The 121896-nt window shown below is 41.8% G+C and overlaps 2 protein-coding genes across 2 annotated transcripts; one reads left to right on the top strand and one right to left on the bottom strand.

The window, feature by feature from the left end:
• Window positions 1–4311: 4311 nt before the first annotated feature.
• On the bottom strand, window positions 4312–21169 carry CCT8 (chaperonin containing TCP1 subunit 8). The gene is made up of 15 exons (XM_084646121.1): window positions 21013–21169; window positions 18344–18434; window positions 17514–17593; window positions 15632–15781; window positions 14567–14747; window positions 13709–13770; window positions 11781–11918; window positions 10189–10367; window positions 8883–8949; window positions 8708–8795; window positions 7834–7949; window positions 6675–6746; window positions 6432–6596; window positions 5818–5937; window positions 4312–4632 (listed from the first exon to the last, which is right to left on the bottom strand). Exons 1-15 carry the CDS (start codon window positions 21070–21072, stop codon window positions 4555–4557), a joined length of 1647 nt encoding a protein of 548 aa, XP_084502247.1. The 5' UTR covers window positions 21073–21169; the 3' UTR covers window positions 4312–4554.
• A 104-nt stretch (window positions 21170–21273) lies between these two features.
• MAP3K7CL (MAP3K7 C-terminal like) lies at window positions 21274–104207 on the top strand. The gene is made up of 6 exons (XM_084646134.1): window positions 21274–21506; window positions 27606–27753; window positions 53171–53279; window positions 67022–67083; window positions 90847–90962; window positions 102990–104207. Exons 2-6 carry the CDS (start codon window positions 27736–27738, stop codon window positions 103168–103170), a joined length of 486 nt encoding a protein of 161 aa, XP_084502260.1. The 5' UTR covers window positions 21274–21506; window positions 27606–27735; the 3' UTR covers window positions 103171–104207.
• Window positions 104208–121896: the final 17689 nt, after the last annotated feature.

Here is a 121896-nt window from a genome sequence, read left to right as displayed (position 1 = left end):
CTACAGGGGTTTCCCCTAAGCTGTGGCCTCTACACCATCTCACTCTGCCTGCAGTCTGGGAGGCAGCCAACCAGCTAGCTTTTATGTAAAAAAAAAAAAAAAAACCACTCGGGTGTAAAATCCACTGCAGTAGAGGAAGTAGTAGTGGGAAAATTACATTGGGTGGCATTGTAGTTTAGGCTGTCTTGCTCTGAAAAGTGTCTCCCAGTGTTGCACTGGCTGAGGACAATGAATTACTGTTTTCAAATTGAAAACAAGTATTACTTGGGGGATAATACCCAGTTTGTGTAGTTAATCTCTGGTGATTCACCACATCAGGCCATTCTGTCACCAAGCTCTTCCACAATTAGAATCACAGAATTGGAAGGGACCTTGAGAGGTCATCTAATCTGGTCCCCTGTACTCATGGCAGGACTAAGTATTATCTGTTCTGGAATGTGTGATCAGTAGCTCTGACATGAGATTTTTTTTTAAGCATGAGTTCTGTATGCACCAGCCCCCCAGGGTGTGCATTTGTTTGTTTCAAGCTTTCTGTAAGAAATAGGTAACTGCTAGAAGTGACCGATCTTTAGCTGGTTGCCCAGTCATAATATTTAGCACTTCTGTATGAGGTTGACTCTTCAAAATTGCTATACAAACATTGAACAAACTTAATTTAAAGCCTTTCAGCTTTTGAATGACCAGGAGCTAACAAAACAGATCTATTCCCTGTTGTGTTCTGTGCCCCACACACACACAAAAAGGCTTCATTGAACATCAGCATCTTTAAAAGAATCATTAAGGATCTTTCAAAAGAACAGTCCAACCAAAGCTGCTATAGTGACACCCTTGTTATGTCTGTTGTTTAAGGCTGGGGTAGAATGAAGGGAGAGCTTCCTGTTTTGTTTGCATGTGTAAATCAAGCAGACCTTTGTTTTCCTTAAAGTGCTCAGAGTTTAGGGGAAGAAAGTGAATAAGATTCTGCTTATACCAAGTGTGAAAAAGCAGAAGGAACCAAAATCTATTCTTGTGCAAAAATGTTCTCCCTGAAGTCTATAAGGCTACACAGGTGTAACTCTCAGCAGGAATTGGCCTGTGTTCTCATTCCCTTCTTAAATCACTCACATTACACACTTACCCAACATTTTCCACTTGGGAAAGAAGTTAGTGTGAGTTGGGGCAGAAAAATGAGGACTAACTTCAGGTTTATTTAGCTTTAAGTTTTGGAATGAAACCAGATGCAAGGTACTTTTATGATGGATTGAACTGCTAGAGAATCAGCAAATGGATAGAACCTGCCTTTAGCCGATTCAGCCAGTCTTTCTATCACAGCCTGCTAAGAAGTGAATTTAAAATCCTTGAGGGAGAGGGGATAGAGAAACCAACAACACTGTGTTGTGCATCATAAATCTGAAGCCCCTCAGTGGCAGGTACTATAAAAGTTGAAATACTGGTATCCAGAATGGGATGTTGGTTTTTCCTACAAATGTGTGAGAATTCATTCCTTATACATGGGAGGGGCAATACTTCTGGCTGGAGCTGGATAGTGTGGGTGCAGGTTCAGTGTAAGTTTCCCACCCTGCCACTCTGGTACTGCCTCTTTCCCCCATCGGCACTCACTAGTTGTCCAGAAACAGGACTCAGCACACATAGACAACTGGGACAGGCACTAGGACCCAGGAGGCAGCATCCTGGAGCTGCCTGCCAGCCTCAGCCCAGGAGGGGGAGCTTCTTCCCTAACAGCTAAGCAGAGCTCTGGAGAAATGGGGCAGGGTAATGCCTGCTCACACCATGCCTGCAGCTGGCACAGGTTCCTGTGATAACTAGATTTTTAGTGTCCAGTCATGAGTTTTAACTGCAAAAAGAAAAGGAGTACTTGTGGCACCTTAGACACTAACCAATTTATTTGAGCATAAGCTTTCGTGAGCTACAGCTCACTTCATCGGATGCATTCAGTGGAAAATACACTGAATGCATCCGATGAAGTGAGCTGTAGCTCACAAAAGCTTATGCTCAAATAAATTGGTTAGTCTGTAAGGTACCACAAGTACTCCTTTTTGTGAATACAGACTAACACGGCTGCTACTCTGAAACCTGAGTTTTAACCAGATACCTGGCAGTGTGTCCCTGCAGCGCAGGGAGAGGCAGACAGGAGGGAGCAGAAGCAGCAGGCTGCCAACTGCGCTCCAAGTCCCAGGGAGCTGCTTTGACTTTCCTGCTGGCAGGAGCACTCCTGCCAGGCTGCAGGAGTAAGCTCATTCCCCCTCACCTGGTTGCAGCCCCTGCCTGACCAGTAGGGCCTGGGAGTTACAGTTCACAAGCTGTGGTATTTTTTTGACAGAAAAGATGTAGAACACATTTTGCAAAAGTGTATTTATCTCCCCCCTACCCCCAGAATTGGTCTAAAGAAGTCTGGGAAAAGGGGCTATAAGAACACTTCCCTTGTGTTTTGCTTCAACTGTTCAGCCTCCTAATTTTTATAAGCAAAAACAGCCAACCTTGTGAAAAGTTGCAAATACAGTCCATCATAGAGTCAATTTCATGTTGACCAGCAAATGTCTATATAGTATTCTGTATTATGGCAGAGTCATGTTGCAAAAGATCATTCCTACATACTAAGAAATGTAAAGGTTTTCACTGAAAAAACAGGTGGCCTCAAGTGAAGATGTGGCTCTTAAGACTGTAGTGAAGGAGACTTTCACAAGACCTGAGACCAACCAATGTTTCCATTAAATATTTTTACAATTTTCATAGAAGTAATAAAATTCCACCATATTTGCATCCTAAACACAGAAGGATGGAAGCCACCTTGAGCAAAATTATTTTTAATCTCTAAAATGAAATGTAAAAGTGAAATGAAAGTACTAATTTTTAAAGCTTAGTTTTAAGAATCAATGTTACTTGTAACAATCTATTAAAAAAAGATAAGTGACAACCTGGGGAATTACAGACCAGTCAGCTTCAGTACCTGGAAAGATAATGGAGCAAATAACCAGTTTGTAAACACCTAGAAGATAATTAGTTGTTAAGTAACAGTTAATATGAATTTGTCAAGAACAAATCGTATCACACCAACCTAACAGCTGTCTTTGACAGGGTTACAAGCCTTGTGGTTTGTGGGGGCAGGAGAAGGAAGAGAGCAGTAGATGTGATATTTTGACTTTAGTAAGGCTTTTGATACTGTCCCAATGATCTCAAACTAGGGAAATAACCTAGTTAGAGCTACTATAACTGTTGGAAAACCATTCTCAGGAGTAATCATCAATGGCTCACAGTTAATCTGGAAGGGATATGGCATAGGGTCCTGTAGGGATCAGTCCTAGGTCCAGTTCTGTTCAGTATCTTCATAAATTATTTAGATTATCACATAGAGAGTACACTTAAAGTTTGCAGATGATACCAACCTAGGAGAGGATGCAAGTGTTTTAGAGGATAGAATTACAATTCAAAATGATCTGGACAGAATGAAGTAAACAGAATGAAATTTGATGAGGACAAATGCAAAGTATTCCATTTAGGAAGGAACAATCAACTGCACACATACAAAATGGGAAATGAATACCTATGAAGAAATACAGCAGAAAAGGATATCTAGGGGTTATAGTGGATCACAAGCTCAATATGAGTCAACTGTAACAGTACTGCTAAAAAAATCAAACATCATTCTGGGATGTATTAGTGTTGTGAGCAAGACACGAGAAAGTAATTCTTCCACTCTACGCAGATAAGGCCTCAGCTGGAATCCAGTTCTGGGTGCCACAGTTCAGGAAAGATGTAGACAAATTGGAAAAAGTGCAGAGGAGAGCAACAAAAATTATTAAAGGTCTAGAAAATATGACCTATGAGGAAAGACTGAAAAACTGGGGTTGTTTAGTCTGGAGACAAGAAGACTGAGGGGGGACATAAGTTTCGAGTACATAAAAGGTTGTTACAGGGAGGAAGATGAAAAATTGTTCAACCTAAGGATAGGGCAATGGGCTTAAATTGCAGCAAGGGAGGTTTAAATTGGACATTAGGAAAAAGTTCCTGTCAGGGCGTTAAGAGCTGGAACAAATTATCTAGGGAGGTGGTGGGTTTTTATCATTGGAGATTTTTAAGAACCGGTGTGACAAATACCTGTCAGAAATGGTCTAGTTATTACTTAGTCCTGCCCTGAGTGCAGGTGACTGGACTAGAAAACCTAGGGAGGCCCCTTCTAGTTCTACACTTATGATTCTATGACATGGGTAAAGTGGTACACGTTTAACTATAATTTCCCCAAACTGTGATTAGAGAATCACTGTTAATCATGTTTAGGGTTTTTTTCATATAAAGGGAAACAGACACTATAGAGAAATTCAAAACAACTTGTTCCTTTAATCAATATAGATAATTAACACTCAAAAGTCTAACAGGACAAGTTAACAAATTGAGTCTTTTTATATTGCAAGTTCATTTATTGAAATAGTAGCGGTACTGTACTCTTTACTGGATACAGTTTCATAACTTAAGGTGAGGGAGAAAACGTGTCAGGCCCCAACAGGAGTATTACAAGATGCATACAATCCTAGTTCACTCAAAGTACAGTGAAGGTGTTCATTCGCTTTGGTCATCATCCCAATCTTTCTTTCCTGATGGAGGTTTGGGCCCACCAGCTGGTTTTGCCATGATGATCTTGAGGAAAAAATAATTAGGTTAGATAACACTCACTTTGGATTTTTCCCTTCTATAGCTTGAGACATGCAGTTTGAGCAGCAACCACTAAACTCATGCAGATCTGTTACTTTTGTACATTTTAACAGACAAGCTTTTGCCATTGGGTGTGTCCCGTATTTCTGCAAATATACTGAAAGTTGGCACATCATAAGATGCTGTTTTCCCCAATACCATTTCAGTATTCCCTCAGAAACCTTTTTTAAAAGGGAGAGGGGGATTCAAGATGTACACTTTCACATCAAAAAAGATATGTTTAATATCTAGCTAGTTTGTGAGATAGTGACTGGGTTACTGAACACATGCAATATATTACAGGAAGTTTTTAAAGATAATCTGTAATGCACAAAATCTGAATAAACTGAAAATCTATTTTAAATCCCTGACATCAGGATTTCCAAGCACAAGCAGACTTCCAAAAATGCCGGCTACACCTCTCTAAAGTAGCACCGCACAATTTAGTTTCAGTAAATAAGATGAATTAACTACAGCACAGCAATCTGCCACAAATTGTATTTCAAACAGGTTGTTAAAAAGGTGAAACTGCTCACACACATGCCCTTGAAAGCCAACAATACATATTAGTTCTGTGTTGAGTGTGGATACATTCATGCAACAGATGTCTCTCTCAACTCAATATAACAAGCGCCACCAGATCTTACAGCTTGCTATTTTTCAGGTTCATCTTTCTACAGAAGTTTTACATACATCATACACATTTCTGCTAAAGTTCCATAAAATACCAAGTCATTAAACTATCCAGAAAAGCCTTCAGCGCATTCCTTCCATTTTATTGTACAAGATGGATTTAAAATATAGATGTGGAAGCTTTTCTTTTTTGAAATACATACATTTTCTTTGAGACAGTTACAAACTCATACCTGTGAAATTAAGAGCTACCAACTGTGGGTCAGGTTGTAAATCCAACATGTATGGATCTCAGTGATACAGCACCTTGCCTCACCTTTCCAAGATTTGAATCTAGCAATATGGTCAGCAATAATGTATCTTGGTTTCACAAAAATAAACGGACTTAAGGTTATCAGTTTACTTTTTATAACATGTATTCCTGACATGTACAAAGATGTCTCAAGTTAACTCCGAAGTTTGAAATCACTATCTCCCAAAGTCATTTCTTCAACTCACCTGATCTACTCTGAGCACAGTCACTGCAGCATTTGTAGCCAGCTTAATACCCCAGTGTTTTCCAAGATATGTGTCTAATACACCAGTTTCCAACATATCCTTCACAGCTGCAGCTTCAGCCTGTCAGAAAAAAATATGAACATTTTCAAAGTTTTATAGCACCAGATTTTCCTACCTTATTTCAAACTGTTCTACCTTTGTAATCCTGAACACCAACAGCCACACCCACCAAATGGTAACAAATGACACTTCCCTGATTTTATCCCCTTTCCTCCAAATAAAACATTCATTTGAGCAATGTGAACTGAATCCTAAGTGGTATTATCCGAGGTTTCTTCCCCAAAACAGAGCTCTTGTTCAAGAACATATTCTCGCTTCTCACCTATACTACTACATGCACAATGGTTGTAACTAGTTTGCTGAAGAACAAAACATCCATTCTCATGGTAGACTAAACTGTTCATCTAGCTTACTGATTAATATACTGCTCCAATTACTTTAAAGCTGAAGACCTAAAATCTAGAACATAATTTATATCCCTAGGCATTTTATGTGGAGTATTCTGTTGCACAGAACGAAGTATTTTGGCAGGCATAATGTATGATGCCATTTACCTCAATATCAAATCCAACATTTTTGTTGCCTTCTTGGTGCACTGCATAAAGTTTGGAGAGAACTTCATTGGCCTTTACTCCAGAATTTTCTGCTAGTGCTCGAGGAATGGCTTCAAATGCCTCAGCAAATTTCTTGATAGCATACTGGTCAAGCCCAGGACATGTCTAAAGCAAAGTTTGAAAACTGTTTAATATTTTAAAGGAAAAGAAATGGATGAAGTAAGAGGAAAACACATTATTTACCTCTCCATAAGATGCGATCTGCTTGGCCAACTCAATCTCTGTTGCACCACCACCAGGAACAAGACGTTTATCCTGTGAACAAAACCCCAAAAGATACATAATTATAAACGCAAAGTGGTTTGAGGTAGTTTTATTTTAAAGTAACCGGATTAGATTTTTAGTTTCTAGAACTAATTTCTGCCTTCATAAACAGATATTTTTCTTGGTAAAATATTACACAAGTGCAGAAATGGCACCAACTTCAAAAAGTGAGGCATTTTATTAGTATGGTTAAAGGTAAATATCTAGCATCTATTATTTCCAAATGTCTTTGGGAAAAGTTCATTACTTTACTAACAATGAAATGGAAGTGGTAAGAGTAAATTTGTTTCTATCTCAACTGACAACATGACTTGTTGGGAAAAATAGGAAAGACACTGTATATTAATACTGCTCCTCAGCTGATCATCTGTTCTGGGAAGTCATTATGGAAGAGGCAGAATAAGAACTGCAAGGGACTCAGACTTGGACTCAAACTGTGGCAAAGTTGAAAGCTTAACATCTGACAGATTGTTTCCAAAAGCTTCATGTTTTCTACATAGTTCTTCAGCCCGTATTCACACTGAGGATTCTCCATCTTATTTTAAAATCAGTATCTTAATTGCAGTTTAAAGACAAAACTTTTGTAACAGACTAAGTTGTCCTAATTTATTAACTAAATATTTTTGTATGGTATTTAAGCATATTTAACATCCTCATCACCAATGATAGATACCAAGATCCAGATTTGCTGCTGCTCTCAGTTTCCAATGAGGATGGCAGGAGGTTGGGGAAACGGTCCACAGAGTGCCACCTATGAGTCACTGATTCTCTGGCCAGGGTGGAGTTTAGCTCTGCCAGCTTGTATTGGTCTCAGACAGATCATCTCGTCACTGAAGATAGACTAAGCACAGTACATTCTGGCCACAACCCATCTCCTAACTCCAGGGCTGAACAAGTGGCATAGGAATCAGTTACACACCCGCTCTTTGCCCACTGGAGATTTCCCCCATGCTAAGAAGATGCAAGTAGTTTCCGCATTCCAAGCAACAGAAGGGAGCAAAGCATGCCAAAAAGTCTTCGCACAAATATCTTGGTCTACAGCTCTGTTTTAACAGAGAAGTATATTCATTTTACTCACCCTAGTGAGTACTTTGAAAGTATTAACACCATCATCTATAGCTCTCTCAATGTCATCCATTAGATTGTCTGTAGATCCACGGATTACTATGGTAGAAATGGCACCATCTTCCTTTTCTGTTAAGAAAAGACAGACTTAATTCTCTAGAAGAAAAGGAGGACTTGTGGCACCTTAGAGACTAACCAATTTATTAGAGCATAAGCTTTCGTGAGCTACAGCTCACTTCCTCAGATGCATATCGTGGAAACTGCAGCAGGCTTTATATATACACAGAGAATATGAAACAATACCTATTCCCACCCCACTGTCCTGCTGGTAATAGCTTATCTAAAGTGATTTCCAGCACAAATCCAGGTTTTCTCACCCTCCACCCCCCCACACAAATTCACTCTCCTGCTGGTGATAGCCCATCCAAAGTGAAAACTCTTTACACAATGTGCATGACAATCAAGCTGGGCTATTTCCTGCATAATGAAGAGCATTATGAACAGCAGGAGAGTGAATTTGTGTGGGGGGGTGGAGGGTGAGAAAACCTGGATTTGTGCTGGAAATCACTTTAGATAAGCTATTACCAGCAGGACAGTGGGGTGGGAATAGGTATTGTTTCATATTCTCTGTGTATATATAAAGCCTGCTGCAGTTTCCACGATATGCATCTGAGGAAGTGAGCTGTAGCTCACGAAAGCTTATGCTCTAATAAATTGGTTAGTCTCTAAGGTGCCACAAGTCCTCCTTTTCTTTTTGCGAATACAGACTAACACGGCTGTTACTCTGAAACCTTAATTCTCTAGAAAACTTATTAAGATGTAGACCATTTATAAATAAGGTTCTAGTTGTGACATAGAACCATGATCTCCTATAAATAGAAACATACCATGCTTAAACACAACTACTTGTGTATCCCCAACCTCCGACAAATAAACACTGTCACAATGACCCATTTCTTCTAGTGTAGGTGGAATCTGGAAAAAGAAGCACAAGTCAGAAAAAGATTCTGTTCATACAAAATAAATAGCTCCACTGATTATACTCATTTGTAAATGGCATACCAATTTGGGAAGAGCGGTAGCGCCAAGAGTTTTACACAGTCTCCTAAGATCCCATTTTGAGTTCAATCTTTAAAAAAAAGAAAAAAAAAGAGTTCCTTTTAGTACCATGTTTCCAAGAACAATCTGAAGTTTACATTAGTTTGCATGGAAAAATAAAGGTTTCCTCCATAATTTGGCAGTTTTATGTAATATTATCAGAATTAGTTTAGTGGTATCCACTACAACACTACCATGGCATCAACCCCTCCAGTGCATTTCTGCAGTTGCTACTCTGTGGTTCAGGAATCAGTGCTAATATTAGAGAAATTGAAGAAGTAATGCTTTATTTTTAAGCACTGTTCACTTGGAATCATTTTTTCTTTTTAACTAACACTTTGAAAGTTTAGCTATTAATCCTCAACATCTTTGTGATAGAAGAATAGCTATTATCTCTATTTTACTAATGGGGAAAATGAAGTTTAATAAGTTTAATGCTCAAGGCTACTAGGCCAACATCTGGTCTGCTGTACTGGACCATGTTTCATCACGAATAACCTCATGGGATCAAAATGCTGTTTCTCTGAACACGTTACAACTCTTTAGTTAGTTTCAGTTTGAAGTGTCACTGATTCTGTTTTGTAAACAGAAGAGTACCTTTTACATGCACAAGACTTTTCTGAGAGGATCAAAATATGAAAATTTAACACTAGCTGTTAGGTCTTTTTCATGGGGCTGTCCTGTACTTAATAATTATACCTATATTCAAAAATGTTCACTCATTTTTATAAAGTGAAATTTAGTGCCCATGGAAGATGCTAATCAACAGTCCTGGGGCAGAGTTCTTCCATTTATGCACTATCTGTATTGTTTATACTTCCACACACCACTGCGCCATCATGTCTCTACTATGACTTGGGGAACCACCATTGTGATAGCCCTACCTCTATGCCCATTTCACCACTTTACTAAAATCACTAATGTGTCTTTTTAGAATATCTGATTTTGTTGACTGGAAAATTATTTTCAAATAATGAATAACTACAATATACAGACAATGCAACCATTATACCAAAACTCCAGATTTTGCAAGGAGCAATCCATTGTCAGGAAACCCCAAGCTATGTTTGGTAACAGACACACCCTAATTGTAACTAACTTAACGGACACTCAATTTCACCCTCTATTGGAGGAAAAATAATCATCCACATTAGGTAAGAATGTTTACATTACATATACCTTTGTATTCTGAGGACTTTGAGGAGAAAACAGCAAGTATGGTATGTATGGGTATTGACATTTAAAATACTTGTACCATGTTAATCCTTACCTGACTAACATAAGATTGTATTTATTGGCATAATGAAGTGCCATGTCTGCCACTTTGCCACCTGTTACTACAACATTTGCACCAGCATCAGCAATTGCCTTGACTTGCAGATCCATTAGATTTTCTTCTCCCTTGCTGAACTTCTTAAGTTCTTCAGCATTTTTTATCAGTACAGTGCCCTATCAAAAGGAAACATTTTTCAGTTTACAAAACACATGCATATTGTGCCTAGAGCTTTTACATGAGACTTTGACAAACCAAAATGAACTTGTCCTCCTCCTATTCACCACTTCAACTCATGCTACTTTATCACTATTCATCAAGTAAAAGATTAAGTGAAACATGTCAGATACTAAATTGCAGGTCAGCAAGGTTCAGCTCTGGACCACCAGGAGAGAAATTTCACAGCTGAAGATCCTATCTCAGGAATGCCTTAGTTTCTCATCCAGAGTAAAGATACAGCAACTGTTCATCTCTGTCCCTGTAGCTGCTCAAGTGTCAAGACAGTGCTTCCAAAAATAGAATACTAATCATACAGAATTTTACATACACACAAACCATCCTGGCTGCCAGTTTACTGTTAAGAGTTCATTGTGATTTATGGAGAATAAGGTGTAATATCCACCACATGGCTAGCACCAAGTGAGCAGCCACATTCTGTACCAGCAGAAGCTTCTAGATGGTCTTCCAGGGTAGCTCCAGAACACATCATACTAGTTTACTCTAGATGTCAAGTAGACTTGTATCACTCTGGCAAGAGGAAAGTCTCAACCATCCTACCCAGACACAGGTGGAAAGATGTTTCCAGCTACCACTGTTATCTTTAAAATCTAAGGAAGGCTTTATGGAGGCAAAGAAATAGTAATGTCCCATTCTGAACAAAAAGATAGATTGCCGTCATCCACATGCTCATGTCAGTGCAGTCTAAACCATTTACTTTTTCTGACAGCCTTACATTGGACAGAAGGGTGTGATGAATAACACCACTTTGCACACCTGACATGAGTCCCCAGGGAAGCTATAACTTTGCCCAACACTATCCTCTAGGACTTTTCAAAAGAAAAGAATTGTGTCACTGCAATGCAGCTCCACTCACCCCTACCAGAGTTTATAACTTTTCAAGTAATTTTGTCAACCACCATGATGTAATATAGATATCTGCAATTAAGTCAGTTAATTAATTTGCAATTAAATCAAAGGTCATATTAAACAACCGAGTAGAGCAAAACTACTGTGTGTTGGGTACACAAGAATATCTTGAGCCTTAAACTCCATTTGGACTCAAATTATATTTGTATGCTAACATTTTGTGTTTTACGTTATCTGTCAGTGGTCTCAGGAAAAGTTTGAAAATGCATCTGCTCAAAGAAACACTTCATATTAAAGTTAGAGAAAAATATGGTTTAGACAGCTACGATAGAAAACCCTGAACTTCATTTTAACATAGAAGCTCAAGTCCCTTATTAAACAAAGTTGTCACCATCATCAATTGTCAAGGATATTTAAAGTTAACATTAATCTGAGAATAATACAGAGCAAGTACTAGACATGTACATAAATTGCTATGGGACTTCTTTAGGGCACCTACATACCTTAGTTTCAGTTATCATACCATCAAAAGGACAGGAATACACAGCTATTTTGGCATCTTTGACAGAAGTAACATCTCCTTCAGTTTCTTTTTTAAAAACCATACCATGAAGGACTGAAGAGGCAGACACACCAGAGCCCTAAAGAGAATAAAGGGGACAGATAAAGATCACATTTTAGTACACCAATCCACCACAATCAAGCTACACTTGCTCTTTCAAAAAAAGAAAGTCTCACGTCTGAACATGCTTAGACATGTTTCTATTCCAGGATAAGGAAAAACACTATGCTAATTTAGGAATACTAAATATTCTTCTCTAGAAATACACAGTTGAAGCTTTATTCCATGGCAGTAACAATTAGAAATGTATAGTGATCCGTTTTTCTGCTCCCAGTCAGGGAGAAGGATTAGCAAGAAAGAAGTTGATGGGAAGCACAAGTTTAGCCCATCCTGTCATCCTTACTGAGGTCTAATATCCCACTGACCAAATAAGAGCAACAGGATCAGGCCCGTAACATTCTGCATCCTCCCCCACCCCAGTTTGAACATCTGGGTTGCATTTTAATTGAAGGTACGATTACTGAAAAACATATTGGTTGAGCTTTTAGCTCATGAAGCTGATTTGTTTAACAGCCAAATACTTAAAGAGTTCTGCCCCTCAAGTCTACAGGCGATTCAGCTCTAAGCCAAGTACTGCACAGAAAATATCTTGAAACTAGGAATACCAGAGTTTAGTAAAAATAATTTAATTGAATGTGCGATAACAATGTATCTACATTACTGAAGCCATGTCTCAATCTATCAAAAATAAAGACAATCTTAAAGGCAAGGCTAGGCTAGGGTGAAGGACAACAGAAATGTAACATTTTATGATCCAAATGTTAGCTATTTTCATGAGAGTTATCTAATACAGTAACAGGAATACCAGAACTTATTCCTCGGGGCATGCTTCACAAGCACAGAATTAATGTCTCCTACAGATATTTCTCCGCCCCCACAAAATATTTGATTCTGACAGGGAGGCAAAGGGAAGCCATGAGGGGTCATGCTGCAATTATACCTTTTGCCCACCAGGGGCTGATGTGGTGCCAGAAGAGAGGGCAGCCAGCTACAGAGAGGTTGGAGGCAGTGGCTGCCTTCCTCAAACTGCCATGTCTGGAGGACCAGGTTAGGAGGCACACGATATGGGGGGAACGAACATAGTGGGGCACATGGGGCTGCTGGGGAGTCACAAACTGGGGTTCAGAAGGGCTAGTGAGGGTACAGGAGTTAGTGGGGTAACAACATTAAGCCAAGGGCTGAATGGGAGTGAGGACAGGGCCACATGGGGACATGTGCAGATATGCCTGGCTGAATGAGGAGTGGGCATGCAGGGACAGATGTGCCTGACTGAAAGGGAGAGTCAGTGTCTGCATGGGGGATGCTCCTCAACACCCCCCCCCCAAAAAACAAACAAAGAAACCCAACCTGTTCCATACTTCTCCCACCCACGCCCAACAACCTTCCAGGTTCACTCTCAAGTCTCCTTCCCAGCAATTACTTCCCTCCTGCTCAGCTCCTCCTTTGTCCGACTCCCCCAAGCTTTTGCACTGCTTTTGAGTGTGCAGCAAATGTGTTTCTGAACTGTAGTTTAAATGAATTATTACTCAGAGTTCCATACTTAATAGGCCTAGAAATATCTGTCAAAAAACATTTCCGGAATCTTTTTTGTTGTCTGTATTGTTACAGACATAATTGCTGACAAGTATTGTGAAATAAATTACCAAAATAATTGAAACTGGCATGATTATATTGTGTTATTTTGATTAATAAAATATGTAGAATTTTGAAGAATTTTAAAATATTGCGCACAGAATTTAATTTTTTCTCGCAGAATTCCCTCAGGAGTAAGAATTACTCATGCTTTAGTGAAAAAAATTCATAGCTTACCAAAATTTTGCATACTCTGATGCTGTCAACATTGAAATGACCAGAATTAGGAAGAATAGATACTGTTTGAGAAAAGAAACATGTATTATATAATTTAAGTGCAAAGTACAAATGTGACACTAGAAAATCATATGCATCGTATATATAGAAAATACTGTATTAATAAGATGTTTAGTTTCAAAAGCCTTTAAACAAATAAAGAGATCAAGAAATGAACTGCCAAATTTTACATTAGCAGGAAACAGTTACCCTCCTCGATGATCAGTTACAGATAAGCATAGGTAGTGTAACGCTGAGAAAGCGGAACTCTTCACTATGAAGTAGCAGTATTTGGCACAGCAAGAGAACACAAATCAGTGAAGCCAGCAGGCCAAGTTTAGCCTGTGCCCACTTACTCCGAGGCTGAATTTGGCTCAAAGTATTTTGAGGAAAAATTCGCACTATTGATGAGAGTTGTATTCTTAAGCTCTAAAAGATGGGGAGCTCTATATAACAAAACACACCAACATCACATTAGATTAAGTCATGCATTTACGAGCATGAGTGCAACTGCAAAGATGAAAACAGATTTTCATCCTGAAAATGTATGGCTTACTAGAAAGTCATATGGACTAATCATAGCTCAGCCACAATGAGCATGAAAAGAATTCAGTGGGTAAGAGGAAAAGAAATACCATCTCCCTCTCTCCCTTTCCCCCAAAGGCATGAGACCTAATATATTCAGCTCATTTAGCCTGATACATGAATAGCTAGCAGTGCCTTTCACCTATGATGTGAGCACTTGAATAACAGAACAAAGATTAAAAACAAGCCTGCATTCAGTTTAGATACATACAAGATGCAAACTTGTTTACTTACCACATGCCTGAGCAATAAGCTTTGCTAGAAAGATTTCATTGCCATATTGTTTACTCATTACTGAGGTGTGCAGCAAAGACGCCACTTCTTCAACATCATGCAGATTCTTTGCAGAACAGCATACTAAGTCAGGAAGAATTTCTAGGGCTTTCTTGCAGGCTTTTTCATAACCTTCTATCACCTGTAATGCAAATGACAAAGTTCACTGACATTCTAACCTCCTCCACCTAACTGTACATTCATGTTCACTATGTTGCCTCCTGAAAGAGTCTGAAAGTATCATGTGCCAGCAATGCCAATGTACATTGGCCAAACTGGACAGTCTCTATGCAAAAGAATAAATGGACACACATCTGACATCAGGAATCATAACCAGTAGGAGAACACTTCAACCTCTCTGGCGACTCAGTAAAAGATTTAAGAGTGGCAATTTTGCAACAAAAAAGCTTCAAAAACAGACTCTAATGAGAAACTGCGGAGCTTGAATTAATATGCAAACTAGATACCATTACCTTGGGTTTGAACAGAGACTGCGAATGGCTGGGTCATTACACATATGGAATCTATTTCCCTATGTTAAGTATCCTCACACCTTCTTGTTAACTGTCTAAATGGGCCATCTTGATTATCACTACAAAAGTTTTTTTCTCCTGCTGATAATAGCTCATCTTAATTAATTAGTCTCTTACAGTTTGTATGGCAACTTCCACCTTTTCTCTGTATGTGTATATACATATCTTCTTACTATATGTTCCATTCTATGCATCCAATGAAGTGGGCTGTAGCCCACGAAAGCTTATGCTCTAATAAATGTGTTAGTCTCTAAGGTGCCACAAGTACTCCTTTTCTTTTTAAAGTATCAATGCATACATTATGTATATACTGTCATTTGCAAGTTGACTAAAGGGAGCAGCCAAAAGGGATGGAGATCAGCACGCAATACATTGCAAATATTCAAGATTACAGATGTGATTAAGTAATACATAACCCAAGATCACTGATTAATCCATATTAGTTATCATCTACCAATGTTCATGCAGCATGAATTTTAAATTAACTACATGCCTCTGAAATGGAAAGTCCCATCCTCAAAAGTTCCTCTGCTAGCTCAAGAAGGGTGCCAGCAAAAACAAGGACAAAGTTTGTTCCATCTCCAACTTCTTGCTCTTGCATATGGGAAGCCATTACAATCATTTTTGCAGCAGGGTGTTGGACCTGTTAAAGGAGTTAGACATATTAATTTAACTGTTAATATCCCGGTTAGTCAAATTTAAAAGTATATAGCCCTAAAGTTCTTTGTATGTATCAAATATAAGCTTCTTTTTGGTTAAAAATCTGATCTAAAGTTAATCAGGATTATAAACTAGATGGGGAAAAAGCAAGCTAAACAGTAATATTTTACTACGTTTGGCAAATTACACAATAAGCAGGAGTGTAACATATGAAAATGGCAAGACTCTGGAATACTGCTGTAGGGTTAAGACACTTAATAGAAAAAAGGCACTTCCTTTCTTCCCCACTTCTAATGGACAACTGCATTATTTTTATGGGATACCAGTGTAGCACATGTAGATTACCTTATCTTGACAACGTCAGTTGAACATCTAAACTTCAAGCAATACTGAGTTTTGTTTATGCATATATAAACAGTTGATCAGCTCTAAGCTATACTTTGCAATCTGCACAAAAATGGCAGCTCTTCCCCCTTCAAATAAACAATTTAATAGCAAAGTGCTTTATCTATTCTTGGATACTTTTATAGCTACAATTATGGTGTCTAAGCCATGATGACATGCAAGATTGATTATAATAAGCAATTAAGACTCCTGTATTTTAGCACTCTACTGAAATTTTACAGTACTGAAAATATTGGAAAAACAAAGAAATCTAACCATGCATGTAAATATAGATTAAGAAATATCAAATTAAAAAAGTAGTAAATACTTTTTCTTAAACATTTTTGCTTTGTGTTCACTTGCTAATTTTAGAATTCAATCATTTATAATGGTCCCTTATTTAAAGTAAATTAGGGAAGTTCTATAGCAGTGATACTCAGACTTCAGTGGTTCAGGAGCTAAATTAGCAATCAACATCACCCAAAAGAGCCATAGTAGTGTGAATTCATTGTTTCATTTACTATTTCTATATATTATTCTCACAGCAAAATGACTGATCAAGTATTATTATTTTATCAACTACAATTGGTTAATAACATAGTAAAATATCCTGATTGGTTAATAATTAAACCAGTGTTTTAATATCACGTGCTGCAAAGAGCCACGGGAGACACACTGAAGAGCCACTTGCGGCTCAGGAACCTCAGTGTGAGTATTACTATTCAATAGTATACACACAACATTATTCATTGGTTGACAGAGGCATCACACAATTGAGTTTCTATTTAACTGATGCAGTAAATGACATGTCATGTCAGCTTCTGCACAATTCTATCAACTTTCTCATTGCAGGGTAATGTCACATATCCCCAACATCCCTAAAACCAAAAGTGAGAATTCTAGCAGGTAGAGAAACATGTGAAAGTTGGCAGCAACAAGAAATTAACGTTGCACTTATTTCTTTTGAACAAGAGTCTTCCACACAAGATATCAGCAATTACAGTCCATGTCTCTAATTCCTAAACTCTACTCCTATTTTGAGGAGGAAGAGAAGCAAATACCAATAATGATATTCAATAATCCAAGTGTCTTTGTAGCAGGGCCTGTCACTACTGGAGCTCTGAAAAGCCCTTCTATTTTTTTTTTCTGTTGTGTGTATATTTGCTACACTCCTCTCAGGGTCCAATTATGAATTAGATTATTTAGAAACTGTAGCCCTGATCCTACGAACTTACTCTTATTAATAAAATTGAGTAAAAGTCTTAGATGTTGAAATAAACTTTAGCTAGTTGGGTGCAAGTAAAAATCTTTTAACACGAAAAAGCACTTACCTCCAACTCCCTTAAGATAGTTGCAGCATCGTTTGTCATGAAAAGCTTCTCAAGATGATTGATAACCATTTTGTTCATTCCTAAATGATAAAGAGCTTATCAATTCTTATTTTACACAACTGTAAATACTTTACAGTTTGAATTGGTGTTATTTGGTTAATTCCTCTAATCTCATGCAATCGATGGACTATTTTTGCTATAAATATTTATAACAAAGCAGTTTACCATAATCAGTTTCCTCTGTAAAGAAGTGGTCTGGGATATTCTGACCTTCACAATTTTTAGCCCTATAAACATTTGTAAATTTGGATTGAGGAACCTGTAAGACCTCTTCTGAAAAGAAGTTCTGGAGTTACATTAAGGGGATACTATTAAACAAAATTAGTTTTTTGTAATCCTATTCTTACATAATTTAAGATAACTAACAAAAATGTACCAGCACAATATATTTTTCTTTAGTTTTCCAATTTACTTTGTGCATTTGATAGTGCAGTGTGTAGTCAGTTTAATCATATCCCCTACACAATGTTTCTTCACCTTCTGTGGATCTTACACATAACAGAAAATGGGACCAAAAAAAAATTAAATTAGAACAATGATGATAATTCCACAAAAACAGACTTGAGGACTCAGAGGCAGATATGGTACATTAAACTTTTTAAAAAAATTGACCAGACTGAAAATGTTCCTTTATTGAAATCATGTGACTAAAGACATTTATGACCGAAGTTTTACCATAAACAATGGAATGGTCATTCTTCAAGAAAAACAAATATAGCTTCTTTGTACATAAATATTACAATAAACAGTATAAAATTAGAGAAGGTTACCATTTGGTCCAAGAGCTGTACGGGTGGTTTGGGCAAGCTCCTTACATGCCTGTATGTTCCTAAATACAGCTTCTTCTAATCCTGAAAAATGCTACCCAAAAAAAAAAAAAAAAAAAGTTTATTGCTTAGAATCAGAGGTTCTAACAAAAAATTCTGGAAGAATTACAGTCACTTGTCATTTGACAGCCTGGATGGCTTCACTAAAGTCAATACCAAAACTTCCAATGAGTTATTTTGGAGGGAAATCCTGTTTACACAAAAGTTTAAACAAAAATTCAATCCTACTATTTCAAAAACAGTGACAAAGAAGCTAACATACACTGGCTCTCAACTGCAGAGTTTAGCAATTAAAGCGAATTTATGAATATGAAAGAGGAAAGCTGGGTCAACACACAACAGATTGAACCCCATAAGCCTGTCCAAGTAAATCAGGGACTTCTGGTGAGGTTATTGGCTTATGGGGAGCCTGACAAATGTCCTCCACACCTACTTTCCTGCGAAAAATGTATGCACCGTCATTCCCATCAAGAGCATACCCCCAAAGTTATACCATTTTCACCGCTCCCACATTAGTAAGTCAACTATGCTCCACAAAATAAAAACAATTTCAAACTCCTTCCCACATACATTCGTTTGTAAATTCAGAGCTCCTTCTATCAGTTAATAAATCAGGTCTCCTCTCACACACACCTCTGCAAAGCTCATCTGGGTGCCCTCTAAAAGTCCCAGAGAAAGGTCTGCTTACCAAGCTCTCTCACAACTTCAGGAAAGGTAGAAGCAGCTCCAGCTGTTCTGTTCCTCTGTCCCTTCTTGTTAAAGGAGAACCAGCATCTGTGCCATTTTGCTTCCCCTGTTCTCCTCCCTACAAGAGTTCAGCAGCTCCTGCAACTATTCCCTACCTCCAACTACTCTCTTGTGAATAAAGAAAAGCAGAAAGTTCCCTAAGCAGTTTGTGTCTCCCATTCTCCATCCCATTAAGTAGCAGTGCTTAGAAACCTCTGTTGCTTTCTTCTCCCTTCCAGAGAAGGAGTCAGCAATTACCTAGTCCCTCTCTGTCCATTTGTTTGAGCAAAGTTTCCATTCTCCTAGGCAGGTTTGTCAACTCCTGCCAAAATACATGTTAAAAATATTAATTCAATGTTGAGTGTAGCACTGTACTAAGTACTTTGCTTCTCTGGAATCTTTTTTATACGGTATAGTAAGAATAGACTAACATAAGGGCATTCATTGGTACCAAGAGTGAGTTATTTATTAGTATTTGCATTCCACAGCTGTAGCTTGTTTGTGCTAAACACTGTGTGGATATATATCAAAACAATTCCTTGCCCAAACAGCTTGCAATATAGAAAGCCAAGCAACCTACACAAGGGGAGGGATCAGAATCAATAAAAATAAGAGTTGTGGTTGAAGGGCCTAACAGCTGCTCAAATTACCCACTGTCAGTTGCCTAGTGCTTTGGGGGACATTATTGTTAATACTTCCATAGATTCCAAGGCCAGGAAGGACTGCTGTGATCTAGTCTGACCCGTATATTACAGGCCATTGAATTTCCCCACAATAATTCCAAAATCATATCTTTTAGAAAAACATCCAAACTTGATTTAAAAATGGCCAGTGATGGAAAAGTAACGATTGGAACAATTATTCTCACCACTAAAAATGTACATCTTTCAATCTGAATTTGCTTAGTTTCAATTTCCAGCCATTGGATCATTTTATATCTTTCACTGCTAACCTGAGGAGCCCATTATTAAATATTTGTTCTCCATGTAAGTGCTTTTAGACTGTAATCAAGTCAGTCCCTCACGTTCCCTTTGTTATGCGAAAGAAATGAATCTATTTGAACCTATCACGATAAGGCGTATTTTTCTAATCCTTAAATCCTTCTTGGCTCTTCTGTGAATCCTCTCCAATTTGTCAACATCCTTCTTGATTTATGGGCACCAGGACGGGGCACAGGATTCCAGCAGCCGGGGCCCAATGCAGAGAGCTACAGTAACCGCACCGCTCCTACTCAAGCCTCCCCTATTGGCGCATCCCAAGATTGCGGCGGCTCTTTTGCTCACAGCATCGCCCTGGGAGCTCCCATTCACCTGCTTAGCCACCACCAGGCACAACTGTTTCCAGTCACTGCTCTCCACAGTTCTTTCCAGTGGGACTCAAGGAGGGCGGGGGCGGGACGGGACGAGGAGGGGGTGACGCCATTAGGGACCAGGGGGAAGAAGAGGCCAGGGCACCTATAGGTCCAGATCGGCGCGAACCGGGACCAGGGACAAAGGCCGCCCAAGCAACGGGGGCCTCGAGCCCAGACCAGGGTAAAACCGGCAGGTGTAAAGGGGAGATTCGCTGCAGCCTGGACCCCGCAGCCGGCTCGGCCCCGCCCAACCCCTTCCCGGGTTGCAGCTGCGGACCCCGCCGGCGGCCAGGCGCGAACCCGCCGTGGAGCGGGACACGCGGGGGCGGGGCGGAAGAGCTGCCCCGAGTCCGCTTCTCGCGGCCGGAGCCCCCCGCTCCCCACCAGGCCGAGGGGGAGGGGCGACGCGACAGTCGCAGGCCCCGCCCCCCTCAGCGCGTGGAGCCGCAGGGTCCAGCCCGGGCTGCGCTTCTGGAAGCTTCTCCGGCCCGGCCCCGGCGGCGCGCGGGAACCCCAGGCCCAGTCCCGCTCTCACCTTCACGCCTTCCTTCAGCATCTGGGCGAAGCCCGGGGCCTTGGGCACGTGGAGCGCCATGTCCGCTCAGAGCAGCGAGGCCGGCCGCGCGCTGCGTTGCACGAGCTGAACCACGGGACACGGGAGAATGGAGGGAGCCTGCGCGCGCAACACACAAGCTCCTCCCCTGGCACGCAGGCGCAGAGGGGAACCGCCGCGCCAGGCTGGGGCGGGCTCCCTGCTCCCTCCCAGGGAGAAGCGAATGATTCCTAGAGCACATCGATCGATCGGAGGGCGGGCGGTGGCTGGTTCGTGGACGCGGGGGAGGAGGTGGCGTCCCTGGGGCAGTGGAGGGGGGCGAGTTGCGCGCGCCCTCAGCTGCCGCCCTGCGCCTTCCCCCAACGGCCGGACTGCGCTGCCTCGCCTCGCTCTGCCGGCGGGAGACCGGGCTTCGCCCCTCTGCCTGCGCCGCCCGCCTGTGCGGCGTCTCAAACCGGGTCCCTCTACGCGCCCTGGTGAGCCCCCGTGTGTCCGCACACACGCCAGGCTGAGTGCGGGCAGCAGGCCCTCAGGGCCCAGAGCCTGGCACCCTGCTGGGCGGGGCGAGGATAGGTCAGCAGACCCTGAGTCCCGATGTGACTCAGGCCCCAAGCCCTGTCAGTTTGCAGTGTGGACACGGGTCAAGCCGCAGCTCCCGGGCGGAAGCTCTGTGGCGGGCACTTCGCTGCCATAGCACGGCTGTGGGTGCTGGGCCAGCAACTGTAAACCCAGGTCTGCAGTGTAGTGTGGATCCTCAAGTGGGGGGGAGGGATCGCTCAGTGGTTTGAGCATTGGCCTGCTAAACCCAGGGTGGTGAGTTCAATCCTTGAGGGGGCCATTGGGGATTGGTCCTGCTTTGAGCAGGGGGTTGGACTAGATGACCTCTTGATGTCTCTTCCAACCCTGATATTCTAGGATTCTAAGTGTGGGTTTGGAAACTCCACGTCCACAAGTCCAGGTCCTGCAGACCCAGGTTTGCAACACAGGCAGTGTAGGCATGCGTGCTGTGCCCAGGGATTCAGTTACTTGGCTCAGTGTTCCCAGAGAAGAGGCCCTTCTCCCGTTTAGTGATGTGGGAGGAAGAGCAGGGTGTTTGCATCCCAGCTGTTTGTGACACCCTTTCCCCCAGGCTGAAACCCCAGAGTATGCACTGTGAGTGTCGACTGTGGTGCATCATCAGTAAGACTAAGTTTTAGTCACGGGTATTAGGAAAATTCATGGACAGGTCACAGGCAGTAAACAAAAATTCATGGCCTGTGACCTGTCTATGATTTTTACTAAAAATACCAGTGAATAAAGCTTGGGGTAGGGAGGGCTGCCCGGGACCCCCACTGGCGGGGCCAGCAGGCTCTCTACCTGGCTTTGCACCTTCCCCCCATCAGCAGTAGAGTTTGGGTGTGGCATGGGGTTGGGGGACGGGACGGGGTGAGGCAGGTTCTGGGCAGCGCTTACCTGGGGGGGCTCCCTGTAAGCAGCAAGATCCCCCTCGCTCAGCTGTTAGGTGAAGGGATGGCCAGGCAGCTCTGCACACTGGCTCTGCGTGCAGGCACCACCCCCCAATGGAAGCTGCGAAGTCAGCACTCTGGGCAGAGGCAGTGCACAGAACTGCCTAGCCACACCTCCACCTAGCAGCTTAGAAGGGGGATGTCACTGCTTCTGGGGAGCCCCCAGGTAAGCGCTGCCCAGAGCTTGCCTTACCTCAACTTGTGCCCCAACCCGCTGCCCCCTCCCACACCCAAACTCTGCTGCGAGGGATGGGCATGGTGACCCGGGACTGCCCCAGCAGCAGCTGGTGCGCCTGGCTAAGGGGCTGCCTGAGCTGCCCATGAGTCAGGCGCACCGGCCGCTGCAGAAATCACGGAAAGTCATGGAATCCGTGATCTCCATGACAAACCTGCAGCCTTAATCATCACCATCAAGGCAAATCCAAAAGGGACCTAGCTTGCTTGCAGATCCAGCACCACCCAGATCAATGTTGAAGATGTATGGCTTACTAGAATGCCATTTGGACTTGATGATCTGGCAGGGTGTTCAGTCTGTGCTCTGGTCTATACTTCAGATGTAGGTGGACGTGGTGTTATGGTGCTCAGTGGTGTGAAAAAGACACAACCCTCAGCAATTTAGTTATGTTGACCTAATCCCCAGTGTCGACTCAGCTAGGTCAGTAGAAGAATGCTTCCATTGACCTAGCCAGTGTCACTCAGGTTCCTACAGAGACTGAAAAGCATCTTCTGTCACCGTAAACTGCAGCTAACGATGGGGCTATGCCATTATAGCTATGGCGCTATACTGCTCTTAGCATAGACTTTGCCTATATCTGTGATCTCACCACTGAAGCTTTTGGTGACCATGTGATCGCCAACTGTGTAGAGGCCTTCCATGATAAATGTCCTTCATAATACACAAAAGTTGTGCAGAGAAAAAGGAGGATGCATTCAAATAATAACAATAATCAGTCTAGATTCAGGGGTTAGGATAGGATGACCAGACAGTAAGTGTGAAAAATCGAGATGGGAGCCTATATAAGAAAAAGACCCCAAAATCGGGACTGTCCCTATAAAATCAGGACATCAGGACCCTAGGTTAGGAAGCCTTTACAGATTGTAAGCCTTAACTTCTTAGTCCTTTGCTTCTCTAAATTAATTTGTTAGTGGTTATATAAATGAGTTTAGCTTCATTCTGTAACCAAATTCTTTCTGCACAGCTTTTGTAAATTTGTTATTTTAATAACTGAATTAAACTAAATGGTTTACGCCTCACTTCATGATGGTGCAGCATGTGTACTTTAGGGTTTCCACTGGTGTGTAACTAAATCTGTTTATTCTAATCTTACATCTATTTAGTTACGCCAGTGCAAATTTTCTTAACATAGACAAGCTCTAAGTAAGGGTTGTACAATCTAGTTCTCTGTTAGCAAATTTTTAATGTTACAGTTCACTTTCTCAAAATTGTACTTGTCTCCTCTATTTCCCATTTTCTTTTAAAAAGTGTCATTTCTAATCCCCCGCCCCATGTACAGAGATTGCATGTGGCCATGAAATTAGGAATTGATTCTTCTTCAGTGCACATGCATAACTTCCAGCAGCACTAAGAAAAGTAGTCTGGTGCTGTGCGTAGTACCTGTAACATGAGTTGTGAGAACTAAGTTCTGTTACTGGTTCTAACTGCTTTAAATTAATTTTGTAAAACTGATTGGATTTCAAGTCAAAGTGTTGGTCCCTTCAAAATCTTCAGTCTCATTAACTGAGAGGCATATTGTTTAGTACTTACTGGTTCACACCTCATTTGTTCTACTGGCAGAAAAAAATACCCTAATAGGAAGAGCAAATAAACTGCTTTTAATACAGTCACTTAAACAACCTCAAGAGGGTGCACTTACCTTAATTTTATGTCTTTCATAATTTAACGGACTTGTGTGTTTTTACACCACCATGTAATACAATAGAAAAGAGAAGTAAGAACTATGCTACAAAGCGAAACTGGCAACAAACCACTTCAATTAATGTTTTTTAAAAATGCCTTTCCTCCATAAGTCTACAAATCAGTTAGGAAAATTTGCCAGCGGGCAAGCTTTGTTATGTTATATAGTCAAGGTCTCCAGGAGTATGAAGCCTCATGAACAATTATGTATTCTTTGTATTCAGTGCCAATTCTAATAACACAATGCATGAACTAGCTTCATGTTAGAGGAGAAGGACGAGCGAGTGTTGGGTGCTAGCTTGGTAATTGGAAGAAGTGGGCTCAGTTACCTGCCCTATCACAGATTTCCTGTGTGAGCTACAGCAAGTCATTAGTATACACTGAAAAGTTTTGCAGCTTTAACTACACATATAATTAAAATGGCCAACTCCCCCTTCTCTCTCCCTCCAGCATGATTGCAGTTATACCGGTATAAAAGTGCTTATGCCAGTATAGCTTATTCTAAAGAGGCATGTGAGTTTCCATTATATAAAGCTCTTTGTAGCATATTTGTAGCTTGCTTTATTGGATGTCAAATAATTTAATAATAGTTCATTAATTATATGTAGGGCTGCTTGTCTATCACGGAGGTGACGGATTCCATGACTTTCTGCGACCTCCGTGACTTCTGCAGAGGACAGTGTGGCTGGCTGCAGGGCAGCCCAAGCAGCTGGCTCTGGGCCAGCCCCACCACCCGCTGCTAGAGCGGCCTTGGGGACAGCCACACCAGCCGCTGGTCTGGCGGCCCCCAGTAGTGGTCCCGGGTGGTCAGAGCAGATGTGCCCTAGGCAGTGCTCCCCAGGTGGCTGGCCAGAGTAGCCGCAGTCCGCGGCCCTGGTCAGTGGTCCCTGTACAGACGGAGCAGCTGCGGCCCTGGGTAGTGGTCCCTGTCTGGCCGGAGCAGCTGCAGTCCACAGTCCCGGGCAGTGGTTCACAGCCGGCCGGAGCAGCCGTGGTCCGCAGCCCTCCTCAGTGGTTCCTGGCCAGAGCAGCTGCAGTCCACAGCCCTGGGCAGCGGTCCCCGGCCGACCGGAGCAGCCGCAGCCCCTGGCAGCGGTCCCTGGCCAGCTGGAGCTGCCGCAGTCCACTGGCCCCTGGCAGCTGTTGTCGCTGGCCCCGGGCCTCCTCCCCAGTAGCACCTCCTCCCCAGTTCCCTCCAGCAGCACCCTCCCCCACCCCGGGATGCCACCACAGGTCACGGCAGTGAATTTTTGTTTATTGCCCATAACCTGTTCATGACTTTTACTAAAAATACCCGTGACTAAATCGTCGCCTTAATTATATGAGCTTCAGTGATGTTATCTGCAGCCCTTCTCTTTCTGAGTTCCCATTTCATAGCTGCGCTGGGTACTTATGTTTATTGGTAGCACCTGAATTCAGACATAATGTAGCCAATGTGTTTTTGTATTACAAAATAAAGACCCTGAGCCTGATCTCAGTTATACTGGTTTTTGCTCTGTTTTAATTCCCGTCACTTCAGTAGATTCATTCCTGATTTTCACTGAGATGAATGAGAACAGAATCAGGCCTATTTAAGAAAAGAAACCTTTAACTTTCCATTAAAAGTACAAAAAACACTCTGTCTCAATGGAGGACTTCTACTCACTCCTCCCTCAAGCTGTCTCTGAAGCACGCACAGTGCCTGTAACAAGCAAAAATCTTTGCTGAGGAACTGAATCAAGGATTTTTGCATGGCATTATGGAATGGTAGCCTTGCAAGCATTGAGCCAGTCAGAAAGCGACATTCCCTAATTAAATCTACAGTAATTAAAATGTCATTAGTTAATTAATTAGGCAAATGATTACAAATACTGAATGTAATTTGTGGAATGTTGAAACTGGACTAAGAATCAAACTCAAGTCATGTAGGCCACCAATAACCATCAGATGGTAACAACTTTAGATCATCACTGACTTGAATCAGCAACCTAGGCGTGAAAGGCTGTGTATCCTCTACCTAACCCCTTGAACAATCTGATTTGTCCCAATTCAGATGTCTTATTAAATGCAGGTTTTATTTGGAGAGGAAAAATTAGCAAGTGTTTGTATCCATTCACAATGCTTTAGATAAATAAATAATGTGGGTGGTTTTTTATTAGAGTATTAGTCAAATGCATCCAATAAATTTGTTCTAAGCACAAATTAAAAAAAAAAAGATTTAAAATGGCTTTGATGCTAGACCACTTTAAAATCATATAAAATATTAGTAAAAAGACCTTTGGTCCTGTTCAGTCAAGAATGGGTATTAAATATTTGTTCAGGGCTGGATGTCTAGTCTTGACTTTGACTTGGCCTTGATCTTTATTTAGCTAATCAGCTACTCAGTTTATATTCTGCAGGGACATTGGCCATACTAGAGGACCATCCAAAGGTCAGAGAGTTGTCTCTTGGCAGTTGACTGCTCCTTCACCAGCCAAAATCTATTACTGCACAAATGGAAATCCCCAGTTCATCTGCAAACACATGTTTCATCAAATTTCGGGATGGCAAAATTTTAACAAAGATGCAAAGAATAGTGTGTAAAAAAGTAGCTTCATTTCCAGTTGCCTATCCAGTACCAGGAGTCTTCAGCTGGAAAATGGAAAGTTAAAAAAAAATTTTGATGAAATTATAAATATAAAATTGAAACTATACTTTGCCAAGGGGCTTCCGACTTTGGCTAATGAAGGGCTCCAGTGGCAATTTGCCAGGGGCCTGAGGGCTATACCTCATTTTTATAAAGCTATGCAGAGTTCATCCTCCCTCATGTGAAACACAGTGGTGTTGGACCACAAAGAGTATGGGGCTGAGTATGGAATGAGAACTATAATCTCAATTAGTAGTAGTAGTAGTATTTACATTAAAGTAGTTTCTAGAGGTACCAGCCAGGTTCAGGACACATTTTGCGAGATTCCACATATACACATAGTAAGACAGTCCCAGACCTAAAAAAGTTACACAGACTAGACAAGACAGACAAAGGATGGAAGGGGAAACAGGCACAGAGAGGAAGTGACTCTCTATGTGGCATTTTCGTCTTATAGATCAAGCCACAAGATAACTCTGTGATCCCCACTTTAGCCTTCCACTTCTTCGTAGCAAATGAAATGTTTACTACAGTTTTTGTAATTTTCTAGCGCCATGAGTAGGAAGATTCACCTGGAAAGGAATGACTACATCTCCTCCAGGTCTTGCAAACTGGTGGGCTCCATTTTGCCTGTGAAAGAGTTCCAGAACCAGATGAGACCCAGAGAACCAACATGAGACATGGTACGAGGAGCCACGGTAAGTGCATTCTCTGGTGAAGAGAACACTGGTGTAGAAACTAAAGCTTCCAGGCTGCTGTTTTGACATATCACTCCTTTTTGGAGATAGAAAGGCTTTTTAAGGATCTGTGAGATGTCTTGATAACCAGAGGGTCAAAACTGTGAAAAGAGTTCAATGAGCTTCAGGCTGTATTTAATACAGAACTGAAGTGCTAGAACAGGACAATAGTCTGGGAAATGAATGACTGAGACTACTGCAGCTAACTGTACTAGATCCCAGTTATGGAGATCAAAATAATAAAAATAATTGCAATCCACAATTTCCGGAAAGAAGCTACTACTGCTGACATGAGTTTCTCTTGGTGGTGATGATGCTGAAGGAAAGAACTTTAGTGGAGGTGCAAGATCCTGAGAGAAGACCACCGATTCTGTTGGTGGGCAGCTGGGACATGCAGGTATGTAATCTTGTAAATCTAGATAGTTCCCCAGCATGTTGGCCAGGATGCCCATGCAGCCTGATGCAATCTGGAACCTCCAAGGAAGACATAAGTCTTATAATTTCAGGGTGCGGATAGAAGAGTTTCCTAGTGTTATATATTCTTTTTTTTTTTTTTTTGCCACCCCTTAACTTGAAAGAGTTTGGCCAAGCATCTCCCTACCGGTCGTCTTCTTGTATTGTCCTCTTTCCTATTGTGTGATAGTTGGGAGAGTTAACTTTGGAATTCTTAATTATGTGTGATCTGAACCTGTGGTATGAAGATTCCACAGAGGTCCTGATCCAAAGCCCACTGAATGGGAATCTATTGACTTCAGTAGTCTTTGGATTAGGCCCAAAGTCTGTAAAGTCTTCACCTCCCTGGTGCCAGCATGGTTGAGGAACATTGGTGTGGCCATGGGAATTTCCCTGTATTTCACTGATCCCTGGTTGCCATATCAGCCCCTTAGGGCTGCCAGCAGCTAGCAGACTGGCCCAACAGTTGGCGGTGGATCAGAGAAATGTAAAGGCCACCTTTTCACCTCCCATTTCTTAACTATTGTACACTCCTTGGCTGGAACTGAGGATCTTGACCTTTGAATTTATATAGTGTCTTTCATACAAGATTCTCAAAACATTTAAAAAATGTTAATGAATGGAGTCTCACAACACTTCAGTACAGTGGGAAGAATGCTTATTCCATTTTACAATGGGAAAATTGAGGCACATATATCTGAAGTGGCTCACTGAAAGTCACAGAGTGAACCTGTGGCAAAGCCAGAAATAGAACCCAAGGTTTAGTCCTAGTGCTGTGTTCTGTGCACGAGACTATGCTCCCTCCCTCAACCTGGTTCACAGAGCACATTACTTACTATACTCTCTCAAAAAAGCTCAGTATCTAAAACTGTAGTGTTGTTACATATTGTTTTCTTAGTGGCTTCATTTTAATCACTCGTGTGTACATATTCCTTTAAACATAAAATAGTAGGCTGAGAAAAATAATGTACTGTTGTATATATTTATATAGAAAGACAACTGCTATGGAAAGCTGCTGAAGTTACACTTAAGCAAGGCAAAAACAATACATGCGCATATACAAAAGGAACAGGCAGAAATCATTTTATAAAAAAAAAATTTTAAAACAGTAAAATGTCACATTACTGTTTAAAGCCAATAAGACAGTAATAGATTAGGAAATCAGTGATCTAATATATACTTAACAGTAACAGATTCTTTTCATAATGCCCATAGAATCAGTATTCATTCATTAATGTTTGTACTGTGCTGTGAATATGCAAAGAGCTATATAAGTACTGCATTATATTTATTACACTCAGATGTGAAATAATGAACTATGTCTTTTCTTAGTAATGGTTTTACATTCAGCAGAATGAAAGGGTTAAATGAAAATTAACCAGATTAGTAAAGAAAAATGTACTGTATGCAGAATTTCCAAGGTACCATTTCACTTGCAATAGACAGGATCTGAAGGTGACAGCCTTGTTTCAGAAAACAAGTAGTCAGCACCAACTCAGCAATGTTAGCAGTTCTCCATGTTGGATATGAGCCAGATTTAATTTGGGCCCTGTGTATAAACGTTTGGGTGCCTGAAACAGCGTCCAACCAGGGAAGATGTCCCTGTCTTTTTGCTTATAAAGGGATATTAGGCACAGCTTCTGCTTGTCATCAATATTATTTATCTTATCAACTCTGAGTACCAGCTGCTTCTCATCTTTTATGGAAGAATAGATTTCAGATATGGCCACACTGAGTCACCTCTCTTCTGCTTTGTTTTGAAACCACAGTAAGAAACAATACATGTCTGAATACTGATTGCATACTTAATTATCCTGATCCTGAGTCATCCTGTTGACTATATTTGGAACAGGATTAGGCCCTGAATAGTATTCACAACAGATTTTCCATTAGTAAGCTTCCAGTGTGTGGAAATTGTCAGTGTGATCATATCAAAACTGAATATGGTTTACTTCTGATAGCCTAAGCACTGTTACTGTACCTGTTATGTCTGCTAACTTGTCACCAGACAATGGAATGGGTTTGACCAATTAGCAGATTTGGTGTTTAGACTTGTTTTGTGCTAAGACCCAAACAGCAATTGTAAAACCAAACACTAGTACTTTTGAGGTCAATTGACTTCATCAGGACTTGTGTTTGATCCATTGTGCACAGGCAGGAAGTCTGTCAGGTGAGCCAAATGAAAGACCTTCTCTGACCAAGTCAGTAGGAGCTATGTGGGCTCTGTCACAGCTGGAAGTTGCTATTTGTGTATTGTACAGAACTTTAATATTCTTTGCAACTGTTGAAGCTCCCATGCTGTCAGGTGATGGGGTCAAGGTACACAGTGGACGGCATAGTTTCTCAACTAGGGGGTGATGACCATACAGCTAGATGGAAGAGGGGGTTCCGAAACCATGGGATGGGAATTAGAAGCTGTTTTTGTATTATAACATGGAGTCATGATTAAGGCTAAGATTTTGTCACCGATATTTTTAGTAAAAGTCAGGGACAGGTAATGGGCAATAAAGAAAAATTCACGGAAGCTGTGACCTGTCCCTGACTTTTACTAAAAATATCGGTGACAAAATGGGAATCTGTGGGTCCACACACTGCCTGTAGCTGCACAGCAGCTAGGAGCTCCGGGGACCTCTACCGCGAGTTGTGTGTTGGGGCTCCAGGGTCCTCTGCTGCCTGCAGCAGATGGGGGCTCCGGGGACCCCTGCTGCCCGCAGCTCTGGGGGTCCCTCTGTTGGTTGGGAGCTCGGGGGTTCCCTTGCTGCCTGTGGTGGCTGGGAGCTGCAGGGTACCCTCACCACCTGCGGCGGCTTGGAGCTCCAGGAGCCACCAGAGGTGGCGGGGATACCCCTCAGGTCTCTGCCCCCACAGACGGCGGGGGAGCCTGCAGCTCCCGACCGCCACAGGCTGAAATTATGGAGGTCACTGGAAGTCATGGATTTCGTGACTTCCATGACCTCCGTGACTACATTGTAGCCTTAGTCATGATATGGAAAAATTTTAGAACCACTGATATAGGGCTTTATAGGAAAAGAAGTTTCAATAACCAAAAGGAAGAACTACAGAAAGTCAGCTGAATACTACTAACCAGATCCTGGGTTCAGCTGAACTGCAGGGTGAATGTATGGGCTAAACTAGCATAAAGCTCATGTTTTTACTGCTCAGATTCAGGGCTGCTGCATGGCCTTAATGCTAGAACAGTTTGAGTTCAGTGGGGTTGCACAAGTTTAACTGATTGATTCTGTAAATGAAACATAGTAATGAAGTCTGTGGATAACGCACAAGAGTAGTAGACTCCAGTGCACTATTTTCATAGTTGTTTTTGCTCTGCAGTGCTAACAGGAGTAAAAAGCAGTAAAATCTTATTTCAGTTATATCAGCAGGTTTGACTAAATCCAAGTACAGATCAGATCTGTTGCCATTATTGTAGTCACTTTTCAAAATAGAACTTCACTTTAAGGAAACCAAGCTCACTTTTTATGCTAGATTTCTTCAATACAGAGACACATTCTGCACACTTTTCAGAAACTTTAAACCAGAAATAGTAATTAGAAAAACATCAGTAAATGATTTCAGAAGCTTTGCATTGAGATAATAGTCAAACACATAATTTGTTAAAAGAGCTTGGGAGAAAGAACCTCATTGGGAAATGTTGCCAGAGACACGGCAGAGAATATGTCAAAGGACACAAACTATATCATATAACGCCAGGCATAAACTGCTACAGCTCTAATTTATGCTGTGAACATTTTATACATCTCTACAATTTACAAAGTCAGCAGATGTCTCAGTAAATATACTATAAGCCCAAAACAGGCAATTTAAGAAATAAAATTTCAGTAGAGGCACTGTCTTCAGGTACAGAGTTGAGAGATATGGCTACATATGAGGTTTGGAGGAGGACAACTGACCTTATTTCTCTCTCTGATCTGTTAACCTGGGAAAGGTCATCAAGGATGGTTACAGTGTACCATAGGGCCAGGCCCCAAGTAGTTTGGTGGTAGCACAATGTGCTACTATGTGAGGGATCAAAGTTCAGAACGTAGACTTATCCCTTGCTTCCAATGACAGAAGAGGCTGGGAGTGTTCTAGACGCAACACAGCTGAGCCCTCAAGGGAAGGAAAAGGTGTTTAATGTTGTTCCTGAGCAGCACTTTTATATTAATCCAGGAGAACTATTCACAGGCTACCTCTTTCCTGGTTCACTGTGATGTGACGCCTTTATGAGGGATGAATTAAGAGGGGAAAAATGGAAGTGAGCATAGAGGACCCATCTTCCCCAAATTAATGTATTTTAGGACCACTATTCACAAGATGACGACTGCAGTAAGGATCTGTTGCATTTCCGTTATAGACTATTTTCAGTGTGGTAATTTCTTAACAATTGTGTCTGGGCTGAAATCTTTGCAAAAAAACAAGATCTAAGCCAAGGAAGAGTAACAACAATTATTTTTTATCAATCAGAAAAAAGTGGCTTGGCAGTTCTTCGGTTGTAAATAAATAAATAGGAATCTATATATTATACTGTTGCTTTTGAACACTGTCAACCAAATTCCCCCTTTTCCACTCTCCGCCATATACATTACACAATTTTAGGCTATCCTAGACTTACCAAGTGTCATTTATACCTAAATTTTACTCTCTGTACTAGGTGGGGCAGGTCAAAAATGGAAGTTCTTTTCCATTTAAAAATTTTAAAAAATTTCTTTTAAAAAAAAATTTCCTGAAATTTTCTGACTTTTCCCAATAACATTATTCAAAACCAATAATTTTGGATTTTTCCACTGGAAAAAAGGGAGGGGGAGAAGAGAAGCTGTGAGAAAAAACAAAAGCCAAGAAGTTTTCATTTTAATTTGAATCCATCTATGTTATTTTGTTTAATTGAAAATTGGAAAATTTCAAATGATACAAAAAATTTGCCAAAAAAAATGTATAATTTGAAAAGACATTTTTGTCAAAAATGTCAACTATCCATAGTAATGAGACTGAATTTAGAGGTTATGGGGCTAGAATAGTGTTTGCAGCAGAAAGAGCAGCTGATGGGAGGTTGTACTTTAAAACAGGCGATGGCCTATTTTTCCTGCTTTTGGATACTTGTGTAATTTACATCTTACTCCCTTATACCTACTTACACCCAATTACCAACATGTAATTTACTACACTTTACATATTACCTCAGAATTTTCCCCTTTGTTTTAAAAATTCACTTTTTTAAGCATGAAACTTTGCAGTTGAATAGTCTGCATTGTGGCTTAATCCCAGCAGTGAGGGGATTTTGCATCATGCATGTATTTTAATAACACAATGGTGTGGAGTTAGAGTTCAGGCTGCAACACTATCCCTATCTTTCCCTGTATGTATACTTCCGTCACACATTTCTTAGAATTTCAGGGTTTATGTGCATGTGAGAATTATGTTCAGATTGGTTTAGGAGCTCAGGTTGTGGTCAAGTTTGGCTCAGTCAGGGCACGATTAAAGATGAATGAGTGAGGGTCTGTGACTCTGCTGGAAACTGAGGTCAATACTGAAACAGAGACCTGAATTTTTCTGGGAGAATAAAAAGAGTCATAGGAATCTAAGAGGAAATTCACTGAGGGGAGATTTTGAAAAGAAAGCTTTTTTATTTTCATTTTTTGTTTCCTAGGTTTGTTTATTGAGCATCATCAGTGTGCTTGGCACTGTATGGAGCAAAGAGGGGACATAGGTTGTAAGGTCTTTGAGTGCAGACCCTAAGTAGACAAACAAGCAATATAAAACAATACTTACATACAGTGACCCACGTCCTGAGGGGATAGAGGCATCACAGCATGGTTCAAGGTGCTGATATATTTTACCATAGAGGGCAAGACCATCATGATATGCTGCCAAGTATCTTAAAAGTTTTTCAGCCTATGAGATTTCACTATACAACATGACTAGTTTGAATTAAGTATATAGGTTGTGAAGTGTTTAATATGATGGGTCAAATTCATCCCTGCTGTAATTCCTGTTGACTTTGGTGGAGTTATACAAGAGAGTAATCCAACCCAAGATGTCAAGGGAAAAACCCTCAAAAATAGGGCTAAAATTTCTGGAAGTAATAGCTACTTTGGTGTGCTTGAGATGTTTCCATATAAATCCAAAAGCAGGAACTGAAAGTATATTCACAGATAGGGAACGTCAGCATGGGATCTTGATTGAAACATGGTAGAAAAGTGAGTATTAGTAAATAATAAATAATTATTGACGATTATATAATATTTTTCATGCAAAATTTCCCAAAGCACACCTGTGATTATTGAAAATCTGCAATTGGGGAGAAAAGTAGGGACATGCTTTTTAATTCCACTGAAATACCTTGGATACGGAGAACTTTTTGAGGGGACAGCTTGGAAAAATAGCAAATTTATTGCTTAAAAATAAATACTGTGACTGTACATTTTAAGTAGGGACAGTAGGCATGAAGCGTTCTGACAGTCTGATCCATAAATTACATACGTAGCAGTCATTTTCACCCATTCATGACACTTACATTTGGGATGGAAAATGGCAGCCATTTATTAGTGCAGAGCTATAACTTAGAACAGCGTCATTTAGGACAGGAAGTGAAGAGTATTTTAATCAACTGAAATGCAAGGGACATTTTGGAAGGCAGAATGTATCTGCCTGATTGGAATTTAGCCAAGTCATGATGATAACCGGCCATTTTGAGGAACTGAAGTGTAAAAAGAGGAACAGATATTCATGTGCTTTATGATACAAAAGGAGCAATCATAATAAAGGAAGAAAGCAATACAATTCAGAATAAACTAGATAGTTTAGGAACCTGCAGTTCAGTATAGAGAAAATATGAAATAAAAATGAAGGATTGGGGAATGTTATCTGTGGAAAATACTGTCAAACAGTACATGGTGCTTAAGAGCAATAAGACCAAAGACCTATTCAGGGATACATAAATGAAGTTATTGAATTGGAGGTAATTTGGAAGATTATAACATGGATGCTAGAAAGCTGTTAAGCCATTGTGAAATCATAGAATCATAGAATATCAGGATTGGAAGGGACCCCAGAAGGTCATCTAGTCCAACCCCCTGCTCGAAGCAGGACCAATTCCCAGTTAAATCATCCCAGCCAGGGCTTTGTCAAGCCTGACCTTAAAAACCTCTAAGGAAGGAGATTCTACCACCTCCCTAGGTAACGCATTCCAGTGTTTCACCACCCTCTTAGTGAAAAAGTTTTTCCTAATATCCAATCTAAACCTCCCCCACTGCAACTTGAGACCATTACTCCTCGTTCTGTCATCTGCTACCATTGAGAACAGTCTAGAGCCATCCTCTTCGGAACCCCCTTTCACGTAGTTGAAAGCAGCTATCAAATCCCCCCTCATTCTTCTCTTCTGCAGGCTAAACAATCCCAGCTCCCTCAGCCTCTCCTCATAAGTCATGTGTTCCAGACCCCTAATCATTTTTGTTGCCCTTCGCTGGACTCTTTCCAATTTATCCACATCCTTCTTGTAGTGTGGGGCCCAAAACTGGACACAGTACTCCAGATGAGGCCTCACCAATGTCGAATAGAGGGGAACGATCACATCCCTCGATCTGCTCGCTATGCCCCTACTTATACATCCCAAAATGCCATTGTCCTTCTTGGCAACAAGGGCACACTGCTGACTCATATCCAGCTTCTCGTCCACTGTCACCCCTAGGTCCTTTTCCGCAGAACTGCTGCCTAGCCATTCGGTCCCTAGTCTGTAGCGGTGCATTGGATTCTTCCATCCTAAGTGCAGGACCCTGCATTTATCCTTATCCTTATTGAACCTCATCAGATTTCTTTTGGCCCAATCCTCCAATTTGTCTAGGTCCTTCTGTATCCTATCCCTCCCCTCCAGCGTATCTACCACTCCTCCCAGTTTAGTATCATCCGCAAATTTGCTGAGAGTGCAATCCACACCATCCTCCAGATCACTTATGAAGATATTGAACAAAACCAGCCCCAGGACCGACCCTTGTAAATGTAAGGACAAGCAGAAATACCTACAAACTGGAGAAGGGCTCTGCATATGGGAAACGATATCCAGACTTCTTGCTACGGAGAGAAGTTACTATACTGGATAAACAAAACAGATTAGCCATGAGAATAATTGGTGTAAGTAGGGTTTGTTTGTTTGTTTGTTAAAGAAATACTTTATTGGAAGCAAAACTGCTAACTGAGGCGGGCTGGCTTTCTTCTGTTTTGCATTTTTCTTATGTTATTGTGTTGAAGAACGAAAGGCATGTCTTCACTAGCAACGTTAAAGTGTTGGCTGTGGCAGCACTGCCGTGGCAACACTTTAATGTGGCTGTTTAGTCGCGGCATAGCGCTGCGAGAGAGAGCGCTCCCAGTGCTATAAAAAACCCCACCTCCATGGGGGGAATAGCTACCAGCGCTGGTGCACTGTCTGCACTGCCACTTTAGTGCACTGAAACTTGCAGCGCTCGGGGAGGGGGGGTTTCCCACACCCCGGAGCCAGAAAGTTGCAGTGCTGTAAAGTGCCAGCGTAGACAAGCCCTAAATGAGCTCTCTATTCTGCTGATCCTGGTAGTTCTAAGATAATACAGGATAATGATGATGCATAATTGGAATCACAGCCAATTCTGAAACAATGAAACTGGAGCACATGTTTTAAGTGTGTCATAAATGTTCTTTTATTGCAAAAAACCCTTAGAGAGTATACAAAATTATTGGTAAGGTTTATTTAGCCGTTCTACAACCGTGCCAGTTAGAACAAGGACCATCACCAAAGTGAAAACAAAGGTACTCTTAGGACACCCAAGTTTGAAGTTTTTGGTCATTTTACAGACATTCTGAGTGACATTTGTGTATTTTAAAGGTGTAGGATTTGTGTAAAGAAAGTGTAACAATGTTTTTGGGCATTAGGTCAACTTTACTCCACTTTGCTGACTCATACATTCAAGCTTTGTAAACAATTTTTGTTTGCAAATTACGACCTGCAAAGTTTAATTTTTAGCAAATGAATATTTAAAATAGATCATTTACCCCATTTTATAACTCAGAAACAGCGTAACATGTATTTGTAAAAAGGCTGGGATTTTGTGCACCACATTGTGTTAGTTTGTAACTACTGAAAATTGTGATTTATAATTGAAATGCCAATACTTAGCCATGATGACACAAGCAATCTTAATATAATAAGCAGCACTATATTATGAGGTTCACAGATTCGGGAAATGATGGGCCTTATTCACTGCTGCATTACTCTATTTTTATGCAGGTATCACTCCACTGATTGGTGTAAAACTGGAATGATGCAATGAGGAGTCAATCCCATGTGTGTAGCTTAATGGTTACTTTCTATATTTCTATATTTAGCTGAGTTTGAAGAATTTTAGTGCTGCATAACAGAGAAGTTGATAATATAAGCTGTAACTGGGCACAGTGTGGATACTCTTCCCTGCTCCCTCCCTGGCAGATCTGGTAGTGAACCTCATCCCTCACTTACAATGCAACCCTCTTTTAATGCAGTCCTGCATCTCTCCTGAGTACAAACTTACGCTTTATTGCATAGTGCTTCTTCTGAAATGGACAAACGTGCAGACAGTGAGGACTACGTAAAGGGTATTTGCACTTGAAATAATGGAACACAAATGCAATTTCATAGCAAAAGCAGTATTATCCCTAATTACACTGCTTATAGTGTCAGAAAGCATGAATTTTGTCTTTAATATACAGGAAGTTCATTTGGGGACATAAGGTTTTCTTCTTTCCAGAATTTTGAACCTTTGTACAAAATTAAGGCTTCAAGAATTGAAAGCTGTTTCATCATAAGTGTATCAGGATCTGCTCCCCTGTCAGTGCTTGCATGCAAATGTAAGCCCTGATGCTCCAAAAGAGCCCGACTGCGCAGAGTTCTGTTGAGTTCAGTGGGGCTCTGCACAGGCATGGAGATCCACCTACACAGAGCTCCTTGCAGAATCAGGGCATTACACATTATTAATGGGTACTTTCCTACCCATTTCAGGTACTTAGAGGCAAATCTTACTTTCCATCTCCATGCAGACACAGAAGACCCCAGTTGCACCAGCACTGCTGTGATACCATTATAATCCCCCACCCAAGAGAGGCAGGATTTGGGGAGCATACACAGAGGCTGTACAACACCGGCACACTACAGAACATGGTTTATAACCAAGTTTATTTTGAAAGATTTAGCAACTCTTAAAAAATTACTACACAGGTTTAGCTCAGAGATTTTATTGTGTTGCTATAATACTTGCTTAATGAGCACAGGAACAAAATCACTTGTAAGTCAAAAACTGGACATTCATTTAAACGTTTAAGTCAAAAGTGGGAAGGGAAATCAAGTTGATGAACCAACCCCTAGGCAGAAATTAAACAAAGGGAACTTTCTGAAAAAAAAAAAAAAAAAAGAAGTGATGACTACATGACTACCTGCCATATTTGTGAACTGTTTCTTTCAAAATGGTCCCAAACCTACATTGTGCTGAGAAACTTCAACTCTTGTGGTCTTCAAGGGTTTTGGTTTGCATCTTTGATATAATGAACTTCTAAAATGTGTCCTCTAAGGGGCAGCATTGGGGAGCAGATATATTTGGATAAACATTATTTATATACGTGGTTCAGTGCGGTGTGTTTAAAGAACCTATTGTAAGTAATGGAATATGAGTGCTCAAAAGATGGACGTTTTGTGTCAAATCATGAGTTTTCTAAGTGTAACTGTATGTATATTTGAGGATCATAATTGCTGAGCTGTAGTCAACGTTATTAGAAATTGTTCAGCTAAAACTCTAAAAGCATGGAAACCTGTGAATGTGGGATGTCTGAAAGCACATAGGAAACCTGCTTTTTGTTGGCCTACCTAACTGGCACTGCCACCTTGGGTTACTTTTCTCCAAGAAGCATCAAGATAAGTCATTTTCAGGAATAACATTACATTTTGCACCAACACTAATTAACTAATGCTGAGAGGTCATTCCTGAAAATACCTTTTTAGGGATTTAGGGATCCCTACACTTTTTAGGCCATGTCTACACTAGCAATCTCACAGTGCCACAGCTGTACCGATGCAGCTGTGCCGCTGTAAAATTGTTTGTGTAGCCACTCTATGCCGATGAAAGAGAGCTTTCCTGTTAGCATAATTAAACCACTTCCAATGAGCGGTGGTAGCTATGTTGGCAGAAGAGCCTCTCCCGCTTACATAGTGCTGTCCACACTGGCGCTTCTGTTGGTGTAACTTATGTTGCTTAGAGGGATGTTTTTTTCATACCTCTGAGCGACATTAGCACTTTTGTCAGTATAACTTATGTAGACATAGCCTAGAAACATTGCTGCCTATCATGACATAATATGGCATCACTCTGGGGTTCTGTGTACCTGCCGGTTAGTCTTGTGTATTTATTTTTTTATATATATAGCTATGTACTTTCTAGTATTTTATTAATGCTGCTCTGTTACCTATTGACTTCACAACTTTTATAATGTTCTTTTAATATTTTTTAAATGTTACAAATATGTACCTATCTCTAATGTACCAATCGCTTTGTGGTATCTAGGTGCCAAATACAAGAACTTTAAGCTGCTGTATTCTTGGGCTGTCTTTTCTGTACTGCCCTTGATGGGTTATATAGTCCATAAGTTGTTTTTTGCTGGGGGTGGGGAGAGTGCGGATATTTATAGAAAAGGGAAAAGGATGGCTGGACTGATATCATAGAATATCAGGGTTGGAAGGGACCTCAGGAGGTCATCTAGTCCAACCCCCTGCTCAAAGCAGGACCGATCCCCGACTAAATCATCCCAGTCAGGGTTTTGTCGAGCCTGACCTTAAAAACTTCTAGGGAAGGAGATTCATCACCTCCCTAGGTAACGCATTCCAGTGTTTCACCACCCTCGTAGTGAAAAAGTTTTTCCAATATCCAACCTAAATCTCCCCCACCGTAACTTGAGACCATTACTCCTTGTTCTGTCATCTGCTACCACTGAGAACAGTCTAGAGCCATCCTCTTTGGAACCCCCTTTCACGTAGTTGAAAGCAGCTATCAAATCCCCCCTCATTCTTCTCTTCTGAAGACTAAACATCCCCAGTTCCCTCAGCCTCGCCTCATAAGTCATGTGTTCCAGTCCCCTAATCATTTTTGTTGCCCTCTGCTGGACTCTTTCCAATTTTTCCACATCCTTCTTGTAGTGTGGGGCCCAAAACTGGACATACTACTCCAGATGAGGCCTCACCAATGTCGAATAGAGGGGAACGATCACGTCCCTCGATCTGCTGGCAGTGCCCCTACTTATACATCCCAAAATGCCATTGTCCTTCTTGGCAACAAGGGCACACTGCTGACTCATATTCGACTTCTCGTCCACTGTAACCCCTAGGACCTTTTCTGCAGAACTGCTGCCGAGCCATTTGGTCCCTAATCTGTAGCGGTGCATTGGATTCTTCCATCCTAAGTGCAGGACTCTGCACTTGTCCTTGTTGAACCTCATCAGATTTCTTTTGGCCCAATCCTCCAATTTGTCTAGGTCCCTCTGTATCCTATCCCTACCCTCCAGCGTATCTATCACTCCTTCCAGTTTAGTGTCATCTGCAAACTTGCTGAGGGTGCAATCTACACCATCCTCCAGATCATTTATGAAGATATTGAACAAAACCGGCCCCAGGACTGACCCCTGGGGCACGCCACTTGATACCGGCTGCCAACTAGACATGGAGCCATTGATCACTACCCGTTGAGCCCGACAATCTAGCCAGCTTTCTATCCACCTTATAGTCCATTCATCCAGCCCATATTTCTTTAACTTGCTGGCAAGAATACTGTGGGAGACCGTGTCAAAAGCTTTGCTAAAATCAAGGAACAACATGTCCACTGCTTTCCTTTCATCCACAGAGCCAGTTATCTCGTCATAGAAGGCAATTAGATTAGGCAGGCATGACTTGCCCGTGGTGAATCCATGCTGACTGTTCCTGATCACTTTCCTCTCCTCTAAGTGCTTCAGAATTGATTCCTTGAGGACCTGCTCCATGATTTTTCCAGGGACTGAGGTGAGGCTGACTGGCCTGTAGTTCCCAGGATCTTCCTCCTTCCCTTTTTTAAAGATGGGCACTACATTATCCTTTTTCCAGTCATCTGGGACCTCCCCCAATCGCCATGAGTTTTCAAAGATAATAGCCAATGGCTCTGCAATCACATCCGCCAACTCCTTTAGTACTCTCGGATGCAACGCATCCGGCCCCATGGACTTGTGCTCGTCCAGCTTTTCTAAATAGTCCCGAACCACTTCTTTCTCCACAGAGGGCTGGGTCACCTTCTCCCCATGTTGTGCTGCCCAGTGCAGCAGTCTGTGAGCTGACCTTGTTAGTGAAGACAGAGGCAAAAAAAGCATTGAGTACATTAGCTTTTTCCACATCCTCTGTCACTAGGTTGCCTCCCTCATTCAGTAAGGGGCCCACACTTTCCTTGACTTTCTTCTTGTTGCTAACATACCTGAAGAAACCCTTCTTGTTACTCTTAACATCTCTTGCTAGCTGCAAATCCAGGTGTGATTTGGCCTTCCTGATTTCACTCCTGCAAGCCCGAGCAGTATTTTTATACTCATCCCTGGTCATTTGTCCAATCTTCCACTTCTTGTAAGCTTCTTTTTTGTATTTAAGAGCAGCAAGGATTTCACTGTTAAGCCAAGCTGGTCGCCTGCCATATTTACTATTCTTTCTACACATCGGGATGGTTTGTCCCTGTAACCTCAATAAGGATTCTTTAAAATACAGCCAGCTCTCCTGGACTCCTTTCCCCCTCATGTTATTCTCCCAGGGAATCTTGCCCATCAGTTCCCTGAGGGAGTCAAAGTCTGCTTTTCTGAAGTCCAGGGTCTGTATTCTGCTGCTCTCCTTTCTTCCTTGTGTTAGGATCCTGAACTCGACCGTTTCATGGTCACTGCCTCCCAGGTTCCCATCCACTTTTGCTTCCCCTACTAATTCTTCCCGGTTTGTGAGCAGCAGGTCAAGAAGAGCTCTGCCCCTAGTTGGTTCCTCCAGCACTTGCACCAGGAAATTGTCCCCTACATTTTCCAAAAACTTCCTGGATTGCCTGTGCACCGCTGTATTGCTCTCCCAGCAGATATCAGGGTGATTGAAGTCTCCCATGAGAACCAGGGCCTGCGATCTAGTAACTTCTGCGAGTTGCCGGAAGAAAGCCTCATCCACCTCATCCTCCTGGTCTGGTGGTCTATAGTAGACTCCCACCACGACACCACAACATTGCTCACACTTCTAAACTTAATCCAGAGACTCTCAGGTTTTTCTGCAGTTTCATACTTGAGCTCTGAGCAGTTGTACTGCTCCCTTACATACAGTGCAACTCCCCCACCTTTTCTGCCCTTAATGTCCTTCCTGAATAGTTTATATCCATCCATGACAGTACTCCAGTCATGTGAGTTATCCCACCAAGTCTCTGTTATTTCAATCACATCATAATTCCTTGACTGTGCCAGGACTTCCAGTTTTCCCTGCTTGTTTCCCAGGCTTCGTGCATTTGTATATAGGCACTTGAGGTAATCTGCTGATCGTTCCTCTTTCTCAGTATGAGGCAGGGGCCCTCCCCTCTCATGCACTCCTGCTCGTGCCTCCTCCTGGTATCCCACTTCCCCACTTACCTCAGGGTTTTGGTCTTCTATAAACTGTGTTTTTTGAAAACAAACTTCTGCAAATAGATTAGTCTTGCATTTGCCTACCCTACACTTTCCCCTCTACAGTTCTGACTGGTGCCACTGCAGATGCAGCTGCAGTAGTGGTAACAACAGTGGCAGTTCTTATGAAAAGTAGGACACTGGCTGCTGCTGCTCGGCTTTTTACCTTTGTGTCCTAGGAATGCTTATTTCTTCCTGACAGCAGGGAAGCTTAGTGACAGCATTTTCTGTTTAAGATTTTGAGTGTTTATTTGTAAGTACACACTTGCTTGTTATCAGCATAATGCTGATAATTGAGTCTGTAATATCCAATTAAATCAGTGCAGTTACTCGACGTGTCACCTGAGAACAGAAATTATTTCTCTGAGTTTGTTTAGATGACTACCAAGATTTATTGACCCAATGCTGAGAGTTAAATATGGTGAAGCTCAGATCCATATTTAGCTAAGGGACACCAGAGCATGCCGTAAGGGACCTTTGGGCCGAGCTTCCTTTGTGATCCAGGGACCTCTTGATCCCAGTTGGCAGAGGACACAGGGGCGCATAGGATTACAGGGGTCTGCTGGGTCTGATCTCGACATAATAGTTGTCAAAGGGTATCATGTAACATCTCCAATGAAAGCCTGTGTCACACTAGTCAGCATAATCACTGTGAAATGTGTGAACAGATAGTATGTAAGGAGTTATGTATCTATACTGAAAATTATGCTCTTAAAGTCTATGAGTTGGGGTTGGAAGATGATAAAATTTCTTTTGGACAGTTGACACTTATTTATCTGTCTGGCTGTATGTAAATTGAGTATTCTGTACTTCACTATGAATTCCTATTTACACTCTGAGCAAAATGCTAATCAAGTGATTGCAAAGTCTCCAGGGGAGAATCTAGATAGGAAAAAACAAGCAGCGGGAGTTACTCTGTTTACAAGTGAATGATTGGAACTACATCTGGGGTTCATAGGTACATGCAGGTATCCTTCCCTGAGGGGACAAGCTGCCAGGTGGCTTGTCTTATGAATGGAGGCTCACAGGCGATCTGGCAGTTTGATGCTGGGAGAGAAATTCTGGGGGCGCTAATCTTTATGAGACAGGGGAATGTCTTGTTAGTTAAGTTTAGGCTCTAGAAAGCATGTTATGATTTTATTTTACATGTAACCCTTTGTTTCCATTAATTCTACTTGCATCTTCTCAAAACTCTGTTCTTTATTCAGTAAACTTTTACTTGTTTTCACTGTAAACAACTCCGACTGCTGTGTGTTCAAGAGAGTGGTGATCCTGAGACGAAACTGGTAAGCCAGAGTGTACTGGTCCTTTGGGAGCAGTGATCTGTGAATTCTATGATAGTCCAGTGGAACTGGGGCTGGATACTGCAGGGGGATACTCAGAGTCCTTAGGGATAGAGTGTGCCTAATGCTTGCCTGCAAAGGGTCAGTGGAGCCTGCGGAGGCTGAGAGGGGAGTGCTTGTGTTGCCTGTGGCTGGTGGAGTCAAGGAGCTGACTCCTGACAGGTACAGACAAGGCTTCCTCATGCCAAGGGCAGGTGGTAGTGAGATGCCTCACAACTCTGGTATACCTGAGAAGCATCAAACTTTCCCCCTGCTACCATCTCTATACTAGGCTCCCAAGGGAATCTCTATTGATATCCCAGGGGGCTTCCAGGGGAAACAAAGGCCCATGTGGGTCACATGCCATAGAGAGAAATAGAGCTTCTGGAGAGCCCATCCTGGAGCCCCAGGCCAGCTCCTTCTTTGACAGGCCCCGAAAGGGCCCGTGAGGGAGAGGGGAGACAATAAACCCAGGCTCTTTGAGGAAACGGAGGTCACCATCAATTCAATATTTTCAGAGCCATCTCTGAGCCCAGTTTGGCTCCCTGTCCTGAAGCAGGATTATTAGGGAAAAGTTCACAAAGGGGACATAAACAGAGCTGATTTTATTTATTTATTTCCTGAGCCCACCTTCATGGAGTGCAACACAGTGGATAATCCTTAGCACCTCATTCCCCTGCTCACCTTCAGAGTATATAGCATGGCAGATCAATGCAGAAAAGACCAGGCCAACAGATGTGTGCTTCAGTGAACCAGAGTTTTTGTGAGACCTATCCAGTAATTCCTGTTCTCCCCTCCACATCTCACCATGTCACATCCATCGGCAGAGATCGAGATCCCATTGTATATTGTCTGCTTCTTCAACTAGTGAGTGCAGAGAATGGTGGTAGTGGAGGGGAGTGGGTGGCATAAAGCCAGCTACGCTGATGATATGCCAGCTGATGATTTTCCTGCGATAGGGAAATTCTCCACAGCTCCTTCATGTTGGTTTACGGTCCCTTTGCACAACTCCAGGTTGAAGATCTGTACCTAAATCTTTAGTCACCCGAACATGGCTTTTATATAAACGTAATTTTACTGATCTATACGTATATTCATTTCACATTGAGCACTGACAGCATGTGCAACACCTTAAAAGTCAATGACGTTGTACAGGTTGTAAACAGAAAACTTAGTTCTGAATGTTTTTATCAGAGGGATCTGGGACACCTTTCGTTATAGCCATAAATTTCTTAAAGTTAAATTGCAAAGCTAAAATAAAAAATGATGTAAGCACCAAGGTATGTGCTAAATGCCCAGCTAAGGTGCTAAGGGCATACAGCACAGAAATAATTAGTTTAACTTGCTTATAATGGATTGCATGGGACTAACTGTATCAGTGAGATCACAGAATGATGCATTCTGGAATTTCTTCAGTGAACTAGAAAAGGATTAACTGATGGCAAAACAATGGATTTCTAAAATAGCAAGCTTAAATTTATTCAGTGTTTGTCCCCACATCTTGGGAAATGGGGGGATCTTGGAAGAGGGGAAGGAGATTTGCCAAAATTTCTGGGTATATCTCAGTTTTCCTGTAAATTTGGTTGGTATTTTTCTTCTGTAGAAATGTCCACTGAATTTTTTTCCCCTACAAATGCAACTACAATTTTTTTAAATCTGAAAGAGAAAAATATCAACTCAAAAAGGTTTTACATGCTCAAACCACCACCTCCTACTGCACATTCCCTGCAGTGCAATGTTTTAGACCTTGTATTTTATATATTCAGAGGAACTCCCAATAGAACATTTGCCTGAGAATGGAGTGCAGGATCAGGCAAAAAATGCATTCATGAAATATTTTTATTTGGCCAAATTCTGTGCCAACTCACACCCTGGGCAATTCCATTGGCTTCAGTGATTCAGCCATGTGATGTGTAGTTAAAGAATCTGTCTTGTTGCCATTTGCTCCTCCTTCAGAACTCAGTCATGTGGGGTATAGAGCATCCTTAACTTCCATCAACCTCCGTGAGAGTCAAGGGTGCTCTGCACTTTCCAGGATTGGACCCTTAAACAGTTTTTGCTGTAAAAAAAAACAACAAGTTAACTTCTGTGTGTATTCTGTGTTGTGTTCTTTTCAGATGAAACAGTGAAATGAAAATTTCACTTCATTCACTGTTAGGAAAAGCATGTTTTTCAACATCTCCTTTGAACATCATCCATGCGTTAGAATATTTTAAAGTGTATTTTTAAATAGTGACTGGCAACCTCTGAAACACCATTTCAGCTTGAATGAGGTCATATGCTACCAAAATACTGTTCATATTAGGAAACTCACATGAATTGAAAGTAGCACAGCTATAAAAGGGAAGGCAACAGGTGTTTTGTTAGATAGCAAATACTGATCATTCTACTGCTCTTTATACATGTGTAAAATAATTGATACTTCATATTTTAAAAAATTACAAACTTGTACCAGATATCAATAAGCTGCAGTGTTTCTAATTTAAGGTATGATTACTTTAAAATCTTTTGATGACTAAAACATGATATCCTGTGTGTCACTCTTCTAGAGGAGTTCAGGTTTCATAATGTGATATGGGATCAAAAGAATTTTGCTTGGGTACCAAACATCTGATGACTAAGAGCAGGCTGGCAGGAAAACAGGGTACAGCACCACTACTGTGCTTCTACAGGAAAAACCGGAGGGATTATCAGCATTCTGAACTTTTCATAGAGATTAGTGTAAAGTGTATATTCAGCCTGTTATGAATAAGTATTTACTGTGCTGCACCAGATCGTGGAGTAGTTTTCCTGAGTGCAGTGGGACTGCTCACAGGAATAAGAGCTATAGGATTGGGCCACTAGAGTCTGTTCCCAAGTTTTACAGTGCCTTAATAGGAATTTGAGCATGTAACCTAATTTCACTAAGACTCAGTTTTCCTTTTTTGTAAAGTGATTTTGAGAACTTCATATGAAAGGTGCTATATGAGTGCATGTTATTGCTTGATTTCAGTTTTAACTGAATTTTTTATAATATTACATCCCCAAAAGTAAACAGGTTAAAAATAATTACAGAATGATAGTAATTATTCAACCTAATATTTCAGATACAGTGCTGTATATGTAAAATGTCTTAATGTTAAAGTTTGAAGGATAGGGTCTCAGAGGAATCAGGGAAAACTCCTCTTAAAATGTGAACTCAAACATTTGAAAATATATCTAAAAATCTAGTTTGTTTATGAGTTCTTTAGATGGACAGTCACATGACCACCAAGTCAGGATCAATGCAGTCACAGAAGTCCATGTCATTGTGTGCTTGGTTTTAGTGGGACTACTCACATGAGTAAGGGACTGCAAGATAAAGCCCTGGATTCTTGACTCCCAGTGTTGTACTGTCAGACTACACTGTCATCCGCATAGTACATACAGCAGTAGTTCCAGAGGACTACTTATATATAAAGCACTGAAATTTAAATGTGATACAAGGTTTTTTGGTTTGTATAGTTTCTGTGTCCCAAAGGGTGACTTGCTGCCCTGCATGGTACTAAACTGACTGAAAGCGATGGGCGAGAATTGTTTTACGTTTTGGGAGTTAAGCACTGTTAAGACTGTCTTCTTTTGAAATGTGTGAAGAGTAATATGGGATTTCATCAGAAACATTGATATATAATAAATGGAGAATATGATATAACATGCTTATAATAGATAGAAAATACCAAAATATTATGTATTGAATTTGGAAATACATGTACTATTTACACTGTGATCTGGTAGTTGTGCACTGTCAGTCAACAGTTTTGAAAAGTCATCCATGTGTCATTCATGTGTCAGTGTTTCTGCCTCATCTTGGGCATGCCAGATAGATTGCATGTGTATGACCTATGTTAGTGAGTGATTAAGAATCTTGCTGTCTTGGTTAGTGAAGGTAAGTCTTGTTGGTGCTTAAATACCAAGGTTTTGTGCATCTTAGAGATACCTTACATAGGGCCTGTTCTTCACTGCATTGCACCTTGTGAGTTCATTCAGACCTCTGCCAACTAGGTGTAAATGCTATCTATCTGATTTATTTTACATTCACTTTCAATGGGTGCAAGTAACTACACACAATACAAAGCAGGAGAGAATCAGGCCCTATGAAAGAAATCCTGGCATTGAAGTCCATGGGAGTTTCACAATAGATTTCAGTGGGGCCAGGATTTCATCCTATGTCTGTAAACCAAGTACATCCTTTAAAAATAATTAGTCCTCTAGTTGGAGAAAGAATCCCTCATTGAGATCAATATTACATGGTGGTGCTATTTTATAGCGAAATTTCAGTAGCAATAGTGGTTGTGAATAAAGCTAAATCTTCCTCCAAAATGAGATAAATAGAGATTATTATAAATATCTTTTCAGAAGTATATTTACAGCTAAGAAAGAAAGATGAGCTCACGGATGAGTGTAGAAGTCAGGGGCATGTTCATGCTTTGAAATCATTGACTGGATTCCCCTGGCCAGATTCTTGTTCCTGCTGTGGTGGCACAGTGAATCTAGGAAGAAGGCTTAATCAGCTATCAGGGGAATCCCTAGGTAATGTAGAGCCTGCGTGGTGCTTCCACACCACCTCCTCCAGCCCGCAGCACAGGTGCCTTTCCTGGAGGAAGGGAAGTGTAAGCAGAGTGTCTCTGTGCTCCAGTTATCTCCAGGTATGGACCAGCCCCTTGGGTCACAGGCAGCTAGATTGGAGCAGCCAAAGGGTAGCTTTGATTTATGCTGGGACTGGATCAGTTCCTGGCCAATACCAGGTTGTGGGGGGAGACAGAAAGTTGATTTAATGCTATCTTTGCAGCTCCCCCTGCTTCTGCATCTAGTACCCCTCAGATGAACCAGAGAATCTGGCCCCACATGTGCTGTACTTGAGACATTCCAGAATACAGGCATTTGGGATAACCTGTCAAATTAAATTTATTGGTTTTTTTAAATATTTTGAAGGTAGGGAAACTAACTTTTTTTTTAAGTGTTGTTGTAGCTATGTTGGTCCGTGGTCCCAGGATATCAGAGAGACAAGGTGAGGTAATATCTTTTATTGGACCAACTGCTGTTTGTGAAAGAGACAAGCTTTTCTTAATTAAAAAAAACGCAGTATAATGATAGGCTCAGCGGATATATTGTCAGTCAGTCTCCTGTCCTATAGTATCCTTTGCACTTTCAAGGATCCTGATTATCCAGACGAATACATACAACCAGTAGGGTGTTTAAGCTTTGCTTGTTGTAATTGCATCAGTCTGGACAACTGCTTCTTTTTTTCATGGCATTTCCAGATTCAGTTACTAATTACCCTGCTTGTAGTTACAAAACTGACAGGCAGTGTCAGAAATAGCAGCAGAATCTACAAGCTGTTAGTTTTAAGTCAGTTGCAATTTCAATTCCTGTCCAAAATATTTGTAAATAAATCTGTCTTTAGAATGTACTTATAATGAAGACTATACAAGACCCTAACATACTACTAAAATTAATCCATTGTCTCTTTAATATAATAATTCTATCATCTGTTGTTAGACAGTCTGTTATTAGACACTTTACCAAAGCCATTACAAACCTAGCCTAAAACACCAAGCCTCATCCTCATTGTTAGCTTTGATAGTTGCCTCTATCATATAATAGTTTGCATGTGGCCTGTCCAAGTTGGCAATGTCACCCCAAGCTGATTCGAGCCACAGACATTTTTGCTGACTGGAGTCATGCTATCTTTGCCAGTTTGCTGGAATAGACACAGACACTGATTGGGTCATGCTGAAAACATTCCTGTCCTGTGAAGCAAGTCTGTTTGTATTTTAGGTTTGCCAGGACTAATGAATTAAAAATCTTGAACTCTCCAGTTTGCTGCTTAATAATGCCTCTGTCAGAAAGATTTTTTTCCCTCTGAAGCATGACAACATCATAAATCTCGTTGTTGGAAAGGAAAGGAAGGGAGAGTGGAATTGCGAAAAAAAAGCGGAAAAGGGTGGTCTTGTGGGACAGCAAAGCCTATGGGAAGTGCAGGTAGCAGCATGTTGCCTTAACAGCTGTCTCAGCTTCTCAGACTCTGTCAGTTTGTTGCGATGTAGCAGGTGCAGCCTTTTCTTTTATTGAATCTTTACTCCATAAAGGCAACGACAAGCCAAGGCAGTGGCTGGCCCTGGATTATACAAGTGCAGACTCTCCACTAAGTGAGGTAAGGCAACAGGTGTGAAAACTGAACTAAACTGATAGAGCTGTAACACACTTAATCTGAGTTCTGCTACAGATTTTTATAAAGAAACAACAGCCTGTTCCATAGACAGTCCTCATGAATATGGAACTGCTTTCTGGGATCCTTTTAAACACCTCATTATACTCAAAGTTGCCCACTCCCATATCCTTCTATCTACAGAATGATCATCCTTTTTTTTTGTGTGAGGAAAATAAGTGGGAAGTTTGTACGCAGTTGATCTGTTTCATTTCCCTCAGCCGAGGGGACGTGCATCATCCTATTTACAAACAGAGAACTGAAATGAGAGTTTCCCTGCCTTCTTGTTTTCTTTATTTTCTTTTTGATGATGGAGACCATTGAGGAGTCTGCTGAAGATCTGGTGAAGAAATAATCTTTAATTCATAAAACGAGATAACTGGCTCATGTACAGTGTGTATATAGATAGGATTTTCTTTTCGTAAATTAGAACAAAATGAAAAAGTCTCTTGTGTAATATTAAAAACATTAGTTATTGAAGGGAGTATTTATTTTTGCCCTCAGATCGGTGGCTAAATACTGGTAATTTGTAAACATTGTAGACCACACAGTGTGTGAATGGGGCAAGACCACTGATTTACTTCAGACAATGCTCAGTTATGGTAAGCTTAAGGATTCCAACAAAAGACATCCTATCATATTTGTTGTTAAAATGGTATTAACTTCCATGAATGTTTTTTCTCATTTCTTAGTCTGTGATATTAAACATGAAGCATCTTATTGTGTAGAAAACCTGTCTGATGATGGTTAACAGATGTGGTGCATGTGTGATACAATATGTAATTATGAACAGTCTTGTTTTCAAAGCTGTGCGAATTTGTCTCTCTCTTTTGTTCTAGGTTTGTTTGAGAGTGGTGGGGGGGGTATGTTATGATAAATAATTTTGGTTTTGCAATTGTTCTTTTTTTAAAAAACAACAACAACAAAAAACCATGCAAGGTCTCAAATACTTTTCACAAAGAGACCATGGAAGAGGGCAATCATTACTCTAGAAAAAGTTACTACATAAACAGACCCCCCCAGACATTTTGTCTGTTTAAATGACTTTTGTGGTCTCTCTTCCAATTGATGCTGGTTGGGTGTGTGTGTGCTCTTTTGATTAGTAATAATAGGGGAAGATGTGGTTATTCATGAGAATCCTCCAAATATTAATATGAAAAGAGGCTGCCAGCTCCAAAATAAGGACTTTAGAATAATTGTTCTTTTTTTAAAAGAAAATCTAAGCACTGTAAAACATCCACTATTTGATCAGAGTTCACGTCAATGGATTATTGTGTAACATTGCCATAGAGTAACAGTATCCCTCTGCCGGCTAAATGCTCAGACAGACAAAACAAATAAAAAATAAATGTTGAAGTCAGTGGGCCAAACTTATGCTTGGTGCTACTCTACTGCCTGCGAAGGATTAATGCTAGGGATGAATTTGCCTCGTTTTGTGCATCATCAAGCAAGACCTTTATCTTGTAATGATGTTCTCTTGTACTGATTTTATGTGATGCGCTAATAATTAAACATAACATCAAATGGGGTAATGCAATTTTAGTGCAGAAAAATGAACATTGCTTTCTCAAGTGTAACAGAAAAGCTGCAATGTGATTGGCTAAGAGAACTGTTGTTTCCCTTTCCATCAATTAAACCCCACATTGTCTACAGAAGTATAGCACAGCTTTTAGCAATTTTGCTATAGTTTACTGAATAATTTGATTTCCAATTTTCTATGCATGTTTTACACTTGTGTTTATTTTTTTAAATGTTATTCTTGTAGTAATCCGCCAAGGTTATATAGGTGCAATGCACTGCTGGGTAATGTTTGAAGTTTGCTTAGTTCTCTTACCTCCTCCTTCCCCCCCCCCCCCCCCATGCTACAATGATTTGTGCCTGGGCAGATCTTTCACCATGTAAGATCCATTAACTTCATTTAGGCTCCATACAAAGACTTGGCTCATTGCAGGATTGGGGTCTTAGTGTATAGTTTGTGAATGTAATTACAGCAGCTTTATATGATATATATGAGTTTAAGTTGGACTTCAAATATTTAATAGACTCTGGGAAAAAAACTTTTACTGGAAAGTCTAAATATACATAATGTAACTATAAGTGTCATAAGCCTAGACATGCTTTAAGCTTATCCTGTCTAAGTTGATAGCAACTGAAGACCTTAATATTTGATGGCTGTTTGGTGTTCTATGTGAAATGAATTGGGAGTTTTGGGCTGTTTCATAGTGAAGAGGGATCCACCCCATTAAAACCGCCATTTGGAGTTGGCAGACTCAGAAGAAAGGCCACAGGCTGAATTAGACCCTGATCCTGCAACTGACTTCCTCTAGGCAGACCCTTAACATCTGCAAGGAATCCCACTGAAGGGTCAGTACCAAGCTTTGGAGAATTAACAATCTTCTGACTCTTAAATGTGTGACTGTCTAGGTCAAGGCTGAAATATGCTGACAGGACAATGTGGGGAAATTTGCTTTGTCATTGCCTTTACCTGGACTGTGGATAAATCAAGGAATTTAGTCTCTATCACTGAATTTCACTTTAAAAAATTTGTAAAAGAAAAATCAAATGTAGCCCTGTGCATGTCACCTTAAATTTGCTTTATTAGAGTAAAAAATGCAAAAAGTGCAGCTATAAATGTGTGCAAATCACTAAGTGAGGATATAATGGCTTCATATGATCTGTAATGTATGCAATATTTATATAATTGCAGCTGGAACACGCAGATAAACGCGTAGGCTCAAGTGCCCACATGATCACCACAGCAAGAGTACCTGCTGATAAGCCAGTCCGAATTGCCTTCAGTCTAAATGACTCCCCAGGTACAGTTCAATTTTATGGAATAAATCAAAATGAAACATTTCTAGATTTTTTATGTTCTTGATAGTATTTATATTACCAAATGAAGTTCAATGTCATGGATGGACTTTTTCCACATATGTGAATGATTAGTTTTCCTGTCTGGTAACTACAATATTGTTAGTGGAAACTAACAGTTGATTAAAATCACTTGTCCAACAGCCTAGATACTGTAAAACTAAGATTTATTTCAAGATAATGTGTAATAAACACAAAACTGTGACTGAATTACTAATATATTTGCATATAAACTGAAAAAGTGTGCTAAAACTCCTAGGCAACATTTTTAAAATTTTGTTATTTTATTTTGATGGGGGGGGCAAAGCTGGCATCTAAGCAAAGGACAGAACAAAAATACACTTTCCATAGGCAGAAAGGTTGAAAAATACCAACAGAGTGCCCAGCTTGAGGAAAGGATTCAGGAAACAGGCACTCAGTTCCCCAATAAAGTAGTACAAATTCCATTACCGTTTGTCCTGTAAGCTAATGTTGACTGAGCGTTAACGTCCCCAACGTAACCTGTGCATATGTGAACCCTTGGATTAGGTTCACATTATTGACTGTACCTTAATTTTTGAAAATGCCCAGAGAGCTATTGATAGTCACTTTCTGAAAGTCAGAATGAAATAAAGTAAACCAGCAACAGTGACGCAAATGGCAGCATCACAAAGAAGGAAGCTAGCTCTGCTGCCAGTACTAGGGGAGAGCCTGGAGGCAAGGCAGAGGTGTATACAGAGCCTGAAACGCACAGGGTTTCAGTTATCGTTACTTGTGAACCCACTTCCCATGCATGTTTGTAGATTACCCATGCTACAGTACTATCTGTCTCCCTTTCACGATATGGATGGTGTAGCTCAGCTTCTGCTCTCAGAAGTCACAGATCTTTTCAGGTAAGTTATTCTATTCTGTGCATTCTTACACAAGAGAGTAATATATATATATTCACACAGCATTCAGGAAACGGAGCATTAGTATTCCTACAACAGCCTTAACTCTGCTCAGCGATTTTGTTTTTCATTCTTTGTATTCTTATTTTCTCTGTAGACTCTTTAGTGTCAAACTGCTTTTGTGTATGCTTTTACACACAGGACCACATTCAGACCTGGTATAAGTAGATATAAGACCACAGACTTAAGTGGAATGGCATCCACTTATGCCGCATTTGAATTGTATCACGGAGCAGAGTATAGGCTGTTATAGGAATAATAATGCTCTGTTTCCTGAATGCTGTGTGAATACAATCTCAACTTCAATGTTACATTCATGAAATTTTTGTCATCTTTCTTTTTTCTTTCATAATATTTTAAAAAATATATTAAAATAATCTTCCTGTATTTATTACTACTTAATATTACAGTAGCCCACAAAGCCCAATCCACATCACAGCCCTGAAGGGACGTATAATTATGAATGGTAACATAGTTCATATACTAAAAACTTTATGAAGAGAAGTGACATATAAAAGTTGGGAGAAGAAGGATACAATCGGGGGGGGGGGTACATGCTTATATATGCCTTATTTTGTAAATTATAATTACCGGTATATTATAATATATAAAGAAAGTACCAACTATCCCCATCTGCCCATTAAGCTATCTTTAACAATCTGATTTCTTGTAAGCATCACTGCAAAGGTAGGTCCTGAAGAGAGAGATTTTAAGGAGGGGAGGGGAGTGTACTTATGAATCATGGAAGAATCAGTTGCTTGTATGAGGAGCTGAAAATTAGGCAAAGAAGGCTTGTACAATGGGCAGAGCAGAGGAGATAGAAGGGCAATGTGATAAGGGATAAGAGAAGGCAGTAGCGAGGGACAAGGTTGTGAAGGGCATGGAAGGTCAAAATTCAGTAATGTCACAAGTTGTTCCCTTCTCTCACCCTGTCTCCTCTGGCCTGCCAATAATTCCAGCCTCTCTGTTAAAATTTGTAGGAAGGTTCAGAACTATGGAAAGGTGATCATTCTCTATTAAATTCTATGGGACTTCCTCATTGCCCATATTATCTGGCTCTCAGCATACATGTGTTATTGCAGCAAGTGATCCAGACCGTCTGTGAAGATAGGAGAGAGTAAATAGAAACCAGTAGATTAAGGACAATATTTCACACTGAATTGCAACCCCCCTGGGCTACTCAGAGGTATAAATCGGCATCGTATTTGACCACATCAGGAGAATTCAGCACCTGATGTTAATGGAAAGCCTTAATGGAGATATCAATGTCAAATGTATTCAAACAAGGCAAAGGAAAAATCACTCCAAGTCTCAGGTTTTACAGAAAGCCACATTGAAATGATCCTAGTTCAATCAAGCAACTGAAATGTCTTTTTTTAAAGACACTGCAAAAAAACACCCAAATAAATCTGCTGATACAATGTGTCTCTATCACCTTTATCCATTTTAAATTCAGAATCTTTTTTCTTCTTTTCACCTTTTTATATTCCTCTTATCCTTTTTTCGTTTGAGGAGAGTTGCTTTTCTCAATTCAGGAAGGAGTTCTGTGTTTCAGCTCTGACAGCATCTTGAGAGATTTAGTATTGTGATGGTATGTAAAAACCTCACCCGGAGCGAGATGGTGAGGGAATTAAACTCATTTAATTTTTCTTCTTAGTTGTTGTCTTATTTGCCAATCATGGTGGCTGGTGTGATACCCCGCAAGGCTGAATTATCCTACCACAATAGTGCAGTGAGGAATTTACAACATAACCAGATATAAAAGGGGAAAAGGAGTGTTTTTCTCCTGGATGATGATTATCTCACTGGTTAAAACTGCAACAAAGTACTGGGTCTGAAAACAAAGACTGTTAACAACTCAAGAAAAGGAAGTTATTTAGTGTTATTGATCTACAAGAAGGGATATGGCTTATGTTATCCATACCAAAAATTGTTTTACTATGTTCAAAGGTTGGCTCTTTTAGTGTCTGACAATGACCACAAAAACAATTAAAACCGGGCCAGTCTTGTGCTGTATTTTTATTGTGATTGTGGGGTGACCAGGTCCTTAAAAGTCTTGAGGGCAGTCTGACCAACTGCTAACAGTGATGCTATATAAAAATACAATTTTATTGTATATCACTTAATCCTGTATATATAGGTATCTATATTTGACACTTTTACTCAAGTTCATTAAGCTGGCACTAGACATAAATTCTCTCAGGGCTTGTCAGAGTTGTAGCAGTTTAGCTTAAGGTGTGATTTAAAACATTGAATTAAATCAGCACAGAAGGCTGAGTGGACAAGCTTATTTCAATTTTGCTTAAATTGATGTCGGAATAGATTTAAATTAAACCAAATAAACTGCCCTTAAGCCAAAATAAGGGCACATCAACATTTAAAACAATACAGCGGCACAACTGCACTGATGCAACTACGCAACTATAGCGCTTTAATGAAGACACTCTATGCTGATGGGAGAGAGCTATCCCATCAATTTAGTTACTCCACCTCCCTGAGAGGTGGTAGCTATGTTGGCAGGAGCTTTCCTGCTGACATAGCACTGTCTAAAAGGCGGGGATGTTAGGTCGGCCTAACTATGTTGCTCAGGGGTGTGGATTTTTCATGTTAGACCGATATAGGTCTGTAGTGTAGACCAGACCCAAGAGTGTCTACACAGGTCTTTGCACCAGTTTAACTAAACCAATTTAATTAAACTAACTAAAGTTTGTGTATAGACAAGGTCTCAATCAAAACCAGAATGAGAGTCCAAGGTTAATCTTGGTTTTTTTTAGGTGTTAGGGCTAAGTGGTTAGAAGTAGGGGCTTTATCCTAATAGGACATGATGGGCATGCCTGTCATTTGTAGGTGTACCTTATCTCGTTTTGTAGGTAAAATACACAGCTTCACATGCCTAAGGAGAGTTTGAATCCAGCTATAAAATACTGGCAGTGGAATTGGGTGTTACCTAATTGTTGAATACATGCATTTTTTTCTAATTGTCAGTCATTTATTTCACTTGAAGTCAGTCTGCTGCTAATAACCACCTCCCCTTAAAATTTACTGGTAAAAATGTATGTGCTTTCTTTTAATGACATTGTTGGGGGAGGGGAATAATACAATATTTGGATGTACATGAAATTACTTCTTTTGACAACTTTCTTTACATCCCCAACCATTTTAATCCAGTCCTCCTAATGTGGTCATGGGGATCCCTTGCTTTTTGTTTTATGTGGCCACATAAACCAATAACTGTGTTTTACAGTAGATGCTTCCTCAGCAGCTCCTTCAAATCCCTCCTCCATCTCACTTTTATCATAATGCCTGCAGCTGAAAATGGATAGGTAAAGGACCAGTGGGGATTGCTAATATATAAAATATATGCCCAAAGTTTACAAAAAAGGGTACCTAAAAGTTAGGCTTGAAAACCACACTTAGGGTTATCTACACTTAAAACTCTATAGCCCCACAACCACAGCTGTTACAGCTGTGCCACTGTAGAGCTTCAGTGTGGACACCCAAGAGGTGGTAGCTAGGTCAATGGAAGAATTTTTCTGTTGAGCTAGTGCTGTCTACATGGGGAATTAGATCAACTTAACTATGCTGCTCAGGGGTATGCATTTTTCACAGCGTTGACCAACAAAGTTAAACCTAATTTTCTAGTGTAGATCACGCCTTACGCTCAACGGAAGTGGCCTGGTTTTTCAGAGATAATGAGCATCTTTAGCACCCAATTAGTTCAGTGACAACTGTGGTGCTCTATCCCTCTGAAAATCAGGACTCCCTTATCTTGGGGCCTAGGTACGGATCTATGAGCCTAATCATGGGCTCTCATACTTAAAAATGTTGGCCTATACCTTAAAATAATTTGGAACCATCAAGTTGTGCAATCAGCTAGTTTAACCATGTAAAATCATAGTAAATGGCTCCTGCACTATGCTTTTCATCCCTTGGTTTTAAAGTGCATTGTAATCTTATTTTCACAGTGTTATTATTATTATTTATTTGTATTGTGGTAGCACCTAGGAGCCATAGTCATTGACAGGACCCCTTTGTGGTAGGCGCTGTACAAACACAGAACAAAAAGACAGTCCCTGCCCTAAAGAGCTTATAACTGAAGAATGAGACAACAGACTACGTGTGGATACAGCAAATAGGAAGGAATAAGGAAAGAATAACACAATACTGATTATTATTTGTACCCTCACCTCTGTCCTTCCTAGTGTTTACCATGCTCACTTGTTGAGTTTTGTCTTAAGTTAGAATATGTCTACACAGCAACTAGACTCTGCATATACGATTACAGCATCCCTGCCCCAAGGAGCTAACAATCTAAAGCAGAAGAGGGCAAACTACTGCCCGCGGGCCACATCCGGCCCACGGGACTGTCCTGCCTGGCCTCTGAGCTCCTGGTCCAGGAGGCTAGCCCCCGGCCCCTTCCCCCCCACCCTCCCGCAAGTATGCCGCCGCACGGGCAGTGCTCTAGGCAGCGGGGCTGCCTGCTCATGTAGGACAGCGCGGCAGTGTGTCTGGCTCCAGCTGGGCGGCGTGGCAGCCAGACATGCTGCTCTGAGCGGCATGGTAAGGGGCCGGGGCCTGGGAGTTGGATAAGAGGCAGGGGTAGACAGGGGGCGGTTGGATGGGGTGGAGGTTGAGGGGTGCAGTCGGGACAGGGAGCAGGGGGTTAGATAAGGAGTGGGGTCCCGGGAGGGGGCGGTCAGGAGACAAGAAGCAGGGGGGGTTGGATAGGGGGTGGAGTTCTGGGGGCGGTTACGGGAGGGGGCGGTCAGGGGACAAGGAGCAGGGAGGGTTGGATGGGTCAGGGGCTTTGAGGGGGGCAGTCAGGGGGTGGAAAGTGGGAGGGGGCAGATAGGGGGCAGAGGCCAGGTTGTTTGGGGAGGCACAGTCTCCCCTACCCGGCCCTCCATACAGTTTCACGCCCCAATGTGGCCCTCGGGCCAAAAAGTTTGCCCACCCCAATCTAAAGATATATCTACACAGCAAAGAAAAACCCACGGCTGGCCCACTCGGACTTGAGGGGGTCAAGCTGCAGGGGTGTTACATTATTGAGTAGGCCTCTGGGCTCAGGCTGGCGCCTGGGCTTTAGGACCCTATGAGGTGGGAGGGTCCTAGAGCTCCAGTGCCAGGCCGAGCCTGGAAGTCTACACAGCAGTGAAACAGCCCTGAAGCCTGAGCCCCAGGAGCCTGAGTCAGCTGGCACGTGCCAGCTGTGGATTCTTCTTTGCTGTGTAGACATATCCTTAGACTCTTAGCTCCTTGGGGCAGGGGTGCTGTAATCCTGTATGTTTGTACAGTGCCTACCAGAATGGGTCCCTGATCCTAATTGGGAACTTTAGTACAAATAATAAATTCATGATTTTAACATGTGTGGGTTTCAAAGTGCATACATTTTCTATTTAGAGGCTCATATAAAAATAATAATAATAATATCCCTGATTAATCCTTAAAACCATGTTCTGTTATTGGTAGACAGTAATGTCATTTTTCTGAGGATTTCACAGGAATTTATGAGAAAGGCCCTTAAGGGGCATGAGAGTGAGAGTCCCCCACGGAACATCCTTTAGCTTAGGAGAAAGTATGCTGAGCAGGAAGCTCATGGGTGCTGTTAATATTTTTGTGAAGTCCATAACACTTATTATTAAACAAGCCCCTCATATTCCTATCCTCAGGGCAGGCAATCATTTTCCCCCTATCCTTTTACAAGTAAGGTAACTGAGAGGCTGCACAAGGTCATTTCAGGCATAACTGGGAATAGAACCCACGGCTCTCATATGATAGAGCCAAGACTCATTCATTTAGCCACAGTGCCTTTTAGCAAGCAGTGTCTGTACTTGTCTGCCTGTAAACACTGCTCTGGCCTCTAGAGACTGCCCTCTCAGAGCCAGGATTAGAAACCAGGAATCCTGAGACATAACATTCCACTGCTGTCTTACAAATAGTTGTGTAGCGCACTGGCAAAGTGTGTGTTGTATCCTTCTTTAAAGGCTGATCCACATACAGGAAAGATGTCTGCTTATGTCACCTATATGTGGATCAGCCCTTAAAGAAAGATACAACACACACTTTGCCAGTGTGCTGCGCAACTATTTGTAAGACAGCAGTGGAACGTTGTGTATTCTACTCCCAGACAATGGTAAAAAGACTGCCATCAACTTTAGTGGGAGTTGGACTGGGAACTTAAACTGCGATTTTCAAAGGAATCTAATGGAGTTAGGCTTCAATTGAAATTCACTAGGAGTTGGGTGCCTAGCTCCCTTTAGGCTCCTTTGAAAATCCCAGTCTTAAACTGGGTCAGTGGGTGGGGGGTGGTGCTGGTTTTTTTTATCTTGCTTTAGTCTATAAGTATGTGTATGAATTTCTGAATTCAAGAAAATTCCTGCCACTTAAATTCTTAGTTTATCTAGTGTATAACAGCACAAAGAAATTGATTTAAAGATGTTTTAAACTAATGTGACTAAAAAAAACCCTTGCAGCTGTTGAGTAGATGCTAAGGCAGGCCCATTATAAAATGTACTATGGTATGCTATAATGGTTAAGATACCAATAAGTTCTATTTTTAGTACCATTGACTCAGTCACTTTGTGTTCAGAAAATAAGCAGTGAACATCTGCTTATTGAAAGGATTTCCTCTGAAATTATTTCTTTTTAAAGTTCATCCTTTTAAAATTTATTTAGGGAATTTGTTTTATTTTTTTATTTGCTGCTTCTATTGACTACACTGCAGTTCGTAGTGTAACATTTCTAATCATTTGAAACAGTCAAAAATTCAAAAAGAAGATATATTTAAAATCTTGTGCACGTGAAAAATAACAGCAATTCCTGCTTTACATGTTCTTGATTTCTTTTGAAAATTAAAATCATGAGGGGTGTTTCTTACTGCTACTGGTACAGTATGTTGTACTGCTGGAATTGTCAAATGTCAGTTTAACTGCTCTCCACAACTCTGATCCAATATTGCTGTCAAAATGTTTTACAACTACTAGTCCAAATGTTGTAGAGCAGTTGTACTACTGGTCTGGCTGAGTCATATTTCTTCTTTCAGTTTGGCTATGCAGCATGATTTGTCTTTCTTCTTTTAGAATATTTGTCTATTTTTAAAATTTGCACAAAAAGGCAACAGCAACTTAAACGTAAACACTGGCACATTGATGTGAAGTAACTTTATGCAATTAAAAAATTTAAATGTCTTGCAGGAGAAACCTTGTGGGTAGGTGGTGGGAAGATGTTTTTAATAATACTGCAAACTGAGCCTCAGAATATTAATACTAGATTTTGGTATCTATGGACTCTCTATTTGTTTTACTTGTGTTGTTGCCCTCTTCTCCACTTCATTTTTCCTTGGTATAGCCCTCACTTTTGTTTGTTTGTTTGCACCATGTCCAGTGTGCAATACAGTATGATTCATGGCAAGGCCAGCTCATTGCCCTGGACACCAACTCTATATTAGTTAAAGCAAGGCTTTGACTGTATATTAGCCAATATATACTCTGTATACTTGGCCTGGAACAAGGTTGTTTATTTTCCCTATTCCCCGCCACAGTCACTGCACTCCATGACCACTGATAGTACGATACAGAGGTGCAGAATATCTGGCAAGATACTCTGTGTGAGCAGACCTCTGCATCTCCACAAAGCCCTATTGATTCAGTGAGGCTGTGTGGGCACACAGAGGTCTGACAGCAAAAAGCAGCTTACAAGATCCTGCCTCAGCAGTTTTCTACTGCGTAAACAACCGTGGTTTAATTGTGACATTGCATACAACAGACTCTGAAAGCTAGCTAATAATAAAGATCTGTAACCTGCAGCAAGATACAGAAACAACAGTGAAATCCAATGCAAAACTGTTCGTGTGACAGTGACTATGAGTAATTAATATTCCCACAGGAGTATGATTCACATTTCTATTCTCAGTCCAGTTCCTAGTGAGCACCACAAAATGGGCATGACTGGCACTCAGTCACACCTGGTTGGCAGCCTATGTTAAAGAGCCCTTGATTTGAATGAGCATAATGAATAAATTAACTTCATCCCTGCAGGTGGATCCTTCCAGGTCAGAGTAAAGACACATAAGTAATGTGATATGGAGAAGCTTGCACTGCTGCTGTCTGTGCTGTATCATTCCTCTCTAGCTACACAAAGAATCTGTGGTGTGTTCCATGGGCATTACACTTACTACAGGGGGGAAACTGTTTCTCATATTGTTATTTTAGCCCTAGTAAACCACAGCAGAAAAGTCATTTTCAAGACTGTTTAGAAGTCATACTTACAATTGGGCCCAACCCTGCAATGTTCTGAGTACCCCCTAGCAGGTGATGAACTCTCTTTAGGATATGTCTAAACTGGCAGAGTTACATCACCGGCAGTTACATCACCGCTCAGAGAGCGCTGAAGGGAAACCGCTGTTGTGTGTTCACACTATCAGCTGCCTGCGCAATAGCTTGTTCACACTTGTGGCACTTTCAGCGGTATTTGGAGCGATGCATTCTGGGCAGCTATCCCACACAGCATCTTTTCCTTTTCTGCCGCTAAGAGCTTCGTGAAAAGGCGAAGGGGGTCGCAGGGCATCCTGGGTCCTGTCCCAGTGCCCCGTGATGCCTTGCTTCGCATCCCAGCAATCCCTGTGCTTCCGTCCTCATTTGATGCCATGTTTTAATGGTTTGTATACTGCACGCTCTGCCTCTTTGGTCTTCAGGAATGGATCCCGCACTGTTGACCAATATGCCTCTCGCTCTCACTAACACGTCACGAGTGGCAGTGGAGTTATTCCTTAAACTACAAAGGCAAGAGGAGTTTGAGATTGATCTCGCCACATGTAGTAGCTATGACACGAGATTTCTTGTGGCATTCACGGAGGTGCTCACCACAGTGGAACGCCGCTTTTGGGCTCAGGAAACAAGTATTGAGTTGTGGGATCATATCATCATCTACATCTGGGATGATGAGCAGTGGCTGCAGAAATTTCGCATGAGGAAAGCCACATTTATGGGACTGTGTGATGAGCTTGCCCCAGCTCTGTGGCGCAAGGACACGAGAATGAGAGCTGCCCTGTCACTGAAGAAGCACGTGGCGATTGCACTGTGGAAGCTGGCTACTCCAGACTGCCACCGATCGGTCGCTAACCAGTTCAGAGTGGGAAAGTCAACCATTGGACTCGTGTTGATGGAAGTGTGCAGAGCCATTAATCGCATCCTGCTGTGAAAGACCGCGACTCTGAGCAATGTGCATGATATTGTAGATGACTTTGCACAAATGGGCTTCCCTAACTGCAGAGGGGCGATAGATGGCATGCATATTCCAATTCTGGCACCAGACCACCTAGCCACTGAGTACATTAATTGGAAGGGGTATTTCTCTATAGTTCTCCAGGCATTTGTGGCTCACCGTGGGCATTAACACAGGCTGGTCTGGAAAGGTGCATGACACACACATCTTTTGGAACACTGGCCTGTTCAGGAAGCTGCAAGCAGGGACTTTCTTCCCGGACCAGAAGATCACCTTAGGGGAAGTTGAAATGTCCATTGTGATCCTGGGAGAACCTCCCTACCCTTAATGCCGTGGCTTATGAAGCCATACATGGGGAACCTTGACAGCAGCAAGGAGCAGCTCAACAACAGGCTGAGCAAGTGCAGAATGACTGTTGAGCGTGCTTTTGGCCATTTAAAGGCCCGCTAGCTCTGCCTATATGGGAGGCTGGATCTGGCTGATGACACTATTCCTATGCTTATAGCTGCATGCTGTACGCTCCATAATATTTGTGAAGGGAAAGGTGAAAGCTTCACTCAGGGCTGGACCACTGAGGCTCAGCGCCTGGAGGCTGAATTTGAACAACCAGGGACAGGGGCCATAAGGATCAGGGATGCCTTGAGGCAGCAATTTGAAGCTGAAAGCCACTAATATTTGTTGCCATGCTCAGGAGTGCAGTGCTTGTAATGCTAGGAGGTGATTGTGATTGGTGCAGACGATGCACTATGAAGGTTTAAGAAAATTGCCTGTTGCTTTGCAGGCTCTCTTTGCTTTCAATTAATGGAATAAAGATTTCTTTCAAACCAAAACAATTCTTTTATTAAAAAACAACAACCGGAGGAGAGAGACAAACAAAAAAACACATCAGCCCTGTGGGGGGTGGAGGATAGGGGAAGGAAGGGTCCCATGAGGAGGTGGGGTCCCAGGGACGTTAAAGATTTGTGTATGTCCAGGTATCATATGCAGCCTTGTCCTTTGGAGTACAGTGCAGCGGGTACTGTACTTCAGGAGGGCTAAACTGCAGAGGGATGGGTGTTGAGTGCAGTGGGTACTGGGAGTCCGCCATGCTGGACTGTGACGGGGGGGAGGGGGGGAGTGGAATGCTGTGGGTACAGACTGGGGCCAGGAGGTTGATAAGAGTGTGGTGGTGTCTAGGGGGCGCATGGGAAAGAGTTTTGTGACAGCGGCTGCAGGGGAGGGCGGGCACGGAGCTGCTTGGTTTGCAGAGCTAGTAGCGCCTGGAGCATGTCCACTTGGCGCTCCATAACGTTTAAGGGCCACTCCGTGGCTTCATTCTGGCGCGCTGCATTCTCCTTTCGGTGCCTCTTCTTGCTGTCCCGCCACTCCTTCAATTCCTGTTTTTCGGCCGCGGAGTGCATCATGACATCACGCAGAAAGTCCTCTTTAGTTCTTCGTGGCCACTTACTAATTCTGCGCAGCAGTTCAGCCAGTGATAACGAAGAGGGAGGCTGGGCTCCCAAGGTCGTATCTGGGAAGCCAAAATGCAACATTTTACAGAAGCAGTATTGTTTGCAACACACAGACCACTGATGTAAAACCACTATTCACATACCTGTCATTAACTGGCTGACCCCAGGAAAGCACACATGAGCCACAAGACCCCCAAAATGGTGAGTAACCGCAGGGGCAGTGGAAATCAGTGTTCCGGGACCATACTTTACACTGGGCATTTGACTTTTGGGGAGAGCCAGCACTATGGGGGGGCCCTATAATCATTCCTGTCCCCACATTTTCCACAGGCTGTGTTCATTATGGAAGATAACTCGCTGTAGAGGGTGAGCAGGGAATCAAGGGAGGGTCTTCTCCAATACTGCGGCTTCCGCCCTGGCCCTTCTGTGGCTCACCTGTTTGCAGCAATGGTTCCTGGCCCCACAGTGATGGCAGAGTGGCATGGGAAAGTTACTCTTAATGGGACAAGAAACAAAGCAGCTCTGCCAAAGAACCTGGGGCAGTGGATTGCCCAGTATCTCCACGAGAGTTTCCTGGAGATCTCTGAGGCAGATTCCTGTGAAGTGAGGGAGTCAATCAACACTCTGTTCCGCTGTTCAGGCTAGACGTGCAGTGGTATGCGCATCATGCAGACCCAAGACTGCTTTCTGCAACCCTCCTGCCCCCAACAACTTGCTTCAGCGATTCCCAAAATCGAAGCCACTTACCAGGGGGCTCCTCTCCTGTTTGTGCTTTGCCAAACTCCAACAGCTGTGACTGGCTAGCCTCCTCCAAGGTAAAGAAGAGCTCCTGACTACATGGCCTTCTGACCTCTGAGTCGTCCTCTGCCTCCCCCTCCACATCTTCGTCCAAGATTTCCTCCTCCTGGCTCCGTCCATTCTCGACTAGCCCGCGAGCAACCGAAGTATCCACAGGGGCCTTCGCAATGGAGGTGGCGTCACCACCGATTATCACATCCAGCTCTTTGTAGAACCAGCAGCTTGTGGGCGCAGCACCGGGGCGGCGGTTTGCCTCCCGTGCCTTGTGGTAAGCGTTTCACAGCTCCTTCACTTTGACCCTGCACTGCAGTGTGTCCCGGTCATGGCCCCTTTCTGTCATGCATCGTGAACTGTCTGTAGGTATCATAATTCCTACTGCTGGAGTGCAGCTAGGACTGGACAGCCTCCCCTCCCCAAATCTGATGAGGTCCAGCAGCTCGGCATTGCTCCAAGTGGGGGATCGCCTAGTGCGTGGAGCAGGCATGGCCACCTGGAAAGATGTGCTGAGACCACTTCACATGTCAGCGAGCAAACAGGAAGGGGACTTTCATAATTTCCAAGAAATTTAAGGGGCGGGGCTCACGGTTGGTCACCTGAGGGCAGGGCAGTAGAGTTGAACCCCATGACCAGAGAGGCGAGAACAGGCATTGTGGGACACCTCCCGGAGGCCAATTGCAGGGCTGTAAGCAACGAGGGTGTCTACACCGGCACCGTGGCGCTGTAGCCCCAGCACAGAAAGCTCTGCGCCTCTCGTCAGGGTGGGTTTTTTAAGTGCTGCAACTGCGCAGTTTCTGCGCGCTAAGTGGCTTGGCAGTGTCTACACTTTGGGAGTTATACCGCAGAAAGCTGCTTTCCTGCGCAGAAACTTGCCAGTGTAGACAAGGCCTCACTCTTTACTGAAGTCACGAGCTCATTGAAGGCATGGGTGTGTATGGCAGACACCTGAATTATTTGTTCTGTAATTGGGAAGCAGGGGATAGAAATTGTCTTGATGTTTTGATTGATTGATTAATTTACTGTGCTATAATACATTCTATAAGTGTGACTCTGTTTCAGGATTATTGTAACACAAAGTAAGGCTCCAGTCCTGCAGAGACTTAACTTTACACCCATGAGTAGTTCCACTAAGTTCAGTAGGACTACGCATTTGTATCAAGTTAAGTATGTGTGTAAGTCTTCGCAGGATCAGGACAGAAGGGACAACATACATGCCATACTATGTCAACTGAGCATGTGAAATGCCTTTATAGTAAGTGTTATCTTTCAAAATGTCTGTTTACATTTTAGATGATACTCCTCCTGAAAACACCTTTCCTTTGGCTTTTCCAGAACTAGAACAGCAACTTCAGGTAAACTTTGATTTTTATTTTTAACTGATTCTATACCATGTAGATTAGATTTTTAAAAAAACCCAACCGTGAAACAATATATTTGTGGTGCCATTGTTACCCGGGGTTCTTTCAACCCAAAGCTCTTGGTAACTTTTACTCTGTGCAAAGTGGTGTCAGGAAATAAATCAGGGGAGACACGGCTGTCCAACCGATAGATGGCTGGCACAAACAGGACAACACAAGAGTGCTTTCACTTAAAGCTAAACTTTACTTAGTCTCAAGCACTTGTACACATGTCTGCAACAGGTTAGTAAAACACCCCCAACCCTTGATAATTACCAAAGCTGAGTGTGGCTCTCGAGTGGCACAGCAACAGCCCGTCTGCTAGTGGGGAACACAAGATGCATCCAGTGGGAGAATCCAGTCCTGAAGAGTCCCCCTACCTCAAACTTTTCCCCTTTATTTATACATTAGTAATAGAATGACATGTCCCTTAAAGCAAACTTGTTAAGTAAGCAGTTTCAATGGTCAAGTGAGAGGTTCCTTCTGATTATCGATTAACCAGGTGTGGGTTTTTCCAATGTTTGCAGCCTTGAGGCCCCAAGAGACATTCCTGGGGCACATCCTGCTCTTCTAAGATGCATATATCAGCAACTTCAACACAATTCTTATCAGGAAGAACATGGGCTCAAGCTGCCCTTTCTGTGGCACCCTTCCCCTCCTGCCTTGGTTAAGCTAAGCCTGCTGACATGGCTAATTTACAGCCTACTGACTTGGCTGCTTTTAGCAATAAGCCGTAGTGGTTTCAGGCACTTTACTGGTTTGCCAAAGTCTCCCCGTACACCATAGTTAAGTTACTGTGAGTGTTTCAGTGGTGTACATCTGAGCTCTAAAAATTTAATGGGACTTCACATCTGCACAGAGAGAAACCATAGCAACAAGGAGATTGGTTTGAATTTTCAACCCAGTGCAGGGAAATTTAGCCATTGTGGCTGTTCCGATGGTTTTTTTTATTTATTTACAAATTATTTGTGTGCAAACCGTAGCAGGGCCCATCCTGCTGCCATTGGAGTGAATAGGAATGTCACTACTTATTTCAATGGGAGAGGGATTGCGCAGATACTTTGTAAAATGGTTTAAAGCCTATATCCAGTCCAAGATAGGCTCCAGGCAAGATATTTCACTGAGGCTACAAAGCATTCAGTGAAGCTGTGGCAAGATAGGGCTGGTATACAAAGGTTTTTCTTACATTTCTCCCCTAAGCTTAATCTTAGGCCATTCTGGACCCAGGTCAGTCTCCAGCATAAATTAGAGCAGGGGTTCTTTCTTTTTCTTTCTGAGGTCCCTCCCAATATGCTATTGAAAACTCCATGTCCCACCAGTGCCACAACAACTGTTTTTCTGCATATAAAAGCCAGGGCCAGCGTTAGTAGGTAGCAAGCAGGGCAATTGCCTGGGTCCGATGCTACAGGGGGCCTCGCAAAGCTAAATTGCTCAGACTTTGGCTTCCACCCTGGGTGGCGGGGCTCTGGGCTTCCGCCTTCAGCCCCATGCAGTGGGGCTTCGGCTGTCTGCCCTGGGCCCCAGCAAGTCTAATGCTGGTCCTGCTTGGCAGACCCCCCTGAAACCTGCTTGTGGCCCTGCCCTGGACTCCTGCTTGAGAACCACTGAATTAGAGTATCCTGAAGGTTACTCTAATTTATGCTGTTTGGTCAACAGCCCTGTCATAAATATAAAGGGAAGGGTAACCACCTTTCTGTATACTATATATATAGTGCTATATATATAGTGCTATACTATATACTATAGTGCTATAAAATCCCTCCTGGCCAGCTGCAAAACCCTTTCACCTGTAAAGGGTTAAGAAGCTAAGGTAGCCTCGCTGGCACCTGACCCAAAATGACCAATGAGGGGACAAAATACTTTCAAATCTGGAGGGCGGGGGGGAACAAAGGGTTCTGTCTGTCTGTGTGATGCTTTTACTGGGAACAGATCAGGAATGTAAGCCTTGCAACTCCTGTAAAGTTAGTAAGTAATCTAGCTAGAAAATGCGTTAGATTTTCTTTTGTTTAATGGCTTGTAAAATAAGCTGTGCTGGAGGGAATGTATATTCCTGTTTTTGTGTCTTTTGGTAACTTAAGGTTTTGCCTAGAGGGATTCTCTATGTTTTGAATCTGATTACCCTGTAAGGTATTTACTATCCTGATTTTACAAAGGTGATTCTTTTACCTCTTCTTTAATGAAAATTCTTCTTTTAAGAACCTGATTGATTTTTCATTGTTCTTAAGATCCAAGGGTTTGGGTCTGTGTTCACCTGTACCAATTGGAAAGGATTATTATCAAGCCTTCCCCAGGAAAGGGGGTGTAGGGCTTGGGGGGATATTTTGCGGGAAGACGTCTCCAAGTGGTCTCTTTCCCTGTTCTTTGTTTAAAACGCTCGGTGGTGGCAGCATACTGTTCAAGGACAAGGCAAAGTTTGTATCTTGGGAAAGTTTTTAACCTAAGCTGGTAAGAATAAGCTTAGGGGGTCTTTCATGCAGGTCCCCACATCTGTACCTTAGAATTCAGAGTGGGGAAGGAACCTTGACAAGCCCCCACTATGTCAGTGATCACAAGGATGTTAACACCTCTGCCATGTTCCCTTTGTCTCAGCCACACTTTCGACATATGAGCTGCTACACTGTTGGGGGAATCCTCCTGTTGCCTGCTAAGATGCCTTTAGGGCCGTAGTTTGTGATGCAAGCATAACAGAAAGTAGCCCAACTCACCACAGAATCGGACCATTTCTGTTGGTCCATGGAAACTTGGAGGTTTAGCAGGCAAAGAGCTGGCTCCCTATTCCTGGGGTCAGTGCCCCTCCACAGTAGCTGCAGAATGATGACAGTTTCACTTTTGATGGCTGCTTCAGATCATATCTTTCCCAGGAACACTCAAGCTCATGTAAATGACAGCAGGTATCCTCTGACATTTAAATGCAAAGGCGGGTGCTTTCCTCATGTAAACTGGGAAATATTTTCAAAGGAGCTATGTGGTCCAATGATGTTTCTTTATCTGTCTTCTGTCAGCTAAGGAGATGATGCCGGGGGCCACTGGTCTGGAGAAACCTCATTTTCTGTCCTTCCCACTACTCACCAAAAAGATGACAGGGGAAGGGATGGAGGATAATGGTGGCTGTCCAGAATACAGAGAACAGGGGTGGGCCTGTGGGATTTGTAGGAAAGGTAAAATGAATGGGCCCAGAATACAGAATTCTGGTGTAAAGTTTTGTGGGGTGTATGATGGTATGTTAGCCTTTCTTCAGTCTGCTGATCTTCCTGCTGTCTCAGAAGGCTGTGGATATTTTCTGCAGCAAATAGCCCTAATTTGAGTGAGCCAGTAGTTTTGAATGTCTAGGGCACTGAATGATAGTCAGGAAACCTGGGTGCTATTCCCAGTTCTGCAGTGACTTCCTATGTGACCCTGGACAAGTCACTTCACCTCTCTGTGCATCTGTTTATCCTTTGTAAAATGGAAATAGTGATGTTTACTTTTCTATGTAAAACACACTGAGATCTCTGGATGAAGAGTGCTATGTATGACTATCTTTGCTGCTTGTGATATTTATAAACAAAGTTACCCAGATAATCTGTTATTGCTACTTTACATCCAAAGTGACTATTTTTTTAATTTAAAAAAAAAATTGTTTGCGGTGTTGTAGTACCTGTGTTGGTCCCAGGATGTGAGAGAGAAAGAGAGAGAGAGAGAGGGTGGATGAGGTCATATTTTTTTATTGGATCAAATTCTGCAGGTGAAAGAGACAAAAACACGCTATGTCCCATGGGTGAACAGTTTTCACAAAACGATCATATCTGACCTCTCAGTCCTCATCTGCAAAGAAAACCTGCACAACACCTTCAAAAGATGAGCTTGGAAACTTAAATTCATAAATTCACCAGGTCCCCTCACCACAGGTGACACCTCGTCCTGGCCACTCTGGGAATTACCTCTTTCCCAGTCCAGAGTCCCCTTCTGCTACTCGCTGCACACCTTGCTGCACTCTCTCGTGCTTTCTGCGACTCAAGATGCTCCTTCTTCGTGACTTGGCCCTCCAGCCAGGTCCCTATGCATGCTTCCCCCTTCCGAGGTATCAAAGTCAGTTCCTTACTAGCAGTCTTAGTCAGCCTTCTCATTCACTGCCCCGATGGTGCTACTTCCACAGTGGCTGGCAGGGGAACCTGGGGCCACCCTCTAGTCTGGATTCCAGCTCAGGACCCTCTAGTCAGCAGCCCAGGTTTGCACCATCCTGAACCTTGCTGCCTTTTTGCCTGAGCCTTTCGTACTCTTTCTGGCAAACCCTCCCCTCCCCCAGGTTTGCCAGCCCAATCTCTCTCCTCTCAGATGGTAACTGCAAGCTAATTTCTATAGCCCCAAACACACACCCCTTCTCCCAGGGAGTGACTACAGACTACTTCCCTGCAGCCTCTCTCTGCTATCAGCTCTCTGGCTTTGTAGAGCCCCATTCCTGTTCCTACACAGATGATCTTCCCTTAATTAGGGCTTTCCCCTTGGCCTTAGTTCCCCCCAGTTTGCAGAGTAATTAATTGGCCCCTCTGGTCTACATTAACCCTTTCAGGGCAAGTGTGGAGAACACACCTTATCACACTCTGCTAGACACTAAAAATCATGGACTCAGTGAAGACACTGGATTTATGGCTGATTACAAGGATCTGTAACCCACTAACCTTCCTTTGTCATATGACTGCAGAGGTGTTAACTGCCCATTTCACCTTGCAACATGTTAACTGTTTATACTTAACAGTAGGTTCCACCTTGTATTTACCTAAGACATTTTGAGTACCTCTCCTAGATCTGAAGAACAGCTCTGTGTAAGCTCAAAAACTTGTCTCTTTCACCAACAGAAGTTGGTCCAATAAAAGATATTACCTCACCCACCTTGTGTCTCTTTTTTTTTTATTAAGACTTTTACAACCCACTTTTAGTACATATAATACACTCTAAATGTATACTTTCACAATAGACTGAAACTGCTCCTCTAGAAGCATTTAAGTCTTTTGGATAAATAATAGCCTTTTACAAAATATTCTAAATACACTGTGGAAAAACTCTACAGGGAGCCCTCTTGGTCTGTTGAGTCCATAACTTTTTTTTTTTTTAAAGAACTGCCTAAGTTTTCCTTCTCCCTCAAGATCTCAGGATGCCATAGCCAGTCCAAAGCAACCATCAAAGGCTTTGGGTCAGATAGTGTTCTTTTTATTATCTTTCAGGGACATTTTTGTAATATCAGGGAAGTATACATTATGATGAGTGTCTGGCTGATTCTATCAGATTAATTAATGTTGGTACTTCATTCTTAGGCCACAATCCTTCAAACACTTACACACATGCTGAAATTTATACACGTAAGTAATCATGTTGAGTTAATGGGCAAGTGCTCAAGTGACTGCCAGATTGGGCCCTAAACTCAGACTTTTGTGCTGTGTTTAAATTTAACAGTGAATTCAGCCTTGAGTTTCCTTGCTATTGTCATTTCGTTTCACAACTGTAGTGTAAATGAAATGTTTTTTATATTTAATATCTTAAACTTTATTTGTATCTACTGTAAACTAGCTAGGCAATTTGATTTTGATTTTTCTCTGAATCCAAAATGCTAAGTCAATTGCAGCACAACAGTGAGAAATCCTTTTACTTAAGTATGCTTGTGTGTATCTTCACAGTAAAAATACCAATATTTCAGGCTACAAGGCTTTCCTCATGGTGTCAGGTTTATAGGCAGACACTGATATTTTATTAAGAGAAACAAAGTATACATGTAAGTGCAAGGTAAATGGATATACAATGGTTGATACTCAGTTTTTCTTAAAACGTAACTTGCCAATTGTGAGCTCTCAAACTCCTAGAGGAGGAATTTGAAACTTGTAATATCAAAGAGCACAAATGACTGGAATCCTTGGGGTGGGATTTTCAAAGCCACAGAAATAATTTGGGTATTCAGTAAGTGACTGAAAATCTCAGCCTTATAGTTTAGTGCTTTTAATCCAGAATCCTGGACAGCAGCCTACAGACCAAATATCAAGCAGTGTGCTACTCTCTTCTCTGTGGGATGAGTGGTCTTTCTCTCTAGATGTAAGAGCCCCAAAAAGATACTGGCAACCTTGAAATGGATCATTCCACCTCCACTCATCACTACCCAGATCCCACCGCCACCCACCCTCTGTGCACTTGTTTGTGGGAGGACCCTGCAGAACTGATCTTGGTACTCCACAGAAGGTGTGCACGTCCCATTGAGCTGTGGAGCTTTGTCAGTCCATTCTAAGCAGAGATTCTGCAGAGGTGAAGCTCCAGATCCAGAATAGATATTTCTAGATGACTAACTGCAAATATTTAGTGCTTTATAGCCATTCTTACAACAGAGCACTTTTGATAATTGAAAGTTAAGTGCTTTTTCTGAAAAATGGAAATCTTCATTCCAGTATTCTGATCTACTTAGTGAAGTCACAGCAAGAACTTTGTTCTAAAAATACATTTCTGAAAGTTCCATTTTCCATTATTCTGCAATGGAAAAATTCCAAGGAGTATTATTTGCTTTGTATTAAACAAAACAAACTGCTACACAGCTCTGATGGGCTGCATCAAGAAGACATTATAGGTAGGCCACTAGGGCCCACTTGCCTCAGAAAGTTCAGTGTGTGCTGACTACACAGCAAGCTAAACCATCTAAGTAGAAAAGTTGAATCATTCTGACATATTACAATTAATGAAATAAATAAATCTGTATGCAGAAATTACCAGGCTGCTCAACTAAAGCAGAGTTGATGTAAATAAAGCTCCCTATTCTTCCACTTTCTTCAGCTTGCTGTCCTTGGCCCCAATTCAGCAAAACACTTAAGCATGTGCTAAGTACCATTGAAGTCAGGTGCTTCCTGAATAAGGATTGACTTAAGTACATGCTTAAGTGTTTATCTGAATCCGAGTCCTGGGTCCAGTCCTGTTTCCCTCACACTGGACTCATAGGAGAGAGGACATGCTTTCTGCATTTGGGAGTTTGCTGTGAAGAAGTAAAAACCTCTGTCCCTCCCCACAAAAACTGGTTCTTCTGAGGGGGCTTTCTTGATTAATAGTGCAATGAGAGGTGACTCCACTGCCTGAGATCCTATTTTTTGAACCAAAAGATATACACCATGTTTAGACATCTACTCAACACCTAATGCCTGAAATGGATATTTAGATTGCTAACTACAGATGAACGTGTCCAACTTTCGACACCCAAGTTATTGGGCCCTGTACTATGTTTCTCCAGTCTCTGCTCCTGATATGTTTTGCTCCATCTGTCTCCTCCTCTCTCAGTTATGCACTCCTGTTAGGTGTTCCTATTTTCCCCTGAATAGAGAAGAATGTAGTCATGGAAAATTGTTCTTATAAAAATAATGAAACTCCCTTCTACGGCCTTACATGAAATCATGAACTTGATTCTCAGCAGCACTGGTTTTATGCAGTATAACTCTGTTGAAATCAATAGAGTTAGATTAGCATAAAATTGATGTAACAGAAAGACTTGCCTCATTTATAAAGTCACAGGTAAATTTAAGTCAGATTTTATTGGGAAAGTAATGAGAATGTTCAATGCTATAAAAAGAGAAGTTAGTTATGTAAGAACAGAAGAATGGCCATACTAGGTCAGACCTGTGGTCCATTTAGCCTAGTATACTGTCTTCTGACAGTGGCCAGTGCCAGAGGCATCAGAGGGAACAAACAGAACAGCATAATTATCAAATGATCCATCCCCTGTTGTCCATTCCCAGTTTCTGGCACTTAGAGGTATAGGGATACCCAGAGCCTGGCGTTGCATCCTGACCATCTTGGCTAGTAACCATTGATGGACCTATCCTCCAGGAACTTACCTAATTCTTTTTTGAACTCAGTTATACTGTTGACCTTCACAACATCCCCTGGCAACAAGTTCCACGGGTTGACTGTGTGTTGTGTGAAGAAATACTTCCTTATGTTTGTTTTAAACCTGCTACCTATTAATTTCATATGTTATGTGAAAGGGTAAATAACAGTTCCCTGTTCACTTTCTCCACACCATTCATGATTTTATAGACCTGTATCATATCCCCCATTAGTTGTCTCTTTTCTAAGGTGAACAATCACAGTCTTTTTAAATTCTCCTCATATGGAAGCTGTTCCATACCCCTAATCATTTTTGTTACCCTTCTCTGTACGTTTTTCATTTCTAATATATATTTTTGAGATAAGGTAACCAGAAATGCATGGCAGTATTTGAGGTGGGGATGTGCCACGGATTTATATAGTGGCATTATGATATTTTCTGTCTTGTTATCCATCCCTTTCCTAATGGTTCCTAATATTGTTAGCTGTTTTAACCGCTGAGGCACATTAAGCAGATGTTTTCAGAGAATTGTCCACAATTACTCCAATATCTCTCTTTACAGCTAATTTAGAACCCATCATTTTGTATATATACTTAGGATTATGTTTTCCACTGTGCATTACTTTGCACTTATCAACATTGAATTTCATGTGTCATTTTGTTGCCCAGTCATCCAGGTTTTGTGAGATTCCTTGGTATGTAACAGACAAAGTTAGTAGCCAATCCTGTCTGCTCTCAGCCTTTATAATGACACTTAAAATTGTAGTGACCATGAGTAGAGATGTACAAATTATTTTGCAAAGGTGTAAAAAGTACATTATAATTTTAAATATTCACTTAATTCTAAAAGTACCTTACTATCTTATATTTGCACTGAACAGTCCATGAACTTATCTATTTGTTCTGTAGTAATAACATTATAACTGTTATGTTGTTGTTCACATTTATACCAACAGTGTTGGGGCACCATACTAGGACTAGAAAATAACCAACTCTCTCCAGAGGAGACCCAAAGTCTCTCCACTTCCTCCTGAGCTGCTTGCTTTGGAGGAATCAGAGCTTGGTAGTACAGTTTCTAGACCAATCATCTGACCCATCCTGTTACTTTAGAAGAAAATTAATTGATGGATTGGGTTGCACAGTGGAAGCTAGTTACTGCTTACCTGAGCATCAGTTTGGTACATAGTGGTTGCTGTTGTTACGGAGGTATGTTGCAGGGCATTGTGATCAACATGGCAAATGCACAAGAGGTCATTACTGGGCTTCCCAAACTATGCAGGATGTGTAGAGGGAACCCAAATATCTGTTCTGTCCCTCCACATCAAGCCCAGGGGTATATCTGACAAAAAGGGTTATCATGGTGATGCCAGCTTAATGGATCATAGAGTCTTTCCAGCAGAGGTAGACATACTTGCACTAGCTCTGATTGAGCTAGTGCAGGGGTAGGCAACCTATGGCACGCGTGCCAAAGGCGGCACGCAAGCTGATTTTTCAATGCCTCTCACACTGCCCAGGTCCTGGCCACCGGTCCAGGGGGCTCTGCATTTTAATTTAATTTTAAATGAAGCTTCTTAAACATTTTTAAAACCTTATTTACTTTACATGCAACAATAGTTTAGTTATATATTAAAGACTTATAGAAAGAGACCTTCTAAAAATGTTAAAATATATTACTGGCATGCAAAACCTTAAATTAGAGTGAATAAATGAAGACTAGGCACCCCACTTCTGAAAGGTTGCCGACCCCTGAGCTAGTGCACTAAATATAGTAGACGCTACAGTGGCGAGGGCGGCAGTACAGCTAGCCACCGCAAGTACGATCCCATTCAAGACCCTAGGTACTTAGCCCATCCTGCTGCAGCTACACTTCTATTTTTAGCATACTAGCTTGAACAGAGGTATATCTATCCAACCTGGAAACTACACCTCCAGTGTAGTCATATCCAGGGTAGCTGATCTCTATATGTGTACACAGGCAGGCCAGACACAGTGTATGATGCAAACATTTTTTATAAACTCCAGGCTTTTCAGGAGCGGACACGTCTGTGCTGCTGCTATCCAACAACATTTATATTAATGGAATCTTCATCCCCACATGTATTCTCGGTGAGCCTGTATATCCACTGCTGCCCTGAATTAAGAAGCTATATCTCAACTCACTGTTGTCAACTCTCGTGATTTTATCATGAGTCTCACAATATTTGGTGTTTTTCTTTAAGACCCAGCTCCTGGAGTTATGAGAAGCTCAGCTTTTTTTTTTTTTTTATGCAAGTTTCTAGCCCTCATGGTTGCAGAGAAAAGCTTGAAAACATGACCTGAGTGCACCCTAAAGGCCCTCAAACAGAAGGTAAATAAAAAGAATCCAAAGTGTTTTCTTTATTATTATTATTAATCTCATGTTTTTAAGCCAACCTCATGATTTTTTAACACTTGGGTTTGGCAGTGCTACCAACTACCCAAACTAGGACAATTCAACTACAAACTTGGTGGGTGTATTATGGTGATATATTATGGATTTGGCAGGTTAAGTGCAAAGGGGCAGGTGACAATGGCAAAGAATCACGGAAAGTTGCTTTCTTCAAACACTGAACAAGAATCTTCATTAGAATAAGAAAAACAGCATAATCCCAAAAGATTCTCTCTTCTTTGCTATGTAGCTTCTTCCTAGACTCTTCCTCCAGGCTATCCTGCCTGGCTTCCTGCTACACAGAAAGAAACAGTGCACATATCCTCACATAGAGGGACTGCTGACATGCAGTTACAGTACAGGGTCTCTGAATGTCTGCCTGTTGCGTTCTGTACAATGTTTGTGGGAGCCTGACCAAGTGTTCAATAAACTATGGAGGTTTTAGGCCTTGCCACAAATTAGGCACAGCTGGACAGACAAACATCGTCACCTGAACCTGTGACTTTAGTCAGTGCTGCTAGTATTAGCTCGGTGAACCAAATGAGAGTTGCTGTGGGCACATATTTTGCCAGTGCAGGGGAATGAGGTTGGATGATGCTGAAATAAGAAGGATTAAATGTTGGCAACTGCTGCTATTAAATATAACCATGTTTCCTTTGGTGGTGGCTTTTTTGTTGTTTGCTTTTTTATCTTTTGTTGCAGATATGCTTTTATACATTAACTGTATGGCACAGTGAAATGATACTGTATTGAGAATAACCTAAAGTATGCCTGTTGGACTCAACACAAATCCTGTAAATCAAATTGATTAAGCATTCCAATATGCAGGCCAGACACAACCGGTGGCCAGTGCAACCTAACAAAACATTACCAAAAAAATGCACAGACTTTAAGGACAAGAAATGCATGTTCTGGGAATTCCCGTTCTCTTTTTCCCTGCTCTTTAGTAAGGTGGATTGCTGTGGAAATGCATTGCTGGGAGCCAACAGGACACTAATAATTATGTGTCATTGTTCTTTGAAGGTGAGATGGTATATGCTGAACCACTGCAGTAGCTTCTTTGAGATAATGGTGCTTGTGGCACTTTGCCCTTGCATTTGTTCTTTCAGGACTTGCCTCTGCAGACTCCTAGCTTGGTGGTGACGGATTTATTCCCTCATTAATTCTCTGTCCTCTTGCCTAAATCAAAAATACTTTCTCCTTTCTGCATGTAAACATTCTAGCAGAATCCCCTTGCCACACCCCTCTGCAGGTCAAGAAAGAGAATTTCTCTTGGTTTCCCATTTCCTTCCCCAGAGATAGCACTTGTGATACCAGATGCCCAGCACCTCTCCTGCCCTGTGATGGATTTGGTGCAGTAGTTGTCGGTCAGCTAGTGGGCTAACTAATCAGCCTGTGCACTAAAGTACACTCTCCAGCTACAGGATTCCAATCCTCCTTTCTTCAGAGGTTCTCTTTTATTTCTTCAAAATAACACAAGTTCTGTATATCAAACTATCCTTCCCTCCTCTTGACTCAGGTTCCTCCAGAAGATTCTGTTTACTCCCTCTGCAGGATCACACTCCACAGGCCATCTGTCTGGGAGTTAAGGCGAGTCTCCCTGCTTCTGCAGGCTATCTGCCTGAGCGTCATACATAAACCAGGTTCTTTCCCCTGCCCCAGGGTCTCCTGCAAGAGCCTCTCCACTCTGTGTAGCTCTCTGGTTCAACTGAACTACTTGTAGGTTTTTTGTGAGGTCCAGGTGATCTTCAAGCTTTCACCTCATCCGTAGCCTCACAGCATCAGCTGGGAGGCAGCTGATTTATCACAGGAGGCTGGACCTAACTCTCTTTAAGGAGCCAGCCAGCCTACGACATGATCACTGAAATGAGAAAGTTAGCACATTAAGTAGTGGCACATCCAATCCTCAAAATACCAAGAAATATGATACAGTGTTGGTTTCAAATTCCAATTTCTTCTTATAAAGCACTTTGTTTGGGCGATTCTAAATTGTAAAGACACAAGACAACACTATCCCAAAAAGAAAGTGGGGAACAAAGTTTGGGGTGGGGGACAAATGGTGGAGTGTCATTCAAGGAGACTAACAAAAATTACTTATTGCAGACAAACAGGAGCCTTGACAGACCCTGAGGGCCCAGTAAGGGAAAGGAACGCCCCGTTCAAGAAAGTTTTAGACAAAACTGATGTTTGCTAATTCTTAGTCATGGATGATAGCTGAGAACACACTCTGAAGCTAGAGAGGCATAGTGAACATCTATGGGGATACCAGAAATTACCATTTTCACCAAATTTGATTGCCAAGTTAGAGCACTTAGAGATTATTCCAGAGGTCAGGGGGAAATTATGGCTCATATAAACTCTCTCTGCTAAATTGAACATTCTGGTTGGCAGCCAGGGAGTTGGACACAGCACTATACCTCCCGTTTTACCTGTGTTTGATAGAGATTAGTTTGCTATCAAATAATGAGTCTGCCTGTACTTCATATAGAGCTAGTAGAATTATTTTTCATGAACTATGGAGAAACTTTTTGCAAATACCTTTCCCTGAAATTTCAAGTTCTCAAAAAATTTCAGTTATTCAGTAAGCTTGTAAAAAATAGAAAAAAGAAAAAGGTTTTGATGGAATTTCAGAAATTCTCAATCCACTTTAGTTGCATGCCAATTTAGTTTCATTAAATAAAAAAGGCAAAATGAAACGTGACTGCCCGTGGATAAAAGAAGATTGCTAAATAGTTCCCCTAGCCCAGCATGTGTATCAGCAAATACAATGTTGTGTACATGCTGCCCAATGTGTAGCTTATTGCAATAAAATTCTCTTGGTTTGACGTTGTCCATATTTCAGGGCACAGTGGCTAGATGCAAAGTATGGAAAACAAATAAAATAAAAAGTCAAACAGAAAAGGTACTCTTGGGAATAATGTTGTGTTGGGAGGGAGATGGAGGTGACAACAAGCCTTCTCTATCTTCTATGGAATCTCAGTTTCAGAAATTGTATATTTTCTCTCAAATGCAGCTTTAAAAATAAATCAAGCATTATTACTAACGGCTTTTCTAACTTAAGTCCTCAGATGGTCACAAAACGAGACCAAACTAGCTAGAGACATAAAGGATAGCAAGAAAACATTCTACAAATACATTAGAAACAAGAGGAAGACCATGGACACGATAGGCCCGTTACTCAATGAGATGGGGAAAATAATAACAGAAAATGTGGAAATGTCAGAGGTGCCTAATGACTTTTGTTTCGGTTTTCACCAAGAAGGTTGGTGGTGATTGGACGTCTAACATAGTGAATGCCAGTGAAAATGAGGTAGGATCAGAAGAGGCTAAAATAGGGAAAGAACAAGTTAAAAATTACTTGGACAAATTAGATGTCTTCAAGTCACCAGGGCCTGATGAAATGCATCCTAGAATACTCAAGGAGCTGACTGAGGAGATATCTGAGCCATCAGCGATTAGACTGGAGAGATTCCAGAAGACTGGAAAAGGGCAGATATAGTGCCCATCTATAAAAAGGGAAATAAGAACGTAAGGAAATATGGACAACCCAGGGAATTACAGACCAGTCCTCTTAACTTCTGTACCTGGAAAGATAATGGAACAAATAAGTAAGCAATCAATTTGCAAACATCTAGACGATAAGGGGATAAGTAACAGTCAGCATGGATTTGTTAAAAACAAATCGTGTCAAACCAACCTGATAGCTTTCTTTGACAGGGTAACAAGCCTTGTGGATGCGGGGAAATGGTAGACGTGGCTTTAGTAAAGCTTCTGATACTGTCTTCCCTGACCTTCTCATAAACAAACTAGGGAAATGCAGCCTAGATGGAGCTACTATAAGGTGAGTGAAAAAAATGTTTGGAAAATCATTCCCAGAGAGTAGTTATCAGTGATTCACAGTCATGCTGGAAGGGTATAATGAGTGGGGTCCCACATGGATCAGTTCTGGGTCTGGTTCTGTTCAATATCTTCATTGATGATTAAGGGCTTGTCTACACTGGCACTTTACAGCACTGCAACTTTCTCGCTCAGGGGTGTGAAAAAACACCCCCTGAGCGCTGCAAGTTTCAGAGCTGTAAAGTGCCAGTGTAGACAGTTCACCAGCACTGGGAGCCACACTCCCACTGGTGGCAGCTACCCCTCGTGGAGGTGGGTTTTTTTAGAGTGCTGGGAGAGCTCTCTCCCAGTGCTCTGCCGCGACTACACAAGCCATGTTAAAGCGCTGCTAAGCACTTTAACGTTTCCAGTGAAGACGTGCCATTAGATAACAGCATAGAGAGTACATTTATAAAGTTTGCAGATGATACCAAACTGGGAGGGGTAGCAAGTGCTTTGGAGGATAGAATTAAAATTCAAAATGATCTGGACAAACTGGAGAAATGGTCTGAAGCAAATAGGATGAAATTCGATATGGACAAATGCAAAGTACTCCGCTTAGGAAGAAACAATCAGTTGCCCACATACAAAATGGGAAGTGACTGCCTAGGAAGGAGTACTGCGGAAAGGGAGGTGGGGGTCATCGTGGACCACAAGCTAAATATGAGTCATAAAACTGTTGCAAAAAAAGCAAATATCCTTCTGGGATGTATTAGCAGGAGTGTTGTAAGCAAGACACGAGAAGTAAATCTTCCGCTCTACTCCACGCTGATTAGGCCTCAACTGCAGTATTGTGTCCAGTGCTGGGCACTACATTTCAAGAAGGATGTGGACAAGTTGGAGAGAATGTAGAGAAGAGTGACAAAAATGATTAAAGGTCTAGAAAACATGACCTATGAGGGAAGATTGAAAAAAAAATGGGTTTGTTTAGTCTGGAAAAGAGAAGACTGAGAGGGGACACAATAACAGTTTTCAAGTATGGAAAAGGTGGTTACAAGGAGGAGGAAGAAAAAATGTTTTTCTTAATCTCTGAGGATAGGACAAGAAGCAATGCGCTTAAATTGCCGGAAGGGCGGTTTAGGTTGGACATTAGGAAAAACTTCTAAACTGTCAGGGTGGTTAAGCACTGGAATAAATTGCCTAGGGAGTTTGTGGAATCTCCATCGTTGGAGATTTTAAGAGCAGGTTAGACAAATATCTGTCAAGAATGGTTTAGATAATACTTAGTCTTGCTACAAGTGCGGGGGACTGGACTAGATGACCTCTCGAGGTCCCTTCCAGTTCTATGATTCTATGGTGGACTCAGAGCTGCGCTGGCCCTAAATCATATTAGGCTTTCTGCAAACGTCAAAACATGAGCCTTCACACCTGGAACAAGAGACTCCACGGAAGGAGGGAATGGGCCCAAAGTCACAGGATCCAGAGCTTGCCACTTGGTTCTGAAGACTGAAAAAAAGTGTTACTTTTGTATTCTATTTTATTGTATCATAGACTGAGCATGGTTTTTGAAATGCTACAAGCTTAGGAAAGCTTGTTTACCGGGGGGGGGAAGGTTTATACAGTTATTGTTCTTTTTAATTTCCATAGTGAAGAGTTCCTAGATGTTTGAGTTGGAAGGGACCTCTTGTGGTTGAGATGTGTGAACAATATGTTGTCTGATGAATTGTTTAGGATTTTTGCTAGGTTTTATCTGTTAATGTATTTTGAGGGGGTTAACTTGTCATTTTAAGAAAAAAGCAACACTCTGGAGAGGAAACAATGAGGGAAGTAGGTATGAGAGTCAGCAACTGGTTCTAAGTGAGAAAGAGCTACGAATTCTCAAAATGACTAGATAATTTTTAGCTTTCTAAATGTGCGTTTTGAGTGGAAAGCTGTAATGTGGAAACTGAATGCTGCTTTAGTTTTTAAATTGGTGTAAACTGGGTAGATTTGAAGAAGCTAAACATTTTCCTTTAAGGATCATAGTTAACGGGCTTTCTCACTGAGTACTTTTAAAAGATTTTGTTGTGATAAACTTGTGTGCTGGTTACTCTGGTGACAGCAGAGATTGTGCTTTGGCTCACCCTTGCGCTCCTGGAATAGAACACTGCAACTTCTATATTTTTGTCTTGTTAAATTTACACTGATTATTTGGATGCCATTATTTGGCTCACCCACAGTAAAATATGATTAAAACCCGTTTCCCAGGAAACATCATCACTGCCACCCACCAATTTAAAAAATAGGAAACCTGATTGGATCCACTAAGTGCCAGATGGCTTTAAAGAAAATGGGGTGTATATACATGGGGTAGGCCCTTCCTCCACTGGATGCTCCGTTGCCTGTTGACCAGCTAGAGAGATGTGAGCTGACTGGCTCTTGCTTCCTACAATAATTTATTTAAACCCTGGCCTGGGATTTATCAGGCCTCTGATCCAATTTGTAGTTGAACCCAACCTGTCTCCCTATATTTATATAATTTAGGAATTGGGTTTTTTTAAGTTGCTGAGGGTCTGACTGATCACCTGTTTAAGGGGTCAGGAAGGAATGTTTCCAACTGGGGCCAAATTAGCTGAGACTAGTGGGTTTTTACACCTTCCTTATAGATGATGGAGAGACAGTTGGATTAAACAGGTATAAAATGTAGGAATTTAATGTGAGGAATTCTAAGAGTGTTAGTTCATCCCAATTTGCAGCAGGTGTGTCCAGATTAGAGATACAGGATTTCACTGGTGGACCCCAGGTCTATGGAATGAGGAATACTTGAAGTCATTGCAGACCGGGGTACCTCTTTGGTACCTTCTGTCCCCTTCATACTGGGGAAGTGTAGGGGATTCAGCAGAGCAAGATGAATCCTTGGGGCAGGCAGTGGAGAGTCTACCCTGAGTTATGAGCTTTATGATAGATGCCCTGTAAACCCAGCAATGGACCCTCCTGAAATGCCTGATATGAGATAGGGCAGATAGTGCCCCTCTCCTATGTTAAATTTTCATATAAATTGTGGCCTGCCATTTAAAATTGATCCCTGTTTCTGTCCTTTTGAGGCATGAAAAACTCCCTCTCTGGGGCTCTGACCTCACCTGAACTCAAAGCTGTTTTTTGAAAACAACTTGTTCACAACAGTATTATTATAAATGTCTTAATTTAAACCCTCAGAACTCATTTTGTATTGAAAATGAATGTTTGTACATCCAAATTTCTTAAAAACTACATACCACTTACAGTTAATTCAGATGGCCTGCATCACATCAACCATTTTTCGTCATTAAGGCACGTCTGAAAGAGACTCATTATTAGGTAAAAACACTTTTGTTCTTTCTCTGTAAGTAGATTTAATCAAAACTATGCTTTGTAACTTTAGCTACAGCAAAACATTTCCGAGTCAGAAAAAGAAATAACCCATGTACCAGTGCGCTGCCATTCCTGCCATAGTCACTGAAAGCATACTCCTCCCTAAATAGAAGAGTCCAAATAGAGCTATGAGGGGTAGAAATAGATTCACTTTTATTCCAGAGGGCAATTGGATGCTCCTTAGCAGGACGGTAGAAGAATTATTTTTAAGTGTTTCCTTTTGATTTAAACAGGTGGCTTGATCATGCTATGTGGAGTTCATGTGCAGTTGACTGATTCATGGCTACCAATTTAAAAATATTAAATTTCCTACAAGTATTATGGACAAAGTGTGAAGCTCATCTCTGATGTCTGAATTAAGTTGCATTTTTTAGAAGGCGCAATACCCATCAACCTCCACTTCCTCCAAATTATACTTTCAACACATTAGTTTTAATTCATGAGAGGAGTCCCAGGGTGGGGTATTTTTATTTGCTGTATGTACAATAGTGGATTTCCAAAGTTTACATTCTTCTTTTAAAAACAACTTGCTGTACTAATATAGCACTGCATAGAGTGAAGTCAGTGGCAAAACGCCCATTACTTTCAATGGTGAACGATTGGGTCCCTATTATCTGAATACTCTTAAAGAAGCATTTTCATTGTCCTCATAGTTTTGCACTTCTACAGCACCTTCCATCACAGGAACTCAAAACGCTTTACAAATATTAGTGAATTGAGCCTCATCTCACCCCTTAGGTAAGTACTGTCTGTTTCCTTTTTTGCAGTTGTGAAAACTGAGGGTATGTCTACACTACGGAATTAGGTTGAATTTATAGAAGTCGGTTTTATATATTCGAGTGTGTGTGTCCCCACAGAAAATGCTCTAAGTGCATTAAGTGCATTAACTCGGCGGAGTGCTTCCACAGTACCAAGGCTAGAGTCGACTTCCAGAGCGTTGCACTGTGGGTAGCTATTCCACAGTTCCCACAGTCTCCACTGCCCATTGGAATTCTGGGTTGAGATCCCAGTGCCTGATGGGGCTAAAACATTGTCGCGGGTGGTTCTGGGTACATATCGTCAGGCCCCCGTTCCCTCCCTCCCTCCGTGAAAGCAAGGGCAGACAATCGTTTCGCGCCTTTTTTCCTGAGTTACCTGTGCAGACGCCATACCACTGCAAGCATGGAGCCCGCTCAGGTAACCGTCACCCTATGTCTCCTGGGTGCTGGCAGACACGGTACGGCATTGCTACACAGTAGCAGCAACCCATTGCCTTCTGGCAGCAGACGGTGCAATATGACTGGTAGCCGTCATCGTCATGTCCGAGGCGCTCCTGGCCACGTTGGCCAGGAGCGCCTGGGCAAACATGAGTGCAGGGACTAAATTTGGAGTGACTTGACCAGGTCATTCTCTTTAGTCCTGCAGTCAGTCCTATTGAACCATCTTATGGTGAGCAGGCAGGCGATACGGATTGCTAGCAGTCGTACTGTGCCATCTTCTGCTGGGCAGCCATGAGATGTGGATGGCATGCAGTCCTTCTGCACAGTCTGCTGCCGCCCAAACACGTAAAAGATAGATGGAGTGAATCAAGAAATAGACCAGATTTGTTTTGTACTCATTTGCTTCCACCCCCCTCCCCCATCTAGGGGACTCATTCCTCTAGGTCACACTGCAGTCACTCACAGAGAAGGTGCAGTGAGGTAAATCTAGCCATGTATCAATCAGAGGACGGACTAACCTCCTTGTTCCAATAAGAACAATAACTTAGGTGCACCATTTCTTATTGGAACCCTCCGTGAAGTCCTGCCTGAAATACTCCTTGATGTAAAGCCACCCCCTTTGTTGATTTTAGCTCCCGAAGCCAACCCTGTAAGCCATGTCGTCAGTCTCCCCTCCCTCCGTCAGAGCAACGACAGACAATCGTTCCGCGCCTTTTTTCTGTGCAGACGTCATACCAAGGCAAGCATGGAGGCCGCTCAGCTCACTTTGGCAATTAGGAGCACATTAAACACCGCACGCATTATCCAGTAGTATATGCAGCACCAGAACCTGGCAAAGCGATACCAGGCAAGGAGGCGACGTCAGCGCGGTCACGTGAGTGATCAGGACATGGACACAGATTTCTCTGAAAGCATGGGCCCTGCCAATGCATGCATCATGGTGCTAATGGGGCAGGTTCATGCTGTGGAACGCCGATTCTGGGCTCGGGAAACAAGCACAGACTGGTGGGACCACATAGTGTTGCAGGTCTGGGACGATTCCCAGTGGCTGCGAAACTTTCGCATTATTAAGGGCACTTTCATGGAACTTTGTGACTTGCTTTCCCCTGCCCTGAAGCGCATGAATACCAAAATGAGAGCAGCCCTCACAGCTGAGAAGCGAGTGACAATAGCCCTGTGGAAGCTTGCAACGCTAGACAGCTACCGGTCAGTCGGGAATCAATTTGGAGTGGGCAAATCTACTGGGGGGGCTGCTGTGATGCAAGTAGCCCACGCAATCAAAGATCTGCTGATTCAAGGGTAGTGACCCTGGGAAATGTGCAGGTCATAGTGGATGGCTTTGCTGCAATGGGATTCCCTAACTGTGGTGGGGCCATAGACGGAACCCATATCTCTATCTTGGCACCAGAGCACCAAGCCGGCGAGTACATAAACAGCAAGGGGTACTTTTCGATAGTGCTGCAAGCTCTGGTGGATCACAAGGGACGTCTCACCAACATCAACGTGGGATGGCCGGGAAAGATACATGATGCTCGCATCTTCAGGAACTCTGGTCTGTTTCAAAAGCTGCAGGAAGGGACTTTATTCCCAGACCAGAAAATAACTGTTGGGGACGTTGAAATGCCTATATGTATCCTTGGGGACCCAGCCTACCCCTTAATGCCATGGCTCATGAAGCCGTACACAGGCAGCCTGGACAGTAGTCAGGAGCTGTTCGACTACAGGCTGAGCAAGTGCAGAATGGTGGTAGAATGTGCATTTGGACGTTTAAAGGCGCGCTGGCGCAGTTTACTGACTCGCTTAGACCTCAGCGAAACCAATGTTCCCACTGTTATTACTGCTTGCTGTGTGCTCCACAATATCTGTGAGAGTAAGGGGGAGACGTTTATGGCGGGGTGGGAGGTTGAGGCAAATCGCCTGGCTGCTGGTTACGCGCAGCCAGACACCAAGGCGGTTAGAAGAGCACAGGAGGGCGCAGTACGCATCAGAGAAGTTTGAAAACCAGTTTAATGACTGGCCAGGCTACGGTGTGAAAGTTCTCTTTGTTTCTCCTTGATAAAACCCCCCGCCCTTTGGTTCACTCTACTTCCCTGCAAGCTAACCACCCTCCTCTCCTCCCTTTAATCATTGTTTGCAGAGGCAATAAAGTCATTGTTGCTTCACATTCATGCATTCTTTATTCATTCATCACACAAATAGGGGGACGACTACCAAGGTAGCCCAGGAGGGGTGGTGGAGGAGGGAAGGAAAATGCCACACAGCACTTTAAGCACAGCACTTTAAAAGTTTACAACTTTAAAATTTATTGAATGCCAGCCTTCTTTTTTTGGGGCAATCCTCTGTGGCGGAGTGGCTAGTTGGCCGGTGGCCCCCCCACCGCATTCTTGGGCGTCTGGGTGTGGAGGCTATGGAACTTGGGGAGAAGGGCGGTTGGTTACACAGGGGCTGTAGTGGCAGTCTGTGCTCCAGCTGCTTTTGCTGCAGCTCAACCATACACTGGAGCATACTGGTTTGGTCCTCCAGCAGCCTCAGCATTGAATCCTGCCGCCACATTTGAGCTTCAGCCCTGTCTTCAGCCCGCCACTTACTCTCTTCAGCCCGCCACCTCTCCTCCCGGTCGTTTTGTGCTTTCCTGCACTCTGACATTATTTGCCTCCACGCATTCGTCTGTGCTCTGTCAGTGTGGGAGGACAGCATGAGCTCAGAGAACATTTCATCGCGAGTGCGTTTTTTTTTTTCTTTCTAAGCTTCACTAGCCTCTGGGAAGGAGAAGATCCTGTGATCATTGAAACACATGAGCTGGTGGAGAAAAAAAAAGGGACGGCGGTATTTAAAAAGACACGTTTTATAAAACAGTGGCAACAGTCTTTCAGGGTAAACCTTGCTGTTAACATTACATACATAGCACATGTGCTTTCGTTACAAGGTCACATTTTGCCTCCCCCCACCGCGTGGCTACCCCCTCAACCTTCCCCCCTCCCTGTGGCTAACAGCGGGGAACATTTCTGTTCAGCCGCAGGCAAACAGCTCAGCAGGAACGGGCTCCTCTGAATGTCCCCTGAAGAAAAGCACCCTATTTCAACCAGGAGACCATGAATGATATCTCACTCTCCTGAGGATAACACAGAGAGATAAAGAACGGATGTTGTTTGAACGCCAGCAAACATACACTGCAATGCTTTGTTGTACAATGATTCCCGAGTACGTGTTACTGGCCTGGAGTGGTAAAGTGTCCTACCATGAAGGACGCAATAAGGCTGCCCTCCCCAGAAACCTTTTGCAAAGGCTTTGGGAGTACATCCAGGAGAGCCGCAAATGCCAGGGCAAATTCATCCTTTCACATGCTTGCTTTTAAACCATGTATAGTATTTTAAAAGGTACACTCACCGGAGGTCCCTTCTCCGCCTGCCGGGTCCAGGAGGCAGCTTTGGGTGGGTTGGGGGGGTACTGGCTCCAGGGTCCATGGTGAGAAACAGTTCCTGGCTGTCGGGAAAACCGGTTTCTCCGCTTGCTTGCTGTGAGCTATCTACAACCTCATCATCATCATCATCTTCTTCTTCGTCCCCAAAACCTGCTTCCGTGTTGCCTCCATCTCCATTGAAGGAGTCAAACAACACGGCTGGGGTAGTGGTGGCTGAACCCCCTAAAATGGCATGCAGCTCATCATAGAAGCGGCATGTTTGGGGCTCTGACCCGGAGCGGCCATTCGCCCCTCTGGTTTTCTGGTAGGCTTGCCTCAGCTCCTTAAGTTTCACGCGGCACTGCTTCGGATCCTTGTTATGGCCTCTGTCCTTCATGCCCTGGGAGATTTTCACAAAGGTTTTGGCATTTCGAAAACTGAAACGGAGTTCTGATAGCACGAATTCCTCTCCCCATACAGCGATCAGATCCCGTACCTCCCATTCGTCCATGCTGGAGCTGTTTTGCAATTCTGGGACTCCATCATGGTCACCTGTGCTGATGAGCTCTGCATGGTCACCTGCAGCTTGCCAAGCTGGCCAAACAGGAAATGAGATTCAAAAGTTCGCAGTTCTTTTCCTGTGTACATGGCCAATGCATCTGAGTTGAGAGTGCTGTCCAGATCGATCACAATGGAGCACTCTGGGATAGCTCCCGGAGGCCAATACCGTCGAATTGTGTCCACAGTACCCCAAATTCGACCCGGCAAGGCCAATTGAAGCGCTAATCCACTTGTCGGGGTGGAGTACGGAAATCGATTTTAAGAGCCCTTTAAGTCGAAATAAAGGGCTTCATCGTGTGGACGGGTGCAGGTTTACATCGATTTAACGCTGCTAAATTCGACCTAAAGTCCTAGTGTAGACCAGGGCTGAGACACAGAGAGATAGATTTGCCTAAGGTCACATCAAAGGCTGTGGCAGAGCTGGGATAGAGGCTGCTAGGTTTGAAATTCTGGCTTCCTGGAAGTAAATTGCAAAACTCGGCCCCAGATCTTCTGACTGACAGTCCTGTTCTTTAACTATAAGACCATGTTCCATAAAGTGGCATGCTGGGGCGGGGGGCGTTGAAGCATGTCTATGAAAACAAAACTATTTAGCCAATGGTTCCTCTGTGTACCTTTTCTAATCTTAGAGATGTTTGAATTAGAGCTCTTCCCACCCTCAAGTCAAATTAATTTTCTGCTTGGTTCTTCAGTGAAATTATAAATACTATGTTTTATATTGTGGTGTGGATATAACTGGTGCCCCAAATTTAGCATTATTACTTCACTGTATCTGACGAAAATGTTGTATAAGGGAGAATATCCTTCTTCTAATCCAGATTTCACTGATGGCTTGCAAAGGTGGCAAGGAAAATTATGAAAATACTTGAAAGGTTAAAAGGTTTATGTTTACATGTGACAGATGGGAAATAACAGTAATAACATTTGGTCTGGTCCTGCAGTCCTTGTAGTAAATAGATGTTTTCCCTAAATAAGGACTACAGGATTGGACCCACATCATAACTCAAATACTTCACTCAAATACTCAAATACTTAACTTAAATAGACAAGATTTTATTTCTAATGTTTCAGTCACATGCAGAAGCATTACATTATTTTTTTTCTTCTGTTTATGAAGCCTCTGCCTCCTTGCCATGACTCTACGGAATCTATGGAGGTGTTCAAACAGCACTGCCAAATAGCAGAAGAATATCATGAGGTCAAAAAGGAAATTGCACTGCTGGAAGAAAGAAAGTAAGTAACTTTTCTCCAAAGAAACCTAAATATTTACTTATACATTCAAAGGAAAAGAAGTGTAATTTACATAAAGAAAAACTTTCATAATTATTTTAAAATTACTACAGAACCACTCACATGGAATATGATTTCCAAGCTAGTGAAGGAAAAGTGGAAAATGCTGCCAGAAGTAGGTATTAAAGAAAAATGGTATTTTTGTTTGAGTAAACAATCTAAAAGCATAAAAGTTCGAGTGAGGAAGCTAACATTCAAGATCTTGATCCATAGAAACCCTTCATAATCTAGGCCAGAAGGTCTTTGTGACCCTATTCCCTTGCCTGGGAAAACTGCAATTGGACAGAGCAAGCCGTGTCTCTGCCCTAAGGTTTGGCCATGACCAGGATGAGAGCAGAACTTTAACTGTTCAGGGCTCTCAATTATGCAACTGTCCATTGAAGGACATCAACCAGAATCCCTTTATTGGCTGCTTTCAGGACACTGTATGGCCTTATTCACACAGGCTTGCACCAGTTTAAACTGGTGCAATCCCCTGCATAGACACCCTTATTTCAGTGTTAGGACTGATTTAGTTCTGTGTAGCTTAAATTTGTTTTTAATGAACTTTAGTTAAACCTCTGCAAAGACGGTGGGGACCCTCTGATTTGTAATTTAAAATCATACCTTAAATTAAACTATTGCAACCTTGCATGTAGACAAGCCTTCTGGAAGACCCATTTATTATGGCAGATCTACCTTTGATCATTTTTTTGGTCCCTCTCTGTCCAGTTGTTTTGTGTTGCGTTTCCTGACTCCTCTTCTTTTTCTGTTTTCTTTAGCCTGGTGAGGTGGTTTGCCTGAGTTACATTACGTTTATTCTCTTGCCTGGCCTTTCTGATCCAGTTGATGGTTTGTTCTCATTGGCTCCATCTTTTTTATAGTAATGGTTTGCATTGACTTTATGGCATGGTGCTCAGTTGTTGATCACCACAATTATATAAACAGATTAAACAAAACATTTTTATGCTAATTGGATTCTTCCAAGGTGTAGTTAATGTTGACAACCAGAATGATTCATCATTTTCAGTGAAGAGTGAAAGAGTGAGAATAATTCAGTTGAAAAGAATACTCTAATAGATCCTAAATCTACTATACTTTCCATTTCTGTTCTATGGTATTTGGGTTTTATTTTAACAAAAGGCCAGCCATCCCACAGAAAAAGCCCTTTTTGTTGTAGCTGTGTTTCACTAAGCCTTAGATTGGGGTGGAGTGACAGATAAAAAGCTAATTCAAGAGATACATCCTTCAACAAACCATTAATTGTGACGCTATGGGACTTTGGATTTTTCTCAGTGCAACAAAAGCATAATTTTCTGCCTCAGATATCCCAACTCAGGATATTCCTTTTGAGGTTATGTAAGAAGGTGATGTCTGAGCAGAGATCCAACTGTAAAAAATGTTAAGATTTTAAGCCCCAGACCTGCAAGTGGGTCCAGATGGGTGAACACACCTGTCCTTCAGGCAGAATCCCACTGAAGTCAGTTAGAGCCTGTAAGGATGCAGGTATCTGCCAGCAAAGGGGCAATCACAGGTCTGGCGCCTCAGTTATTACCTGAACAAACTTCCTACTAGCAGGGATTTTTCTATTAATTCCAATGATTTTTGCAGCGATTTCTTATTTTTTCCTCCTGCATTAAGCCATACAGATATTTTATTGTGTGACAGATACGACTGCTAGCTGAGGCCAGCTGAGAGAGCTATGATATTAAGGATACATTCCAGAATGTGGTTTTTAATGTACTGTTAGAGCCCATAGTTTGATCTTTAAGAATTGTTTTCAGAACAAATTATAATTTCTGTTTTGAGACAAATTGGTTTTTGTGCCTGGCTGAGGTAGGGACTGTTTGGCATTAGTAGTTGGTCAGGATGTACCACCAATGTCAGTATATTGAAAGTATATGTTGGGTAGGAAAAGCCATATTCTTTGTACTAAAGGTGGAGAATGGACCAAATGGCATGGAAAATCCAACAAATCTTGCCATGATTTAAAAGATTATTGAATTTGGGATCCTAAAACTGTAACAGACAGATTTTTAAAACTGACCACCTAAGTTGCACAAGCATAACCTGCCAAATACAAATATGCGTGTGTAAAATAAATGTCTGCATGTCCAAATGTATGGTTGTGTGTGCAAATTTGGATATATGCATTTACTGGGATTTGGGCCACCAGTTGTGAAGGTTTGGTCCAGAAGTTGAATGGAACCGATTTATTGTGAGTAGATCTAAAACAAGGAAAAGAATTCAAAATTAAAATTAATAACATAATATGTAACTGCTAACAATGTATTTTTGTAACTTTAGCTGGGAAGAAATTGAGACTATTTATCTGTTCCACCTCAGATATTAGTCAGTCCAAAATTTTCAAACTTGTCTAAACTTAGTTGTTCACACTTGTCTAAACTTAGTTGTCTAAAGTCAGTTACATAAATCCATATTTAGCACCCAAATTATTTCAGTGGGAGCCATTGATGCTTGGCACCTCTGAAAATCCAAGTCAAATATTTTTATATCAAATTATGGATTTAAGTGCCTAACTTTAGGTACCCAGGTTTAAAAAGGCAGCCTTATTTTTTTAACTTTTTTTTTTTTTTTTTACAGAAAGCTGAGATTAATGTTTTATTACAAGTGATACATACCTGAATGAGCTACACACATTTTCAAGCAAAACACACTTGAGACTTTTAGATTTTTCCTTAATAAAAATCTTTTAAAAATAGTTTACTGCATATGATAGAATGAAATTTGTCTTTTGGGTGCAGAGTTATGTATATACAGATACTATGACAATAGGCACATAAAATATGTTTAGTTCTGGAGAATGCCAAATGCATACACAAAAGTATATCCAAGCAAGAGTGTCTATGTAATTTCTTTATGGACTATTGTTATAAGCCTTCTAATGATATACATGATACCTAGATACCATGGTGGCGGGTGCCTGGACAGATAAGGATGGTGCCTGGACAGATAAGGATGGTGCCTGGACAGATAAGGATGTCAGTCCAGCACCTTTTACCAGCTCTCAATTCATTTAATCTAAAAAAGAAGAAGGAGAAAAAGATTTTTGACCTGTTGACTAATTTTTTGGATAGTACAATACTGTTCTAGACAGAAACAGTTTGAAAGTTACAGGGAACAAGATATAAGTGGGGGTATTTGCTGAAATTTAATAGACAAGAGTGGATCACACAGGCTGGGATGAAATGGGATATTAAATATTCCATAAATTAGAAGAAAGGGATGTTTTGTCTCTTCTAAAAAGAAGTGGGCTGGAGTGAAAAATCTGTCCGAATGACAGAAGTTCAAAAATGGAGTCTTTTCTGAGCTTTCTGAAACTTCACCAATGTAGGGACTACTGCAGATGTCCCAAGTTTACTACAAAATATTATCAAATTTTAACCTACATTTATGGAAATGTAGATTCATAATAGTGTAATATGCCAGGCAAATACAATCCTTGCTTATAAATATTGAATACAGTGAACTGATAAATACATAAATGATTTCTCCCTTTTATTTTGAACAAATAGTAACTTGTGCAATATTCTTCTTCCACTCAGTTCACATTTTCACTGAAAGTAAAGAGATCTTATGTTAGATGGCTACCCTGCCAACATTCTTAACTTCCTCTCCACAGATTAGCTTACCTGTGGAATGCAGAGGTCAAACACTACCTGGCAACACATACTGCCAGGAAGCCTGATGATACAAAACTCTGTGTTCAAAATATTGAACAAGATGATATCTGCTCTAAACAGAATACTCCGCATTGTTACTTCTAAGAAAATATCCGCAGACCAGTAAAGATCATATGGTAAATTAGCGCCATTGCACAGATCAGAATTTATCAAGGAGGGAATTTAATCACAATCATAAGCATAAATAGATGTCAGTTTGAATAACTACAGCTGAAAAGGGTTATTTTATAAAATGCTTTCTTCATAACTTTGTTTACATACCAAAGTGACTGATGCCTTACAAATATGGAAGATAAATAATGTGTAATTTGTCTCTCTTGTCTTCTCCTCTTTCCAAGTACCTAGAGCAAATGCAGGGCAGTTAACAATCTTGGTTTTCACTTTTGTCCTGCATGCTAGCCTACCAGCCAGTGCTAAGATGTTAGCACCAGCTGGTGTGTCTCTTTTGGCCTCCTCTGTTGCTTTAGGGGCCCTCTCCTGGCGGCCTTCTCTTCCTGCCATCAGAGCCTCTGCCTTTGCAATGTGCTGTTCACTACAGAATGCAGAGGGAGGCAGGAACACAAAGCTATAAAGGGAGGTGGTGAATTGGATTAAAACTAACTGCTGTACTCCACAGCAGGAGCCTTTTTGCCCCATTTTCTTTGTGGGTGGGGCAGATAGTAAGAGCACAAACCATGGTACGTGTGGGAGCAATGAACGCAGTTACCTCATGAGGAAGAGGGAATGAGAGAGATGGATAGGATGAGGGGAATCAAAAAATGAGAATTATGGGGTAAAGCAAAGGACAAGACTGGGACGAGACATTCTGTAAATGGGCACAACTCTGACTTCATTTGAATTCTGCCCATTTACACCAGCAGAGAATTTGTTCTGATATGTAGGACAAGGGACAAATTCAACCTGAAATGGAAGAAGAGATAGAAAAGGAAGAAAGGGGTGTGGAGGCAAGAATATACCACACTTAGATCAGTGAATGTAATTTAATTTATGTTCCTGTAACTTATTATATTTCCACGACAGATGTGTTAGATCTCTAATTTTGTGTGAAAGGGATAGGATGGCTGGTTATTTTGGGCACTTACTATATTACTATTACTAGCTAATGACCGTGGATTATGCAGTTAAATATTAGAGTTGTCTTGGTTGCTAGCTACATTTTGTATTATTAGCTCTGGCCAGTTTTATCTTTTTCCTCCCCCAAACAATTCTAACATATGTCTGGAGTAAATGTGGTCTAGGATTGTTCCTTTTCTATGCCATGGATACCTTTTCACTTCCTTTCCTCTATGTGTATTGTAGTAGACCCCTAGTTGAGGGTATGTTTATGCCCTGACTTACACGTTAGTTCACTCTCTCTTTTTCTACCACCCCACTGCACCCCTGTCCCCACCAAAGAAAAAGAAAAAAGGCTCCCTGGTTACACAAACCTTTCATGTGGTACAAGCATTCAGATGAACCAGAGATGGGGGATTTCCATGCTTCTATTAGTGTTCATCCTCATCGCTGCTAAACCACCCTTGACATAGATGGCTTATTACCGGCACATTAAGAGACTTCAGAGAAGCAATACTTAACAACTATTTCAAAAACAGTTTGCCTGGGGAACATAGGAATTCCCATATTGGATCAGTTTAGTAGTCCATGTAATCCAGTTTTCTGGCCAGGACCGGCTGCTTCAGAGGAAGAAACTCTGCAAGCAGGTATTTATGGGATAATCTGTCCTTAGGGAAAGTTTCCTTCTAATTTCCCATAGTTAGAGGAGGGTGTATGTGCCAAAGTATCCAGGTTTATATCCCTCCCACAGATCTTGATTATTTTTTTTTAAAAATTGCTATTATAAATTCTGGATATTCTTAGTAGCCATGTGAGGATTTGCCTACACTGCAATAAAACACCTGCACCTGGCCCGTGTCAGCTGACTCAGGCTCGGGCTGCAGGGCTCTGAAATTGCAGTGTAGTCATTCGGGCTGGATTCCAAGTTCTGGGACCCACCCCCTGATGTGGGGTCCTGGAGTTCGGGCTCCAGCCCCAACCTTAATATCTACACTGCAATTTTATAGTCCCGCAGCCCAAGCCTGAGGCAGCTGACACACGTCAGCTGCAGGTGGTATATTGTAGTGTGGACATACTCTAAATGTCTGCTCCTCTTAGTCTCAGTGATGACAGTGTGTTGCACAGGCTAACTTTGTGTTGTGTGTTACTGTGTTTTTTTTTTAAGTCTGTTTTCTTTGATTAGTTTTGCATGTCACCTTTCAATTTCGTTTAACGTTTTCTTATCCTTGTAATACAAGAGGGGGAGAATAGAAGCCCTTGAATTATCTTCTCTATGCTGTTCTTTAATTTGTATGCTTTTATCATGGCCCCACTTATTCATCCCCTTTAAGATAGAGTCCCAAACTTTTCACTCTTTCCTCATAAGAGAGTTTTCCTGCCCCTAATCATCTCTGAACACCTTCGTACTTCAGTCTCCTTTTTAAAATGGGGTGACCAGTACTGCAGTGTTTCAGATGAGGCCACACTATTGATTTATAGAATGGCAATATAATTTTCATATTAATTTCCATCCTGTTCCTTATGCATCCTAACATCTTGTTTGCTTTCTTTGACAGCTGTTGCACATTGAGCAGAGGACTTCATTGATACCTGTGAAAGTTCCTAAAAATGCTGTGTAACACAAACCCACCAACCTCTTATTCTGCAGATTGCTCAGTTTACCCACTGTAGGCCTTATTCTCCCCTGACTTGTACCTTGTGTAGTTATTTGCACTTGTGCAAAAAGGTTGTAAAACACTACCATATCAGAGTGGTACACTGGCTTCATTTAATCCCAAAAGACATTTCAACTTGTCCTGCCATGCTGGTCAGTGCTCAGATGTGCTAGGACTACACAGCTGAAGCATGCTGTAAGTGGCACGACCACAGGCTCTGTCTTTATATCTTAAAAACCAGATGGTTACTGGTCCTTGTTCGAATATTCTCCCCAAGCAGGAGCCAGCTCATTACAATCCCTGCACTCTCCTAGTTCCACCTGAGATGAGAACATGGGCAGTGTCCCCACCTTCCCCCCCAAACTGCAAGCCTCAGGCTGGTGCAGAATTTGCCCCTCATGTGTGACCCTGTTGGCCTGACTGGAGCTGCCCCCTTCTGGCCCCCCCTCCCCAAAATATAGAAATCAAACTACGCCTATGGGTCAGAGCAGCCCCAAAATGTTGAATGAGGAGGGGTAGGGCTGCGGCCCAGCCAGCAGACATGCATGCTACATCTTCTTAAGGGGTGGCACATGCCCCTGTAAATCACATATCCAGAGGCATCATCCTTCCTCATTCTCACACAGGAGTGGGGGGCAAGGAGCGGCTATGCACCGCTCCCATGAAGGGGCAATGCCTACAAGGTACATTCCACTCTAGTATATGTTGGTTTTTTATTTGTTCTAAATGAGCTAGCAGAATTTGCTTATATTTATTATTTATTCAGAATGAGTGAAATAAAAAGGCACCTCTGCTCACCACAAAAAGAGCCTGTACTGTGCAACAGCAGGGGTGGTGAAAATCATTTCATTGAGGCTCTGCCAGTTTCTTTAATTTGTCTTTTTGCTACTGTAAGACTTGCATTTCATTACATTTTTACCATGTAAACCATGCTTTTCACAGAAAAAACAAAGTGAATATCGAAAAAGGACATTACAGATTCCCTCATAGCCTCAAGTGTCTTAGTAACATGTTAGAAAATGCTTTATCAATTATGTTAATTTTTAACCACAGTGTAGCTGCTAAAAGAAAACACAGATTACAGAATGCTAGCACTGTTTATTAAGCATCCATAACTAAGGCTAGATGGTGCAAGAGCTTATTGTGGTATCCTTCAAACTCTGAAAGCTTAGTTCAAATCCAGGGTTAGGTCATAAGCAAAAATTAGTAAGTGGTCTCAGCCTTTTGTGGGCATTGTAAACCACACCATTCATAACATTTAGCAGTTCCCTGGTATTCTAATCTTAGGCCTTTGTAACAGGCTGATAGTGTTTGCCTGAAACATTACCCCACTCTGTTAACAGGTGTTGATACTGACAATAAAAGAATAAGTAAGTTCTGCTGACTCAGAGGCAGGCGATACTTAATACTACCTGAATATAAGAGAGGTGCAATTGGCTTTCTAGGAAAGAGGATCTAAGGTGTGGGCTGAGCAGTGAGGGAAGGAGCATTAGACACAAACTGTTTGTGGAGAATTTTTGAGGTGATCTTGATTATCTGGGTTTTTTTATTACTTATTATTTAATAAAGCCAAACCCAGGAAGGGGTTATACTCTATGGGCTCTGTCTGTATAGCAAGTTGGGAAAAGTACTTGCTCAAAGTCTCTTTTGATCCAGGTTTTGCAAGTCAGGATTGATATTCATTTACAGATTTGTACAAGTTTCTATAGTGTCCGCCTACACTGCCCCTGGCTTGAGTCCAGCTAAGTATTGTTGGTGTCTGACTTTCATGAGTACTAATATTTTTCTCCTAAAATTTGTCATGGATTTAAAAGCCTTTACCTTTAAAAGCTGTGCTGAAAAGCAGTGATTTAAGATTCTGGTTACTGATTGCTTACTTTATTCTATCTCTGTTTCATGTAACTGCATAAGTATAAGAAAAGTAATTAAGAATAAATCTGAAGTAATTTACCTGCAACATTCATAAGTTAGGAAGTGGTAGCCTGAAAAAGCTCAAGCCTTCAGTCCAGCATTGCACCCAATGGAATAAGAGGGAAGACATTCTGAGGAAGACCTCAGCTGGCCCCAATGATGAAAATCCTGGAAAGGAAGTTTCATGTAACTAAATTATTAATACAGTTAAATTAATACAAACTGATTCCTCTTCAATGGATTGCATAACCCATACAATTTTTTAGCTACTACTCATTTGCACTTGATCTTGCAGTCCTTAGGCAGGCAAAATTCCTGTTGATAGCAGCCTAGTAAGAAATGTTCTCTTCAACTTAATAGGATAAGAAAAGAGGAAAGAATCAATCAGTAGCATTCTGCTTTTTAACAAAGAATATGATCTGGTTAGCAAGGAGAAGTTATTCCATATTAGGCTATAAGATTTTCCTGTATGAATAAATTGAGGTACCTTAAAAGGATGCTGAGGGCGTAGAACAAAGAGAAAGAAGACAGTGGCCCCAGATAAGGGCATGGAGTACAGATTTGAAAGACAGTGGGCAAAGTTGTCAGCTTTGATGATCCTACAAGTTGCAGGCATTGTTTTGCCCAGACTGGGAGCTAATTGCTCACAGGGCTATAAATGCTTAAAAAGTTACTTAATCTGTGGGAAGCAGGATGATGAAAAGGACAAGGCAACTTTTAAAGTAAACTCTTCCTGAAGCCAGGGGTTGAACTGGTTGGTGAGTTAAGGGAACGGACTATGCCAGCCAGCCCCTAGTTGGACTTGGAATGTGTCTTAGACCATGTCTGCACTACAGAGTTAAGTCGATTTAAGTTACATCAACGATCATAAACTGCTGTAATTACATCACTTGTGCATGTTCACACAACGCTCTTTCTGTCAGCGGAACATGTCCACAGTTGGTGCTCTAGCACAGAGAGAGAGCAGTGCACTGTGGATAGCTATCTCACTGTGCAAATTGCCAACTTCTCCCATTCCCAGGAAGTTCTGGGAATGGATCACAGTGCATCATAGGGGCAGGATTACCGCCCCATGATGCAGTTTTCTCTGTTCCATGATTCCAAGGACTTCTCACTGCATTTCACGCCATTTTTCAACTTCACCTGCCTGAAAGCATGGATCCTTGATTGATCACCTGGCTTGTGATAAGCTTTATGAACAAAAAGAGGCTGATCCTGCAGTATTTCATGAGCTGCAACTCTGAACAGGAATCTGTGGTGCCTGCCCTGTTGTGTACCATGGAAAGAAACAATTCAAAATTGACGTGTGTGGGTTTTTTTTAATCTATTTCCTTTGGTTAGTTTTGAATGTCACCTTTCAATTTCACCTCTCCATGCCACAGGACAAGCCTGTTGCCTGTTCCACATCATCCTCCAACTTGACCTCCTCGTCCACCACTTAGTCCTTGGGAATGACTCCACTGGCTGCAGCCTCTAGTCCCCCCAGAATATCCATGGGGTTCTTGGTGGTGGAGGTGGGGTTGCCACCAAGTATGGCGTGCAGCTCCTTGTTGAAGTGGCATGTTTTTGGTGCCGCACCAGGGTGACGGTTGGCCTCCCTTGATTTCTGGTACATCTGCCTCAGCTCCTTGATCTTAGCATGGCACTGCTGTGTACCCCTTCTCATCCATGCCACAAGCAATCTGCTCATAGGTGTCAAAGTTCCTATGTCTGGATTGGAGCTGCAACTGCACAGCCTCCTCTTCCCACAGACCCAACCAATCCAGCAACTCTTGTGTGCTCCAGATGGGAGCATGTTTGCTGCGGAAAGCCAGCATGATCAGCTGGGAAGATGTAATGTGAGCTGTCCATGCCGAGCAAACAGGAAGTGGAATTTCAAAAATTTCCAGGGCTTTAAAGGGGGAGGGGTGCATGCCTGTGTACCTGGCTGCAGGGCAGCACAGTGGAAACTGCTTATCAAAGTGGTCATGATGGGCATTGTGGGACACCACCTGGAGTCCCCTTAGGGCAACATAAGCAAGCACAGTGTCTACACTGACACTGTGTCACTCTAACTTTGTCTCAAAAAGCTGTGCCACTCATCAAGGTGGTTTTATTATGTCTGTGTAGCAGTAGAAGAATTAAATCGGCAGGGGGAGAATTGTTGTGTGTACACGCCCACTGTTTTGTCAATGAAACTTGCCTTTTGTCAACACAACTGTGTAGTGTAGACAAGGCCTTAGTAATGTCATACAGTAGAATCTTATAACTTTACATACAATGTTTCCATACATATTTTACCAGGACAATAATGATCAGCAAATTATGAGTTTTCAAATGATACTTCACAGGATATACTGTGTACAAAATTTATCATAGCCCTGTGAGCTATAAAAGGGATGAACATTGGGGTACAGCCCATCACACCTCCCCCTTACAAAGCTGAAGGAGGGTTAGCCACTGGCTAACCCAGAGGCAGTTGGTCAGGGCCCTCTTTCCTGGACAGGGCACCTGCTGCCATGTTGTCTTTTCCTTTTATGTGCTCAATTTCCATATCAAATTCCTGAAGTAAGAGGCTCCAGTGTAGAAGCGTGGAATTTGAGCCTTTAGGTTTGTTTAGCCTAATCAATGGCTAATGATCTGTTAAGACCCTGAATTTTCAATTGAACAGAGTAGTTGATTAATTGCCCACGCTATAGCATAGCATTCCTCTTCTGTGACAGACTAATTCTATTCAGTTGGTGTAAATTTTTTGCTTAAGAAAGCAATTGCATGGTTCATGTTATTCTCCCCTGTTTGCATCATCACAGAACCCAGACCAATGTCTGATGCATCTGTACACAGTTTAAACATTTTGTCAAAATCAGGGCTAGCCAGAAAGAGACTTTTCAGACCAAATGTTCTTTACCTTATCAAATCCTTCCTGGCATGCTTTCATGCAAACGACTTTGTTTAGCTTGGTCTTTTTACATAAATCTGTAATGGCAGAGACAATGTCACTGGACCCCCACACAAACCGTCTGTAGTAGTTTACCAGACCTACGAAAGATCGGACTTATTTTTTGGTTTGGGATACATGCCAATTTACAATAGCTTCAACTTTCAAAGCATAGGGATGTTTGACCTCCCCCTGCCCAGTGTCCCAAATAAGGAACTCTGGCAACTTCAGTTTTACAGAGGCTTTTATAGTTAGGCCTGCCTCTTTGACTTTTGACAGCACAGTTCCAAGTGTTCTTCGTGATCAGCCCAAGTGTTGCTAAATACTGCAACGTCATCCACGCATGCTCTTGCAAAGTTCTGTAAACCATTTAACACTTGGTTTAACAGCCTCTGGAAGGTGGCTCCAGCATTAATTAAACCAACTGGTAACATTATAGAGTCTTATATCAGTGATGAAAGCAGATTTTTTTCTGTGCATCCTCATCCAAAGGGTTCTGCCAATAACTTTGAGTTAAATCAAAAGAATTGAGATATTTATCATTGCTTAAAATGTCCAGTATATCATCAATTCTAGGTATGGGATATACATCTGGTACTGCAACAGCATTAAAAGTTTTCTGTAATCAATACAAAACCTTACAGTGTTGTCTTTCCTAGGGACCAAGACCACAGGTGATGCTCAAAAGCGTACCCTGGGTAATGGCACATACATACTTCAACTTTTATCTTCCTGTTTTCTTAATCCTCAGAAAGGAGCTGATTGCCAGGCTGGAACAGGCAGAAAAGGAGAGCATGGATGCTGCTCAGCTGGCTAAGGAGTATGCAGAACTGACAGAGGAGAATCGGACATTGAAACTGGCTCAGATGCAGTGTGCAGAGCAACTGGAAAAGCTTAGAATACAATACCAAAAGAGACAGGGCTCTTCATAACTCTCAACTAACCAATAAGAGGCAGTCAAATCCAGTATTTGTTCTGTGCTGGCCAAGAGGTTTTAAAAAAAGGTTCTGTTGTAACACTTCACTAGAAATACAGAATATATAAAAGTCTATATTTGATTTAATGCTTGCCAGCCGGTAGCTTAATATAATGGATATTTTATCCATTATATAATGGATATTTTATTTCAAGTAAGATAATTGAAGCTAATCTAGCCCCATTATATGTTCTAGTAGATCAGGTTTCTTTTCTAAAGATATTTCTTCCAATTTAAGAAGTTATGGACACACTACAAACTGATATAAATAGTCTCTATGTTGGGAGTTGGACCATACTAAGACATACAGCAGGGGCAGTGTTAATATATGGAACACTGGAACACACTCATGTGCTTCTATTTTAGTTTAGTTTTCTTTTTTGTTTTTATTTTTTTCATGCCTAAAATGTTTGGAAATTGTCCTAAATCTAATCTGGCTCTGGCTCAAGATTATGCTCCAGGTATCTGGCATGTTGATAATGTCAATTTTAGGTTGTTTTATAAAGTCTAAAAGATTGTACTTTTTTTAAAAAAAGTACTTTCATTAAAATAGCACTAACCAATCATTTTCATCAAAGAATTATATTGCTAGCAATCATTTTCAAGTTATTAAATTGTGAAGAAATAGATAAAGTTTTCTTTCCACTGCCGTATACTTGGCTAGAAATTCTTTTCTTTTTAAAATTCATTTGTACTTTTCGGCATGCAAGAAATGGAAAAGTAATGTATGGACACTACAGTGGTGAATAAATAAGACTTTATGGTTGTTAATGGAGAATACTTCAGTAAAAGTACCATATATTTTGTTTTTATTTTGTAGACTGTTTTGGAACAGAAATGACTGTGGGTAGGTACTAAACAGTTCAGTGATATATGAATAACTGAGAGTTAAAATGTCTGTTTTTCCTTGTTCTACTTATCACTGTATTTTCCTAAATCAATTGAAAATCCTTTGTTATACTTCCATTTCTATTCATACAGTATTTTTTTCATTAAAAGTGGATATACAAAAAAGCTATTTTGTGCCCGTCATTTCCTTAATCTACCCCATATTTTAAACTCCGCTCAACTGGAAGTATGTTACATTTTTGTGAGGTTAGAATTAAATACACAAAAATTAAGGTTACACTTTTAAAATTAAAAATGTTAGGAATTGCAAAAGGTAAGATATTCACAGTAACTTTAACTTTGACCCCATTGTTCTTGTAGGACCCAACATTTATACTAAATTAACCTAGGCAACTCTCACTGAAGTTATTTAGCACCAAATTTTACCCCAGCTGGTGCAGCACAGAGGCCTAAAGGAGCCCAAGGTGCCTCCTTACATCTCTCTGCTGGAAAAACAACATCAGGTAGCAGCACAGACATGAAAGTAGGTTCCATAGGGCTGCTGCTTACTTCCTCATGGAATATAGGGACAGGACGGGGTGAGGAACAGGCAGAATCTCAGCTCCAATCTCCCCAGCACATGGGGCAGCATGTCTTGTACTGGTCTACACCTGGGGCAGTTTACTCTCTACCCAGAGCAGCAGGAAAACAAGAAGGGGAACTGTGTCTGAGTCACAATCTTTTTTCCTGGGATGCTTAAAGGGCATGTAATAATGTGCTGCCCTTATTTAGGGAAGATCATTATCTCACAGTGTAGTCCTTGTGTGTACAAATTTGAAAGCAAAACTGGATCCATAAATTAAACAGCATAATGAATAATACAAAATACTTAAGATATGGCATTGCGGGCAAGGTAAGAACTTTGAGACCAATTCTGTGCTGACATACACTGTGTGCAATCTTGTTGTCTTCAGTGGGTTTGCACTGAATGCATGACAAATACTGTAAATTCTCTGTATCCTCCCTATGGTCCTCGCCACCTGAGATAAATCTGGAATTCTTTGGATAAGGTTTTTATTCAAAGCCCATTGACATCAATGGAAACTCCCTTTGACTTCAGTTAATTTGGGATTTTTGATTCCACTGATCCAGTCTTTTTCCATTTAGCCAAATTTCTTTCCTTTATATTCTTAATTATAATGCACAATCAAAAATAGCTCACTTTTAATTTACATATATGTACTAACATGAACACACATGTTTTTGAGAATAGCAGCTCAAAGACATTTCATCACCCACAAAGTGAGTAAAACCAAAATGGAGGTAGCTGAAAAAGAAAAAAATAAGAAAATACCAAATAAGAAAAAGAGAAGAAAAACTAAATGATCTGACAAGTGAACAAAATTAGATCCACTGAACTTTGCAAATCCATTTGTAGGAAAATGAAGCTGTAGAAAACTGAGGATAACCAAGAGGCTACTCACAGTGTGTAAAGTATGATTCAGTCAGATTAGCCTTCTGAAAAGAAACTTTGTTTGTTTTTCTACCAATGGGTATTTTTTTAAAATATTAAAGCATGAAATAATAAACTTTTACATATTCAGAGTAACTATGTAGTCTTCTCACCTTGGGTTTTTCTTAAAGCAAAACACTGCTAAATGATTTAATACCAATTACATTTTTTATGAAAAGATTTGCTCATGATTTGTGCTCTTTTCCTCTACGGTTTAGAGGTTTATGACTGAACTATTCTGCTAAAAAAAACTCCATTCTAAATGTAATACTATATAGAAAAGAAGATTTTAGGCAATTATATTAAAGGTGATTTTATATTGTATTTCATCTCAGAAATTTTGAATGCCAGGTTCTGTCTTTCTGAGTGTACATACCCAGCTGCCACTGAGACCTTAAACTTTATGAACTTTGCCTACCTCTAACAATTGCAGTTTTCATATGGAAATAGGGTAGAGTGATCTAATTTTGGCACCAATGCAGCAGGGGTCTTTTTTAGTGGATCCCAATAGGTTATTCAGTCTAAAGATATCAAACATATCAGTGCAGTGACATAAATGCAGTTATTTCAGGTCAGGTCACGAGGGAATGGTGGGAGAAGAAAAATGTTTTTAAAAAATCTATGTTTTTCTTTTCCAATTACTATTTACTCACTTCTTTACAAACATACCTAATGCTGAACAAGCTTACTTAAGTATTCCAGTTAGCAAGGATATGACTCATGCAGTCCTGAAACTGCCAAATGCTTGGGTGATTTTATATATTGAAAAAAAAAAAAAAAAGCTGGAAAAGAAGAAGCTGCAATCTTTCAGAATTGTTTCCTTTTCCTGGCATGTTACTGTTCCAGCTCTCTTGTGAGTTTATGATCTTCGGAAAATTCTTAGAATTGATGCTTTTAAAAATTTGGCTTATTACAGGCTATTTCTTAATGAAAGATGAAGATTGTTCATGGTAGTTACAAACAGGCATAGGTAAGACAGATATGTTCTTTCCCATACAGTTGTGCTGTGGTGCCGTGGCATAAACCTTTATGTTAATATCACATCAGCCATGGAACCCAGTTTGAGCATGGAGCTGACCTATCTGAGGTATTGGTGTAAGGTAAGTGCATTTTTTAAAAATCATATATACTACATGTTTTTCAAGTAGTAAAACAGTTTTATACATTAACAAGATGTCAATGTTGTTTGTTGCTGAAGCTGTGCAAATAGTTAAAATAGCATAATTACTAGATCCTACATATTAGAGAGACAAAGTGGGTGAGCACAGGTGCCGACTTTCGAATGTGCTGGGGGTGCCGATTTTCGAATGTGCTCAACCCCTGGCCCTGCCCCAGGCCCAGGCCCCGCCCCCGCTCCACCCCTTCCTCCAAGGCCCTGCCCCCATTCCAGCCCCAAAGCACCCACGGAGTTGACGCCTATGTGGGTGAGGTAATATCTTTTATTGGACCAACTTCTGTTGGTGAGAGTGACAAGCTTTCACTCTGCACAGAGCTCGAAACCTTGTCTCTCTCACTAACAGAAGTTGGTCCAATAAAAAGATATGACCTCGCCCACCTTGTCTCTTTAATATCCTGGGACAGACATGGCTACAACAACACTGCATACAGATCCTACCTATGGCACTTTGGTTTCACACTCCAGTGGGGCTCTCATTGATTTTATGTTATCAGAGTAGTGGAGTTAGGGAAATCATGGCAGAGTGGGAGCCGATTATCAAAGTGGGACTGGACATTGTGCTTGTTCTCTGAGAAGTGACTATTTAAATGGCATTGTGAGATTTCACATTTGTTTCAGTGGCTCCTGCTCAATGTTGTTCACTATGCTACTAAAAAGTTGAGGGTGCGGGTTTCTAACTGTCCACTCTGCAACTTATTTAAGGCAAGCTGGTTTTTGGTTGTTTGTTTATTTCCTGGTTTGCATTTCATCACCAGTAATAAAGCTTCTATGGTGCAAATTCTGCCCTGTTATACTTGGGTAAGTCTGTTGTAACTGCAGTGGCCAAACCTAACCAGACTTGTATGAAGTCTTCAAATTCCTCTGCTCCATCCACCATAGAATCACATCCACAGAGTGGGATTTGACCCATAGAAATGCAAAATTATACATTTGACACCATATGTAGCCTTCTTCTCACTAACAAATGATCATCACTTGGGATATGCTTTTCAAAGACTTCAGTTAAAAAGTCCTAGAAGAGTCTTGTATCCTAACCCCTTTAGAGCAATGGTACAGGAAATCTTGAGAGCATTTTGTATGTAACATTTATCTGGAGAACATACTATTAAAAAAATTTAAATGTGGATACTCCTCTGCAGCATGCAATGATAGAAACATTTGCTGAAAGAGTGTATTCTTCCCTAAAGAAAATTAGCCAGAATCAGCCAGATGCAAAACAGAATTCTTTTAATCAAATTCTAGACCGTGTTGCTAGCATTGTTTATTATTAAGGTTGTCCAACACTTCCCAATATAAGAGCCAGTTATCAGTTGCTTCTAACTTTGCCAAACTTTCTGTTTGGGCTGGAACTTTCCATCCCAGGTGTCAGCCTCAGGTTGATATTTAGTTTTGAAATTTTCAGCCAAAATAGTTCAGTTGTTTTTGAGACTGAGGGTAGGCAAAAACACGTTTTTTGCCTGTGTTAGATTTGATAACCTTTGAACAGCTCTAGCACCCCCATGCTTTGGCACAGAGCCATTGAAATTTGGTGTGGAGGGCAGTGGTTATGGATGTACCTTTTGCTGCCTCCATGAAAATCCACCCCAATTTGGCCAAGTTATAAGCCTCTGAAAAATCAGTTTGCACATGCTCAGTAGAAGCTTTTTAGATTTTAACAGCTAAAATCTCCTTAGATTCCATGCAAAGAACGTGCTGCTAGGGATGACCAGACTGTGCGTGCACCATCCCCACAGCGTGACTGAGCCTATTGCTTCCACTACAGGTTTACAATATGTTATATATTAAAATATATATTATCCCCTGCTATTGTGTCCTGCAAAACCCCAACATCTTCAGCTCATCACCTGTCATGTACTTCTGTATCAGACATGGACTGGTCACAGAGTTTCCTTCTGTTCTGAGCAAGATAAACACCAGATGTGTTTATCATAAGATCCTTTAATACTCCGACAGGTATGGCTGATGCTTGTTTAAATAAGGTATTTTACACACAGTGCTTCTTAGTGGCTGAACAGTATAATACAGGTTAGCATTCCATTCCATTTTCCCCATTAAGTACTACATTCGTACCATTTACACTATCACACTGGCTTTGAAGTTCTGTACCTATCAGTCTAAGTATCTCTGAATCATACTGGTTTTCTAAGTACACAACCTAAATGTGTAACAACTTGGTCATCTGGCTGTCCATTAGTTTCAACGAGTGGCTGTGGTTGGTTTGGAATCCTTGAGTCATCATCTTCTTGTTCTGCATCTGCCTTCTGTAGAGTTTGCTCATTTGATTGTTCTTCCTGAGGAACAAACTGTACATGTCAATGGTTTCTGTTGAACTCTCCACTGTCAGTCTCAATCACATATGATTTGGGTGCTTAATTCTTTTTTCTTTATGACAACTGGAGTTGTCCATCCTTTTCCTCCATCCAATTTGACACATAATCACCAGGTTCTGGACCTGGCAGTTCTCTGCCTGAGTGAAATACGTTGTAAAAGTGTTCATCAGCTCCTTTAGCCTTTTTATCCGATTTGGCTACTCTCTTCATGTCTCGCCACTTTGGAAATAGGTTATTTTCCTAAGATGGAACAGTGGTTTGACATTGTCTTCTCATGAGGAGTTGTGCTGGACTATATCTAGTAGTTGCTATTGGTGTCTATCTTAACTCAGAAGAGCAAGGAATAGATCTTCCTGCTGTAGGATTTTCTTGGCTGGCTGTACAGCTCTCTCAGCCTCTTCATTCACTTGTGGGTATGTGGGCTGCTAGTAATATTATCAAAATGATATTTTGTTCAGAAGGATTTAAATTCTGCTGCAGCGAATTGTGGTCCATTGTACATCCCTAGCTGTTCTGGAATACTGAAGTGAGCAAAAGTGCACTTCAGTTTTTCAATAATATTGCGACATGTTATGTCTTTCAAGTACTTTATTTCTATATACCTGGAAAAATAGTCTACAAAGATCAGATAAGGATGTCCTCTGAATTCACATATATCTGAAACTAGTCTCTGTCAAGGTCTGTGCGGTAGAGGTATTGTTATTAAATGTGTTGTATTGGTCCGTTAGTTCTGCAATGTTCACTTGCAGATACTTTATTCTTTATGTCCCTTGCTGATGCCCGGCCACCATACTGGTTGGCCCATTCTTAGTGTTTAGTTAATCCTCTATGTCCTTCATGGATGAGGTTTAGGATTTCTCCTCTCCTTTCGTTTGGAATTACAATGCCATTGCCTTTAATTGTGAGTCTATTTGACTCATTTAATTGTCCATTCACTGCAAAGTAGTCTCTTGTCACTTCCTTAGTGTCCTTTAGATACTTGGGTCAGCCACCTCTAATGTAGTTGAATTCTTCCCTGCCTCCAACTGTGTTTACTGTAACTGCTGCTATGATCCAGTTTTGACTTTTATGGATGCGCATCAGGAAGAAGATACTGAATCCCCCTTCAATGTTTATTTAATTGTAAATATTTGCTTATAACAGAAGGGAAGTAAACAAGTGGTATAATTCCCAAGGCGTTATAATTGCAAATTGGTGGGGAAGTAGTCTATACAATGGTGAATGGGAGGGAGATGTCCATTAGGCAGTCTCTCTATTAAGATATGGAAGAATCTAGTAACTCTTGTGGTATGTTTCAGAGTGGTAGCCGTGTTAGTCTGTATCAGCAAAAACAACGAGGAATCCTTGTGACTCCTTAAAGACTAACAAATTTATTTGGGTATAAGCTTTCATGGGCTAGAACCTACTTCATCAGATGCATGGAGTGTAAAATACAGTAGCAGGTATAAATACACAGCACGTGAACAGATGGGAGTTGCCTTTACCAAGTAGGTCAGTCTAACGAGACAATTCAATTAGCAGTAGGTTACCAAGGGAGGAAAAATTACTTTTGAAGTGGTAATGAGAGTGGCCCATTTCAAACAGTTGACAAGAAGATGTGAGTAACAGGAGGGGGAAATTAGGTTTTGTAACGACCCAACCACTCCCAGTCTTTATTCAGACCTAATTTGATGTTGTCCAGTTTGCAAATTAATTCCAGTTCTGCAGTTTCACGTTGTAGTCTGTTTCTGAAGCTTTTTGTTGAAGATTTGCTACTTTTAGGTCTGTTATTGAGTGACCGGGGAGACTGAAGTGTTCTTCTACCAGTTTTTGAATGTTATAATTCCTGATGTCAGATGTGTGTCCATTTATTCTTTTGCGTAGAGACTGTCCGGTTTGGCCAATGTACATGGCAGAGGGGCATTGAAAGCATATATCGCATTAGTAGATGTGCAGGTGAATGAGCCCCTGATGGTGTGGCTGATGGGGACTGGAACTCTATAAATATGCATATAGGTGCAGCAGTGGATTTAACACTGAAGCCTTATGTACTAGTTTTTGGTCAGATTTGCTAGACAATTTTCTTCAGCTGTTTCTTCTTGTCTGGTACAAAGGCAGGAAACGTAGAATAAAGCAAGGCAATAAACATCACTTATTCTACGAATCAAGACAGGGTGATGCCGTTGTCTCTATAGGGAAATGTCTGTGACACAACAGTTGCATCATTGTAGACTAGGAACTGTAATCTTGTGCAGTGAAATTGCTGAAAATACATTATTGATTATATACTATAATCAATGATTATCTAAATGTACTGAATGGACACTTCACCAATGTTGCTTTAAAGCATGTACATATTAAATAAGAATTATGCCCATAGGTTGAAGTGAGGCTTTTAATTTTTTACATTTATACTAAATGCTTTTCTAGTGAAATAAAATTTGACAAATAACCAGGAGAAAGTAATAAGTTGAGTTTAAAACTAACATTTTTCCCAAGAATCTGTAGACTTTCTTCTTTTAAAAAAATCCATAGTTTAGAATTAGGATTGGAATCCAAATAAAGTCATAATGATACAGATTAAACAAAACACACACCTCTATGGGCCAGTCCTGCACATCTTCAGTGGAAGAAAGTCCCTTGCATTTAATGGTTCCATGGGCAGGGAGGGGGATGACAGAATCAGATCCTTTACTTACAACTGAATTAAGGTGTGATACAAACTATAGCTATGAACTGCACAGAGACACAGCTCCTTTAACTAGAACTGTGAATGTCACAAATACACACTGTAGGGCAGAGGTGGGCAAACTACAGCCCGTGGGACCCTCCTGCGTGTCCCCTGAGCTCCCAGCCAGGGAGGCTAGTCCCCGTCCTGTCCCCTGCTTTCCCCCATCCCGCGCAGCCTCAGCGTGCCACACCACCAGCGCTCTGGCCCACCGCTCCTGCTGGACAGCGCAGTGGCGTGGCTGCAAGTTCCTGCTGCTCTGAGCAGCATGGTAAGGGGCGGGGCACAGGGGTGTTGGATAAGGGTCAGGGGGCAGGGAGCAGGGGGCGGTAGGATGGGGCGAAGGTTATGGTGGGGCAGTCAGGGGACGGGGGGCGGTTGGATAGGCATGGGAGTCCCGGGCAGCCTGTCAAGGGGCGGGGGTGTGGATGGGGTCAGGGCAGTCAGGGGACAGGGAGTGGGGCGGGCTTGGATAGGGGGTGGGATCCCGGGGAGGTGGTTAGGGGCGGGGGGTCCCAGGAGGGGGCATTCAGAGGACAAGAAGCAGGGTGGGTGTTGGATGGGGCAGGGGTTTTTAGGGGGGCAGTCAGGGGCCGGGAAGTGGGAGGGAGCGGATAGGGAGGCAGGGAGGGATAGGCTGTTTGGGGAGGCACAGCCTTCCCTACCAAGCCCTCCATACAATTTCACAACCCCGATGTGGCCCTCGGCCCAAAAAGTTTGCCCACCCCTGCTCTATCCATTCTGAAGGTTTGTCAAAGCTGAAGTTCTCTGGGGCATTGAAGAGTGGCATGTTGATGGGATCCTGCAACCTTTATTGCTTTTTCGTTCTGTTTGCAACCTTTGTTGCTTTTCCTTCTGTGTCTGATCTTAGTTTACACCTGACACCATGTCACATACTTCTGTACCAGATATGGACTGGCCACAGAGCTTCCTTTTGAGCAAGATATGCACCAGATACATTCATCATAAGATCCTTTAATGCTCTGCCAGGTGTGGCTAAGGTTCATTTAAATAAGGTATTAGGTTTGGCTGAGGTTGGTTTAAATAAGGTATTTAGCACACAGTGCCACGTAGTGGCTGAACAGGATAATACAGTTTAGCATTCCATTACACTGCCCACATGCCCATTTGAGTTTTATGCCATCCCTCTATTTGGAACCCAGATAGCCCTCCTGTTCCCCCACCTCGCAGACTTGCTGCCCCGCAGCTCCATTTTGCAATGCCCCAGTCCTACCCACTATCCATTCCATTTATTCTTATTCTTACACAGTTGGCAATGGGCTTTGTTGCAAGGATAGTAGTGAAGAAACAGATTGACAGAGCCAGAAGAGTACCCAGAAGTCACCTACTACAGGACAGGCCCAACAAAGAAAAGAACAGCACGCCACTAGCCATCACCTTCAGCCCCCAAGTAAAACCTCTCCAGTGATCATCAAGGATCTACAACCTATCCTGAAAGACGACCCATCACTCTCACAGATCTTGGGAGACAGGCCAGTTCTTGCTTACAGACAGCCCCCCAATCTGAAGCAAATACTCCCCGGCAACCACACACCACACAACAAAAACACTAACCCAGGAACATATCCTTTCAACAAAGCCCGTTGCCAACTTTGTCCACATATGTACTCAGGGGACACCATCATAGAGCCTAATCACATCAGCCACACTATCAGAGGCTCGTTCACCTGCACATCTACCAATGTGATATATGCGATCATATTCCAGCAATGCCCCTCTGCCATGTACATTGGCCAAACCAGACAGTCTCTATGTAAAAGAATAAATGGACACAAATCAGACGTCAGAAATTATAACATTCAAAAACCAGTCGGAGAACACTTCAATCTCTCTGGTCACTCTATTACAGACCTAAAAGTCGCAATTCTTCAACAAAAAAACTTCAAAAACAGACTTCTAAGAGACTGCTGAATTGGAATTAATTTGCAAACTGGATACCATTAAATTAGACTTGAATAAAGACAGGGAGTGGATGTGTCATTATACAAAGTAAAACTATTTCCCCATGTTTATTCCCCCCCCCAACTGTTCCTCACACGTTCTTGTAAACTGCTGAAAATGGCCCACCTTGATTATCACTACAAAAGGTTTTTTTTCTCTCCTGCTGGTAATAGCTCACCTTACCCGATCACTCTGGTTACAGTGTGTATGGTAACACCCATTGTTTCATGTTCTCTATGTATATAAAATCTCCCCACTGTATTTTCCACTACATGAATCCGATGAAGTGAGCTGTGTTAGGGGGCTTATTCCTTCACCCGCTTCCTTCCCTGGTCCTTCTCGCATGAACAGAGAGCAACAATACCCGAAGTCCAAAGGTGCAAACAATTCGATGTTTATTGGGGTGAACTTCCAGCAAGCATGATTCCAATTTCCTTCCTTAGTGTCCTCCTTCCCAGCTCTGACACCACAGAGCCTTACACCTGTGTCCTTGTTCCCATTCCTGCCCTTAGCCAAACATGATTCCAGTTTTCTTCCTTACCCCCATTCCCTGTTCCCATTTCCCCCTTTAGCAAAACATGATTCCAATTTCCTTACCCACTTTCCCTGTTCCCGTCTCCCCCTTTAGAAAAACATGATTCCAATTTCCTTACCCACATTCCCTGTTCCCATTTTCCCCACACACACCCACCCACACACCCACCCACTCACTTCCTGATTGACTGCAGGCTATATAGTAAAACTTGAGTTCTGCTTTGCTATACCTTAACCAATCATTTTCCTGAAATTTAACTAACCAATCTTAACATATTGTAACATGATTATGTAACCAATTATATCCCACCACCTTAATTAGTTTACACCCAGCAAAATTAATTATACAGCAGACAGGAACAATCACAGAACCAGACAGAGATTATACAGACAAACAATAGCAAAGTGGGAACTATAATGACAAGACAATACAGAAGTGAGGATTTCACATCCCAGCTATTGATAAGTGAGTTCTTGCCAGACAGGATGCTATCAAACTTAGTTTCCTTTTACATTTTCAAGGCACTTCTCTTTCTCTGGAGGCGATAGGCATTATCAGGACAGGATTGTATTCCTAACAGCCCAATAGCACCTTCTTTCAATGTGACTAGTTTGGAATGTGAGGATGTGACTGTTCGCTTCCTAGCTTATGGCTGTCTGCTGCTTAGCCAAAGGCCTAAGCCTAAGCACAGGGCCTCAGACTGTCACAGTAAGAGAAGACCCTTACACCGGCAGACAGTGATTTTGATTCTTTCTTTTGTACCTCTATAACTAGCCAAGTGATAAGAATACACCTAAATTCTTAGAGTATAGGCCTTTACAGACAGGCCTGAATATCTATATCCTAACAAACTAGCTCACGAAAGCTTATGCTCAAATAAATGTGTTAGTCTCTAAGGTGCCACAAGTACTCCTTTTCTTTTTGCGAATAACACGGCTGCTACTCTGAAACCTGTAGATATAAAAAGCACCCAAGAGAAGCTACAAAGAATTAATAATATGTACTGGCCTCTGATACCCTTACTCATGATGAGTAGTCCCTTCCCCCATGAGTAGTTTTATTGACTTTAGTGGGATTATTTGTGGAATTCAACTGAGTAAATGTATCAAAATCTGGGCTATAGTGGTTTACATTTTCAAAGTATTGTACAAACATTAACTAAGAAGTGATTGTCACCCCCAGAAATTTTAACTAAATTTGACATTTAATATAATGCTGTAAGAACTAAAAATCATTGATAGTCTGTTGTACACAACAGCAGAGCCTGGATTCTGGTATATTATTTTTGCTAGCACATTTCAGTCCACATCATGACTCAGTGTTTTCATTCTTATATTTATAAAAAGAAAAGAAATGAGGTCTTTCTACTTTTCTCTCTGCACATGCTATCCTATGCTTAATGTTAAGTAATTACAGACTCTAAAGTACTAGAATTCAAGAGCACTCTAAAATATAGACAACATTCCAGCTACAGTACAAGTTTTCAAATTTTCAAGCTATCCAAAATGTTGATGCTTAGTTAGAACCTTTCTTAAACCAAACGAATTGTGTAGATTTTGTACATGCACATGATCTGAAATCCTTGTGTAAAGTTAATTTACACAGGATTATCCTTGCAAAATTCTGAAATACTTTTCAGTTGTATGACTAGAACACTGTTGCAAGAACAAGTGTGGGGGTGGGAAGTGCCTATAAATTCTTTCTTCAGCTTTTGTTTCAGTCTGGAATTCCCCTCTAAATGGTTTTTGTTTGCTCTCCACAATTGAAACCTGGATAATAGCCAGAACATTATATTCATAGTACTTAAATGAGAAGTCTGAAAAGGAAGAAGACATGACTAGGATTTTACTAAACGCAACGAGATGTTTTTATTAACTAGTAGTGACACTTGTAGGTCTGCTGAATTGTACTCTGCATTCATTAACTGTTTTAAAATGTGTGTGGTGTTCTTATCATCCTTCAATTTATATTGCAGAGACCTTTCATTTGACGCTTGATTGCCAGTGCTATGAAGTAAGGCCCATCCAAAGCAGAATTGTCACTGACATTTTTATCACAACAGGATGATATTTAAATCTGTCTAAAATGTATTCTGAAATCTGTATCACTATCAAAGTTAGTCAGGTTTGCCTGGTCTGCAAGGGCAAGAATTGCAAACCCTAGTGAAACTGATTTAGGCCCTGAATCAACACAGCATTTAAGGATTCAATCCTGAAATGTGATGAGCCCTCTGTTCCCAATATAACAAAGTACTTAAACACATGCTTAACTTTAAACCTGTGAGTGGTCCCAGTAAATTCCCAATAGGACTACTCAGAGCCTTAGGAGAACACTTCAATCTTCCTGGACATTCTATAACAGATTTAAAAGTAGCCCTACTTGAACAAAAAAACTTCAGAAACAGACTTCAAAGAGAAACTGCAGAACTAAAATTCATTTTCAAATTTAGCACCGTTAATTTGGGCTTGAATAGGGACTGGGAGTGGCTGGTTCTCCACTTGTGAGGTAACTCCCTTCTCTTCATGTCAGTATATAATGCCTGCATCTCTAATTTTCACTACATGCATCTGATGAAGTGGTTTTTTACCCACAAAAGCTTATGCCCAAATAAATCTGTTAGTCTTTAAGGTGCCACCGGACTCCTTGTTGATTTTGTGGATACAGACTAACAGGGCTACCCCCCCAATACTCAGAGCCTTAGAGTGATATCCATGTGCTTGTTGGATCAAGGCTAGAATGCTCAACGTCTTAACTTTGAAAAATGGAAGAAGAAGAATCCGGGGAACTACAAACCGGTCAGCCTCACTTCAGTCCCTGTAAAAATCATGGAGTTAGGTCCTCAAGGAATCCATTTTGAAGCACTTGGAGGAGAGGAAGGTGATCAGGAACAGTCAAATGGACTCTCCAAGGGCAAGTCATGCCTGACCAACCTGATTGCCTTCTACGATGAGATAACTGGCTCTATGGATATGGGAAAAGCGGTGGATGTGATATATCTTGATTTTAGCAAAGCTTTTGATACAGTCTCCCACAGTATCCTTGCCAGCAAGTTAAAAAAGTATAGATTGGATGAATGGACTATAAGGTGGCTAGAAGCTGGCTAGATCATCTGGCTGAATGGGTAGTGATTAACGGCTCGATGTCTAGTTGGCAGCTGGTATCAAGCGGAGTGCCCCAGGGGTCTGTCCTGGGGCCAGTTTTGTTCAACATCTTAATTAATGATCTGGATGATGGGATGGATTGCACCCTCAGCAAGTTCGCAGATGACACTAAGCTGGGGGGAGAGGTAGATACGCTGGAGGGTAGGGATAGGGTCCAGAGTGACCTAGACAAATTGGAGGATTGGGCTGAAAGAAATCTGATGAGGTTCATCAAGGACAAGTGCAGAGTCCTGCACTTAGGACGGAAGAATCCCATGCACTGCTACAAGCTGGGGACCAACTGGCTAAGAGGCAGTTCTGCAGAAAAGGACCTGGGGATTAGAGTGGATGAGAAGCTGGATATGAGTCAATAGTGTGCTCTTGTTGTCAAGAAGGCTAACGGCATATTGGGCTGCATTAGTAGGAGCATTGCCAGCAGATCAAGGGAAGTGATTATTCCCCTCTGTTCGGCACTGGTGAGGCCAGTTTTGGGCCCCCCACTACAGAAGGGATGTGGACAAATTGGAGAGAGTCCAGCAGAGGGCAACAAAAATTATTAGGGGGCTGGAGCACATGACTTATGAGGAGAGGCTGAGGAAACTGGACTTATTTAGTCTGCAGAAGAGAAGAGTGAGGGGGGATTTGATAGCAGCCTTCAACTACCTGAAGAGGGGTTCCAAAGAGGATGAAGCTAGGCTGTTTAAAGTGGTGGCAGATGACAGGACAAGGAGCAATGGTCTCAAGTTGCAGTGGGGGAGGTCTAGGTTGGCTATTAGGAAAAACTATTTCACTAGGAGGGTGGTGAAGCACCGGAATGAGTTACCTAGGGAGGTGGTGGAATCTCCATCCTTAGAGCTTTTTAAGGCCCAGCTTGACAAAGCCCTGGGTGGGATGATTTAGTTGGGGTTAGTCTTGCTTTGAGCAGGGGGTTGGACTAGATGACCTCCTGAGTTCTCTTCCAACCCTAATCTTCTATGATTCTTCTATGATTCTATGAAGTCAGTTTGATTTAAGCATGTGCTTGGAATGCCTTCCATCTGAATTATCAGTAAATCAACAAAGTAGATAACAAACTATCTTGGTATGAGTGGCACTGTGGTTTTGGGAAGGCTCTTCATATTATAAAGGACATTGAGGTGTTTTAGCCTGAGCTGGGCCCAAACAACAAAATTCAATGATCTGACTCTGGTGTTGAGCCCTGTTCCAGTTTTAACTGCAAAAGAGCTCATGAAGATGATAGGTCTCTTTTTCCCCACTCTAAATAACTAAGAAAACATTCTCTCTGCTTGTTCTTCCAACAGTCATGTTGACTTTCCTATTAACTGTACTTGTCCATACCCACATGACCTATAGTCTATCAGCTTTTAGCACAGTGACTCTGAAAAGTTAGGATTGTTCTGGAAATTGGGGTTAAAATAGTAAGTAAACAGAGAAAAAATGTCAAAACCCTTAAAATGTATCTTTAAATTGATCTTGGAGTGTTAACTAAAGGATCAGCAGCAAAATACCTTGCAAGTAGTTTATAAATACTGGGCTTGATTCCCTTTTCCACAGAAAAAGGTAATGGAGGTGGCTGGGTGGAGGGGGAGGAAAATTCCATGAGTGGTTTCCTTGCCGAATTTCCTTCCAGTTCATCCAGTGAGGGCAGGGTTTGTTTCTTTTGAATCCCAAAATAAGAAGTAGGGACATCCCCAAGATCCATGTGAATCTTGGAGTGTCTGCTGAAGGCGCAGGACCACTTGTGTGGAAGCCCTGTTTGTCTCCTGCACTGGCTGCACATGCCCTATTGTTGTTCCAGCTCTCTGCAAGTGCTTTACTGCTTGGGCTTTCTGCACCCATGGCTGCCCAAATCCCCCACAACAGAGGGTTCCCTGGAACCAACGGCTTATGCTAAGGAACTAATACAGTTTCAGGCTTTTTCAATTGAAACTTTAGAAGAAAGATTTGTAAAGGGATGTCAGGAAGGCCCAGGATCTCTCATAATAAATGCTGTTTAAGGACTTCATCCTCTAAGATACTAAACAGAAGGAAGAAGAGGAAGAGGGAAGAATCCTTTTGCAGAGGACATGCTGGTTATCTATCACTGCTTTCCTCTAGAGCACGAGCCAGCCAGACTAGGACACTCAGTGAGACACAGGATTTATACATTCTAATTACTAAACAAGGTAAGTGTGGAACATTTTTGGTATGAAAGTTGTCTCCCATACTTACTAATTCCAAGGTCCCTTGACACCAGTCAAGACATGATGGAATATAACCTCATGCCGCATGGCAATCGTATTAAAAATAACAATACTTAGGGTAATGTTTTCAAAAGAGCCTAAGCAATTTAGAAGCCTAAATCCCATTTTCAAGTCTGACTTAGGCCTGGTTTGCACATAAAATTTAGCTATGTTGGCTATGAGTGTGGGGAAAAAAATCACACCCCGAGCCAACATAGGTATGCTGGCAAACCCCCCAGCTTAGACACAACTATGATGACAAAAAAGTGCTTCTGTCAGTTTAGTTATTGTTGTTTGGGAGTCGGTGTAATGCTGGCAAAACTGCTTCTGCTGGCGTACACTGCAACTACACTAGGGGGCTCTCTGCTGAGACAGCTATACTGGCCAAGGCTCCATAGCACAGACAAGCGCTTAGATATCTAAGCCCTGGTCTACACTAGGACGTTAGGTCGAATTTAGCAGCGTTAAATCGATGTAAACCTGCACCCGTCCACACAATGAAGCCCTTTATTTCGACTTAAAGGGCTCTTAAAATCGATTTCTTTACTCCACCCCTGACAAGTGGATTAGCGCTTAAATCGACGTTGCCAGCTCGAATTTGGGGTACTGTGGACACAATTCGATGGTATTGGCCTCCGGGAGCTATCCCAGAGTGCTCCATTATGACCGCTCTGGACAGCACTCTCAACTCAGATGCACTGGCCAGGTAGACAGGAAAAGAACCGCGAACTTTTGAATCTCATTTCCTGTTTGGCCAGCGTGGCAAGCTGCAGGTGACCATGCAGAGCTCATCAGCACAGGTGACCATGATGGAGTCCCAGAATCGCAAAAGAGCTCCAGCATGGACCGAACGGGAGGAACGGGATCTGATCGCTGTTTGGGGAGAGGAATCCGTGCTATCAGAACTCCGTTCCAGTTTTCGAAATGCCAAAACCTTTGTGAAAATCTCCCAGGGCATGAAGGACAGAGGCCATAACAGGGACCCGAAGCAGTGCCGCGTGAAACTGAAGGAGCTGAGGCAAGCCTACCAGAAAACCAGAGAGGCGAACAGCCGCTCTGGGTCAGAGCCCCAAACATGCCGCTTCTATGATGAGCTGCATTACATTTTAGGGGGTTCAGCCACCACTACCCCAGCCGTGTTGTTTGACTCCTTCAATGGAGATGGAGGCAATATGGAAGCAGGTTTTGGGGACGAAGAAGATGATGATGAGGAGGAGGTTGTAGATAGCTCACAGCAAGCAAGCGGAGAAACCGGTTTTCCCGACAGCCAGGAACTGTTTCTCACCCTAGACCTGGAGCCAGTACTCCCCGAACCCACCCAAGGCTGCCTCCTGGACCCAGCAGGCGGAGAAGGGACCTCTGGTGAGTGTACCTTTTAAAATACTATACATGGTTTAAAAGCAAGCATGTGAAAGGATTACTTTGCCCTGGCATTTGCGGTTCTCCTAGATGTAGTCCTAAAGCCTTTGCAAAAGGTTTCTGGGGAGGGCAGCCTTATTGCGTCCTTCATGGTAGGACACTTTACCACTCCAGGCCAGTAACACGTACTCGGGAATCATTGTAGAACAAAGCATTGCAGTGTATGTTTGCTGGCATTCAAACAACATCCGTTCTTTATCTCTCTGTGTTATCCTCAGGAGAGTGAGATATAATTCATGGTCACCTGGTTGAAATAGAGTGCTTTTCTTCAGGGGACACTCAGAGGAGCCCATTCCTGCTGGGCTGTTTGCCTGTGGCTAAACAGAAATGTTCCCCGCTGTTAGCCACAGGGAGGGGGGAAGGTTGAGGGGGTAGTCACGCGGTGGGAGGAGGCAAAATGCGACCTTGTAACGAAAGCACATGTGCTATGTATGTAATGTTAACAGCAAGGTTTACCCTGAAAGAGTGTAGCCACTGTTTTATAAAATTGTGTCTTTTTAAATACCGCTGTCCCTTTTTTTTTCTCCACCAGCTGCATGTGTTTCAATGATCACAGGATCTTCTCCTTCCCAGAGGCTAGTGAAGCTTAGAAAGAAAAAAAAATGCACTCGCGATGAAATGTTCTCCAAGCTCATGCTGTCCTCCCACACTGACAGAGCACAGACGAATGCGTGGAGGCAAATAATGTCAGAGTGCAGGAAAGCACAAAATGACCGGGAGGAGAGGTGGCGGGCTGAAGAGAGTAAGTGGCGGGCTGAAGACACGGCTGAAGCTCAAATGTGGCGGCAGCGTGATGAGAGGAGGCAGGATTCAATGCTGAGGCTGCTGCAGGACCAAACCAGTATGCTC

The sequence above is a fragment of the Lepidochelys olivacea genome (genome assembly GCF_965140295.1).
Source record: "Lepidochelys olivacea isolate rLepOli2 genome assembly, chromosome: 1".
Classification (NCBI taxonomy): domain Eukaryota; kingdom Metazoa; phylum Chordata; order Testudines; family Cheloniidae; genus Lepidochelys; species Lepidochelys olivacea.
This window is presented reverse-complemented; position numbering and strand designations above follow the sequence as displayed.

Coding starts and splice junctions, on each gene's coding strand:
- CCT8 (XM_084646121.1), bottom strand. CDS start 21,072: ATGGCGCTCCACGTGCCCAAGGCCCCGGGCTTCGCCCAGATGCTGAAG. Junction 5,938..6,431: donor ATGTTGGATTTGATATTGAG/GTAAATGGCATC, acceptor TTTTTCTGACAG/GCTGAAGCTGCAGCTGTGAA. Junction 4,633..5,817: donor CTGTGCTCAGAGTAGATCAG/GTGAGTTGAAGA, acceptor TTTTTCCTCAAG/ATCATCATGGCAAAACCAGC.
- MAP3K7CL (XM_084646134.1), top strand. Junction 53,280..67,021: donor CAGTCTAAATGACTCCCCAG/GTACAGTTCAAT, acceptor TTTACATTTTAG/ATGATACTCCTCCTGAAAAC. Junction 67,084..90,846: donor AACTAGAACAGCAACTTCAG/GTAAACTTTGAT, acceptor CTGTTTATGAAG/CCTCTGCCTCCTTGCCATGA.